Source organism: Lineus longissimus, chromosome 1, assembly GCF_910592395.1.
Source record: "Lineus longissimus chromosome 1, tnLinLong1.2, whole genome shotgun sequence".
NCBI lineage: Eukaryota > Metazoa > Nemertea > Pilidiophora > Heteronemertea > Lineidae > Lineus > Lineus longissimus.
Window position 1 is genome coordinate 4,366,925 of NC_088308.1, and position 121,896 is coordinate 4,488,820.

The 121,896-nt window shown below is 42.3% G+C and overlaps 9 protein-coding genes and 1 long non-coding RNA gene across 11 annotated transcripts; 5 read left to right on the forward strand and 5 right to left on the reverse strand.

The window, feature by feature from the left end:
- The first annotated feature begins 4,745 nt into the window (after positions 1–4,745).
- LOC135498074 (cytochrome c oxidase subunit 6B1-like) lies at positions 4,746–6,703 on the forward strand. The gene is made up of 4 exons (XM_064788234.1): positions 4,746–4,797; positions 5,437–5,542; positions 5,827–5,941; positions 6,261–6,703. The coding sequence occupies exons 2-4, from the start codon at positions 5,448–5,450 to the stop codon at positions 6,312–6,314; spliced, it is 264 nt and encodes an 87-aa protein (XP_064644304.1). The 5' UTR covers positions 4,746–4,797; positions 5,437–5,447; the 3' UTR covers positions 6,315–6,703.
- A 972-nt stretch (positions 6,704–7,675) lies between these two features.
- On the reverse strand, positions 7,676–27,161 carry LOC135485910 (katanin-interacting protein-like). Of its 2 annotated transcripts, none has more exons than XM_064768300.1 (35): positions 27,062–27,161; positions 26,484–26,545; positions 26,226–26,290; positions 25,780–25,922; positions 25,269–25,451; positions 24,749–24,846; positions 24,353–24,481; positions 24,158–24,232; positions 23,798–23,954; positions 23,419–23,547; positions 22,864–23,069; positions 22,534–22,706; positions 22,024–22,141; positions 21,579–21,800; positions 21,297–21,443; positions 20,493–21,057; positions 20,107–20,302; positions 16,936–17,085; positions 16,676–16,782; positions 16,134–16,349; positions 15,658–15,751; positions 15,343–15,484; positions 14,798–14,995; positions 14,505–14,642; positions 14,043–14,180; positions 13,447–13,630; positions 13,027–13,204; positions 12,601–12,766; positions 11,954–12,185; positions 11,708–11,818; positions 11,219–11,358; positions 11,022–11,123; positions 10,611–10,771; positions 9,214–9,314; positions 7,676–8,954 (listed from the first exon to the last, which is right to left on the reverse strand). In XM_064768300.1, exons 1-35 carry the CDS (start codon positions 27,066–27,068, stop codon positions 8,914–8,916), a joined length of 5,274 nt encoding a protein of 1,757 aa, XP_064624370.1. In that variant the 5' UTR covers positions 27,069–27,161; the 3' UTR covers positions 7,676–8,913. The 2 variants fall into 2 exon arrangements, with proteins under 2 accessions (XP_064624370.1, XP_064624361.1); XM_064768291.1 differs by having other exon boundaries at positions 24,749–24,858.
- LOC135485920 (uncharacterized) lies at positions 17,880–19,568 on the reverse strand. Its single transcript, XR_010446657.1, has 3 exons — positions 19,511–19,568; positions 18,628–18,693; positions 17,880–18,207 (listed from the first exon to the last, which is right to left on the reverse strand). It is a non-coding gene; the product is annotated as an uncharacterized LOC135485920 (long non-coding RNA).
- Positions 27,162–27,377: 216 nt separating the features above from the next.
- Positions 27,378–31,981, forward strand: LOC135498082 (tRNA-splicing endonuclease subunit Sen54-like). Its single transcript, XM_064788248.1, has 10 exons — positions 27,378–27,490; positions 27,889–27,954; positions 28,132–28,293; positions 28,494–28,557; positions 28,810–28,893; positions 29,312–29,457; positions 29,800–30,827; positions 30,938–30,995; positions 31,302–31,424; positions 31,560–31,981. Exons 2-10 carry the CDS (start codon positions 27,929–27,931, stop codon positions 31,714–31,716), a joined length of 1,848 nt encoding a protein of 615 aa, XP_064644318.1. The 5' UTR covers positions 27,378–27,490; positions 27,889–27,928; the 3' UTR covers positions 31,717–31,981.
- An 875-nt stretch (positions 31,982–32,856) lies between these two features.
- Positions 32,857–40,159, reverse strand: LOC135485925 (dynein intermediate chain 3, ciliary-like). Its single transcript, XM_064768322.1, has 13 exons — positions 40,069–40,159; positions 39,099–39,311; positions 38,764–38,925; positions 38,322–38,440; positions 38,017–38,159; positions 37,649–37,762; positions 37,162–37,424; positions 36,589–36,812; positions 36,322–36,457; positions 35,791–35,937; positions 35,584–35,676; positions 34,468–34,632; positions 32,857–34,184 (listed from the first exon to the last, which is right to left on the reverse strand). Exons 2-13 carry the CDS (start codon positions 39,279–39,281, stop codon positions 34,041–34,043), a joined length of 1,893 nt encoding a protein of 630 aa, XP_064624392.1. The 5' UTR covers positions 39,282–39,311; positions 40,069–40,159; the 3' UTR covers positions 32,857–34,040.
- A 366-nt stretch (positions 40,160–40,525) lies between these two features.
- Positions 40,526–49,519, forward strand: LOC135498086 (centrosomal protein of 95 kDa-like). The gene is made up of 19 exons (XM_064788262.1): positions 40,526–40,599; positions 40,980–41,062; positions 41,449–41,577; positions 41,803–42,030; positions 42,159–42,389; positions 42,493–42,552; positions 42,707–43,018; positions 43,325–43,550; positions 43,968–44,126; positions 44,412–44,588; positions 44,849–45,046; positions 45,377–45,554; positions 45,802–45,894; positions 46,156–46,321; positions 46,556–46,800; positions 46,920–47,072; positions 47,328–47,461; positions 47,685–47,769; positions 47,948–49,519. The coding sequence occupies exons 2-19, from the start codon at positions 41,050–41,052 to the stop codon at positions 48,110–48,112; spliced, it is 2,952 nt and encodes a 983-aa protein (XP_064644332.1). The 5' UTR covers positions 40,526–40,599; positions 40,980–41,049; the 3' UTR covers positions 48,113–49,519.
- A 1,487-nt stretch (positions 49,520–51,006) lies between these two features.
- On the reverse strand, positions 51,007–62,336 carry LOC135485934 (F-box and WD repeat domain containing protein 10B-like). Its single transcript, XM_064768332.1, has 9 exons — positions 61,030–62,336; positions 57,592–58,058; positions 56,070–56,305; positions 55,597–55,800; positions 55,233–55,354; positions 54,880–55,028; positions 54,019–54,161; positions 53,697–53,855; positions 51,007–53,455 (listed from the first exon to the last, which is right to left on the reverse strand). The coding sequence occupies exons 1-9, from the start codon at positions 61,598–61,600 to the stop codon at positions 51,868–51,870; spliced, it is 3,639 nt and encodes a 1,212-aa protein (XP_064624402.1). The 5' UTR covers positions 61,601–62,336; the 3' UTR covers positions 51,007–51,867.
- A 338-nt stretch (positions 62,337–62,674) lies between these two features.
- LOC135485939 (dynein axonemal heavy chain 3-like) lies at positions 62,675–92,257 on the forward strand. Its single transcript, XM_064768347.1, has 52 exons — positions 62,675–62,989; positions 63,351–63,633; positions 63,977–64,022; positions 64,320–64,461; positions 64,621–64,810; positions 65,049–65,244; positions 65,456–65,581; positions 65,882–66,077; positions 66,305–66,621; positions 67,103–67,208; positions 69,784–70,056; positions 70,233–70,323; positions 70,704–70,894; positions 71,266–71,497; positions 71,676–71,887; positions 72,048–72,254; positions 72,588–72,758; positions 73,028–73,290; positions 73,495–74,015; positions 74,319–74,517; positions 74,710–75,109; positions 75,336–75,629; positions 75,815–75,967; positions 76,183–76,536; positions 76,774–77,328; positions 77,459–77,742; positions 77,968–78,232; positions 78,477–78,662; positions 78,919–79,145; positions 79,355–79,564; positions 80,642–80,894; positions 81,128–81,481; positions 81,686–81,819; positions 82,099–82,384; positions 82,668–82,835; positions 83,170–83,387; positions 83,603–83,810; positions 84,018–84,278; positions 84,605–84,806; positions 85,134–85,441; positions 85,753–85,938; positions 86,059–86,301; positions 86,476–86,636; positions 86,890–87,047; positions 87,294–87,655; positions 87,938–88,252; positions 88,403–88,546; positions 88,709–89,155; positions 89,382–89,647; positions 89,918–90,128; positions 90,362–90,451; positions 90,841–92,257. Exons 1-52 carry the CDS (start codon positions 62,969–62,971, stop codon positions 91,045–91,047), a joined length of 12,093 nt encoding a protein of 4,030 aa, XP_064624417.1. The 5' UTR covers positions 62,675–62,968; the 3' UTR covers positions 91,048–92,257.
- Positions 92,258–92,537: 280 nt separating this feature from the next.
- Positions 92,538–97,760, forward strand: LOC135485943 (lysosomal acid lipase/cholesteryl ester hydrolase-like). The gene is made up of 8 exons (XM_064768359.1): positions 92,538–93,281; positions 93,378–93,489; positions 93,948–94,149; positions 94,443–94,686; positions 95,012–95,167; positions 95,854–95,925; positions 96,229–96,297; positions 96,682–97,760. The coding sequence occupies exons 1-8, from the start codon at positions 92,946–92,948 to the stop codon at positions 96,958–96,960; spliced, it is 1,470 nt and encodes a 489-aa protein (XP_064624429.1). The 5' UTR covers positions 92,538–92,945; the 3' UTR covers positions 96,961–97,760.
- Positions 97,761–102,112: 4,352 nt separating this feature from the next.
- On the reverse strand, positions 102,113–104,158 carry LOC135485947 (histone H2A.V). The gene is made up of 5 exons (XM_064768374.1): positions 104,102–104,158; positions 103,877–103,954; positions 103,642–103,755; positions 102,774–102,903; positions 102,113–102,362 (listed from the first exon to the last, which is right to left on the reverse strand). Exons 1-5 carry the CDS (start codon positions 104,102–104,104, stop codon positions 102,301–102,303), a joined length of 387 nt encoding a protein of 128 aa, XP_064624444.1. The 5' UTR covers positions 104,105–104,158; the 3' UTR covers positions 102,113–102,300.
- Positions 104,159–121,896: the final 17,738 nt, after the last annotated feature.

Consider the following 121,896-nt stretch of genomic DNA (forward strand, 5'->3'; position numbering starts at 1 on the left):
GATCACGATTCAATGATATCTTGCTAATGACTAATTCTTGATGTTGTTGGTGTTGATGCGGTCTCTTTATCTCCAGGCAGCATACCCAAATTCATTAGCTCTCTTCTCAAGGGAGTCTTTGGAGATGGTCGAATTTACATAGTCTCACCTACCTGTGCGAGTGGAGAAGGGATGTTAAAATTACCTTACCTTAAAATAATGTTTCCTCCAACAATGTGTATCCTAGAATGCATTGTCCAAATCCTTCTGTGGTAGTCGATCCTCAATGCTGTCCGAGATTGTGGCTCCAACCTGAATCCATCTCCTCCATCATTTACTGTCTATGTTGTTGTCTAGTCCAAACTGGAATTTGATTTAAAGAAGTTAATATTTTGCAGAAATCAACAAGTCTACCACAATTGCTCTGTACGCCTAATCTCCAGTCTTGGGACGAATTTGGACTTCTACTTGGTATCTTCCTATTGGCTATCTTTGCAGATTTGAATTACATGTATATTTACACTCAAATTATGTCTTGGCATAATGTTGAGGACTGGTCCTTTTGATTTATCAACAAAATATCTTGTAACTGAATGTCATAATATCAGTTGGCAGCAAAATTTCTAAGAGTAGCAAATAGAGAAATCAGTACATTCATACACCACTCACTTCTGCCCAACTGTCGATCACATGCTAAGACCCCCATGATGTCAAGGATCGGAACAATAGGGATATTATCACATGTTGAAAGCCATTTCTGCACTCCAGGCATGCCCTTATATGACATACGCATGTCAATCAAGTAATGAACTGTGAATCTACAAGCCAATGAAAATGAGGCAATATGAAAAAGGATGCCACACCTCTATAATCCGGAGATGGATTACCAATACCCTTCAAAGGGAGGCTGCCATGGGTAAGTTGACAATTTACGTGCATATTCTCCAGTCCAAATGAAAAGCGATTCTAGACACAGCTCTCTGGTTGTTGATTTACTTTAGTATCCACTTAGTCGATTATCTGATGACGTTTATTACAATCCTCCAGCAAAGCTTTTGGATTTTTTTCACTCCGAGGATACAGGTTCATTGGGGGAGGGGGATGGGGGGGGACCTTACCTTACCTTGCATTTCCATTAAGACAGAGTTTGACATTCTCAGCATTCCGTTCCACACAAATGACACTTGATTTGTCTCCAACATGTGTTCACAGTCCAGGCGTTGATGTCCCTCTGTGTCATCCATCTCCTTTGCTCTGGGATGGTCGTCACGGCATCAGTTCTGTCACCATCGGTCATCGTCATCTCCATCCTGGCTCTCATCTCTACACATGTCAAACAGTTGACTGAAAAAAAGATGTAAGAATTGAAACATTTTGATATTAAAGCCTCAAAAGAAGACAATCTTCGAAGATATGCTTTTACACCAAGACATCAGTCCGTCACAACAGAGTGATCATCTTCACAGAATGCTGAAATTCTAGTTGCCGAGCTGCTTAATCATCAAGTTATAAACTGGCATTCTTCTGACATTCCTTTTCCCAAGATTCTTGACTCCTAAGTTTTCTTCTTTCACAGGTCTTCAAATAATTTCTTCTGGCAATGCAATGACTGAATGACAGTTTTGCTGAAAGATTGAAAGTCATTTGAGTCTATATATTTGACCAAGATCATGAGAAATGCCATTCATAAGATTTCATTACGGATACGTATACGTATACGTAGAAGATCTAAACGGCACTACTTTTATTTCATGCCCTCATTAATTATTCAAGGCGGGCACGGATGGTCCCCAAATTTGAAATTTGCATTCACGTGATTTGTGCATGCCGACGCCATGATGATGGTGGCTGCAGCAAAAAGCGAAATTTTATATTCGATCGACCCGAGATCAGTCAAGAGTTATTTTCTCACGTTCGTCAACATGTTCAATAGGCTAAAAAATAAAGCCCTAACAAACCAGAGCTTTCCATTTACGCACAACTTACAAGAAAGCGCTATCATATTCAGCGACGGAATGAAACAATGTATTTCGCTATGATGTCAGACGCAAAAACCGAAGCAGGATGATTTTAGCTCTTTGACCCAGTGAAATCCACTCAATTTTAGATATTTTAGTCCCAACTAATTTCGGGAATTCCAAAAGATGATTTGAAACGTGAAAAATGATTAAATGTCAACAAAATTAGACAATTTGAGAAAATAAAGTTGAGAACTCACCGACATGCGTCCGAACGAAGGGCGCGTCCATGAAATAATGCGTGGTCAAAATATCAAACCGAGGCAGATCGGCTGGCCCTTCCCAATTCGTCCAATCACGTTGAAGCTGAAGCTGGGCCAGGCGCCAGACTTTTTGACAACCTCGTTATGATCTTTGCTATATCTCCCTCGCGCACAAAATCCGTACGTGAGTTCGACACATGGCAAGACATGCCGAGGTTTATCGGCGGGAAACGGCAGGAAGCAGGAAGAGACACACCCCATATTGACCCTCAATGTACTCGGCTTAGTACAGACAACGCGGAGGTTACAAGTCGTGGGGCGAACAGTGACAACAAGCCTGTCGGCGACACTACAGGGCGTCCGTTAAAAAACAAAACCCACCGAAACAGCCCAATTTCTCCAAAAGTATAAATTATGCAGAAAAAGTGGTAGGCATTCCAGGAAGTAGGAGCTATGAGTCTTTATCTGGTACCTTCATTGAATGCCTACTTTCACGGATGGCTGAGTACCACTGACTTCAAAACCATAGGCAGAATTTAGAAATATCCAAATCAGTGATGGAATGAGATATAGGCCTATATACAGTCCTTGGTTGGCACATCCTGACACCATTTGTTTTCTACTCCGCCTCTCCATTCGATATTTCAATATTTTGTACACGACAAAGGAGTAAAAAAAGCCCGATCTCAGGTTCGGAGACATTCTCAGGACCAAATTTCAAGATTGCGACCGTTCATGTATGTCTAACATGTGCGACAATGATAGGTTGTGCCCGCGGGGGGGGGGTCACTCCCCGTGACATCCTTGTACCAAAAAAGCGTGATAGGGATGTTTTTTTCGGGGGACAGAACGTGACTCGCGTGTGGCGAATAGACCCCCTTATCTCGCTCAAACCCAAGCAATGAGCCCCAGGGAATACCGCAAATGCAACACGCCAAACGCGGCTAAGGCCTTCAAGTAGCAGACACGTGCCCGCACCACGCTCTAGGCTCCTCTCGTCTCATCACACCAAGCGATAGAGGCACTTTCCCATCAATGTTTCGAGCATCAAACTATTTCAATGAAATCGGGAAATGAAAGCGCGTGGCGCGAAGAACCGTTAATTAAGTTTCTCTCATCAGATATCATATCCCAACTCCCCAACGTACATCAGGTGTATTTGAGGCCCATTCGCTTTGGGGAATTATCCTCTACCGAGCAGCTTGACCTTTCATCCCTTCTGGGGTTCAGTTACTACATGCCTATGGTTCAGTTTCATAATTATATACCATAAAACTATGATATGCAGCCACTATGCAAGGTATGCATGTCTCATGTTGATTATACAACACAAGAAAATATATTTCTCAGTAGAGATTAGCTAAATAACCCCATGAGGAATGATTTAATTCCAATTATCAAAATATCCGCGCCACCTGGGGTGCGCACTTGGAACTGAAGTATCCCTGATATAGTCTTTCTGGCTGTCCTGGCTGCTCCACCGTGTTGACAACATGATGCGAGTGATGAGACAGTCACAGCCAGGCCAAATCAGTCTTGGCTGCTCTGCCAAGTTGTCAACATGGTGAGAGAGATGAGGCAGTCTCAGCCAAGCCGAATGAGTCCTGGCTGCTCCACCGTGTTGACAATATTATGGTGAGAGAGATGAGACGGTCACAGCCAATTCAAATCAGTCTTTGCTGCTCCGCCGTGTTGGCAACATGATGAGAGAGATGAGACAGTCACAGCCAGGCCACATCAGTCTTGGCTGCTCTGTCAAGTTGTCAACATGGTGAGAGAGATGAGACAGTCACAGCCAAGCTGAATCTGTCCTGGCTGCTCCACCGTGTTGACAGCACGATGAGAGAGATGGGACGGTCACAGCCAGGCCTTTTGGATGGTTTATCACCTGTATGAATCCAAGTTCACATGAGTGTTCTTTAAATGGTTTATCACTGACCCTATCATCGACGCTAAAAATTATTTCGACAAGTTTACTTGCCAACGTTTTCAACGTTGATGGGGGTCCCAAGTTAGACCAGAAGAACCCATCATCGATGTGATTATGTGTGTTTTGGTAAAATAAGGTGTTGTTTTTTTTGTTTTACCCTGAGCTTAACCTTCAACAAGTCCACTAGTTTTAATTTGTACTTGATGTTTAAAAAAGCCTCATTATGTCATTACTCTATGATGATAATACTTTGTGGTTTTGCTAGTAAATAAAAGTTTCATTTTCAGTATTGTCCGCAGAATATGAGCGTTTTTGTCTTTGTTTCCGTTTGTTTGCCATGGTTGTGCCTATGTCCTGATCTGGTGTACGTGAACATAGCCTTCAGTAATCCCGCAAAGGCACTCGACTTGGGCCTCTCTCCTTCCTATTGACCTGGTCACATAAAATGTTTAGTATATTTCAAAATGCAGTGAATATTATTGTACGAGTGGATTTTATCTATAGATTTAAACAAATATTGATTCATCCCCAACAAAAAGTCACAGGGAGCGAAATGACTTCGACTTGGAGCGAAACGACTGGGGCGAAAAGTCAGGGAGCGAAACCGCCGAATATCCCAACCATGTAGCAAATCGTGGGTAAAGGTCACGGCAAGTTCGAAGTTTTGGTGAGAAAGTTGATATTTTATGCTCTGTAATTCCAAATTATTGTTCGCTGTTTATTTATACGTCGTTCTATGTCTTCTTTGAATGCTTGTTTTGAATTATCGGTATGAATAGATGAGGAAGGATATCCCAAAGGGCTAAATTCACTTGAGACCAAAATCATGAAAATTACGGAAGAAATGCAGGCACGCAATGCATTATAATGCACCATGTACACAGATGACACACACTATGACACAGTAAACCCTGTTGCCTGCCTTGGCCCTCGGAACAGTGCAGCCAGACTCAACCGTGATTGATCATGTCCACCACGGCACAAGACAGGAGATCATAGGCCCTACCACTACCAGTGGCAGTGCATAAGTTTGCCATCATAGAATTGGACCTTTTCGACAAAGTCAAATCACTTGAGGGAAAGTCTGACAAACCTTGCCCAGGGCCCAAAAACAAAATCAAAACTAAACTAATTTGTACACATGACACGCTCATAGCCACAGTCTCAGCAAGACCACAAGGTCAGCTCATGCGTGCGATCCAGACCAAAGCAAAGGCCTGCTACGGGATCTTTGAGGATGTGGTGTACTGTTATGATGTCCCTCACCATTCTTGCATTGGGAACTAAATCTACATGTTGTTTTCAGAACGAAGTGTCATGTCTGCTGTCACAATGGCCGAGGGCGAGGAAACTAAATATGAATTGAAGACCGCACCATTTGATGCTCGATTCCCAAATCAGAATCAGACCAGGTATGTTAGTGCCTTCCCACTGGCACTGAATGACCAGTGTCCTTGAATGATGCTTTTTGGGTCAAGGTGTCTATCGTTCCAAGTATCTTGCTTCTAGTGAAGTAACACATTTCCTGTACCATATTCTTAAGTTGAATGATGAAGCTGAAATGTACATGTGTAGTGGGTGACTACAGTGACTAGTGGGTAATGATTTTAATGTTTCAGAAAATGACTGTAAATTATTTGGTGTACCATCAAAATATGTTTGCCTTGTTTATACATTCAGAGACTTTTTTCTTCAGGAATTGCTGGCAAAATTATGTCGACTTCCACAGATGTCAGAAGATCAAGGGGACAGACTACGAACCATGTGATTACTTCAAGAGAATTTATAGGTCTATCTGCCCCAAAGCCTGGGTAAGGTCTAGTCATCAAATAGATTCCTTGAAAATTATGCTGGAGATAATTTTCTAATTTCTGAGTCATTGCTTGCACAAGACAAATCACAGCCGGATACAACATTGTTTCTGTGCGGACAAATGTTTGTTTGGTCATTTCAACCGAACGAGGTGCTTGACTGATGACAGCATATATTCAAATATAGCATCTTAGGGCTTACTATTAGTTTGTTCTGGTCTAGAAACTCCTCTAGATTGCGGGGTAGCTTGGGGCATAATAAAATTTGACACCCAAGAAACTATCCATCATCAACTAGTGCCTCTTTTTTTTCTTTCAGCACGAGAATTGGGATGACCAAATGGAAAATGGAAAATTTCCGGGCAAAATATAAAGAAGGATTATCATAGGAAATTGTTTTTATTTATCAAGTTCTAATTCATTCAACATTTGTTGGGAACTTTTGGAATAACATGTATTGTAATGTAGATTGTGTGTGTGTTTGCAGGATTCACAATAAGATAAACATCAGGACATTTTGAAAACTCCTAGGATTATCATTAGAATGACATTGTCATGGATGTATCACTATTCAAGGACTGGGGGTTGTCATATTGTGGGCTAAAAGAGGCAATAATGATAAATGTCAAAATATCAAGAAGATAATCGCAAGATTTGATGTTCATCATATTTTGGTCATAACCACCAAGAAAGTTTTTGCCAGAAAGATGTACATAATGGCATTATTCCCCATTTCAGATTGAATAAAATTGTTGAAATGTATCCCATTCTTTGTGTCTAGTTATTGTACATTGATAACTTGGTCAACCAAGTCAGTTCTCCATTCTGCAAAATGCATGGGTGATGGCCTTTGGCCTGGAAATGAAGAGTACAGAAGTCAATACCTCTTCAGAAACTTCATTCTTACTGTCTTGGGACATACACAGTACTAGAGTGCATGTATCGCCACCTTTCTTTGGGATTACCCAATACACTGTGGCAGCATCCATTTGATGGTCAAGTTTTTCTCTTGGATTGGTTGTGATTCTGTCAAACTACCGGGTAGGAAGGGGGTCTGGCTGGGTTCCTTGGATTATCCCCTCCAACAAAAAACTGTGTTGGGATTGTTTGTTCCCACTGAATTCTTCTCCAAGGTTCTGATCATGTCGGGTCACTCCAGGTGCTTCCTACAGACAATAAATGTAATCAAAGGTTTGTCCAGGAAATCGATGATACTGTTTTGGAAACAACCCACAAGGTCGAAGGAAGTGCAGCTGATCAGGTGAGCTAGCTGCATCTACTGCAGTATCAGTCTCATTTATGACGATGCTGAATCCGTAGACTAATACAAAGTTGGCCACACGTTTCAAACTGCTTACAGAATGTAGAGTGATGAGCATTGCATTTTTACTGCAATGCGATACGGAAAAATTCATATGAAGACGATTTTGTCTGGTGATGTTGCCCTCTTGTTCAATTATAACTGTACACTTGGTACAAACTGCCTTCCAGCCAGTTGCCAAGCAATTAGGGAGGAATTTGGAAGTAAAGTCTCATGTGGCACTGGTGTTGCAGGGGACACTAGTTCAAAGGAAGTTCTTTATATCAACAAGTGTGTCACTGGAAAGCGGTGGACATACAGTCATGTTGGTAAAAGACGAATCCTACAATAGCAGATTGGCACTCCTCATCTTCATCAAAATAGAATCAACCAAAAGATGCATTTGTTTGAATCAATTTTTAATAACACATTTATTCAATTTAACAAATACATCGGTCTTTTCTTGAAAACACATACAGCCTAATGAACACCCAGTTTTGGTACCAAACACGATGGTATAGGTCCATGCTTCGGCAAAGCATCATTAAATACCAGTATCTCTGATCTTCTGCTGACAGTTAGGCCCATATGATAACAAAGATCATTATATTTTACACATTGCGCAATCATGATGTATGTATGGAGACATAAATTTAAACAAGATAAGTAAGCAGTCCAGGCACTGTATTCTAATTTCCAACGACTAACTTCCCTGGCCTTTCGTTTCATTTTGATTAACCCTGACAGCGCTTTATCAATCTCCACACCATGGTGGCTTTTTGCTAATGCCACACTCATCTTATCTCTGTACAAACCCACTAGGCAAGACATAATTGAGCATTGATGCGTATCTAAAGTGTACGTTTAGACTAAGACATACATGTATAGAGAGGACAACTTCAAAAGATTTTTCGCATCTACATGTATTCCAGATTTAGAAACCAGAAGATACAGATTCTTCTAATGAGCGATATCATACAAGAATATCTCCTGTAGTTTGAGTCATGTGAAGTACATCTTACAATTATAGTGATACAATACACTTGAAATGAAAAATCAAATATCCTAGTCACAGAAATAGTAATTTTGAGACACTCATTCACATTAATGAATAAGTACACCCGATATAAAACGTACTTTATACAAACGTGGACGGAAATTAGGAAAAATACTACCATCTTTGCATACATGTATTCTGTTTGCAATAGATTTAAGCAGCCAAAATTCGGAGGGCGGAACGGTATCGGTGATATATCAGATTGTGCTTGATAAATTTTGACTTCAAAGTGCTGTGCTAATACTCAGCAAAAGACCCATCAGATGATAAAGCATGCTATGGGACACATTACAGAAAGGCACCTATACAATGGAACGACACACCTTGGTACCGAATATGGACAGTTATCTACAACATGACTGAGGACGCCCAGCACAGATTATGGACAGTCACTTAAACCATAAGTGAGGACATCCTGCAAAAATATTGACAGTTATCGACGCCATGATCGAAGTCATCCCCGCACTGAGTCAGGAGAGTAATCAACATCATGCACAGGTTATGGATAATCATCTGCATCATGGGACAGGACGTATTGGCAAAGTATAAAGACATGATTATCACAGTGGTTTTAATCTCTTGCAGTTGAAACCAGCAGACAGTAAAGAAGACTTATCATCTTTTTTTGGCCGGGACGCTCGTTTTTGGACGGAGGGCTGAAAAAGAGACAGATCGTTTATACATGTACGTAGTCATCTAAATTCTAGTGTGCAACAAGATGAATCAGTTGTATGTACATTTTGTAATGAACAGATCTAGACAGAGTGAACTCTTCTGTTGGCAGGACACCCTCTGAGGATGAGTACACTAAAATTAAGCTAAAACTGGCCAAAGTACAAAATCTAGAAAAATAAAAATTCAAGCAAATCAAGCAGTTTCAAACTTAGACACATCACTTTGTTTGGCTAGACCTACCTTGATCAACGTTTTTCTTCGTTTGGCTCTTTGGATTTGAGTAATGTGTCATGACAGTCTTATCATTGGTTAGCTGGACATCTTGATCAACTGGACGGTTACTGAAATCATAACAAGAGGAACAGGTGAGAAATAATGTTACTTTGGGGGAAAGAGGTCATTTTTATTCTTGAACTATTATACACTCCCTGGGCTGATTTTAATTGATGCATGGTTTGGTAGACGTAATGGAACATTTAGAACCTAATGGGTCAAGATATGTCAGGGAGAAGTTTGATTTCCTCGCAACAATCATCGCTTCCTTCCACTCATTGGTGTTGATGGGATTTTTCCCCGAGAATTTCCCGGTCGGTCGTAGCAGATTTTGAAAGACTACATGTAAGAAAGAAGCCATACAAGGTGTTAAGGGCAAAGAAAGAAGACCACATGAATACTAAGATATCAGTCAGTGTACCACTCTAAGGTAGTATGGTAAGCAACAAGCAACAGAAGTTAAGTACGCATCAGAAAAGGTATAGAACTGTAGAATCTCAAGTATCAGGAGTTTGAAAAAGGTTTTAATACAATGAGGAACAACTGACAAATTTATCACCAATAATGTATATACGTAACATTATACTTGTTATCACTGTTGTTTTAGCTAAGAGGCTGAGAGATTCTACTTCAGGAGACCTTGAAATAATTTGAGACAGAATAATTTTAGCACAAGAAAGTGTAATTATTTGTTATTCGGAGTACATTCTTGAAATAACCTTACAAAGGCCAGAACTCGTCCTCAACTTCAGGAGAATCAGTTCTGAAAGTGGGAATCAATAAAAATACCATGCCAGTGTGGATAAAGATTTCATAGATGTGCACAAGATAAAAATAAGGCAAAAAGTCCTTTAAAATATGTGCGAGTATCAAAATGTACCTGTCAGTTGGCAGTGCAATAGCCCCGGAGCTACAAATGACATATAAACACATGAAAATGCACCAAAGGTGAACATGTAAAGGCCGGTGAAAAAAGTATACATGTACACATACACTACAAATATTTCCGGTGAAGTTGGATTTGACTTGTACATGTAACCTTGCAATAAGTTGGTAACGGAAACAACGATTGGTTGATCAACAACTATCCCGATTTGCACAACAGATTTTAAAACAATTTGGCTACACTATATGAAGACCCGTTTAACACCTAATCCATCAAACAAAACCTGGGTTACTTAACAGGAAATAACCAACTGTTGACTGATGTCACATGAAAACGTCACATCAATGATGAGTTACTGTTGTCAGCGATATATGTTGAGAACTGTGGCGAGTATTGAGTTGTCAGAAGTGGATCATATGACCTTCATTTCTAACCAAATCTAATGTGTTCAATACAGATAATACTTTATAAACTTTACCTGATTATTGTGTGTCTCTCCTTCTGTAGTATGGCTTTATCATTTGTGAAGACAATCGTGTGATATGGCTGGGGTGCATTGATGGTTGGCAGGATACCTCTGGCTACTGGCTGAACTGGATCTAAGGTGCCATTGTAGACCAGCAGGTCGTCAACATACAGCTGTGAATGAAATAGATGTGAAAGTTGTTGGTGATGGTGGGAGCAGATATGTTCTGTCTTTTGTCCCCAACTGATTGTTGCTTCATCCTCATCTGTTGTTTGGGGTAACTTGCATGCACAGTTTGCTGGCTTGATCAAATTTGACAGGGCTTCTGCCTAGTGCACCGTGAGCTACTGCACATCCATATATGCAAGACATCCAGGCGATAATCTTGGTGGGAGGGATCTTAGTGACAATCCTGATACTCACCCCAAAATCCTTGACACCTCTGCTGGCTGTCTTACTGTAATTCCATAACTTGATCATTGATATTGTCATCGGCTGGTCAAATATAACATACACTCGATTCATCTGAAAAACAATAGTCAGAAGTCAGTTAGAATGTAAATAAGGAACCTGCTATAAATTGTATTGATAAAGTATAGTTTTATATGAGAATAACTTACAATACTTGGCAGTACTGGTGCTAACCACATGTGGGTACCATCTGGGGTGTCATTAAAGCCATCGATGAGCTTATCCGGGGTCCGGATATCATTAGTAATGCCATCTAAAACATTCACACTGTCTGGGTAGGCTGATATGTCTGAAATCAAGAGAAAACACCAGGTTAAACTGGGCTGAAGGAGATTTAATCAAGTTTCATTATTTTAGTACAAAAAGTCTGAAATTTGATAAGTTTCCTCATTGCACAACAGGATTATGGACGAATTTACATATCAAACTTGTGAACCAAATTGGTATTGTAGTTAATGCAAAGTACAGGTGGAGTAAGACGGGAAGAATGTGGATTACCCACATATGCCTCACTCCTCGGATAAAGGACCGACAAACAAGTCTGGTTTTCCTGCACAGTTGAGGTCGCATCACAACCAGATTGATGCGTCACTAAGTGGAATGTGCAATTATTTGCTTGAAGTGTTTACTATACTTACGGTTTTCTGTAAGCTCTATTTTGTTTCCTTGCCCATCAAAGAACTCCACACCATTTAGGCCAACATAGTATGGATCGCCATGCGTTGACACCAGGTGGAACTGGTAGATAACTGGTCAAATGTTAAGGAAATCGCCACATTTAACCCTTAGTCTTTACATAAACAAGTACAGCCCCCTCCCCTGATTCTTCAGACTAGCACTTCCCTCCCAAACTAAAGTTCCAATGATACTTCAGAAAAGGATACATCCACATGGCATTTGTACAGATTCGTAGTCCTGACTCGCAAGCTCCAATGCAACGTTCTTTCCGCTTACAGTCGGCTGGATTTGGTAAGGCACATTCTGTGTCTGAGTTTGTGGGGAAAAGCTGATCTCTTGGGCGAAGTCAAAGTAACAGTTGCCTGGACCCTTCCGGATTAGGTATCCGTCTGCTGGGGAGAGGAGCTTGCCATCCAATGTCACATGGACAACCTTGGCCTGAAATCAACAGAATTGAAATACTAATCATCTTGTAAATGCAATAGTCTGAGTAGTAGGGATAGGTTGAGTTCTGAAACAACATCAGACAAGAGAAGGCCATTTTTATCCCTAGTCCACCCTTTGTAGTGATACAACGGAGACCTTCTTTGGAATTCACAGACGTTTAAGGAGTGCAAAAATAAAGTGAATGGGCAGACTGCTTTGATCAACGTGAAATACACTAATTCGCAACACAGAATCTATCAACATGTTCACAGTTCACGGTCTATATCAGACTCAAGAATTTACTTCATTGAACTCAAATGGTGATGACCCTACTTTTCCTTGACTCCTTAGTTTTTTAGAAACGTCACTTTCATCCGCTCCATTCTAGGATTGAATGAGTCAAATGGTTTTTCCCAATGTTACTTACTCCTCTGTAAGTGTCCTCTGGACTCTTGTTATAATTCCACAATCGCAATCCGGTCATCTCAACTGATTGTCTAAACGTAATCGTCAGAGTGTGATCCTCCCCTTCCGTAAAAGGCACCAACCACATATGCTCATCAGACAATGTTACATTCACACCATCGATTACCCTGAAATGATATTTAACAGTTGTATAAATATGTCCATACCTTTCTATGACGGAAAACCTTGGAATTGAGAAATGGGAAACACTCATGAGACATTTCATGCAATTGAAGTTTCTCAAACAGAACCATAAACGGGCCAAGTGACTTCAACTTTGGCCAATGCAGCTATTCAAAAGAAGCTATTCAGAACTGCCTGGATCAAACCAATAGATAAATCTACCAGTTTAGACACAGTCAGCAATTAAAACAGTTATATGTCTTACTTATCCAGTGTTCTATCGTCTCTGTCATAACCGGGCAGAACACTCAAATCTCTCGGGTCGGCTTCAATCATTTTCATATCTAGTGGGAGAGCTTCCCCGTCTCGGCCGACAACTTCTAAACCAGTCAGGCCAAGGTAGTGAATGTCTCCCCATGTGGCAGTGAAATTAAGCTGAACATCTGAAATACCATGGAAAGACATTACAATCTAAGTTGCCCAAGTCGTCATGTTCCTCACGAAAAAGTTTAGCTTATAGACATCTGATTCGGACACTTCTGCCTTTTGATTTCAAAGAGCTCATTTCTGATGCTAAAGGTCTACAGCGATGCTGAATAATGTTAGCACTACCCTCCTTTCAAACTATTTAGACAGACCTACCAACAAATACATAACACATTATAATTCTATATTGGGTACTCACATTGCCCCTCGTAAACCAGTGCATCTCCTTCTTGCGATACATGTTGTGCTGTCTGAACCAACTGCTCTCGTCTTGGCGAGGCCATAGGCGGTTCAACATCAGGTATATCAGTGAATTCCCCAACCTCGGGCTTAAACGGTTCCTGGTTTTTAACTTTTCGAACAGCTGAGGTGAATGGCCGGACCTAAAACAATGGAAAAGTTTGAGGTTAGATTGCTTGCCCTGAGTGAGGCATCAGGTATCATGTTTCATTCAAAGGACGATGTGGCAATTGAAGTAAGGTAACTTCAAGTAACTCTCACTCAGGTGAAAAAATAAGCACTAATAGAATACTTTCAAATGGCGGACTCTATAATGATCTATGCAAATCAGGCAATTTGTAAACCAGACCATTTTTTGGAAAGTATCAAATTACAGTATTGTCATTCACAGAAAGAAAACGACCCCACTGTGACATCGGTTCAAGTCATGTATTTTCACATAAGCCATTCAAATCTAGTGGTGGATGAGGCTTAATTCAAAGCAAAGCTCTGGTTGATGAAAAGCCTGGGATGTGCCAGAGATTGGGAATCAGTTACCAATTCATGTGAACCTACCCCCTCTCCGTCGTCAGCAGTCGTTGGCCGTTCCTCCTCTTCTTCTTCACTCGAGTCGCTGAATTCATCTCCCTCAAACTGCTCATCATATTGTGATACAGCATCGAGGATCTCTTCATCGGTTGAGAACAATATCGTCTGCAATATTAACATGACTGTCAACAAGGACACGAATACAACAAATCAAACAAAGCCCCGAGAGGAAACCTATAATGTCACAGACATCTCATTTCCGATGACATGAACACCACATTTGGCCATGTTCAACCTCCTGAGGAAGGCTTTACATCTAAAAGTTAGGTATGTTTATTATTGTGTCACCCCTTTGTACCCTATTTTCAACTTGCAGGTGAGACCAACAGATCTCAGACCTTTCATCTTCGATTCACGAGGCAGATAACTGGAAAACTTGACCATTGAGATCAATAGTGGTCTGTTGACATATCTCAAGTTTTGACTTACATCCCCAAATGCCTCTGTTCCACCAATGACTCCGCCACATGCACGAGTAATCTCTCCTTTGAAGATGAACTTTCCATCCAGTGAGATATAGACATCCTTCACACCTCTGTATGAATGGATTCTGGATTTGTTGTAATTCTGAAACAGGAGAATGTCGTCAGTAGCTTTTCCAGAGAAGCTTAATCATGCAATTGGGGAAAAGAACATTTGCAAAACATCTGTTATCAACATTTTCCCTATTGGTGACTATTGCACTATTTACTGAATATCATAAAAGTAGGATGAAGTCTTACCCATATTCTCATCATCGCCACTCGGCAAGGTTTTTCAAACGTGATGAACACAGAATGTTTCTTTCCTTTGTTGTACGGTGCTAGCCACATGTGCGTGTCATCTCTCGTGCGGTTGATGCCATCGATCAGATTAGTCACAACTCGAGGATCTTTGTCATATTCTGGCAGTACATTGATATCTTCAGGGTCAGCAGAGATCTACAACAGGTCAAGGATTAAGAGTCAATGATCTGTCAAGAAAGCTGTATTGGTTCCGATTGATGTTCTAAATTAATGTCAACCTCTGTACCCTCTCTGGCTGTTGGTTTGACTCCCAGTCCAACCACTTCCTCATGTCTCCCTGACAGTGTAGGGTACTCTGGTGTTCTCGGATAAATAGTTTTATGCAATTGATATTACATTCGTCACTGTTGTCAGTTTCTCACGTGAATCCTCCTGTAAGACATATTTATGTCCTGTGAACACCACTAGCACTATTTCTTTCTATAAATCTCAATTCAGGAGATTCACAATTTTTTTCTTCAAAGCTGATCAATACTGCTTACCTTAGCCACTGTTGCAGGCTCTCCATCCTTGGTGAACACCTCAATGCCCGTCAGGCCCACGTAATGATTGTCTCCCCAAGTGGACCTGATGTCTATCACTAGTTCTTTACCATAAGGAAGCTCTGGGATGATGAACTCGTCACTGAAGCAGAAGATTTGAATAGTGAATAGATTGTGATTATCTTGTCTTGAGCATTAACTACAAAGAGTATATGCAATCATGTCTGAAGTGTTTGGATACAGGACACTTCATTCTCTGAGAAATCCAATGAATCTTTTTGATTACCCAAGTAGCTCGAGAAGTATTGCACTTACTCTTCAGATGAGCTGTTCTCCAGGTCCTCCACAATGGGCAACTCCTTGCGCTCCTTCTTGACATCTGCTGGCAGGTAACTATCCAAGGCATCTCCTATAAAGCCAAGTTATCTATGATAACGATTTTTTGCTCACAGTCACCCCTTAGGCAACAGCTGGACAGATATGGCTAATGAGTCCGTCTCTACTCCTAAACCCATATCTCTAATGCCAGATTACTGGCAAAAAAGGCAGTATGTACGATCTAACAAACTGGGTAACTGGGAACTAATCAACTTCATAACACAGGAATTTGCAACTTAAGGAACTTGAACCATCGACCTATCTGCCACAAGGTGGATGCCTCAACCACAAGGTCACTTCAAGTACAAACTATGAACAAATAACAAATCAGTTCTTTTTAGAGAACTCAAGTAGAAGATTATAACTGCAGGTCACAGCAATCGAAATGCTCGTTTGTGCACTGCTTGATGTACCTTGCATATCAATTGAGATTCTTCCCCTCTGGTTCTTATCAAAGAGATTCAATGACGTCCACGATTCTTCCAGACTCAAACTGTGCTGTTTCCTCCACTTCTGCCTAGCTGTTTCAATCCTCGTCATGGGGCTATCACACCGGCTGGTGTCCGCTTCAAGCTGTGCACGATGTTCTTGGAAAAATTTCTGCTCCTCTGAGTCGTCTGCTACAAGATCTGAATTAACAGAAACCAGCTCAAAACACGTGCATCAATCTGATTAAGGGGACAATGACTATATTGAATTCCAGCAAGGTGCTCATGGATTTTCTTCCACTTCATCTGCATTCACATAAGTTACGTGCCACCATGTTTGGGCCCCAACTGGAGATTTCGGTCTCGTGGTTTCATATTCGGGCAGTGATGAGAAGAACATTAGGTACAAGCTTCTCTCATATTTTCACTTGGATGGGAGCTTTTGCTTGGCCTGACATAGGCACCAGGGAATCTCTGTTTTACGTCCCATTCAAAGGGCTCAAAAGTAAACTGTTTCAACTACTTACCTGGTGTTTTCACAGTCCTGGCACTTGATCTGCGCCCTGTGGTAGGAGTCCGACTTTGGGGTAGGTCTTGTTTCGAGTCATCAAGAACAGTGGGTAGCTCTGGAAGACTGAAAGCAACATTCGATTTATTAAGAGATGTAAATATCAACAATAACACTTTCAGACCTGATGACAAGTTCCTTCTCTGAGCTCTCAAGTGCCAGGAGGGAGACAAAGCCAACCCACCTGAGGTTACTCTGGGGCTTACACACATCGCTTACCCTCGATTAGGCCAGTGTCCCATCTCCAAGAGAGTTTCATTCTTCCCCGAGTCTGGACGTGGAAAAGGTTCCTCTTCTTCTTTCTGAAGCCATCTTGGGGTCTCAGATTTTGGACGACTTTTGGCTCGACTATTTGATCTGCTCGGCTCACTGAAATTCACCACAAGACCAAATACAATCATACAACAACATTGGTTTCCGGATTATGTGACTTTTATCCCCGGCATCTCCAACAAATAGAAATGTTCAAAAAAATTGTCTGAAGTTCTTTTGCCAAGCAAGAACTGCTGGCAGCGATGGCAACTAAATTTCTTATAAGGTGATATTACAAAACTTATTTCTATATAAATCCAGAAGTATTAGGGTAGCAGGAAGGGTTGGGCGTTTGTGGTTTCTGAGTCTGAGGGGGTTGGTGTCTGTTGACTGTGCTTTAAGAGAGACTAGGCATGGCGCCAGTCTCTCTTAAAGCACAGTCAACAGGCATTTGGTCTCAGTATTTGGGTTTGATTGCCATGACTGTACCCCTGTAAAAGTCAGAGGAGGAGAAGTTTGGAATGATGAAAGCATTGAAGAAGAAGAAATGTTATTATATATTGAGGAAAGCAAAATTTATTATGAGACTAGAAGGCAGTGTCCTGACTTGATTATTTTGAAAATGGCAGTCTGAACACATTAAAAGGTGGAACATGGCATTTTATCGACTTTGAAGTGTTCCGCAGTTAAAGGGAGACTATAGGCAGCAGCTAGGTAGGCAAGATAAAGTCATACAAATTTGCCAATAGGGGTCTGTCATATCTCTAGGCATGGCGCCAGTCTCTCTTAAAGCACAGTCAACAGGCATTTGGTCTTAGTATTTGGGTACAGAATCAAGGCAGAATCAAGGCAGCTCAGAGAGCAATGATTGAACGATGATGTGGACAAGTCCAAGGATACTGCATCAGTCACGAGCAACTTCTCATCAGAAAGCGTCACCACCAGCATATTCAATGTTCAGTTCCAACCTGTACCAGTCCAATGCACGCCTGTCATGGTCAGCAGTGGTCAGCTTAGCGCGATATGGAACATTCTTCCGAAACTCAAGCGAGGGAAGTCTGCTCATTAGCCTATCTCGCGCACTGCTCCTTCTTGTCAAACATCGTAGTGAAATCGTGGTACAGTGGGGCGTCCTCGAGGATTGCAGCTGGTCGGACAGACGTGAGGTGGAATGTGGGCGGCTGCACTTCTTCGTTGATGTGCGATGGCAGATAGCACAGTTGTTGCATTGCATGACAGCTGAAAGTGAATGTGATATCATAGAACTGAGGCGTTTGCAATGAGACTATAGGTGAAGTAGAAGCAAGGAGTGAAATGGGCCATCTTCCAGTGACTAATATACAGAGTAAGGGCACTGGGTGTTGTTAGATTCAGCATTGAATGTATTCCTCGTACAAGCGTGAATAGTGTGGACATACAGTGAGAGGTGAGAGACCCCTATTGACTACTTCTTGTAACTTTATCTTGGATATTATATTAAATAAATTAAAATTAGTATTGAACTTCTAGCCATGGATTATGAAGAAATTGAAGTTGTAGGCGTGGAATATGAAAAATTATTCAACGTTGAAAGACATTATTCCATGAGGCTTTGCCGTGATCGCAAAGGACGCGACGCGATTGGTTCACATGCTAATGAGGTATGATAATGATAATTACCTCTATAATGCTACTTGGATAGCGACTGTGTCGTTGATTGCAACAGTGGTCTATGTCAATGTGTGCCTGTAATGTCAATGAAGTATGATGAGGTGATGACGATAGTGCAATTGACTAGGTGGCGCATTTTAGAATCAGCAGTGAGCACTGTGTGTAACATGGTGGAGGCAGCGGAGATAATAACTGTGTCGAAAGTATTGTTATAGGGCCTTCCCTAGGCCCATGGGGTTAAATTTACAATCCACGATTGAAAAGACGTAGTTTGATCGCATTCAACTATAAATCCATTGAACAGTTGTGTTCCTTGGCTTTAGTCAACCGATGACCTTTTGTTGGGCCATGATCGGGGATTGTAAACTGTAAATGTATTATGGACTGGGAGACGGGGGAAACACAAGTGAAATAGACCAAAACAAGTGATTTTGGGGCTTTGGTTTAGACGCATGCCCCACATGCGCCATGCGGGATTATGCGGGATTATACGGTTCATGTGAACTTGTTGACATCTACATGATCTAGTGCCGTTATTGGTCATGGTACATGGTAGGCCTAATCATCATGGCAATATGTTTCAGGAAAAGCTCGGAGTAAAATGAACTGCCGATGAATAATGATGTTGTTCATGTTTACCATGTTTACTATACATAGCCATAGGGTATGCACTGGCCAGTGCACTTTCTGCACGTCGTCATGGTCATGTACGTGATACCTTGCATATTTTGTTTTTTGAATGCGCATGCTTTTTGGGCAAAATCACTTGTACCAACACTAATGAATAATGTCTTCTTATTCCTATGACTCCATACACAGTGAGGGCATTGTCCCATTCTCATCAAATGGTAACTTATTGTACCGTATTAGGGTGGAAGTTGGGGATACCTACCGCTGCACGCCTGTCATAATCAGCAGTGATGAGCTTAGCGCGATATGGAACATTCTTCAGAAACTCAAGCGAGGGAAGTCTGCTCATTAGCATATCTCGCGCACTGCTCCTTATTGTCAAACATCGTAGTGAAATCGTAATGGAAAACGTCTGGCTTTGCGCCAGACGTTGAGACTAATAAGTGAAGAACTAGTAGGTAAAGAACTTCTACTTGCGCGAGACTGCTCTGATAAAATTATCATTGCAGAGACTACGGTGACGTACACATATATTTTTTACAATCAAAAATGCCCTCAAAAGACGACATGGAATGATTATTTTATTGATATTTCCTACTATATACCTTCCAATTATCACTTTATACAAATAGATCGGCGTTAGGTCGCATGCTTTTCTTTCCTGGTGACACTATAAAGCAAAATAGTTGCAACCCCGTAAATGCGCTATAAGTCCAATAATAAGTGACGGTGACCCGTTATAAATGTTTCGCCAGCTTCGCTTTTTTGCCGCTACGCGGCGCGTTGGGCCCTTGCGTCAAGCAATAAATATACAGGACTTGAAAACGGTCAGATCACTAGGATGACTCTTCAACTTACTTCACTTGCTTTAACTGTTGCAATAACGACACATCATCCATACTCGCTGCAACCGTTGGGACAATCTTCTCTTGGGACATTCTGGGGGATTTTAGGTCTTGGACTGTATTGGCTTTATCTGGTTCCATTGCTCCAAAGTTAGCGGCCATTCGACTGGATTTACCGGGGGTCCCAGCCCGTTTCCCTTCACCTGTAACTAGAAGATTATAAAAATCTGGTGAAAAAAGATAATTCCGCAAGCTGTATTGATGTACACTGCACTGTCAAGCAATTCCAGGCAACATACTTTAAGTACCGGTACAAATAAAGGAAAACTCCAATGTGTTCAAGTCTGTCCATGATATCCCGATGAAACAAAATAAACAACCAATGGGAATCCTGCCTACCTCTAGCCTTGATCTCCTCTGATTCTCCATCAGGTGAGGTCGCAATGACTGGTCTCTGGATACCTGGGTCAGGACTACGGTCAATGCACCTCGTGGTACTCCTTGTGTGTTTATCTTTACTGTCGTCTGCACTTTTCCTTGGGGATTTCAGACGTTCATGAGATATCCTCGGAGAAAGTGCATTCGACTTTTCAGCAGATCTTCTGATGTTCTCGCTTTTTCGAGGCGGACTAGACCGACGCAATTTCTCATTGGTACTTTTCCTTGGGTGTTCTGGACTCGTACGAGGTGATTTCTGCATAAATTTTGGGTTAAAGCTCCCAGGGATATAAGAGGTAGGAGTCCCAGTAGGACTGCGGGTGATTGTCTTTGGTGATGGAGTTCGCCTGGCATCAGGGGAGGGGTTTGATCGTGGGGTTGAGTCGCCCTGGGCGTCCACGTTATGAATGACCACAGACTTGTTATAATCAAAAACTTGATTCCCACAGCCCTTGTCTATTTCACCCTGGTACACCAGTTCACCTCCGATGAAGATCCTCACATCTTTCATTCCAATGCCCAAATCCTGAAAATAGAAACGTTCACAACATCGATTTGTGAGATCACTTTAAATATGGCGGACATTCCATGGACAGAGAGAAATTTAAACAAGTAGATCAGCCTGTTTATATCCAGTTGATTTCAGCTTGGTCCAGGTATCCCAATGTTTGGGTGTCCCCCCTCCCCCTCATATCTGGTTCCTCCAAGCATAGCGGGTTGGCAGTTTTAAGTCATTTGTTGCTAAATTCTATCACTAAGACTTACATTTAAACTTTTGTTATAATTCCATATTTTGATTTTTGATATTCCAAATGCCTGTGTTGCTGTAGATGGTCTGTGGAGGACGAAGGAAAGCTCTACTGCTTTGTCACCTCCTTGGGAGCAAGACCACATATTACGCTCTTTGGTTGTCTGAAAAATCATTGGAGAAGATCTGTGAAAATTCAGGTTTGAAAAGTGCTGCTGGGCCTTGTGAGCACATAAGACCCTTCAAATCTATAAATAAGCAGAAACTAACTCAAAATATTATTCAAAAGTCACACTCGCCTTGAATTTTCCATTCAGTACGTTAGCAATGATTCCCTTGACATCGTCAGCGCCATAGATGTTGACATCATTTGGGTCGACCTCCAGGCGTTTGTTCTCCATGTCAAAGAACTGGATCTCTGTCAAGCCGACTCTGCTTGGGTGACCCCAGTTTGATACGACTTCCATATGAACTTCGATCATCTCTACGTCATCAGACTGAGACTGTTTCATGGCTTTAATCTGAGGAGAATCAATGGGAAAGAGAAAGTGATTTTGCATGGTGCAACCCTCTACTGTGCCAGGCAGCAATTTCAATAACCCGAGGGACTACCCTTTTTTTAAACATCAAAAGTGGTACTAGCATGATCCTGCTGATCCAATTAGACGTAATTATTCAGAAATCATCTCTATTCAGGACAGTCGGTCCCGTGTCTATTACAAAGATTCTCCACTGTGTACTTACGTCTGGCCGAGTCGGGAGACCATGGACAGCCCTCATTGGACCTTTTTCAACACTCTTCAGGGAGATATTGGAGGCGGCTTCAATCTTTGAAAGGACACGCAATAACTTCTTTTGTTGTCTGAAAAAATGTTTCGTTTCATCAGAAAGTCTTTCCACCCCAACAGGAATTTGACTACTTCTCTTCTGTTATTGCAGTTGTTGTGCTCAGTCAATCCACACTGATAGTATTCCGTAGCTCACTTATGAAATTCCAACATCATGGCCCAAGAAGTAGTCCACTACTCTTAGAGCAGACTGATCACGGTTACCTAGAGGTTAAGGCACTTACCTCATGGAAAAGGCTGAGGATTCAAGACCCGTTGGTAGCTAAATCTTATGCGGTAGGTTGATCAGTCGCCTGCTAAATAAATTATGGCACAAACTGCCTTCTTGAGGTCATTATAGCACTTTCGTTATAGGCGACACGATTATCAGCTTTATAGCATCTTAACATTTCTTTTGAATACTTACTTCGAATCCATTTCTAACACCCTATCCAAGACTGTGGCAAGATTATTTTCCGTGAGTACTGTATCAGAAGAACCAGTTCCAATGCCGGCAGAGAAACTCTTGCTGTGTGGCTCGGGTATCACAGACGTTGATGACGGCGGGCGATCACAGGAGGAACGGAGGGGAGTCAGAACCTGCAACAAAAATTTGATCTAGTTCAGTATTTGCAATCAAGACAACTTTACTCCTAGCAAGGAGTCAAGAGCGTCAGCAAATATTCCACACAGAAGGCACACAAGCATGCTTGAGCAAGGCTATATGATAAACTGGCTGTTCAAATCAAGGACTCACCCTTGGACTGTTCGGTTTCCCGTGTGAACTCTTCTGTTTCGGCCTCGGCTCTTTCTTCTCCGCAAGTTTTTCCTTTTCAATTTTCTCATTTTCAGCCCTCATCGCAGCGAGGACACCACTAACATCAGCTGTACTGTCCATGGTCATATCCTTGGTAGACTTTCGATTGGCTGACAATGGACGACTTGATTTCTTATTAGAAGGTTCTAAAGTGACAAAGGCTACGAGTTCAGTAAAAAGGATTAACACCGTGCTGAAGCAACCACTACTCACATCAGCGCATAAAGAATGTAATGCGTATATGTACTCTCATACAAAGTTTCGTATTGGCAAACCAACAAAAACCGGTACAATTTTTCCAGGATTTAACATAAATGAGGGTGGGCCGGTCTGGACTGTCCCTCCTTAACCTGCAGGGCTGCCAACATGGAAATAAAACCCACAGGCTTCTCCAACTGACAGTTGACACAATGTTTACCAATTGACATCTTACTGTCTGATTAAAATTTCACTTGCATAAGAGGGTACAAGTTATATCAAACCAAGGGAACTTACCAGCTTGCAGAATGATGTCTTTAGACTTGGTGGGATTTGCAGTTGATGGGTACTTCTGTTGGTTCCCCCGTAATGGTTCATAGACTTCACTGTTAGACTTACGGGCTACAGACAGATTTTTGCCAACATCTGTGGGGAAAAAATCAATCAAATCAGTAACATTACAATGGTAAAAGAATGGTAATTTGAATGAGACATGAATGTTTTGCTACACAATTTGAGTGAGATGTAAAGTCTAGATTCATTGTTTATCGACACACCTGGTGCCTGTTCTGGGCAAGCAAAACCCCCAATCCAAAGTGGGAAACTTGAGCAGCTTGTGGAGCTATCTAGGAATTTCGAAATGATCCTCTGGCCATAACATGGCCTCTCAACTTACTCTTAGGTTTTGGGGCAAACTCCAACACAATCATATCTCCAGGCTTCCAAGCTCCGTGTTTGTTGCCTTTCATTTCAATATCTAACGACTCTTGGATTTCTTCCTCAATATCGTCTTCATCTTCTTCAGGGATCGGGCTGGCTGCATCACTATCACTCTGCAACACAAGACATTTATAAGGTCAAATGATAAACACTGGAGAGTAAGCAACAGTGCCTAAATACTCCAAAATCCCCCCCCCCCTTCATATTGGACAGTGAGTAAATTTCATACAAGCTCCACGCTATTTGTTTGTTTCAAGCAAAATGTTCTCACTAAAAAGTTCTTGGTGTGACTAATGTTAGCCCAGAATTTACTTACTGATTCACCTCCTTCTACTTCTTCAGCTATGCTCTGTTGAATACTGGCATTCATTACTAAACTTCTACGGAGTTTCTGTAACAAGAAAACACACGGGAATATAAAAACAATGTAGATATGCAATCATGTTGTCACTTTCATCAATTTTCTACCATGGCTAAAGCAAGGCAGCAGAGTTTACAAAACTACACTTACCTTCACATCATCGAGACTTAGCATCAGCTGATCACTCCTGGTGCTGCCTCGGACATGCCGAGACGCATCCACCTCCAGACTGTCCACTGATAGATCTCCTTCAAGGACTCGTGTCATCTTCCTGTAAACCTGCAAGCATGAAAAATAAGCCTGAATCAGAGGGGTTTGACTTTTGACATACTTCATATTTCGTTTTACACTACAACTTTTATTGGTCTTCTGCCTAGTTTACATTTTTGCTCATAACTCTACAAATATAAGTCAGATCGACTCGAAATCAAAAGCGCCCATTGTGCGCTATTTGTTGCATGCCGCTATGGTTGGGTGCAAATTGATTTTATCAGTCAAGAGATGAAATTTTGTTGACCAGTCAGTCAAAAGACAAATGAGGCTTACCTGTGCCCTTTCCTCGTCGCTATCCTCCTCCTCAGAATCCGACCCATCGTCCTGGTAACTTTCACTCACGTAAGGTTCAAAGTCCTCACTGTAATTTCCTGTAAGTATTTCTGGCATGAACGAACAAAGAAAATAGGTTCTAAGTGCAGTGCAATGGTTAGTGCAAATAGACAAACACATCAAATTGATAATCAATGGAAAACTGATAGGTTTTGGAGGTGAATTTTGAAGGTAGGATTGCTTATGATAGTATATTTGTCCAAGTTCAGAAACATCCTTAATAGAAATACATGTACATGTGTTAGCTCAATATATCCCGGATGTACAATGATAAGTATCATCTTATCTTAACTCTATAACTTCACATCACTCAGACAATCAAATCGGTCCCTTTCTATGGCCTGGTACAATGGAAAATGAAGTGTTTTTCTTCTTCTTCCTCCTCAGTGTGAGCACCTTTTGCAAGTCACGAAGCACCGATTTGGGCAACTGGTCTGGAGGTTATGATGAAGTCTGTTACCTGGTGCCTTTATCTTGACCCTGTTACCATCGTTTGTCTTCACTTGCACCGACGACGCCAACCAGTTCTTTCTCTGGGTTTTCACAGGAGCCGTCTTCGATCTTGTCTTCTCATAATGTTCCTGCTGAGCTTTGATCAAATCTCGGTGGGTGATGGCGCCCTTCTTCATCGTCTTGGGACCATCTTAAATCACAATTTTAGATTATTAACTCACAAAGAACATACATGTAACATCTTACTCTCTGCTCTGCAGGTGGCAAGAGCTGACCAGGTGAACCAAAAACCCAAATGAAAATGAAAGGACAGCATGCGGTAGTCTAAAATATTGCATTGTCAAATGGTGGGGGAAGGACTACAGTAGTTTAATGTATCCAATATTTTCTCTTTTTCATGTTTTGAAGTTTTTGTTGTGCTTTGGCTCCTTTGTAAGTATCAGTATGGCTGATTCTCACCTTCTCAGTTATGAATGTGAATTCCAACCCACTAACTCAGAATAAATTGCTTGACTTACTAGCAGACGGCTTACATGTAGCCTTCCTTGCCATTAACACATCTGACTCAGTGTTTGCTCCATTCACATAAAGAGAGAAACCTTGCTCTTTTCTTTCTATCTCCATCTGCCTGGGATCCTTCTTCTTAAGTCGCTTCATTAACCTGGAAAAACAGCAGACGAGGGATGTAAACCCATAGAGAGGAGTGCCAATGAAACATGTACAGTTTTGAAGAAGAACAATGTAAATCAATGAGCTGAAGGCAACTTTCTCATGGAATTGGAATTCTTGATTTGGAACTTTAAAGGCCAAGACTTAAGAACTTCCTTTCAAATCACATGTTTAGAGATTCTCATCTACCATGTTTCTTCAAAGTTTATTTTCACACCACTGCAGCAAGAAATTCAAGCCAGAGATAGATGAGATTCGAGAAATTTGATGTAAATTAAAAGGGGGCCTTACTAACCTGTTGCGTTCTTGAAGCAGAATCAGATACTCATCATGCTTTTCTGTCACCTCTTCTTTAGGCCTCTGAATGAAAAGAGAAAGCCACATATAAACTTAAGAAGCCATTTTGTCCCAAAAATTCTGCTTCTGTAGGTTCATTCCGATTAGAGTTATTTTCACAATAACTAATATTGAATAGGCCTAATCCAAAGTGGACAAACTCTAACTCAAATCAAGAAGAATGTACACAACATCTGTGAACCTTCTGAATTCTTACCTCCTCACCAGCGGCAGGTACATTCAGTGCTGGGGAACCCTTACCCCACTGTTTTCTGTTTCCTAAGAAAATGAGAAAGATTATTACTTTGAGTTGTCATTGATCAATGTCAAGTGACAGCTGTCATGAGAATATAGCCAATGGCAATGCAATCGCCAGCTACCTTTGTCTGATAGTGATACAATCTTGAGTTCAAACCCCATTTATTGAGGCAAGCAGGTGCCCCCCCCCCCCCCCCCCCAATAAGGGCCAACGCGCCATATGCCCATAAACTATGTCTATACCTATACCATCTCTATCTTCAGTTCTTCTATTACACACGACAATATGCTATCATTTAAGCTGACAAGCTGTCCTTTCATGGTTGCAGTACAATGTAACATGCATTGCAGCACGCAGTGCCAGTGCAGGCTTGACTGACTGTCAGACATGTCAGAGTGACTCAGACTCAGAGATTCAGAGTGGGAGTAGGACTGGGACTGGGTGGCAATCTTTCTTAGTAAAAGTAGAATTAGGGGTTATTTAGGATAATTGAGGGATCTGAATGTAGCTTTGATAATATATCTATGCACACATACTATCCATTTTGAAAATTACACCAGCTTTAGTGCATTTTGATGACCTATTCGATTGGTTTCCAATGTAAACTATGAATAATTTCTTGGACAAAAATTTGGCGATTGCAGCGCCACCAAAAAGTGAGAAAATATACGGACGATCTCAATTTCAATAACTAATTGCAAAGAAACCTGTACATTAGAAATAAAATCCTTTTAAAATTTCAATATTAAATAATTTATCATTATAATGATGGGCTTTAAAAGGAAGAAAGAGAAGAAATCTAAAATATAAATGTCATGGTCGAACCAAATGTTCATAAGATTTTCTCTGGAAAATAAAACAAAAATAAAGATGATGGAAAATGCACCACTTCAATGCCCAATTTACCGTTTTAATTGTTGATGAAGTGAAATAAAACGATCGTAGATTAATCATCTTTGAACTTTGTAAGTTATTTTGCAGAGATCTGGGGTTGTCATTACTTTCTTTTCTGAATATCCACATCTGTTTACTGGTCATAATCTGAAATCAGTGCTACATACAGGGTGTCCCAAAAAAGTAGGTTAATAAAAGAATCTTTTGTCAAAAATCCCCTGATGTTTTTAAGGGAAAATGAAACTTCAAGATAAACATCAGTGGATCCTCTCTTCAGCGATACTCACCATGCTAACGTCAGAAGATATGATAGCCATGTCTTGCTTATCCGGGATCGCCATGCATTTCCCACATCGGGGACATCCCCATGGATGGTTATTCTTATGTAATTCCATTTTGTTGTATGTCGTTGTGTCATTCACTCATTGATTGTCCCATTAAATAAACCTTTATTTTAAACAACTTGCAGACCTACTAGTCCCAGATAGGGATCCCAAAAGTGATCATCCATGGCGTTCCCTATCAATGCACTGAGGTGAGTACTGCTTTGCAAGGGGAGCATTTGACAGTAATTGGCTTCAATTTTTTAATGGCATTTTGTTCGAGTCGAGTTCGAGTTGGAAAGCCCTGCTGGCTGTCAAAGTAACTGAAAACGGATTTTGTTTAAATTGAGGAATGGCATGCAAGTGTAACCTCAAAGGTTATTTTTCAGTTCAGGAGAAATATCTGTGTACAGGAAGCCTAAGAACAAAGAACTACCATCGCGAGGGTTTAAAGAATATGCTCCTGATGGCTCGTGGGTTCAGGAAAAGAGGTTGGAGAAGGCCTTGGCTAACACTAGGGAGGTCCTGTCAGAAGCCAAAGTCAATTTGTGGTAAGAGTAACCATGTATAATTCTTGGTTGAACAGGGCAGTTCTTGGTGGATTCTTTTGAAGTCATGATGTTTCGTCCATAGCTGTGCATGGCTTTCCAAGATTCTTCTTCTACCAGGTAGTTTTTCATCAAAATTTTTAATTTGCAATAACATTGACTTACATGAACTTGTCTCCTTGATGTGAATCTGTTTTTTTCAGTGGTTCCCTTGTGACTGGATTATGGCTTCCTGATCAATCTCTTGTTGAAGTTGTGAAGGGGAAGGTATGTATTACCTTTTTCCGCATTTGATTTTACAAAATTCTACAACAGAAACATCAGTAACATATTGTTGTTAACTGCAATTGCTTCGCTAAAATGAGCTAAAATAAGCAATAGTTGAATCAGGTATCTGGAATTTTCTATTACAGGAAACTCACAACAATTTCAATCGTCTCACTGGCTATGCCAAACAAAGTAACCTGCCCATGCTAGTTTTTTACTTTCTGATTTCTATCCGGTTGCGTTTTTTTTCAGGGTCTCTTCTGGCAATACATGGGTCATTCCGAGATGAAGAAGGATTATCTGTTCCCTGAGGAGGCCTTGTTCCTGTTGGACTCGGTGAGTTTAGCTTGTCAAGGGTTGATAACTGTGATGGCCCAAGCTAACTCCATGCTAGGCTGAGCCCAGGGAGGTAGTAGACCTTCAGTGCAGATATGTCTTTGTCTTATAGCATTGAACGATGGCATCAGATCCTTACTTCCTCAGGTGTTGAGTATTGGGCTGAAGGAATCAGGTAAAGCCTCTGTTCCCCACAGTTTTGTCTGGTTGTCTAAATCTGGTAAATTTTGTGCTTGGCATTGTTCAAAGTACAGACGTGCTGGATGAGAAAGAATCTTCCTGGCTCATTATGCCTTGGGCAAGAAGACTGGTGAACATTTTGCAGTGTGTTAGTCTGGAGGTCAGATTTATGTGTCTGTTACAATTACCAGAGCTTTTTCTTTTAGGTGTTTGTTTTGATATGTCCATTCTTTTTCAGGGGACAATGGAGGTGCTTTATGGTGGGATGCCCCTGAGTATTCAGCAGGCCTATGCAAGACTCCTTTGTGATCTGACCATTGCAGAGTATCAAGTCTATGCTCACCTGATGAGGCAGGGTTATATTGTCAGCAGATATAGACCAGGGTAGGTGAAGTGCCCTTTTAGCTCAAGAATGGAATTACATGAGGTGGGGAACTGCATAGTCATGTCCATTTTGATAGGGTTGGCATGGCCACCAGGTATGAGGGACCTCAGTTTTTACATTCCAATCGAAGAAGAAGCAAGTAGGGTAAGGTGCCTTGCTCGAGGACACTGAGACTGGAAAGTGGTGATCCTTTTACAGGTTGAACACACAGCCGCCTAATGATGAGCTAATATCTCCCCATTGTTATACTGAACTTATGCGATAGGCAGTCAAAGGATTATCCTTCAAAGAAAGGCACTGATGCATTTGTTAATATCAATGCATTCTCAATAACTTTCCAGATCTGATATCAAAATAACCAAGTATGAGAAGAAGATAGGACTTGACCATCATATCAGTAAGAAACTCAGAAAACAACAAAGAAACGAAACCATCGGCAAGATTATTACAGAAGACGGGACGTGCAGGAAAAGAACTTCAGCTGCTGCAGGTAGTGAGGAGTGTGTGGGGGCAAGGAAACGTCCAAGAGATGGTGACGGTTTGAAATTTAGTTCTCGGTGTGTGGAAGGAGGAATGGCTAAATCTGATTCACTGGTTGTGGAGGGTGTTCAATTGCTTAGTGGGACTTCATGTTCCATGGAGGGTGGTCAAGGGCGAAGTGATACTTCATGTCCAATGGAGGTTGGACAAAAGATAAGTGAAACGTCATGTCCCATTGATGATAGAGTGACAGGCCATGTTGCAATTTGGACCAGTTCAGAAGTTTCAGAAATAGGGGCTGATTTATCTTCCTCTGAAAAAAACAATCTGTCGCAAGATCCTGCTCGAAAAGGGTCAAGTGACTTGATCAAAAACGTCTGTGATGATAGTGATATCACTAACGTTTGTGAGTCCAGAGACACTTCAGCAATTGATGTGCCAGACTTTGAAGACCCAGCATTGCTGGTAAACGACTCAAGGAATTCAAAAGAATGGAGTGAAAAGTTGCCATACACCAATTGGAATTTTGCAGACTTTGCGTTTCTTAGCATCAGTGAGAGAGATTCTGAGTTCGATAAACCAGACCCTTCACTTTTACCACGAAATGTTGATCTCAAGAACAGCTCCTTTCATAGTCAGCGGTTTTCGTTACCGGCTCAAAGGTTTAACAATCCTTCTTGCGATACAGACACTGAACTTGAGTTTTCCTGTGGTGATATTTGGAATCGGTCGAAACCTAAGACATCGTCTGCAAGGAATTGGTGTGAATATAAACAAGAACTTTTAAAAGTCACTGAAGAAGAGGATGACTTGCAGAAAACTCCCATCAGCCATTTATGGGAAGGCGATGTCACACCACTGCTCCAACCTCATGGTGCCAAATCTACAGGTAGTGTAAATGTAAATTCTGGTTCCTGAAATAATATTGTTCCCGTTTTATCTCTCATTAGGATAATGGTTAAAGAAATCTTGATCTGAATTTCATTCTTTGTATTTCAGCACTCACATTAGAAAAACTTCAGGTGGTTCAATCAAGATCATGGGATTCTAATGAAAAGTAAGTCTTCTTCATTGCGCTTCAAAACTGGAAAGTACATCAATCAATACCCCAGATTTCCTATCATCAGCCTGTGATTATAAATGTAAGCGCTGCTACATGTATGTGGACAAAATGATCTCTCATCTGCGTTTAAACCAGTAGTTGCTTGGTTTCAATATTGATTGCGGGTAGCTGCGATCAAAAAATTTTTGTCGCGAGCACCTGCAATGACCATCGCATGTGAGTTGCATGCAATCATGATTGCAGTGATTTAAATGACTCGTTTACTGGTCACTTTTGTTTTGCTAATCTTTGTCTTTGCAGGCTTTCATCTGACATTCCAGCAGAAGAATTACGAGTGACCTTCAACCTGTACTCCCCAGACATAAAGACAAGCTACAGAAAATCCACTCCTCCGCTTCCAAATTACAGAGTTTGTGTTCTCAGGTGAGTGGCGAACGCTTTGAACATAAATAAGTTGCTACCTCTGCAAGGCATTTTATGTGATTCGTTTGGGGAAATTTAGACTTTGTCGAATAAAAGGTACAAAAATAACAGAACTCTTTCCTGTTTCACTTTCAGGCAAAGTGCGTCTCCCCCGGACTTGGCCATGATCACCCATGTTGTGAAGCAGACGAGAGATGATGTGCCAATACTATGGGCAGTATCGGACTACGGTGACATTCAGTTCTTCACTTTCTCTCCTGTGGAAATGCCGGTGGATGTGAACATTGGATAATATGTATCATGTCAGATGTTACAGTCCCAGTCACAATTAACATACCTTCTGCTTTGCATAAGCTGTTCACAGGTTGTTGTAGGTTGCGGTACATGTACATTTTATTATGCAAATTAGATGATGTCATTTGTGGTTGGAAGTGTACTTTTGAATGTTCAGTTTATGGAAAGAAGTGCTAGTTTTCTAAGAATCTGAGCTCACAAAATCATGACGAGTATTAAAAGTCATAGCTGTTTTATTCATGAATAATGACTAATGTTCTAAATTTCGTGTTGACTTTGTTTAATTGCCAATGCACAATGGCTGACTGACTGCCAGTTGAGTGAGAGAGTAGCCAAGGGAAGCTGTGCAGTGTCAGCAGGCGTCTTTGAGGCAGTGATGCTTGATAGACCACTGAGGACAGTTGGTCACCAATGCAACACTGATAGACTGACTGCGAGTTGATTCAGAGTGGCGGAGGAGTCTTTACCGCGTTCACTGGCGTTATTGATGCAGTAGAGGCTCTGATATGCTTGTGATACACTACTGAAGACCGATGTTCACCAATGTGGCCCTGAAAGTGTGACTGCCAGTTGATTCAGAGTGGCAAGGGGAAGCTATACAGCTCACAGACATCAGTGATGCAGTGGAGGTTGTGATGCATGAGATAGACTACTGAAGACATATGGTCACTGATGTGGCCCCGATAGACTGTCGACTGTCAGGTGAGTCAGTAAGGGAAAGGGAAGTGATGCAGTGTTAATAGGCATCACTAATCCTTTCAGTATACACTACTGTAGATCCATCACTGCCAATGCGACACTAATATCCAACACCAATAAACAACCCACTGATCTCACCTAGGAGGAAAAGTTGTCATCAGACTCAGATTGTGACGAGGACATCAACTTGTCCCAATCACTTCTTGTGATGAGGCTTGGTTAGGGTCACATTCATAGATGGTGATTGAGACAACTGCGCGTCGCAATCAAAATTGTAATCAGTACATGTGCTTGTTAATTTCACAGACAGTGAAGGACAAAAGTGTTTGTCACTAGGCATGAAGATGGATCATTCAGGTCATGGCCTCCCATTGAGGAAGTCACCTGTTTGCACATGGGTATTGTCCCGCATCAATTCAAATAAATCAAGTCATTTTTTCGCAAATTTGTTTTATTTTTATTCCACATTAATTATGGTAAATATTACAAAAGAATTAAACTTTAAATAAAGGAATATATTTAATGAAAGGTAGATGTTTGCACCAACAAGTGAATAAACTAGAAACTGAATCAAAATCGTTAATATTTTCAATACATCACAACAGAAATAGGAATAGTTCAATGACATCAATCTTGTTTTGTACACATCGACTTCAATGTTGGCCCTATGTCTTGGCCCTAAGTTTATTCAGCAACAATCTTTATACAGTAACGCAAAAAAATGGATGGTGATATTACCTTAACATTATGTATAAACATTCAAGTGCAAAATTGTCCCAATCTACCAAGAAAAACAACTATGGCTGCAGGCCGAAGTATATGAAATGGACGGAAATAAATGTTCTGATCACTGTCATGCCTGTAGAACTTGACGGAAATCATGATGAAGCTGAAACAAAGTGCTTCATCACAGATTTTTCTGGCATCGTTACCTCTCTGGCAAACTAGCAAGTTTCACAGAGCACATTTTAATGTGTGTTAACACAACCAATCGTCCTGTCACTTTGGGATGCGTACATCATGACCAATGTCGCCTCATATCAGCGCCTCATTTCTAATGGAAATAAAGTGGTGACGTTATTGGCAATAACCTCAATGCTGAGGCCGAATTACGAGTCCCAAATGATATCTCTACCCTGCCACACACAATTTCTTGGTCTTGCCAATGTAGAAACCTCGTAAGAAACTACCAAAATATTGCTCAGTGAAACTTGCCTTCAAAATGGAAACTTCTTGCTTAAAGATAATCTGCAAGAGTTGCTGCACATGGAAATTGGAAGTAAAATCTCTTCCAAGACAGTTAAAACTTGAAAGAAATGTGCAGCAACTGAGGTTGATTGGCCCTGGCTTCTATCAAAAGGACTTTCCTGGTTATTGGCAGAGCAGATGAAATACCCTCTTGTCCTGCTATCATGCAGTCACACAACGGTGCATATTACACTTGGGTTCAGTGTCACATAGTGCCTGTCCTGTAGTGTATTGGTAAATGTTATTAACTGTACAATGCACTCACATACTGCACAAACAACAGGTTTGTCTTAGTTGCTGTGCAGCCCGTTAGAAAGTCCCTCAAGAGAAGAATGGGCCTATGATGGAAATGGCGTCCGTGGCAAGATGTGATATTTATTCCTGCTTCTGCTCTGCTTCTGGTTCTGCTTCTGGTACCACCTCTGGTTCTGGTGCTTGCTCCTCTTGTTTCTCGGGTTTTTCGTCTTCTGCTTTCTCTTGTCCTCCTTCATCTTCATCCTCTTCTTCAATGGGTGTGGTCTGGAAAGGAGAGTTGCACAATGACAAATCTGCTGTAAATCTGCAGCGATTACATACAACTCTGCTGCAATCTGAAAAATTTGGTGACAAAGTGGTGGCACTATCGGCCCTGCAACCCAAAAGACATCATGAACCATCGTTTTATTTGATTAACGACAATCAAACAGAGTTGACCAGTATCAATAGGGACAATGGCATCAAGGATGATAAATATTCATTTTTTGTCTCTGTTGGTAGTTTCATTGACAAGAGTGCACAGAGTTGGCTTTGTGTTATCAATTACCTTTCTCTCATCCACCTTTTCTTTATCTGTTTCGGCCGTCTGTCGTTTGGCCTCCCTCTTTTCCCTCTCCTTCTTCTCCTGTTCGATGATATGGAAGAAGTCGAGTTCGGCCTTCTCAACAAGATTCTCCTCCCCTTCGGGGGCATCCTCCTCGGGTGCCTCATCCTAAATGAGAAGGTCATGTGATGTTATATCATGCAATGACTGCTATATTCTGACAAAATGGAATACTGGAGAAGCTGCAATCTAAACTTCCTACATGCATTCGCATTTTTCACAGTGTTGAAGATGACACCACATGATGGCTTGATGTTGTGCTTAGATCCAACAATAACTGGGGCGAGATGTCAATGATGATATTCATGCTTGGTTTCACATTTATTTGTGATAATCGCTTATTCAAATCTTGGGTACAAATTGGCAGTTGAAGTTCGGTACTGAAAACTTAAATGGCAAAGTGAAAATCAATTCAAATTGCCGTGCAGAAGAAATACTTTTTAAGATTGTGACTGGATATGAACAATGATTGTGGGACTTTTAAAAATGACTTGGGTGTCGGGTAAATTATAAGGGGTTTCAAGTAATCTAACTTTGCTAACCCAATAAAAAGTGGTCTACTTTATTCCAGGCAAAGTTTATCAAAACAACTGTACATAAGATTAAGATTTTCAAAGTAAATGCACTGGTGATTGGTAAACCAATGTGGAATGGACTTGGGTGTGAGTGATTTGTAATTCTGGTAAGGCATGCACTGGCTCACCTCTGCCTCGTCTGTATTGTAAATATCAGACGAAGACGCTTGCGCAATCCGCCACTTCACAGACTACATGAAGTGGATTTTTTAAATCATTAGGAGCGATAGAAAAAGAAAAAGTATGTTTCATGATGAAAGATTGCGGTATAGTATTAAAGAAACACAGAATGTGATGTTAAGTGCTGCATGGTTAAGAGCACAGGGTCGCCCCAATGGCCGCATGGCAACGGGACATGATGATGATGATGTTGGAACTTAGATTGAGCATACTTGGCACAAGTACTTTTTGTATTCTTTCAGTTTCTTTTAAAGTTATCACAGCCACCACCTCCATTCTGAGTGGATGTCAACAAAATTCTCACCTTTTCTTGTGAACTCTTTGTCCTTTCTTTCAGTTTCATTTCTCTGTGTCGGGACTCCAAGATCTTTTCTCTCCTAGTTTCTCGCTCAAACATCTACAAGATAAAAATAAAGATAGTTTGCTGCATGACTGTGTGAATGAAATCATAAATGTTTTCTCAAGTGAAATTCGCAATGTGTTGTGCAAGGAATGGACATAGAATACTTACAGCAGTTACTAAAGTTTTCTCATTCCTTTGTAATGTGCAGAGACCGTCAGATAGTTCTAGGAGAGTAGTAGTACCACTGTAAGAACCAGTGGCAAGGAGACGGCCGTGTTCCTGGACTCGTAAGCAGTGCAGAGACTCATCACAGACCTGCAAAATGATATTGGTATTATGGTAAGTTGTTGCTAAATTCTGAGGAAAAAAGTGGTGGCATGGTCTAATGTCGAGCTAGAAAAGCTCTTGCACTCGTAATCTAAATGTTGTGGATTTGATACTGGCACATTTTTTGCAATCTTGGGTAAGTTATTTTACTTCAATTGTCACATCCTTTGAACGAGATGCAAAACCAAGATTCTTTGTATCTAGTGCTTATTACCAGGCCAAGCAAACGACCACATCAAAGTGAGAAACATGAGAAGCTTGTGACGGACTCCTTCATCGCTAAAGGAGTCGCTCCCCAAATGATGCCCACACACTGTAGCACTCAATAGATTCTCAAAGCCCCTAGAGCAAACACATAAGAAGAATCAGTACCTGTAGACTAAGAGTTGGATCATTCTGTTTGAATATAAAGTCCCAGATATCAAGAGTACCATCCATTTTGGTTGTGTAGAAGACAGACGGTCGGACAGGTGACCAGCAACCATCTGTGAGGTAGGCCATGTGGTACCTGAAATAAGACAAATAATTAGTTATCTTTGATCCTGCCAATCCTCAAGAATAACACTGGTCTTCCCATGCCTTGCGCTCAAATGTTCAGGAGTCGTCGTGACAAATCAACTCTTGACCATGATAACTTACTTTGTCCACATGATTGAGGACTCCCGGATATCCTCAGACCAAATTCTCGCTGTCCAATCAGCCACACTGAGGAAGTTCTTCGGGAAGAATGGATTCCGTTGTAGGGCGTATACTGGACCGTGATGACCTCCCCAAACATTTACAATTTTTTCAGCTGGAGTTTTGGCTTTTCTGTTACACGACATGATCGTTCCTTGTTCAGTTCCTACCATGAATTTTGTTGGCTGAAAAATAGCAATGCTGAAATTAGGTTTCGACAAATGACCTGAACTTATGAATGTTTTGATGATAAAAGTGTTTCGTCATGTCACTCCAACACAACAGTGTCCAGTGACTTTTTGTCACTCCAGCTGTCTCACCGGTAGAGAAAGGATGCATTTCTGAGCAAGGCTGCGGCTGAATTGCAAAGTCCAGAATCATTTTTTCACAAGCTAGTGAGTACACACTTATGAAGATGAAACATCCACAGTGAAGGAATGAGCCACAATAGAGCCATTGGATCAGGACAGCCAATAACTGTCTTCCGAGGGTAACTCACATTTGGTGCAAATATTTTCTGTAGGGAATACTTACAATTGTTGGTTCATATTCTAAGCACATTGCGCCCTGTGCTTTCGTTAAGTCTTGCTTCTTTGTCGGATCAAGGTAAAGTTTTTCTGTCGGTTCTCCAAGTTTTCGTGTATCCCACCACAACACCTGACCATCTGTCGATGCTGAGAAACATTCTGTGCCAGTCTTTGATGATAACCAAATTGTTTTGTAGGCAGGGTCCCTGTGGCTGTGTTCTATTGGTGTCATGTCTACTGGCTGCGACCCTTTCCTAGTGTCCCAGTATGCTGAAGAAAACAAGATAAAACTGATGACTGGACAGCTTGCTGTACATAAAGGTTTTATACCACCTCATACTTTCACCAGCAAGAACTTCTAAGAAGTTTAAGTCTTGGGGACAAACTGAGATTGCTGTGCCACCTTGAAACGAATTTCAATCCAATTAAGTGTCAACTTACAGCAATTAACCCCACCAGCATCATATTTTTGGAATAACTTTTTACTGACTTACCTATTTGACCGTTGTAACAACCTCCAAGCAGCACGTGGGAATCTTTAGGATTGTACTCGAGGCAGACGAGTGGTGACACAGGTTTCAGAGTCATTTCAGGCTTATTAGGGTTTTCTGAAATGAAGAGGAAATTGCAATTATCAATCAAGTGATTCCTTTTCAAATAGAATCTCAGTCAGATTTTTCTCGAATAGATGGTAATAAAGTGAGCCTCCACCTTGCATTTTTTCAATATTTGCAACCAAATGACATTAGACACACAACTGACTCTCAGTTTATTCAAGTAAAAATTTGAAACAGTCATGACAGTGAGAACACCTTTTATCATTCTAACTTCTCAAACTTCACCAATCTATATCTGTTCTTACCAACATCCCAAATGTATGAATCCATGCTGGTCTCTGATGCACTTCCTTGGAATTCTAAGTTACAATAAGCGACAGCAATTTTCCTTGGACCATCTGGGAACCAGGAAATGTGAGTGGCTGTTCGTTTGATTTCATTTGGATCTCTGAAAATTGGAAACAATCGAATATTGCACCCAAAACTAGACGTACAACATGAAGAAATACGAATTCTATTCGAAATTTGTACCATCAAAGGGAATTTTCTTAAATTTCTGTATAATTTGCAAAGCAGAGAACATTCCATCAAGTCCTTTATCTTTGCCTACCTGAAAACATTTATAGTCTTTGCGGATGGCGGTTCATCTGTCATGTCCATTTCTTGATCATCAAAGTATTCTTCATAGATGTCGATGGAGTTGTTCTGCTTGATGCAGTGTTCCATTACCTGCAGGGATACATACAAGTGACGGATTAGTTTTAAGCTGATTGTGACAAAAGTATTCACAGAATAAACACTTGACTTAAACACATTGAACACCTGACGGGATAGGCTGTCAAGTATAGTAAATTTTACAATTAGACCTTTTATTTGCAGATACAAATGTGAGCGTAATGTAGGCCTACCCATGGGGTGCAGTTTGATGAATGATTATGACATGTATGAATATGATACTCACACTGCAATGTTACATGCAAAATTGTATCTGAAACTATCCTACAGCATAAATGTACATTTGTGAATGAGTACCTAAGAAAATTGAAACTTACACTGCACAGCTGTTGTATGGTGTTGATATAAACCTCATCTTTCTCAACCTTTTTCCTATACCTAATGACTTGCTCAACTTCTTGCGGATTGATATCCTTTGGCCAGCCTCCCTCTGTGTGGTTGATGCCTCTGCTGTCCGTCTCAAATCTTTCCGTGTTGACCTGGAGTTGGCATAACATTTATAAAGGATTCATGGGTGGGGGTAGCTTAAGAATTTGATTTTAAATAAATAATCATGAAGTCAAAACACTGCCAGAGTCATCAGATCATTCATCTGTTTCTTCAAAATTTAATGGAATTATGACCAGTTCTAAAATGATATTCTCAGTCTTACCTCATGCTCTGACATTTCCTGAACACATTGTATGCCAATGTCAACTGGATTTCTCTCAATGAAGTCCTCAGTGAGGGATGTATCTGGCAGGATGTCGACATGGAGTTCAGCCGGTCGGTCAGAGAAATTACACTGCCGTCCAAACTCACTCCGCTTCTTGGTATAAACATACACAATCTCCATGATGGACCTTTGTTTTCAGCACAAAAAGCCCTGGAATAAGTTGGAAAAAAAGAATAGATAAAATATGTACGAATTGATAACATTATAACAATCATTCATCAATTTGTTTGTTTTCAAATATGTTGTGACAATACTGACATGGTTCACATGAATGACTTGTTTTGCCTATGGGGTCAGTCTTTATGTTTCTGACACTCGTGACAGACATCACGTCACTCAGTTGTGATGTCGAAGGTTACCTAGTAAGGTCTTACAATTATCTTACAGTAATCCTTTTTGATAGATCATGGAATGATGGGGTTGGACACTAATATGCTTGCAGTTCACTGATGTACATGCATTGCTCCTCTCAGCCTCAGGGGCAGATCCAGGAGTATAAGAAAGGGGGTGGAGCCGGAGGCGCACTTGCTGCTGCTGACTATTGTCTGACTCTGAGTGTCTCAGTCAGTGTCTGTCAATGAAGCCAGTTCAGGTGATCAGTTCACGAAATTATTCACTGGTGGGCAGACTGGTCTGCTAAATGCACAGCATAGTTTGCACAGTTTGCTGATGAGACAGTGACAGTTCAACAATACTTGTGTCAGTTGTGAGTGTGTGTGTGTGTGTGTGTGTACACTGTTTACACAACAACAAGTCTGACTGAGTCTGACTCCAAGGAAGACAGCAACAAAAAGTTAAAACACAGTTCTAAATTCATGCAAGTTCAAAACATGGCCAAACAGTGTAGTCTTAATGCTTCTGCTTTTATCAACAATGCACTAACAACAAGTTTATCTGAAATCCTCACCAGAATGTGGAGAAATTTATTGAAATCACGGCAACAAATCGACCCAACTCTTCCAACACAAAAACAAATTCAGCATGCATGCATGCAGTGCATAGTTAGTTGTCATAGGCGACGAGACGCATGAGTAAACGAAGTTGGCCGAACAAAATTCGGCAATCTTCGGAAGGTATCCGGTCGTTTCGCACCCTAAACTTTTCGCCCCCAGTCGTTTCATTCCAAATCGAAGTCTTTCCGCACTCACAACTTCGAATCGATTCTTGAAGAGATAACAGTATTCTTCGATTAGGCTGGACTTGTAATTTCCCAGGACACTTTCTCAATCCCCAACAAAATGTCCCAGGGAGCGAAACAACAGGGGGCGAATTTCGCAATTCCTCAAATAAGACATCGACTTTGATTGGTTTAATTTCACAAATCCCTCCAATCAACTGTCTGTTAACAAAACGCACAAGGCAGGGCTGAAGCGGCCATTTACGAAAAATATTTTATCAACAAGTTTGTTTTTCATGGTTTTCAGGCTGTGTGCTCACGGTTAGATTCTCAATTTGTTTATGAATTTGCTATATATATTCTCTTTATTCAAACCTATACCGTTTGCTTTCCCGGCTTAGCCCGTGAAATGTACCAGGCCGTATGATAAAATGTCCCAAATAAAAATGCATGCTGCTGGGCCTACTCAACTCATCTCAGTCAATCATTGAACGGCGGAGTCAATCATTGGCGTTGGGTCACAATGGCTGTAGTCAGTGTAAGGTTAGGCCTAGAGAGTTGTCAAAAGTCAGCCAGCGCGGGCAGCGGTCTGCGACTGACGGCTTGACTTCAGGATCCATGCAGGACGACCATGACATGTTATGTTTGACAACAAAGTTCGTGATAACCCTACTATAAATTATGATATACTACTGTTCCAGCTGATGATCCCCTATCTAATTAGTTTTTGCATCTTGAAGTAAGGCCACATCGTGTGCAGGAAGAAGAAGAATGGCAAGTGACAGTAAGTACCGCCTTAACCATGACTTGACTTCAGACAATCCCGTAAGCTACTGTGACCCTTTGTTTTATGTGAAACACATGACTGTCCAAACTCTTTCAAGATTGTCTATTTGATTTTGAAATTTAGCATCATTCATGGACGTTAGTGTAAAATAATCAGACCCCCCCCCCCTTTATAAAGTCTGAAAGACTGGATAGTTTGGTATCAATTATCTGTCCAATTTGTCAACATTTTCTGCAGAACAACTTTATTCATTTCCTGGCATGTACTAATTTAAACAATTACTTGGTGCCGTATCCTGATAACCTGCTGTCTATTCTATGTTGACAACGTCGTTCATGTATGTATTGTAAATCTTGTTCGTCATGTCACTGTTCTGTTTTCAGTTTATGTTGACATGGTCAATGACATGTTAAGTCAGCTTCATGTCAACAGACATCTGAAGAGCTTCAGGGAGATTAATAGTGCAGTTCTTGTCATCTTGTATGAAGGACTCTGTGGAGAGGATCTGCCTGGTAAGTCAGCCCACATGCAAGCGGTGTATGAACATGTCAATACTGAGTAGTACTAAGTTGAAGTTGTGTTTAATGTGTATTTCTGCTGTCTGCAATCACCAAATAGCTGATCTGTAATGTTGTCTTTAAAAAACTTTTATGAAACTTTGAGATTTAAAATTGTTTGTTGTTGTCAGATTTCTTTCTTGTATTTGATTTGTAACTTACTGTGCCTCCTGTTTTCAGATATTATCAGGAAGCCAAAATCAAAAGAAGATCAGATCCACAACTGCCAGTCTGTTATCAATGCTCTCTCCCTGGATGTGCTGCACACCTCCTTGTCTCACATCAGTGGTGAGGAAGTTGCTAACGGTGACAGGATGGCCATCGCAAGCCTCCTTGAGATATTTACAAGTCTCATGGAGTACATATTGAACCGGATAGAAAGTGATGTTTCAGATACCGATAGTGAAGGTGAGCATGATTTGTTGAGGCGGAGAGTCTTGTCTTTTAGTGTCTGACATTTTTTTTAATCAAGAGACCGGGCTGCCACTCCAATTCGGTTCTTCGAAGAAAGAAAGATTTCATTTTTTATTTCGTAGGTGGCGAACAAGGTGAAGAAGAGAACTACGATCCTGATCGAGTGACGCCAGAAGTTATCGATGACATCTTGTCAAGAGAACTTGGGAAAGGTTACACAGATGTCACTCAGGAGCCAGCAGCAGCATCTAGGCCTCTTAACCCCCCTGCGATTACTATTGAACAGTTGAATAGCCCCCCTGTCCGAGGTCCCAAGAGGAGTGTTGATGCAGTGAGGAGGTTGGCTGGAGAAGGTAGGTTCCTCGAAAATCATTGTTTTTCATGTAGTCACTTCTGTTGTTCTCTTCATGGATGAAATTTCGATAAATAAATATGCTATAATGTATGTTATTTCAGGTGGATCTGATTCATCAGAGCCAAGCGAGCCACAGAAGAATTACAGAGATTACTACTTGGGTAAGTGGAGGCCTGAGGTTTGCCCTGTTTCTTCTGCAGCTTGGATGTGATATTCTGTTCTAATCATAATTAACCTTTCCAAACTAACTTTTGTTTTGCTTGGTTTTGTAATATCTTCTGGTGAACATCATCATTTAAAAAAAATGTGTTTCAGATGGGACAGGCGATTCTACAGCTGAGCTAATCAGGGAGAGTGAGGAGATTGAGAAGAAACTTAAAGAACAAGAGGAGGCCCTGAAAGCTGCCCAAGCCATCCGAGATGCAAGAGACTCCAGAGATGATCTCGATCTCACCTCATCTGTCTCCCTGCCTGGGAATATCACCCCAGACAAGAGCGATCACAAGTTTCTAGATGTTGGCGTGCGTCCTCGTGCCCTAGATACCCAGAGTGTGTCTGATGGCAGCCAGGATGGCAAACCTCCTCAGCAGACGTTTACACATCATTTGTATCATCATTTTGATTCAGGTAAATGATGGGAAAATCATTACTTTTCATCTACAGACAGGCTTCATCACTGCATGTATGGTTATGGTAACCCTATGGTCGAGTAAAAGAGAAGAACCGTTTTCCCCCCTCCATCGCAATGGCTTCGTCTAGTTTGTAAATGTTGTTGTATTGTAATTCAATTTAAAAATGTCCTGTCCTGACCTATTGTCATGAATATCGTCTCAGCTGTGGTGGCCAGTTTTAGCACGTAATGCCAAGTCCCTGATCATCTTCCTTTGGTGATGTATTGTACCTGTATCATTAACAAAGTTCTATTTTGTTCAGGTGCCCATCCAAAACAATATTCTTCATCACTTCCCTATCCATCAACATCTGCGGACGATAACCTCAAAAACCGGTACAAGTCCGGACCTGCATTTTCTCGAGACCTGCAATATGATGGTCTTTCGCGAAGTATTGATCTTCCAACGTCGTCATCGGCTGCTGTTGGAAGAGCAGTTGATCGTCCTCGAAGTGTTCCTCTTGACAGTAAGGTGCGCCCTTCAACTAGGTGCGTACACAAAATGTTGGATTGCATACATGTAGTCCTAAATGTAGAGGTTTTCCTGCCAAGTAGTGGATGACCAATGCGTCTCTCCCACAGTCCAAGTTTTATATTTCTTGTTCATATTTTTGTAGGATATAATCTTCAAAATATCTTCAAGTTCTGTGGTAGTGGTGGTATTGACATGGAAATGACAAAAGTAGGGAAATATCAAGTTGCAGCTCTGATCTTTGTATCAGGTGAAAATGATACTGTTTGTGGTCAAAACTGATAGGTGCAGTGGTTCACAGATTACTTATTTAAAAGTAATACCTCAGGTTGAAATTCATGATTCACAAATTTACATGTAAATTGCAACAAAAACCTTGAGTTTCAATTTCCCTGTGTCTGATGTGTTGATGGATCGATCTGATACTGTTTCAGTCGAGAAGGATCCAGGAGTGTCTCACCCAGTAAGACACGTTCGTATGAAAGTTTGATGTCTCTGACGCAGGAGACTGCTGCCATGTCGCGCCATGCCATTGAGGAAAGCCCAGTCAGACAGAGAGAGGATCGTGAAGCTGTCTTATCAGCTGCTATCAAGTGAGTCACTATGCTCTGTCTGAGATGAGACTTCCAGTTCACCAAGCTTGCCTTTCCACGATGTGGTGCAGGGGGGTTGAAAGTCATCGTAGCAGCAATGGAAAGACATTATGCAAAGTTCGCTCACAAACAATATTGCACACTGAAGGCTATGGTTCAAAACATGAATTATCTTACTTAGTCATGCATTGAAATGTTCACTCTTTCAGTCAATATACCAATTCCAAAGCAGTTTTTGAGTTGATGCTAGAACGTGTCGCAATCAAACTGATTCTTATTTTTTAGGTCAACCCTGAAAAAGATACAAAATGAGGCCAATGAAATGGATACATTAGCGAAGACTCTCCCAGTGTCGACACGGAGGAAAGAGGCTGGGGAGAAGTTGAGTAAGAGCTTGGGGATTGACCGGCAGAAGAGGGAGAGCCCCACCAAGTGCAGGGAAACAAAGGGCAAGGCTAGAGAGTAAGTTGATCTAGAGAGGCCAAGATTACTTGGAAAGCATCGGACAAAGCATGCGTTGGTGAGGGCTTGAGGGATCTCCCTGTGTTGGTGAGGTCTTGGATTTGAGATCTTATATCAGAGTTTGATACTTGAAACGGACAGTTTTCCTAAGACCTCATGGCAATGCTTTCCCAGAATATTTATCCCAGTTTCCAGTGCTCCATTAAGCTTTGATTCCTGTGTGCATTGCATGACTAAAGCATTTATCTGTTCCATTACAGCTATCCAAAATCCACAGCATTTGTTTCATCTCGTACCAAGAGGCAGCAGACGAATGACAAGGAGTTATTGAGGGATGTTGAAAATTACCCAGCGTATAGAAAATACTTGCAGGAGTATAAGGATAGTCGGGGGGAACTAAGTGATGATGAACTCTCACAGCACAGTGACACGGCAGTTGATTATGATAGACACGTCAGGTTGGTGGGGCTTCTATCCAATATTTCTACCACCTCATTATGCCCTTCCTTGAGGACTGTTCACCAATCACATCTTCTCTATTTCCTCTTAGGTATATTCCCACACATTTACTTCGGTCAGGGATCATTGCTGAATGTTCTTTCGATGCCCCTACTCTGTCTTTTCTTGTGGTCTCTTCAGGTACTCTCAATTCAAATTTGTGCTGTGGTAGGGTTCTACAGTGTATGACAAGCACAAGATCACATTCTAAAAAACAGGGAATGTCACTATCATTTCACTGAATCAGGTCTGTGAAAACAGCTGTAGAAGACATATCCAATCTTTTTTAGATCCAAAGAGAATGGGAATCCCTGGGAATATGACTTGAACAGAGATTTAGCCAAGTCTTATGCACATTCAAGAAAGGTGCATTTTGGAGACTGGATGAATACGACTGGGCCTGAAAGTCTTGCTGCTGTCAGAAAGAAGATCGAGAGAGAGAACAGAAAGCAGGAGTCCAGAACAGATGTAAGGATACCTTCATAGTTGAATGATATATGTCACCAATTTTTCATGGATTTTGTCGGGATTTTTCATTGACCTGGGCTTGTGTTAAAATGTGATGTACAACTTCCATTTCTACAGTCTTCAGAGGAAGCATATTCATGGTAGCGCCATCTTGAGCAGGTATTAGAAATTTAACCAAATAATCAGTCAACTTTCAGAATATATGTAGTTTGTGACCTTCTGATAATATATTTAGTTTCCATTTCAGCTTTTGAATAGAATGTTTGAACGTGAATATGTGGATATTGAGGATGAAGAGAAATCAAGATTGGCAAAACCAAAGAAAAAAGCTGCAGAAACAGTAAGTCATTGTATTTGTTTGATTTGCTGCCATGGCTTTCTTAAATGGCGCCTAAACACAGAAGTCGAATTTGTGGCCTCAGGTGAAGTAATATGCAGTTGGGAACTCGGTGGATTTGATGTAGTGGCAAAAATATTTCTCGTACAAGCATGAATAGTGCCCACCTAATGGAGGAAGGAGAGACACCTATTGACCACTCTGTGCGGCTAAATCTGGCCCACCTTGCACCAGCCTATAGTCTCCCTTTTACTTTCTTTTCAGGAAGCTAAGTTCAAGAAAGCAGTGTCCAAGCCTAAAGTAGGCAAGCCAAAGAAGAGGTCCGCACCCCTGAGTCCGTCTGCTCGTGCCCGAGGAGCACGAGGTTTCATTAGGGACAGAAAGCGTAGCACTTCAGCTAGTCCACCGAGGATGAAGAGAAGAACGCAATGTGAGTAAATTGTTGCAATTGTGTGGTGGAGACCCAGTCGTTATCTGCTTGTACACATCCCAGTCTTATATTCTGTTTGGAGATGGTGAGTGGTTCAAGTGCTGGGCCACCGACCGAGAAGTTGTTGGTTCAGATCACTTTTTGACCACTCTCCTTTATAGAGTAAGAGAGTTAGTTGTGCCCCCAGACATGGTCTGAGCTCAAGCTTAACAAACTGTTTACCCTTTCTTCTAGTATGTATAAAAGACAACGACATCCTGCCGATGTTGCTGGAGGAGTTCCCCTACCTGTACCTGTCATCTGAGACACTCCATGATCTGTGGAGGAAGAGCTTCCATCAGATCGAGCAGCTGTCCAAGGTCGAGCAGGAGACGAAGAGCAGGAAGGGACGCGCGCAGACGCAGCTCGAGGAGGCCGAGAAACGACAAGATATACTCACCGAGATCATGAGGAAAGAACTCGCTCACAATCAGAGACTGGTGAGTATCATCAGTTTTCGTTTTCTGTATACTGCTGAAATGCCTGTCCAACCCCCACCCAGTTGAAGTTCTACAATCTTCCTTAGTACAAATTATTTTATTGTTCTCTTTTTTTCCAGCGGGATCAACGTGATCGAGACACCCAGCAGCGTTCAATCAAGAATAAGTTACAAGAGAAACGTCTGCAGTCGACAAGGATCAGAAAGTATTATGAAGAGTATCAGCTGAGAATGCGGGCGAAGATGTTGAAAAAGAGGACTCGGGAAGAATTGGTGAGTACGGTAATTCCTCCAGCAGTATCACTTGGAGTCTTGGGCAGCATTGACTGCTGGACCTGACACACATTTGGGGACAAATTCCATTAGAAGCATTGTTCTTGCCATTAATAAAATCAATTTTTCTTCAAAACTTTCCCAAATACAACCTCACATTAGTTTTTGAGAAAATATCAGTGTGAATGTCGGTTGAATGAGTTGACAGTCATATATTGTGAGCTTAATCCTTCACTTTCCTTCGTCGCCATTCAGGTTTTCAAACGATTGTTCAAGGAAGGCTTAGACATTCAACGTGAACGCATCCGAGAGTTGCGCAAGTACGCCAAGGATCAGAAAGCCAAACGAGCCGAGGTGCAACAAAATGAGATTGAGTCACTGGAGAACTTGTATCCTTTACAACTTGCTGTTGACCTGATTAGAAAGTTATTGTTGAAGGTTTAACTACATTGGACCATTTGGTGCCCTTAGTACACATGTAGGTCTGAAACCAGTGCGTGGAACTTCTCATAAAGATCCTTTTCCATGGCTTGCTTCCAGGTTTTATGTATGACATGTAGATCTTTTAATCATTTTCGGGCCACTGTAAACTTCCTTAATGTATCTGCTCAGCTATCGAGACCAGTTTTCCCTACTTGCCGACTCGATGAGCAAAGAAAGAGATGATTTGAAAGTCAAGGAGAATGCTCAGGCAAAGGTGAGAACTTCTCTATCTTGATAACATCGGTAAACCATCTTTGATACATCCGTCTTTTTTTGGTCCATTTGCCGTAGATTCTCAATGATGCCATACTGGATGTAGACTCAATATCCATCCAATTCCTCTTCTTATTGTTCATTACTTCATGTGTATTCATCATTGTGTTTTTCTGCAGGTTCTTGAACAAATGAAGAAAGAACTTCGCAAGAAGATGGAACGTGAAATAGGAGATTTACAACAGCAGCTGCAGCGAGACGAGGATGATGTATACTGGCGCCATCTCGACGCTGAACGACTCAAACATGAACTCTTTATGGCTAAATACAAGACTACAATATAAACATTGCATTGCAGAGTGTGGCAAGTACATAACTTTTGTAGTTGTACACCTGAACTTGAAGGACTGATGCCGATAGTGACTTTTACTGACTTTTGCAAATAACCTCAGTGTGTGAAACAATTTTTCACTTAAAAAGCTGAAATAGATTTCAATTTCTCTGATGTTGTGTCTTCATCCTACTGACACACACGCCGTATCATGCATTCACTGATTCTCGGATGAAACGGCTCGAATTTCTAAAAGTTTGTTTTTTATCGAAAGTCATCAGTCCTTGATGTTTCACTGCATGCTGCACAGAAATGTTTGTAAACTGCATTATCCTGTTGCGGCTATACAAACCGCACATGTTCTACAACCGATCCTAGTTGCATGGAGTTTTCAACTGCACGTCAAACATGCTCCTGACCATTTCGGCCCATTTCACTTTATACACGATGCATACTTGCTCCCTTTGCGTAAGGATGGCATTGCATTGGAGGCCCTGTTTGAAAGAGGATGGTCAAAGATGGTGCTTAACTTGATGTGGAGAGCGAAAAGAATATTTGCATGTTTTTGGAAGATTTAATTTTTTCCAGCAACATTGATGATATTGTCTTTAATTGTTCACTATTGTACAAACTAATGGCAGTGCTGATGATTTGTCGAATATGGGTAGTCCCTATAACAAATTGTAGTCTTCTATTTAGTTTGGGAAAAGCACCTGGTGCGGTAATATACCCCGATGTAGCTCAGTTTACAGCCTTTTGAAAAGAAGGAAGTTGTCTGTAAAGAGTAAGAAATACAATTCTTTATTCCTTGCAGGATCTTGGAAATATAATCTTGTGATCTTGACATTAAACTTAATCGGAGAATTGTCCATGTATGCTTGGCATTATATGAAATTTGTACTGCTTGACTACGCTAGACATAAATTATTTTTTGTTTGCCTTTTAGTTCAGAATAGCATTTCATTCATTTTGTTGTGTTCTCTTTGCGCTAGTTGCTGCAAGCAGATTAGTCTCAGTCAATGAATGCTTAGTGAGTTTATGTAATCTGTGTTGAGGAATCGCCCGGAGCTGGATTAAGGCAGGCGAAAAGTGGCTGTCAATTTGGACAGAGCTTTGTGAATTTGTCCTTTCCACTACCATACCAGTACTTTTGTTTAATCTAGATAGATTTAGCTTCCAAGTAACTTTATTTCACAAATTGCAGTTTGTTCTTTCTTGAATTTGGTCAGGTGTGAGAGCTTCTGGCATTTAAACCAAGATGTTCAAGATTTATTCCTTTTATAAGTTGTGCGGACGATGCATTTGTAAATTTATCGTGCCGTTGATATTGAGCTGGCTCAATGAATGCACTTTATGTACATGTTATAGATGGCACTATATTGTATAGGTGAGAGTTTATAGCAGCTTTTCACAAGTTTATCATGTGAAAGAAGAAAATAAAAGTTAATTTGTATATGTCTTTTTCTTATCCAACCCTTTGTGCTTGCCATTTCCTTAGTGTCATGAGAAAGTCTGCGTGATACGGTGATGTCTCAAATGAAGTCATTGCTGTGTATCTGTGAAAGACAGCATATCAACCTAGTTGTGACTGTCTCTGTCTCATTGAGTTCATAGCATTATTTGAAGGATGAACCATACCATAGTCTGTGTCTTCCCAGACTGTTTCAAACCTGTCGGGCCGGCATGATTGAAACAATGTCACTGATCCGACATTGCTTTGGATCTGATAAGGATCGCTCGAGGTCAATCATGTGATGCCATTTGCAAAGAACATTTACTTGCATAATATTGCATATATTTGCTTCTTTATGCTGTTATATACTAAGAATATCAGCTGCCAGTTGTGACGAGAGAATTCAGAAGAATTTGCTACAGAGGCTGCACCTTGGTCTCAAAAAGACCTTGTAAATGTACGGCATGGTTGTGACCAGTTCGGATTAAGTCTGTGCAAAGGCTTCATCCACATCAAACTCAGGTCAAGGCGGTAGCAAACTTGCCATTTGGGCTACAGGTCCATTTCCCCATCAACCAATTCTTATGCTAAGACAGTACTACTGTATACACCTGCAAGTTGTCCTCCAATTCTAGCCACAATCTAAAAGTTTTTAAGGCTGGCTCCAAAAGCTAGCCGATTGGGCAGCATATTGCGTCCAGGCTCCAGCTGGCTGCCACATTGCATCACCAAAGAGATTTGGCCTGGTTTGCTGACAATACATTGACAAGGGTTTTCCCATCCGACGTCATGGAATTAGCCCCTCCACCTAAGGCCAACATCTTCGTGACTTGACGTCTCTCCCAAGGTATTCCGCAATTTCGTCCCCTCAGTATATCATTGTTGGTGATTGCTCTTCAAAAAACAGGAAACACAAAATAAACATTGTTCTAATAATCTCTAGATTATTTTATTGCTTATGTAATCTGCATCTGATTGACTTTACAAAAATATAACATCATAAGGATTATGGTAACCATAGCATGCACAAATAAACCTGTTAGAAAATAACTGATGTACATAAAAAACCATAAAAATCTTATTATGTATTGTCAATTCTCCCTTGCAAGGAGGTCTGTGGACGGATTTGCAGCAAGTAAATAAGACGAATGAAAAAAAGGTAAATGGCATAAAGGTCATAGCAAACCATAAGTGAGTTGTGTCGCTTTCTGCAAACTGTGAAATGCATAACCCATAAGCACATGTCCAATCATGACAACTCAACAGCTTTAACCTAAAACAGATGAGACTGAATTTACAAATGAAAAGTACTTTGACGAGAAGTGTGTGGAGCTACAAGTTTTGAAGTGTCACTGGAAAGAGCACTACTGACATAACTAAATCTAGGTCCTTACCCCCTCAATTTTGAACCCCCCCCCCCTCACATTCATGCAAGTCCCCCTTAGATATGTACTACTGGTAAATAACTAACCCTAGCCCTCACCAATCAAGTGTATTAATCAGCACGCCATTAAAACATGTTTCATGACACATAATCTATGATTCAGCACTCATGATTGTTTCAGACTTTACCCACCCCACAACTACCCCAGTAACTTCAAACATTCAAAAACTATCACAGCAGTTTAGAGTATCACAGATTTGCAAGCAAAACAAATAGGCCTGCATGACATTCTCAAAAATAAAGAAAAAGCTGTAAACTCCCTTATATTTGCAGCCCTGGCCTAGTGAAGGCTTCTTAGATTTGACATGTTACAAACTGTAATGCCTGCAAAAAATGGATTTTCCAAAGAGAAAACTACATGTACTAGGTTGATAATTTTCACTAAGTTATTAGCTTTTGGCTCAAGCGAAAAAGGAGTTTACAGTGTATCTTTTGGAAACCATTCACTACACCGTGCAAACTAGCTGGTGGTACAACAATGAAATTTTACCATGCAAATGAGCTTTCGTAAGGCACATCCATGAAATTGCTCTGTGGTAGCACATCAAATTGAAGTTTGGCATTGTCTTGTTCTTCTCAACAGTGTCCATTAATAAACCTCATCACCGGAATGCAACTGTCTCTAATTCTAACAAACGTGCACTCATCGATGACATCAGATTCATCATCCTACTTCCGCCTTGCATTGAAATGCATTGCAAATATTTACAAGTTAACACAAGCCCAACACAATTCATGATATGTCAGGAATACATCCATAACGCTCTATGCCCTGAAACTGCAATTGAAGCTTTGATTGATTCAATCAAGCACTGTTGCCATTTGATAAGCATTTGAGGAGTTTCATCGAAAAACATCATTACTTCTCTCTTCACTTCACACTTAACACAGGTTTACGTCCTTTAGCCTTCTTTAACCAATTCTTCCTCTTCAGCTTTTCTTCATTTACCTCCCTCTCCAGGTGTTGCTTAGCATAAAGATCTTGAATACTCGCCAAGTACTCTTTCTCTTGGTTGAATGTCCGCAGTTTGAACTCGGCATGGGTTCGCATTGGATCATTACAAGCACTGGTTTTGCCCAAGGCCGGTTCACTCCTTGATCGATTTACGAGTTGAATTTTTGTTTTTGCTCGGGCCCTTATCTTCTCCATCATATCTGGTGGGTACATCAACATTGGGACAAAGCTGAGTTCTGTTGCAGTGGTTTGATTGCCGTGATAATCCTTTCTTCTCATCACTGGGGCACTTGCACTACTCTGCTCCGTACAGGAGCTAACTGCCCGGACTCCTCGATGCGGCAACACAGCCGTATGGGGACGAGGTTTGCGATCAATATTCCCATCCACATCTCTCGTTCTGGTACACACGCTAGCAGTATGGGGGCGTACAATCCGACCTTTTGGTATACTTGATTTGACAGTCCTTGGGTGTACGCTTTTATACCCCGAGACAGGCGATACGGATGAAACCATGAATCCAGTGGTATAATTTTCAACCACAGGTACCCTGGGTGCCTTTGGTAAGCCAGGAGGGCCGCGAGATCTAAAACTACTTGACTTTGACGCTATAGTCGTAGCATTATCTGACATAATACCACTCTCAGATTTCAGATCATCCAGATTCATCTCCTCAACAGGAATTTTTACCCTCGGGTCAAATTTTGGCGGAGATGAATTTGGACGATTTCTGTTTGTCCCATGGATCTCCTCACGAATATTGATAGTTGTGTTAACATTGGTAGCATTTGGTTTCAAAGTGTTCTGTATAGCATTGACTGCTAAGTAAATAAAGTCGGGTGGAACAGCAGTGTCCCTCTGTCGAATCTGAGATCGGAGAACCGCCTTGGTCTCCGATAGAGACAGTGCTTTGGATTTCGGCACTAGGGGTTCTTCAAAAGCCCAGGAGATTCTTCGTTTCATGTCAGGAAAGGGGGTAGCGGCACTTGAGTCATCCCCGAAGAGTGTTGGAGCCTGTGAGATGGACACATGAGTCTTTGCTGTCGGTGGCTTAGAACTGCGGTGAGATCTGGTGGGTTTGGTGGGTGCTTTTGAACCAACTGCAGACAGTGCTTTCTCTTCATCACCTTTCTGTGTCTGAGCAGTCTCTGGCCTCATTCTCTCTGGTGCTGTACCTGCTCTGCTCTGGATCATTCGAGCCGCTTCCAGATTTTGGGACCTCAGACTTTTTGCACTGTGAGGCATCTGATTGGATCGATGTGGCAATGGTGAGCCTGGTGGTGGATCATCTTCACGATCGTGGCGCACGATCTTGGTATTCGTTGCTCCTGCCTTCTTCATCCTCTGGGCTCTGATGTAGGGGTACGGCTGCTTTCGAACAGGAGCATCTGAGTAAGATCCATAATGTACCAATGGAGGCATCTTGTCACTCTCTAACGTGTAGTCCAACTCGACCTCTTCAAAGTTCAGCACAAGGAGATTGACCTGAGTATTCACGGTGATCCTGAAAAATATTTGAATAACTAAACATATTTCTACAAATTTGTCTACAATATACCAAGTATCCCAAAAATTACTTGAATGAGTGGTTTTGAATATACTTTAACAAGGTCGGTTGTGGGCGTAGCTTGTCCTCAGATGGGTTGCAAATACCAACTTGGTCATTCTGGTTTTAAAGACCAATGAAAACTCTTGACTCTCAGTTATCAATGTGCTACTTTTCTCATCGTCACTGCCTCGCCTACCTGTTCTCAATCGCCGTGAGTGACCACACGGGATCACTGCGACTGTTCCCTCTCATGATGCGACAACACTGCCCGTTGATGATGTTCCATATCCGGATCCTGCCGTCTGCTGAACCGGTGATCACACGCAGGTGCATGAACTCGAGGCATAGCACTTCCCTGAAGACGGAGGGAAGAACATAAGATAAACATCCTAAATATTTATAAATAAGCATCACAACAAGGAAACAAAATTTGTTGTCAATCTGAGAATGTGACAATGAAAGAAAATTGACCTGCATAAAGTCTCAATTGAAGATATCATGCATGTTCTTGTACTCACTTTTGATGTCTGAGGGCAGTGAGGCATCGATTGTGATTCCCTTTAGCACTCCAGATCAGTGCATAGCCATCTTTAGAGCCAGTTACGATGTGCCACCTATCAAACTTAACAGCCGTCACTTGACCATTGTGGCCTCCCAACACCTGAAAGTATGATTTTGATTGACGGTGAAGTTATGAACCATGAATAGTGAACAGTTTCAATAAGAATCGAATGCAGAGGAACTGAAGTGTGAGGGACTCTATACATAGTGTAACTTCTACCAAAACCTGGGAATCGTTGCAAATAGATCAATTTTACAGCAAAGTGTGTTTCAGTGCTTGGACCTGCAGACTTGAATACTCTGTCTCATTTGCTCTGCTGATCAATCAATAGGCAATAATCAAGCATAATTTGTCACCAAATATTCAATATTCCAAGCACGGAACCACTCAGATTGGTTATCGATTGTCAAGTAATATTTTCTGTTCATGCTTTTACATACTTCCCGCATTTCCTATTCTGATTTAGATGTGAATGGGTTTTCTATTCAGACGGTTGGGAAGGGAATGCAAGTTCATCAGTTTGTAACATTGGCAGGAGGTTACGACCGATCGAAGGCAATACTTCTTTGATCATGTGTGACAGACAAGAAAACTGTGAGAAACAGTCTATGATCGATGAACTAGTGACTATCGTGGGAATATAGCAGTCTAAACAAGTATGGTCATTAAAGAGTGGTCGTCTGTTCCTTAGAACTTGACGATGACAGTTTCAAGCTTTGAAAATTTGGCCCTAATGGAATTCGCTATTAATTTTTGATAATATGAATGGCATGAAATTCACTGCACATTTATTGTATGGAGAAATCTAGCCACCTACCTTGATTAGTTGTCCATTCTTCATGTCCCACACCTTGACTTTGCCATCATCAGAGCCTGAGACACAGATCTCTGCTCCCAGGGCCACAGCAGTCACTGGATGCCTGTGCTTGAATGTTCGGATGCATTTACCAGTCTTTAGGTCCCAAACTAAAAGAAAACAGGCAGTAATGTGATCTGAACATCAAGAAATGTGCAGAATCCATTAACGGTCTTAATAACTTTTTGAATAACATTTAACTTGCAATTACCAGCATGAAACTGGCCATTCTTTTCAAGGGCAAAAGCAGAAAGGGATCCCACTTCAGGCCGATGATTGCATTTGAAACCCTTGTTTAAGTTTCTGTAGCTTACCTTTACAATTATTGTCCTTTGCTCCTGAAACTACGAGATCCTTGTACAATGACAGACACTGGACAGTACCCTGGTGACCACGAAATATCTTCAAGCACTTTCCAGTCTTTATATCCCAGCACCTGTGAGAAGAAAGTTAAAACAAATCCAGTGAAGGTCAACCATTTAAAAAGTAACACCTCGGAACTACAAAAGAAGGCATGAAATGTGACAAAAGTACGTATGGCCTTCTTGGGTAACCCTTCTGTTATCATTGCCTCAAACTCCCTTAGATCCACCCACAGCAAAAAAAGCGTTCTTGGCGCTATGACCTCCGTTCAAGATGACTGCTGCACCGAGGTAAAGATGATGACACCTGGCTTACCTTATACTGGTATCATAACCTCCACTTAGCACAAAGCCTCTCCTCTCGCTCAGATGGACTGCCTTTACTGAGCCTGCATGTCCCGTGATGGTTGGACCAACCTGTTTGCCAGTGTCAGCATCAAGGAGGTGTACCTTCCGGCCAGCGGAACCTGTGGCTATCAGCTGACCACCATCAGTGTGCATAACTCGATGGGCATCTTCTCTGTAAGAGAAGCCGACCAATTTAGTGACACATATTTTGAAAACCACTCCCTCTCTTAGTCTTAGCTTTACCTCCAGCCTGCACAACTTCTTATGGCTTAGACCTTTTCAGAGTAAGGGTCTGTTGGGATTAACTCTGTTCCTTTCAGAAACAGTTATGAATTCAAGCACCAAGCACCTTCAAAGAAATAGCTGCATGTAAAAATCATCTACCCAGGTTTAAAAATGAAAGTTATACTTTGATAATTTGGAGATTTAAGTTTAACTCACTCATTTAAAACGACCATGACGTTATAAGCGCCACAGTACACATTTCTTTCCTCCATGATGACCTTCTTAGTAGAAACGCCGCTGTACGCTGTCTCAAATGACACCTCACTCTTAAATGTCGTGTCGATGACTGCATCATCGGTGTGGATCACATCGTAAGACCCGATATGGACATTCGGCACGAGCACATCGATGTCTTTGGCAAAGTTTGGATTGGCCGATTGAGCAGCAGCACCCTATGTGGAGAAAAGCAATAATATGTTATTATCAGTTGTGACTCACTTTGATGGCAACTTACATACATCAAAACAGTCTTGAAAGAAGCTCACCTTTGAAGTAGGGGTGACAATTCCAATTTTTTGAAAGTTTTCTGCATCAGGATAACAGATTTTGAGATCATGCCTGAATATGAAGACATTCTGTGACAAACACATGGACTTTTGTGGTGAGAGCACAGGTCACCATCTTTGACAGATGACCAACTTGACATTTCATATTGAACATGTGCATAAATCACACACTTAAATAAACCGATGAGATATTCAAAGGCAAATTCACAAGCAGTGAGAGAGCTCAAAGGGTGAATTCGGGAGATATGTTCAAATATGTGAAAATATCATGCATATTTTTTTGAAAAAACTTGAAAATTTCAGCAAGAAAGGTGAAAAATGCAAGACAGAAGATATAAAACTGGGCATACATGTATGTGCTTGATATAAAATACATGAATGAATGTGAAAGCAAAAAGATGTAAATTGTACAGAATGTTCCTCACCCATTGCATCTGTAATCATGGCAAATGAAAAAAGTTATCAATTATCATCATTGTCAAACTTGAGGAGCAACATCCATCCTCCAACTATTATAGATTGTTACTAACTCAATTCTCATCAAAATGATATTCGACCACCTTCTAGCAGTACACTAGGATTTTTAGTTTTTCACAAACCACTTCAGGCAACCCTGGTAGAGCCGAAAACTTCATAATCATATACGATTTCCAGGTATAATCTTTGGTGTCAGACCCTGTCTGTGTGGACACTTGGATCGGAATTTAGATTGTCCATGTAAAATCTGGTATGAAAATCTCCAGCAAAGACATTGAAGTAAATGTCTTTAGCAAATATTTTTTGACATAATCCGCCAATTAGTGTCTGTGTACCATGTCCCCAAGACAATTAAGTACCTCCGCGTGGCCTTAATCTTCTTATTCAATTTGGCAGTCTGAAAGCTCACTATGATAAGCTTATACGTCTGCTTTTGTCACATTCACAATTTCCACAGATGAGTAAAAAATATGAGGATTAAAAAGCTGGAGAAAATAGTTTTGATCTAATCCTCAAATGCTGTTCAATGACAATATTACTGACATGCTTTTATTGATTAGTGGACAGACCTTCGTCTCTAGCGTCATACATTCACTACAGAGTTGAGACTGCACGGTGGTTGAAAGACCAAAACACTGAAGAGGACTTTTCATATCTTTGGAAAGATGAAGGAGCTTTAGCAGTGTCTCACTCACCTGCATGATCATTACATCCTCCCAGAGTTGCTGGTTGACGTAGTACTCTTTCGTTACCTCCTCCGCCAACACACGCCAATACTTAGAGACACACAGACAGTTCGTTAGCGATACTTGATCAAGATAACTCAAGACGTACTTTGAGATATGAACTGGTAAGGCACGGATGATATCCTTGCGTTTCGTGACACCGACAAATGCTTTCGCAGACGTCGGCACAACCATACAAGCAGGGTCAATTGAGCTAACATTTGAGAGGCCATCGTCAATGTCTTCTCCAAAAGATTCCGACCCACTGTCATCGTTGATGATTTCGTCCTCCACATCCTGGTAGTTGTCTGAGAACGGGTCGGTCTTGATTGTCGAGTACCCGACGCTGGCACTGCGTAACATGTCATGTTCTGGATGGTCCTCAGTGTCGTAGGAGTAATGTGTGGTGTCAATACTCCCCGCTTCTGTATAGTTGGCTGAAAGAGAGATATATTACATTTTGACAGGACTGTTAGCAGAAATATGTAAGGAAGGATATATTCACATTTACACGATTTTTCATTATTTGATAAGTGGTTTGGTTGTTTTCTTGCTGTCTTGTGCTTTTTTGGCCTATCAGCCCAATTTGAGGTCGCATGGGCTACCAAATTGGCACAGGGCTTAATTTTGAACCTGCATAAATGATAGTTCTTACTCTGAGCATGTATGAATTGAATTATTCATGTTGACTGTGTTGATACTGGCACAGTATATGGCTACAAAATCAAAAAACTTTTACACTTGTTTTTGTTATAGATCCCATTTTGATGAGTTTCTTTTCAACATCGCAATAGTTTAGGAATGAGCTGACTCTGACCGACGAACTTAAGACCAGGACTTAAAATTATTTTGCTAGACTATGCCCTGTGCTTAGGTCATAACACCATAACAATTTCAGGGCCTTTAATATCTTAATCCCTGACTGAAAGACCTGGATTAGGGATCTAAGTTCTGATATGGGCCATTCTTAACACAAAAAACATTCACTTGGGGTGGAAAAACAAAATACGACATCATTAAGCGCACTATGGGGTCAGTGTTTATTCGAGAGTCGAGCATTTATAGATTATGCTAAGAGTATGTTAGCACAATATCTTGACATCATAGCTGGGGAAATGACTCGGTGAATTTTCTGCGAACCAACAAATGAACTGCCGCAGCTGTGCAGGAGGACGATTCTACTTAAATCTCTGCCCAGTCAAACCCTTCTAAAGATATGTTGGAAGGCATTGTATTGTATTCTGTGACAATTTAGTGACAGATCTTGATTGTCTTGAGCCTTGAATCAATCTCCCTCACAGCGGTCATTTTGTCCAACTTACGAATATCATTATCTGAAGGATTTCCATTTGATTATGATAGAATAACAGCTCTGTACCATAGCAACACAATCAAAACATGCCGAGTTTTGTCTGCAGGGGTCTGATTTGAGTTGATTTTCTTGGTTCATGATCTCATAGTCACACAAGAGAGAGTCTACAATTATCTTTAACAGTGATTGTTCTGAATTAAAGAGATAGTGATCCATCCTCTGTTGTTATTTTTCAAATCTATTTCGCCCAGATCAAATGCCTTTGACCACGGCTACACCTTATGTCTGGTGGACAGCAAATCCTCCAACAAACGAATACATTTACAACCAGGATATCATGCATGAAGGTTCCACATGAGATGCCTTTTTCAGACGTGCCAGAAACTACCATCAATTAATAGACCAACACTCCACACATTAAGTGGTTGTCCTCAAATTATTGATGTTCAAAAGCCTGCAGAAAAGGATGTTCTGAAAGGCACAGCCAGCAGTTTTTGAATGTTTCTCGAATAATGCAGGTCATTTATTACCGAGTCAAATAAAAACTGAAACATGAAAACATGGATGGGTTTTCTTGTAGTCTTTCAATATCTGACCCTAATCTACTCCAAAGGTTAGCAATTAGCCATTGATGGGAAGTGTTCCCTAAAGGGATGTCATAAAAGATTGGCTTCTGATATTCAGGTCAAGTTTCTGAAAGAAAGATGACTGCAGGGGTTATAGTCAGTGTGTCTATAGGATAGGATTAGGAACATTTAGTTACAAAAATTCAGCATAAGAAGTAAGAGTAAGACTTTCCCTTGAATCGAAGCAAAAGATACCAGGGAGAGATAACACTGGGTTTAAAAATCCGACTAGAGAGAAATGCCGTGACCAAAGTTTGTTCCTCAATATAGTCAATAGGAAAGATGCCTGCTATTAAGTGGGTACCACTGTATTTTTCTTTGCCTGGCCTGATTGCACAGTGCGATTCTATTCAATGAGAAAGTATGGATCGCAAGTGAATAAATCATTTACCGTGATTGATCCTGTTTGAAGTTTGGGTATCAGACCATAATGGTGAAATCATTATCGGGTTTGAGTTCACATATCAGTCATGAATAATTCAAACACTTATAATGTCATGCATAGCTATACAATACAATATGACTTGATTATTCTGCATACGATCATAAGGTACTCCCCAAGACAGGAGTAATTTGTCGGCAGGAGTTAAAACCACAGAAATAACAGGACTACATCTTTGGAGAGCAAGCGTAAAAGACAATGAGAGCAGTTTTATGAGAGACTTTGCTGTAATCCATGGGTATGATGAGACCATGCAACTTTGCATGTCACAAAGAATTAGTCGAACAAAGAGGAAAACGATTTGAGGTAATGAGAGAGTCTGTTTGAGGCCACAAAAACCACAATGCATGTAGCAATGTCTACTATGAAATTTTTAAGGATTATTTTGCACCTCTACCAAACACCTCTCCACTTGGTCTAAATTTGTGAATTTAAAAACTTTATCTAAACAATTCTGCCTACATGTATGATTAGTAAAATAAATAAGTATAATAGACCTCTTGAAGACCCATAAGTTATATTTCATTTGTCTTTGTCATACAAACCTAGTCTGCTTGTCTCGTGAATGCCTCTTGAAGGCAGTCAAAAATGCTGACTATTTCAACATTGAAATACCAGAGAATCTATCTCAGATAGTGTAAAACAAGGTCTGTCAATGTTGTAAATAGGGAATTGCCCAGGAACAGCATGATTAGCACAAAGTTTTTGTTTCATTTTTGGAATGAAAAAGAAAAAAATGATTAAGATTGCTATTTGACATGAAAGTGAAAGGGAACTTCCATTCTATCATTCCATGATCTTTAACTTAAGGGACACAGGGCCATTCTCTCCTCTGAGGTTCTGGACAAATGAAATAGATTAGTCCCATTCTTTTTTCTCAAGGCTATAGGAGGTAATGCCTTGGGGTTACCCTATTTTTGTAAGATTCATTTTTTGCTCTATTCTAGACAAAAGTCTAGATAATAGTGAAGTGTTATCAATAAATCTTCAAACTGAAAAGTCATCACACTCAAGAGTAAAATACCTACCAAAAGAAATGCTAGCCTTCTTCTCAGATATGAGAAGAGTCTTTGCTTGCTGGGCAATACTGTAGAGAAGATGTTGATCGCAGTCCTGCATAATTCCCATCATGAAATTACACTTGGTCCAATAGTTAGCTTGTCTGAACCAGTCAAACATTTGAGACAGCTCATTTTCTAACTCTGCAAGATTTAGCGCTCTGTCTCCGCTGACCGTTGGTTGATCACCGTCAACAGAGGGTTGCGTTCTTGAGCGTGAATATGTGAAATCTTTGTTAGTCAATGGCCGCAGAATACTCCAGATATATTCCAAGAGATCCACACTATGAAATCGACGGACAAGTCCCAAAGTGAATCTCCTCTGTGATTGCGTCCCCAATCGAGGGAACCACTGTTTTGCTTGGTTAAGTTTTTTTACCAATCGACATGACTCGCAATCTCCACAAGTCAATGCTTTGTCACTTTCAACACAGCGAAGTTCAAATGCCTTTCCAATATTGAACTCGAAAGGTTCACAGTTTCTACTTGGATGTTTCATTTCAGCAGTCTGAGCCTGGTTGATTTGACAAACTTCAATCATGATGGCTGATGAAGTAAAATAGCTTACACTTTTAGGAATGAGAGAGTGATAAGTGATATGATAGAAATGTGTTCAAAATCATTTCATCACAATACATACGAATTTCTTGAGGTAAGTGCCTGCAACTTGTGCATCATAATTTGAAGGAGTTGGAAAGACACTCAGTTTAAAAACACCCAAAAAAAGAGTATCCTATAACGATGCTGCACTAATGTTTTGATATAATTCATCGTGAGAATGTTATCCTCCTCTTCATGAATTGATAATAACTATGACACCATCCACGTTATCTTGCGGTCGGCCCTTGATCCTTGCTCGACATTGTCAACTCAACAAATCAACAAGGGTCCTGTTGTCCTCCTCCCATCAGAATCCCCACAAACGGTACACAGCACAAACCGTGGTCACATAGCCTACAGTAAACCCTTATCACAACTTAGCAATCGTTCCTAACCAATGCCAATGACCGTCTAGATCAATGTGGCACCGATTACTATTCAAAATGGCAGGCTATTGAAATCTCTGGTCCCCAAGGTGACGTTTGTTTACACACATTGTGTTTGCACAATTATCTAAATTGCTGATCAAATAACTCTCACTAAGGCCTCGTTTGGCAATCTATACTCTTATTGCATGCTCAGATATCAACTACCAGTGGTAGTTGTAGAGATTCGACGAATAAAACGGGGCAAAAAGTCATTCTAAATGAATGAAATCGTGTCAAAAATCGAGTGACAAATCACCCTCTACAGGGTGTTTCAGCACAACTTGGGAGAAGCAGTCATTCACTTCCGGGTTTTCATTGCTTCTCGGACTGCAACAAAAACGTCTTATTCGACCCAACGACGGCACTCATATATCAAATCAACGTATTTATAAGATAGTAAAATGTATTCACTAATTATAATCATGCAAAATTAGTCTTCTTTGTCATTATTCATGGAATAAACAGTGATTTGGTGAAGAGTTCATCAAAAGCTGTCTGCTATCGCCGACGACGCTTTTTGAAAGCGAGGCTGACTTCTCTTGGCAACTGAAATGCCCGGATGTTGCTTGGAAAATGGAGGACGGGATATGTCCTGGGGATTTATTTTGATTCAGTGACAAACTTACCCCCCAAAACATGAATATACCGTGTGATATCCATTTTCTTTAGTTCACCGCAAAGATCAGAATACAGGAAATCATTGTACCTCCATAAAAGTAACTTTCACCCCTGCTGTCGGGTGCAAAACAACTTTGACAACTGTCAACAAAAGTGACATTTGCCTGGGCCTGGCAACACTAACAGAACAGTGCATCACCCCCCCCCCCCCCCCGTGCATTGATTGAGTGTGTCTTCATTGTCACTAAGTCACCAGCTTCAAAATGGCATTACAGAGGGCTAAGGTTGGTATTTACTACTTGCTTTATAAGTTCAGCTTCTTCTTCATGCCCATTCAAAAATTCTAAGACGTACTCGCTACTGAGTGCTGTGTACTGTAGACAGTTCCATCCAGTTGACAGTTGACTGCAGTGACTGTGACTGAGTCCCTAAGACTCAGTGTAGTTATTGGGGGAAGGGAGTGCTCCTTTCCCAGAGAGAGAATAAAGAGTAAACAGGAAACAGTAAACCAGGAAGATGAACAATAATTCTTCACTGTTACTAAGTCACTAAACTGTCTAAGTAAAGGACTAGCAATGCAGTATGCTGTCTCCTTCGGTCACAAAAACGAATACCACATGTACAACAAATGTTTTCACTTTTCAGATGACTGAGGCTCAAGTCTTTAGCTGTAGTAAGACAAGGGGGCTGCCAGGTCTTCCCCCACTCCCTACAATAGAGAGCAAGGATCCCTCAGACTTATATCAGATCGTCCTCCGACACAGTGAACATCCACCTATCATGAAGGGAACATCATGGACCCAAGCATCACCTTTCAAGGAGGAGCGATTCCACAGATCACCAAGTGAATCAATTGCCAACAACTACACCCCAACAGCTAGTGACCTGAAGATAAGAGAATTGCCAAAAATTATGAAAAGGCCTGCTGGTGAGTGCCTCCAGTCTTTTGAATACATTTATCATCTCCTTTTTCCCATCATTAAAAATCAATATGTCGTACTTCAATAAAAGGTGTGTTGATTCATGCCACATCACCTTTCAATACCCTCATTATCTCTTATGACAGCCTAATTGAGTTCAATCAAATGGTACTGATAACTAATTACATGTAATTCACTCAATTATCATGGCATGGTTGATGCAGAATAATCAATAACCTAATGCTTTTATAATGTGAACAGTGAATGATAATAACAGCAATTAAATAAATTCATTATGGTTTTCTTTGGCTTTCAATTTGTAGTTTCAGTTGTTTTATGTCTTTCTTTCAGCTTCTCCCAGAACACCAAGAGGAAACAACCGACCGTCGCATAATGGGTGAGTTATATTTTTGGCAACTTATTTGAAATATACAATACCATTTTATTCACCATATCGACGGGAAGTAGCTTGACCTGAAACTAAAAACATTCTTTGCGTGAGTTGAAAGTGGAATAACATTGTATAAAAAGAAGAGAACTTGAAATTTGCACATACCAGTAAGCTGGCTTATAGTTTTTAAAATGTTGCAAAGAATTTGAGCATCTGACGTCAAAAAGCCTTAGGTGGCTTTCCGATTCTGATAATATCCAGTTCAGCTGTAGGGATCTTTTATTCTGTTTGATTATTTTTCAGAGCTGAGCAAAACCAGCTTGTCGTTGTGGAGGATTTACCCGAGAGTCGCCCTCTTACACCGACAGAACAGAGCGATATCATGATGGACATTGAAGTAGAGCGGGAAAAACTTGTTGGTGAACCAAGTGAACGAGACTTAGAGGTAGATATAATCATTTTTCTTATGAAAGGGTCTTGTGTATTCCTACTGTCTGCAGATATCCAACTGGCAGCCTTTGGACTGTAACTCAGTTTTAGATAGTGACAAGAATACAGTGTTACTGTTAGCGGCATGAAAACTCACGTTCCCTCTTTATTTCAGCGCTATTATTACTACATCGAGCACGGAGTACGTTCAGACATGATTGCCCCACAGCATGTTGATGTTATGAACAAAATCAAGAGTCTTATACCCACTCCTCTACTGAAGAGTCTAGAACTGAAGGATATGCAGCAACAGCTGCACACAGAAGTCATCAGTGACTATGAGCTCAGTCTCAGAAAAGGCATCGGTAGGTTGAATATAAATTTCCCTCATACCTTCAGTTTATACTTTCATTTAAAATCCGGGCTATATTTTTCAACTTATTCACACTTAAGAGATTCCGTTTGGAAAGAATTGCAACCGGATAGGTGTTACAATTTTCAATCTGATATAATAGCAGTGTCTGATGACTTCAAGTCTTGGTAACACTTGTGATCTTACTGTGCATTCCCAGTATGCTCAACAACACTGTTTCCTCTCCTCAGTTGACTACGTGCTTATGGACCCTGATGAAAAAGGCAGACTGCACATTGAGTGGACACCAAGACCTTTCCCCCAGAGGATCATTCGGGCTCCTGTACCATGGCATCATCCCTACAGAGTGGCCAAAGAACAGAACGAGATGGGTCTTTTCATAACTAACCCCATCATGCTGGACCTGCAAAACATTTGGTTTGATCAGTAAGTTGTCCTTTGTCTTCTGAAGTGTCTTGAGAAAATTTTCCCGATACTATGGTTGTTTCAATTGGCATACAATCAGAAACTCCTCTCGTGTCTCAATTTGCTGAGGAACTATCTTTATCATCGAAATACACTTGCGCAACCTCTTCTACCTAACTAAGGGTAACTATCAGCATGCCTGGATTTGAAGTAATCACTTTTCTGTCTACAGGTTTGCAAATTTGAGATTCGTCAACCTGAATGATCTTCTTGCTGCTGATCTGCCATTGTTGCCAACCGAGTTTGAATCTTTGGTCAAGAAGCAATGCTGGGACGCTCATGAAATTCTGAGGAAAAAGTAAGTTCGGCCAACTGTTCAAAAAGTACTGTTTTTGTTGTACGGTAGTGTCTTCTTTGTTTTCTCTTTTAAGTGTTTGTTTTGCCACAACAGTTGGATGCAAATTTGGATTTCTACAGCCAGGAAAGAGGAGCCCATCAGAAATGTTTTTTCATCCAGAAGGGCCTTTTGGTGTCCAAACACTCCTCTGATAATTTTGCTACACTGTGAAAAATCAAAGTCATCATCATTCACTGACATCATTATGTTCCTTTGTTCGTTTATGACCTTTCATGAAAATTTGAAATATTCCAATTCCAGTTGGATCCCCACTTGTGCCAAAGCTTTCGTAGAGAACAAAGATTACTGGCAGTACCTTGTGCCAGAGGAGGATGGTGACTCAACAGCACTGATTCAGCAGTTCTTCTCCTGCGTGGCTGCAGTCATGTCCACACAACTCCGCGGGATGGTCATCAACTCCCTAGACGACTTCTTGAAGTTCTTCAAGATACACATGGTAAGACTTTTAAGTCTTACTTAAAAGTGGAAAGATTATTAAATCTGGAATAGTTTGTCTCTGGGTGTCCTCTAGAGTGGCTTTCTTGAAGACAAATACTGTGAAAGTGAAGAACTATTTGTACTCTGAAGAAGAAGTTGAGATTATACAAGCTTCATGTTTGGCTGACAACCAGATTTTGCTTTATTCTACTGCATTGTAATTTGATGTCCGACTTCTCTATATAGAATGGCAATGACTTTGGTGAAGACTTCAATGAGCTCCAATATGTGATGGCCCAAGTCATGATCATCAAACTCCGGGTGGAAGAGCCAAAGATATTATTTGACCCTCCATTCAGGGAGGTAAAAGACATCATCCTAAGGTGCTTCCAGGAAATCATCGCCAGTGCGGAGGGCCTTCCCAGGGTGGAGTGTGACCTCTTCCCTGATATGAGGGGCCAGAGACTTCTCTTGAGATCGGTGAAGGTGGAGGAGGCACTGGTTGCAGACTTTACCGACAAGGCTATGTCCATCTTCAAAGACAATACTGTCGGACCACAGAAGTAAGTATTGCTTACCTCTTTTATAATAGGCACTGTCTTTGCAGTATTTAAGATTGCATGGTCTTTGTTAAGTTTAGTTGTCACGTTAACTTAGAAAATCTTAGACTTCTTGGGTAGCCTCTGTTGTGTAAGCTAAGAGAGTTAGTGATAGTTCTGTTACTTAGTACACTATACAGTTTCATCCATGAGTGAGTGAGTCAATGAGTCACATCAGTTTGACATTCTCACATTTGTTATATCAGTTATTCAGCTGTTTAAAGTGGTAACACTTTCTATCTAAGATTATCTCTTCCAAAGAAATACGATTGTCTCAAATGACATGAACACATGTGTCTTAGATGGTTTGGACTCCTCTCAGTGTCTATGCTTACGTAGCTCATCTCTTAAAGAAAATTTTGTAATATCACGTGTTGCCGGCCACTCTCGGCTATTTAGTTTGCATGTTCACTGTGTCACTGAGATTGCATGGCTTTATTTCTAGGTACTTGAATACATACAAAAAGTATGCTGATCTCCTGAACAATAAGGCAGAGCAGGAGGTGTCTGCCTTCCTCAAGGAGAGGCACTCTCTCCAGGCATTCCAAGCCGTAAGTAGTGTCAGCTCAAAGGAATTGTGAGGCTGCTGTGATTGTGGCAGTGTTCTCAAAGCTTTCATTCATTGTACTTGTGATCAGTCAAATGAGGACAATATGCCAATCAGTACAGTGCATTGAAGCTAATAAGGTGAGACACAATGACAGGGAGCCTGTGTTCCTTTGAAATCACATGTGTGGAGTCTGGTGCTTTGTGCAATGTGTCGGTAGAATCCTGATAATCATTTCATCATGTTAATGTTAACAGACTGAGGAGGGGAAGGGGGAATTGGAAGGTGAATACATTTGGCTTTGAGACATCCTATATGATGTTGCTGCACCTTGGTTAAATCAGCTAAATTGGCCTGATTTCTCACTCTTAACTACATTTCCCTCTCTCAGTCTGTTACATCATAGAAATTCCTCCATACTACCATAGTCTTTCTTGTTTAACTTCTTTACTAATCCAATTATTTGTTCATTTTTATTTCTGTATTTCTATTTAATAAACTTCCTACTAACACAATCCTAACCCATGCCTTGAGTTAAATTCATGTGTTGTCTTTCACTATTCATTGTTCAGTTGTTCTTAACCCAGTGTTCTTGGTTACAACAAGTTTTCATTTTCAAACATATCTGTTGGAAAATGGGCTGCATGATTCACAGATTGAAATTTAAAAGATTGCTTTCTTTTGGATAGCTAGTACCCACTCTTGCTGCAGGAAACCTGGTTCAAAGAACACACTTAACATTTGGGCTCGTGTGTTTGTTCTCACCCCACCCTTTCTACTTCTCTCGTGATGGAGTAAGGGAACCATTTTGTTACAATGACTGCAGTCTCTGAATCCATCCAAAACTCTCCCTTCTTTCTGGACCAACGATATCCAAAATGATTGCTTAGTCTTAGTCTGGCAGTCACAATGTTGAAAAGTCTACTTGATACCCGTATGTAACATTAGGAGACTACTTTCAGTGTAGCACAATAGAGATCCTTCATCTATCTGTTTATGGTCTGGTGCATACAAAACTACCACCAGTATGACCCCTCCCTAACCACCTAAGAGTCAACACCCTATTCCCTCTAGGGCCGGGGCCCTGTACAACAACAACCATGACGAACTTGACCCAGGGCTGAGATTTCACAAGTTTCCTTGCTCTTTTATTCACAAAGCTGTGAAAGATGATAATATTTCGCAGTACTTGACATGCAAGGCAAATTTCAGATCATCAGCAGTAGCAGAATTTATTGTTTAACTCTAGTGAAATTTCAGGCCTGGGTACCGACAGTTCTAGTCTGCTAACCAATCCTCTGTCCCATCGTCGAAGGTGATCTTCTAATTTTACGTTTGGAATTTTGTGAGCATCGAGAGTGATAAACCTGCATGTTCCAATTCTTGTCTGGGCATTTCAGCCAGAAGTTGAGGAGGGTCAGGAAGAGGAAAACAAAAAGAAAAAGACTGACAAGGATATCGAGGAGGAAGCGAAAAAGGCTAGGGCCAAAGTAAGACCTTGCCAGTTCAGGAGATGGGCTAATCCTTGGCCCTGCCTTGTTGTTCTGCTAAGTTACTTTCCGTTGGCTGTGGACCGCCTGACTGTCACAAGGATTTCTGCCTGTTCTTGTTACTGTTTCCATTGGCTTGTTTGAAAGGAAATTGCTCCGCGTTGATTCTGCTGTTGGTTTGTTGTTGACTGCTTTCGCAATCAGTTACCATTCTGTTACGATTTGCAGAGTCAAGTTGTGCTCTACCATGTTTCTGCTGTTGCGGAGAAGTTCTAGCTTGACATTGTATTCTCGGTTTCTTGGGAATACATTTCAACTTAAAATAAAGTTTTGGTGCATTGACGAAGGTGATGATAATCATCCATCTGTGAAATGCACAGTTCCCACAATATCGGCTCAAGACAACTTTAATTCCGTGTTGTTATGATGATAAACAGGTGGACACTATAAGCCTGAATCTATCAACTGAGGCAATAGGGCTATCTGAAAGGCCTTGGCAATTTGACAGCCAGTTTTAGATTGACTTCTCATCATGAATATAAATTTTCAGAGGAAAGAAGAAATGGCACTAATGTTAGAGGAATTTTTCGTGGTAAGATTATCAGTTGGAAGGCATGTGTGGTGGTTTTCCACCCTTTGTTGCAAGTTGGAATTTTTTTTCGAATTTCAGAGGTTAGCAATAGTTGTTGGAAGGGATATCTGAGAGTTAATCTTGGGTAGATCAGTGATGCTTAGAAAAAGGTGGAAATGCCTCCTGGATTTGTCAGCTCCATCCCCTGGATCAATGGCTGAGTGATGAATGGTTTGAGTAGAATATCCTCATGCTTTTCCAGAAAGATGCATTATTGCTTGGTTGTTTCTTCTCTCATTTCATTGTAATACTAACCATTCAAACCTATAACCATCCTCTTCATGTGTGAATCCCTACTCATTCCACCCTGCTAACTTTCAACCATTCAGATCAATAAACCAAAATTTTCTCAAACCATTTCATCAAATTATCACCTGCATCATCAATCGCATCCTAAGCAGAATCATGATATTGATGCGGTGATCAAATCTCTGGATAGATTTGTTTCTCTTCTGCAGAAAATCAACAGTTACCAAGACCTGAAGGATGAGATAGCCCTCTTGAGGATCACTGTCCCTCTGAGTATGTTCTGCCTGGACTGCGTCAACTTGAATGCTGATCTCTGCGCCAGGGCCCAGAAACTCAAGGAAAGGCTCATCACGTTCGAGGTCGATGAAAATCGCGATCTTAACCGAGGAATCTGCCGGAAATTTGATGAGATGTCGGACAGAGTTAGTGAGATGCCTGATACAACTGAGGGGTTGGTCGGACTGCAGGAATACCTCCGAAATGTAAGTCACCTTAATGATCTGTGAAAATCTTGTGAATCTTATGATCTGTGAAAATATTTTGCACTCAGGTTGAGTGCAACGGGGCATCAAAGACCTGAAATTCAAATTCACATCACAAAATGAATCATTGTGTAAGTTTTTTTTACAAAATTCATTCACATTTTCTTTTTTTTCAGTCAATGGATGTGACTGTGTATAAACTGAAGGATGAAATCGACGAGGCAGCAAACAGACTTCAGTTTCTTTTGGACTATGCAATCTTCCCATGTGAGTTTAATTTGGCGAATTTATCAGCATTTTATTTGCAAAAATCTTACTTATCTCTGTCATCACCTAATCTCCATGTACTGTGCAGAGGAGTTGATAAGGTGAAATTTCATTTTTGGAGGCAGATCATCAACTAGTTGGGACTGTCTAGAGTATGAGACTCACAATATAAAACATGTGAGCTCTTACGACTCTCTGGTCCATGCTTTATTTCTCCCCAGGTTTGTCCCCCATTTTGACCCCTTTTTACTAATTGGCCAAAATTGCAGTCCCCTCGCCAGAGTTAACTTTCTAGGCCTGCTCTTCCCACAGATGATTTGCTTGTATAAGGAAGTGATAGAGTTCATCATTCCAAGTTGTCTTGTTTCTTTCCCAAACAGATGAAGACATCAAATTGAACAGTCTGGTGTTCCACTGGCCCGAGCACATCAAGACTGTGTTTGAGTTGGCTCAGAACAGAATCATGAACAGACGAGAGCACGCTGAGGACGAAGTCAGGAAGAAAGTCTCAAACTTTGAGGAGAAACTCAACGAGTTCCAGAAAGAGGTCGACTCGTTCAGAAAGAAGGAGGTATGACAATGAATTCCCAAGATTTTGAATTAAAGATGACTCTGACTCTATTTCTCAGCTTATCATCGAGCATTTGTATTACCAATGGGTGTAACTGGAATAATTGGCCTAATATCTCAGTCTTCTGCCAGGGACTAGTAGTAAAAGAAAAGCTGCTCATGTTTCTCACCTAGAAATAGAAGGGACTTTTGTGTGCTTGGTATAATATATCTTTTTTTTGGTCACATGTAAAGGATGTGGAAATCGCAATAAAAACACTTGATAAAGTTACCAGTGCTGATAATGTTGGCATCATTTGTTGCACCATTGATGAGCAGATTATGAGTCAGACCTTGATCATCCCACCTGTATATCAATGTTATCATCTTCAGATAATGAGTGGAGATGAGATGAAGATCAATGTGGAACAGCTGACCAAATTGCACCAGAATCTTGAAGATGCTCGCGAAGAACTTGAGGGCCTGAATAAAGAGGAGGAACTCCTTGAATGGGAAGTCAGCACTTTCCCACAACTGCAACTCATGTTCCAGCAGAAGGACCCGTACGACAAGTTGTGGAACACCGCTCTCTCATTCCACACAAAGCATGAGCAATGGCTCAATGGTGAGTGGAAATACGCAAGTTTTATGTCGGTGAAAACAGACTGCTTCTGCCGTCCATTGCATCAGGACTTGTAGTGCATCTCTTTTTATTAGACCACAAATGTGGTGAGAGCGAAATGTATGGAATAATTGATGAATAGGCTGTAGCAAAAGTAACACAAGTTTTACTATCCTTGCAGGACCATTCACTGATCTGAATGCTGAAGATATTGACACTGAGATTGGTGATATGTGGAGGACAATGTACAAGTTAACCAAGTCATTCAGTGACCAGGCTGGCCCGAGACGTATTGCCGACAGTGTCAAAGGCAAGATAGACAAGTTCAAACAACACATGCCTGTCTTGAACTGTATCTGTAATCCAGGTATCAGGGATAGACATTGGGACAGGGTAAGTGAAAAAAATGGTGACTTTTTACCTTTATTGTCAACTTGTTGTATTACTACTAGGCAGATGTCATTAGACAAAGTTTACTTCCTGATTGGAGCACTCGCTTACCAGTAAAATATCCTGATATAGAAATAAGACATTTTTTTTCTTCTTGTTTTAGATGAGCGATGCAGTTGGCTTTGATATCCGACCCACTGAGGATACTTCCCTGTTCACGATGCTGGAGTACGGCCTACACAAACACCTGGAGAGCCTGGAGGAGATCGGTGTGGCCGCCAGCAAGGAATACTCCCTTGAGAAGGGCTTGGAGAAGATGAAAATTGAATGGAAGGATATGGAGTTTGAGTTCATCCCGTACAGGGACACGGTGAGTGCTGCAGCAGTACTAACAATTTGGGTTGCCGTGTGGTGCAGACCTCAATATCAGTCTCTATGGAGGTTTTTGGTTCAAATTCCAGTAAGCTTGACAGCTCCCACATGTACAAGAGAGGTCGATTCTCTCGGAGAGAGTATTAAGTTTCCCCTGCAATCCAGTACAAATCTCAACTATCTGAAGTATCCAGATTTTTACTTCATAGATATGGATAGGCATCTCAACATTATATCAAATTGGTAAAGGTCTAAGTCTAGGCCATGAGGTGGAATAAGATGATGAAGAAACATGGTTGAAAAGTACAATTTTTTATTTCGTTGTTTTCAGGGTGTGTCCATTTTGTCATCCATTGATGACATCCAAGTGTTATTAGATGACCACATTGTCAAAGCGCAGACAATGCGAGGCTCACCGTTCATCAAACCATTTGAAACAGAGATGAGAGAGTGGGAGGAGAAGCTGGTGACGATGCAGGACATCATGGACGAGTGGCTCAAGGTATGGGAATTATTTGGTTGTTCTTGATGAGGGAAGTTTAGGGGCTTCTCAAGGGTAATCCATCCTTAATAATGGCATTTTAGTCATGGTTGTCATGAAGCCAACTTGACCTGGCCTTCCTTGGCCCTTATCGCGTGTGGTTTTGGCCTTCTCAGGGTTTGGGTTAAAGGTTAGTATAATCATTTCTCGAGGTTTCCTTGTAACAAAGACGAATTGAGGATGATCACTTTCATCTGGCACTGGTTTTAAATCTTTATCTTTTATTTCAGTGCCAAGCAACCTGGCTCTACCTGGAACCCATCTTCAGTTCAGAAGACATCATGGCCCAGATGCCCGAAGAAGGTCGCAAGTTTGGCATAGTCGATAGCTATTGGAAGGACATCATGACAGAGGCAGTGAAGGATAACCATTGTCTGACTGCTACTGCCCAGCCCAACATGCTGGCGAAATTCAGGGAGGCCAACGTCCTACTGGAGGAGATTCAGAAGGGATTGAATGCTTACTTGGAGAAGAAGAGGCTCTACTTCCCAAGGTAGGAAAAGGTCCTGAAAACAGCCAACATGCTTTTTGCTAACCGACCGGCTGGATTGAGTCATCTACCAACAGGAATTCAACCCTTTGTCTCTCAAGTCACTAGGCACGTGTCTACTGTGAATCGGCTATAGACATAACTTGTACCAATCTTGCACTTATTCTTGAAGGTTTTCTGAAATACATTTCTGTCCTTAACTTTCAGGTTCTTCTTCTTGTCCAATGATGAGTTGCTTGAGATTCTCTCAGAGACAAAAGATCCGCTCCGTGTCCAGCCTCATTTGAAGAAATGCTTTGAAGCCATTGCCAAACTCGAGTTCACAGAACAGCAAGAAATCGTTGGGATGGTCTCCGCTGAAAATGAAACTGTTCCATTCAATCAGAAAATCTACCCTGCCAAAGCCAAGGGAATGGTTGAAAAATGGTTGCTTCAGGTTGAAGATGTCATGATCAACAGTCTTCGCAAGGTTGTAGGGGACTCTGTCACAGCATATACGAACACACAGAGAGAACGCTGGGTCGTCGAGTGGGCTGGTCAAGTCATTCTTGCCGTCAGTAACATATTCTGGACGACGGAGGTCCAAAATGCTATGACGACGAACACCATGAGAGACTACTTGGAGAAGAGTAATAAACAGATAGAGCAGATTGTCGCTCTTGTCCGTGGTAAACTTGAGACCAATACTCGCATAACACTTGGAGCTCTCATCGTAATTGATGTCCACGGTAAGTTTGGTGCAATAAGATTGGTTTTTTTTAGTCCTTTTTACTGACTTTGAAAGAGTTTGCCCAAAGCAGGTCTGCAGGTATAGGCAGGTGAAATTTGCCTCTGACATACTGCTGATCTCATTCAAAGGACAAGATATGGTGCCCAGGGTCACAAGTGAGGTCAGTGTCAGGTTTCACAGACACCTCAACCACATTTGCCACAACACTTCCGTGTGCAATTCTGTTGATTGATGTTTTATGGTTCTGTTTGAGAAATAGCAACTCGTAATAATTCATATTACTATTCTTTATTTATCACAGCTCGAGATGTGGTGGCCCAGTTGTGTGAAGACAACATCCTATCACCTCAAGAGTTTGATTGGTTGGCCCAGCTGCGATACTACTGGGAAGGTGGTGACGTGTTAGTGCGCATGATAACAACAGAGATCAAATATGGTTACGAGTACCTGGGGAACTCGGCTCGTCTTGTCATAACACCACTGACAGACAGGTGTTACAGGTGAGAACTCCTCTTCTAGCGCTGCAGTTGAGCCTGACCTGCAAAGGCAACCGGATTAGGGTCCGAACCCTCGATCCATGAATTTTGAACCCTGAACCTTATCGAGTCGCAACTGTACTCCACAATGTTGATATGAAGTACAATTCTTAACCATCTCCGTGAAACCCACTTACTTTGATGTATCTCTTGCAGAACACTTATGGGTGCTTTGAAGCTGAATCTTGGTGGTGCCCCAGAAGGCCCGGCAGGAACAGGCAAGACTGAAACCTGCAAGGATTTGGCCAAGGCTGTAGCCAAGCAGTGTGTCGTATTCAACTGCTCTGATGGCCTCGACTACAAGGCCATGGGGAAGTTCTTCAAGGGTCTCGCACAAGCTGGTGCCTGGGCATGCTTTGACGAGTTCAACCGTATCGAGTTGGAGGTGCTCTCTGTGGTTGCCCAACAGATCCAGAGCATCCAGATTGCCATAGCTCGCGGCCTGAAGCGATTTTTGTTTGAGGGAACGGAGCTGTCACTGAATCCTACTTGTACCATGTTCATTACGATGAACCCTGGTTATGCTGGTCGCCAGGAGCTGCCTGATAATCTGAAGGTGAGGAGCACTCTTTGGATTTTGGTAGAAATCACTAGACGACTCCAAAAGTGGGAAATTTGGCTGAAAATATGCTAAAATCCAGTTGAAATACTACATGAAAATTTTGGGGTTGGCAGGTCTTCATCTGCAAGTTATTTCAGGCAGTTTTGTAATTCAGTTTGTCTGATCTCCTTTGACAGATTTCAGTACATAGCTTGGTGTCTAAAATTTTGTGTATTTCCAGGTGCTGTTCAGAACTGTCGCTATGATGGTGCCAGACTATGCCCTGATCGGTGAAATCTCTCTCTACTCCATGGGATTCATCGACGCCAAAAGCTTGGCCGGCAAGATTGTTGCCACGTATCGATTGTGCTCAGAGCAGCTGTCGTCTCAGCACCATTATGATTACGGTATGAGGGCGGTGAAGTCTGTGCTGACAGCTGCGGGGAATCTCCGTCTGAAGTACCTCGAGGAAGAAGAAGCTGTGCTGCTATTGAAGGCCATTAATGATGTCAACCTGCCAAAGTTTTTATCTCAGGTAAGGGAGGAAGTCCTATTCTAGCTTTTACTAGATGTAAGTGGTGGTCTTGTGGCCTTAATATGAGTCTGTATCAGTCAAACGATGAGAACATCCATGTTTTGGAGTTGGACTTTTCTCTCTTTCCCCAGACCTTCCTCATGTTCTTTACACAGTTCTTACTTATCTCACTTGCATCTTTCCAGGACGTGCCCCTGTTTGGTGGTATCATCTCTGATCTGTTCCCTGGTGTGAAGCTCCCCGTCCCTGACTACGGCGTCTTCATGGAAGCCCTCAAGGATAACATCAACAAGAGACAACTCCAAGCTGTACCTTGGTTCACAGACAAAATTATTCAGGTCGGTATGATTCGTAGACTGTGGCAAATCTAGACTAGCTGAGAATCAAGGTGGATGGTGATCTTGAGTAGATGCCTGTGCACTTTTCGGCATTGAAGAGGCAAGGTACTTTTAAGTTTTGTGGTAAATTGCTCTTTTTGTATAGTGCTCTTGAGTAAATGAATGTAAGTTGCACATTTCCAGATATTCACTTACTAACTGTTGTTTCCTTCTAGGTCTATGAGATGATCTTGGTGCGACACGGCCTCATGATAGTAGGTGAACCCCTCGGAGGGAAGACCTGTGCCTGGCAAGTCCTAGCAGACGCCTTGGGCGATCTCCACATGGCAGGCCTAATGGGAGAATTCAGGGTCCAGCATCGTATCATCAACCCAAAGTCTATCACCATGGGACAACTGTACGGTTGTTTTGACCCTGTCTCCCATGAATGGACGGATGGCGTTCTGGCGAATACTTTCCGAGAATACGCCAGCAACCCCAATGACGATAGGAAGTGGATTCTCTTTGACGGCCCGGTCGATGCAGTTTGGATTGAGAACATGAATACTGTGCTTGATGACAACAAAAAGGTAACAAATTTTTCCAATTGCCACAAAATTTTGTCATCATTCAGTCGGCAAAGGTATCCGACCTCAGACCTTTAGAACTCAGATTTAAAAAATTTGGTAAAAATATTGTGAATATTGAGTGAAAACTTAGTAATGAATGCAGGTTGCATTTCAAAAACGACCTGTCTATAGATTAGTTCTAAATAAACTGAACATTGTACCAATGGAGTATGATCACAACCACTGACCTCTTTTCAGCTTTGCCTAATGAGCGGTGAGATTATCCAGATGAGCAACAAGATGAATCTGATCTTCGAGCCCGCCGATTTGGAACAAGCATCACCTGCTACTGTCAGCCGCTGCGGTATGATCTACTTGGAGCCACATCAGCTCGGCTGGAGACCGTTCAAGGAATCGTACGTCCAAAACAAACTCCCGAAGAATCTCGACAGCGAGCAATTACAGCTTGTCAACGACTTGTATGATTGGCTGATTGATCCGATGTTGGACTTCATCCGCCATGATTGTAAGATGATCGTCAATACGTCGGGTATTCACCTCGTTCACATGATGCAGCGACTGTACTCCTGTTTGCTCGACGAGATTGAGAATACTGGGAAGGAAGGGCACGAGGTGTTGTCGAACCAGCAGATCACGTTATGGCTACAGGGTCTCTTCCTTTTCTCCATCGTCTGGTCCCTCGGTGCTGTGTTAATTGGTGACAGTAGGAAGAAGTTTGATCATCACTTCCGGTATATTCTCTCTGGTACCGATCCTGACCACCCAAAGCCAAAGAGCATCAAAATTACTAAGGTAAGGGTTTTTTTGTTGGAGACGAAATTCCAAAATCCTCCTATCTGCTCTGCTCTCTTCTGCATTGCTCTTAGATAGTACTAGTTATGCATATAATTGCAGTCTGACATTTCCGTGTTTCTATTTACAGAGCAACTCCTTCCCAGAGAGAGGTACCGTCTTTGATTTCTGCTTTGAGAAGAAGGCGAGCGGCTCCTGGGCTGATTGGATGGACACCTTGGATAAATCATTACTGGGAATCCCAGCCGGTGCTAAGGTCAACTCAGTCATCATTCAGACTGCAGATACAGCCAGGCAGATCTTCTTCTTGAAGACGTTCCTAGCACACGAGACTCCGGCACTTTTTGTTGGTCCGACTGGAACTGGCAAATCGGCCATCACTAACAACTACTTGGTCACACTACCTAAAGAACAGTAAGTTGCTTCTCTATTTGTTGTTGTATTAAACTATCAATTACAAATAACTGTTCAGTGGCTTGTGTCCATTTCTCAACCAGGACATATTTGTTTAGAAATATGCATGGTGGCAACATAGCATGTTGTAGAAAAAAATTTGAAATCTGTCTCTTGGTTGAACAATATTGTCTAGGTTTTCCTTCTTTTTTTGTGTTTCAAAACATGTCTCCTTTTGAACTTCAGATTCATTGCCAACAGTGTGAACTTCTCAGCTCGTACATCAGCCAACCAGACACAGGACATTATCATGTCCAAGCTTGACAGGAGACGCAAGGGTGTGTTCGGCCCTCCGATGGGGAAGAAGTGCATTGTCTTTGTGGACGACTTGAACATGCCCAGTAAAGAGGTGTACGGTGCTCAGCCTCCCATTGAGTTGCTGAGGCAGTGGGCTGATCATCATCACTGGTATGACAAGAAGGACACCACCAAGATCTTCCTGACTGATGTGGTGAGTTTCCCTTATGATTCATGCTTGCCATCATAGTGAATGCCGGCTTGAAAGTTCTTTTCTAACCCCCAAAGACCACCCTGGCATTTGGGCCTCAATCTGACTGGATTTGCTTATCAGAATGTGGTGATATATAGTTGTATCATGTTGGAGGACAACTCCCTGTGTAAAATCTCTGTTTTGCGTAAGTTGTGCCAACTGATCTCCACACATATATACTTACCCGGTCCTTTTTGTCTTCCAGTTATTCCTCGCTGCCATGGGCCCTCCCGGTGGTGGTAGAAATGACATATCGAGCCGTTTCACCCGTCACATGAATGTCATCTCCATTGACGAGTTCGATGACACCACCCTGTCTAGGATCTTCACATCAATTGTTGACTGGCATTTTGCCAAAGGATATGATGCTGTATTCTCACGCCTTGGCAAGGTATGTTCTGACATAATCCAAGCACTGGGTTAGTTCTAATAGTTCTCATCTGAGAAATGTTGTTTGGGTAGAAGCATCGGGAAATGATGCATCTCCTGGTATGCTCTGACGTCAGTATCATCACGAAAGAAGCATTTACACCCTTTGTTGATGTCAAAAGGTTACCAAAAGTCTTATACTTATGCAGCCTTCCAGGAAGTAAAGGATCTGGTTCAAACCTCCTTGTTCTTGATTTTGAAATCTTCTTCACTTACAGATGATGATCCAAGCCACAATGAGTGTATACAAGGACGCCATAACAAACTTCCTTCCAACCCCATCCAAGAGTCACTACGTCTTCAACTTGCGTGATTTCTCGCGTGTTATCCAAGGTGTGCTTTTGGCGCCCGCCACCCACCTGACTGAGGGCGACAAATTGATCCGACTTTGGGTGCATGAAGTTTACCGAGTCTTCTACGACAGGTTGATTGATGATGCTGACAGGTTTGTAATGATTTATGATCAGTTTATTACATGATTGATTGATTTGTTGATTTGAGTTGATTGTCGGGTAAGTAGTACCCTATTACTTTGTCTTGCAAACAAATAAAATCCAGTTAGTAGTGCAGATTGAAAGCAAAAAGATTCTTCATAATGCTGATAATGCTGATAATGCTGATTATGCTGATAATGCTGATTATTTTTCATTCCAGACATATGTTTTTCAATATTGTCAAAGAGACCTGTCTGAATGCCTTCAAAGTCAACATTGACAAGGTCCTTGGTCATCTGACGATGTCTGGCAACGTGAAGGATGATAATGTGAGAAGCTTGATGTTTGGTGACTACATGGTGACAGAGTCGGAAGCTAAAGCCTATGACGAAGTGCGTGATTTGAAGGAACTCACAAAAGTTATGGAACAGTAAGTGAAGTTATCGATAAGCTAGAGTTTCCTGACTTCTCTATCTGAAGTATAAATATTTGAACTGGTGATGTCCTGCATCGGTTAGAAAGCAGCCCCAGGGGTCTGTGATGGCCAGCGTCAAGACTAAAGATAAGCCTTCATTGAGTCTTGCCGATGTGGGTCGTTTTGATGCCTTGTTCAGTTGTCTTCTGCCTTAAAAGTCTACTCTGCCTGGAGATTGAATCTTGTGAAACTCCAGTCCTTGATAACATCTGTTGAGAGAAACATTTTCTCTGCCTCTGCCTCTGATTCATTCATGTGAAACTCCTTGATCACATCTGTTGAGAGAAACATTGAAAGACCCCAATTTCATAAATCATCTTTCGATTGAATAACCTCATCATTTCTCCCTGTCAAGTTTCCCTTTAAGTGGTAAGTAAGTGCATGCCCTTGTCGACACCTTGTTATTGTTGTTATTATACAGCAAGGAGACACTGTCAAAGTTGCATGACTATTTTATTTGTATGATGGTAATCTTTGAATTATTATCTTTGAAGTACAGGTTTTGCATGTTAATTGGTAGTTTTTTGGAAGTTAAGTCCACGTCTGCTTAAATATTGCACTTTATTGGATTAAGGAGTTGTCGCATGATATGTCTCACCAGATAGAGAATCATACAGTGTGAAGACTGTGTTGTCATGTTGTCATGTAAAGTCACTTCCTGAGTCAATTGCATGTTATTTTGGTCATGTTAGTCCGGGGACGGAGTCTGTGTTTTGACCTGCTGTCATCAATGACTTTGGGGTGGTTAGAATAACTGTTCTAATTCCTAATTCACTCTGGGGAGGAAATGATAATGAAACAAACTTCTGAGGCTTTTATCATATTCTAGTCTTCTAAGAAAATCATCCAATGAATACATGCCTTTCATCGGGGAAAAAAAGTAATTTATAGGGTGTGAGGTGAATTTTTCCACCATACATGTATGAGAATAATGTTTTCCAATGAATATATGCCTTTCATCGGGGAAAAAAGTAATTTATAGGGTGTGAGGTGAATTTTTCCACCATATGAGAATAATGTTTGTCATTTCAGTTACCTTGATGAATACAATCAGATGAGCAAGGCCCCAATGTCCCTTGTCATGTTCAAGTTCGCCATTGAACACATCTCTCGTGTGAGCCGTGTCCTCCAGCAGGATAATGGTCATTGCTTATTGGTCGGTATCGGAGGCAGCGGTCGTCAGAGTGCAGCCAAGTTGGCCACTTTCATGGCAGATTTCGACATCTTCCAGATTGAAATCACCAGGAATTATACCGTGAATGAATGGAGAGAGGATCTGAAAAAGGTAAAGAGGCTTTGTTTTGGTCACTTGCTTGACCCCTATACTATTCAAATCAAATCAATCAAATCAAATATGACATTTCTAAAGCGCCCAAATTTGGTGAAAAATTTCACCAACTCTCAGGCGCCTTTGAAATACACTCGAAAAAGGTGTGCTTTTAAAGGTTTTTAGCAGTTCTTATGATCACTGTGCTCCACAATTGAGTTTAACATTTAGTGTCTTTGTTTCCATTCCAGTTGCTAATCAAGGCCGGTGCAGAAGGAAAAAACATTGTCTTCCTTTTCTCGGACAATCAGATCAAGGATGAGTCATTCATGGAAGACATCAGCATGATCCTGAACACTGGCGACGTGCCAAACTTATACCCAGCAGACGAGAAGGCCGAAATCATTGAGAAGATGCAGACGGTAGCTAGGAACGAGGGCAAGAAAATCGATTCGACTCCTCTGGCGATGTATAACTACTTCATCGAGAGAGTACGAGAGAACCTCCATATCATTCTGGCTATGAGTCCTATTGGAGATGCTTTCAGGAATCGGTTGCGAATGTTCCCATCTCTCATCAACTGTTGTACCATTGATTGGTTCCAGGTAAGGGAAACTATGCATTCATTCACACATTTGCTGTATGTCTGCCCATCGGGACATTTCAACAACTGCTCACAGAAATTTTGGTCCCAGGCTGTTCATTGGAAACAAAATTGTATTCTTATTTCTTCAAAGCACTAAATGATGGTATCTCTAAAATATCTTTAGAGAAATCTTTACCATTTCCAATTCTTTTTTGATTTTCAGAATTGGCCTGAAGATGCCCTGGAAATGGTGGCTAACAAGTTCTTGGAGGAGCTTGACATTGAGGACGATGTCCGCAGAGAAACTGTGGTGTTGTGTAAACACTTCCATGAAAGTGTTCGATTGACCTCTGTTAGGTAAGTCAAATAGTTTTGTCAATAACTTGTGTCTGATAACGACCTCTAAATAATGGTGGATTATGAAAATGAAGGCTGGCACACAATGGCGAGCTTGAATGATATCCCAGCTGGTCTAAATTCCAGTTTGAAGAATGAATGTTTCCCTTGTCAGTAAAGCATGCTGTAATTGACACAATCAAGTTGACCTTCCCTTAGTACACTCTTTGGAAGAGAGGAGGCCCTTTTACCCTCTGTACCCCTTGGATACAATGCTTAACTCCATGTATTATCTTCCAGGTATTATGACATTTTGAGAAGACACAATTACGTGACCCCCACATCATACTTAGAACTTATCCTGACGTTCAAGAAAATGTTGGGTGTCAAACAGGAGGAGATAATGACCTTGAAGAACAGGTACCTGACCGGTTTGGAGAAATTGGACTTTGCTGCGTCGCAGGTGTCCATCATGCAGGCTGAGCTGAAGGCGCTGCAGCCGGAGTTGATACAGACGTCTGCTGAGACTGAGAAGCTCATGGTGAAGATTGAACAGGATACAGTGGAAGTGGAGGCAAAGAAGGAGGTACAATAAGATACGATTATTACTTATCCTTTTCAAATTTGAGTCAGGAAGTCGTTGAAGAAACTTTCAGAAGTTTTGCTACATGTCTACATCCCATGCCAAATTGCTTCAGGATGGACTGTGTGTCCCACAGTATAAAGAGTGAGGCACAAGCATTGGGAATTTGGAATAAGTAACGAAACAAAACAGAAGTGGACATCAAGAGACTTCTCAGCACACCATAGTTGCCCTCTTTTGAACCATTCCTTTGGCAACGTAGTCATTTTGTTACTTTCATCCTTAGGTTGTCGGTGCTGATGAGGCTGTAGCAAATGAGGCTGCTGCAGCTGCCCAGGCCATCAAGGATGAGTGTGAGGCTGACTTGGCCGAGGCCATCCCGGCTTTGGAAGCTGCCATCTCGGCCCTCAATACCCTTAAGCCAAGCGATATCACTCTGGTCAAGTCAATGAAAGTAAGTCGGTGTCAGCTCAAGTATAAGGCAGATATTTAGGTTGTGCCTGTTCCACTGCCTTCCTTTATCCAATGAGCCAAGGACGACCAGGCCTAACTCTGATGACCTGAACAAACGGCCTGAAAGTGACTCTAACCATTACACAATAGATCTGAACATAGTGTTTGGGCCAATACTTACCAAATTTTAGCTTGCCTAAGTTTTTTTTCAAATAGCTTGAAACTAACTGTAATTTGCACAATGGTACCAAATTCTTGGCAGATTTTTCACAAATTCCATGATTGCAGAGTTGCATGGTGTATTTTAACTCTGATCTTAATAATCTGTGTTTCAGAATCCACCAGCTCTTGTGAAACTCGTCATGGAGTCTGTGTGCATCATGTTGAGTATCAAGGCGGAGCGTAAGCCTGACCCAGGCGGCTCTGGCAAGATGATAGAGGACTACTGGGGCTCGTCTCAAAAACTTCTTGGCGACCTTAAGTTTCTGGATCGGTTGAAAGGATACGATAAAGACAATATCCCGCCAGCCATTATGAAGAAGATCAGACAAACGTAAGTTAAAGTGATTTTTAGCCCACTGCTAAGTTAAAGTGATCTTAGTCCCCTGCTCAGCCTTCTGTTTGTAACCTGTCCTCATAAGACCAATTTGGGATGAATGCCTAGCTGGACGTCACTTTATTGGTCTGACATGATTTTACTAACTATTGGTACATGTGTTGGTAGAAAGTCTGCCTCAAAATCTTAAATATCTTGTATGCTGTTTCCAGATATATTCCAAATGCCGATTTCAATCCGAATATCATCAAGAATGCTTCGACTGCTTGTGAGGGTCTGTGCAAGTGGGTGTGTGCCTTGGACGTCTACGACCGAGTTGCCAAAGTTGTGGCACCCAAGAAACAGAAGTTGGGTGAAGCCGAGGCTGACCTGGCCATTCAGATGAAGAAACTGAATGCCAAGAGAGCACAGCTCCAAGAGGTACGAAGTTACATGAAATGTTAGAAAGTTAGACTCAATTCATTGGCTTCAAAAACATGACATCCCAGAACTAGCAGCCCGCAGCCCTGAGGGAGGAGTTCTGGCCATCTAGAACCTGTTTCAAGGACCAACTTTTGATGACCTGTCTGAATTAGGACAGATAACAGGAACCACCATACCAACGGAGTTTGTTTATTCTTTCTCTAGGTTGTTGACAAATTGCAAGCGTTGAATGACCAGTTTGAGGCCATGACACAGAAGAAGAAAGATCTTGAAGACAACATTGAACTTTGCTCCAAGAAGTTAGTTCGCGCCGAAAAACTGATTGGCGGGCTTGGTGGTGAAAAAGACAGATGGACCGATATGGCGAAAATGTTAGGAGAACGTTTTATCAACATCACGGGAGATGTCTTGCTTAGTTCTGGTGTTGTGGCCTACTTGGGTGCATTTACTGTCGATTTCAGAAATGTGAGTACTGTATTAAAGGTTTTGATACAGAATGGAGCTGGTTTGAGAATCGTTATTGCATGGAGTCATGTTTCCAGATTCTTATGCCTGTAGGCTGCTGACAGTATTTCATTGTACATTTACCGTAAAAACTGTAACCTTAAAATCCTTTGTGCTGTCATTTTAATTAGAAAGAGTCTAGGGTTTACCACTAGGTGTATCCACCAAATCATCATCTCACACGAAACAAAAAACCATTACAAATATGAATCACAACTTGGGGCTACCGTCATTAATATGCTATGCTTGATCGATTCTCATTGCCTACTCATATTACATTCATACAGGAAGTTGTAGCTGAATGGCATAAGCTGTGCCAGTCCAAGTCAATCCCCTGCTCCGAGCAGTTCTCACTGGCAAACACCTTGGGTGAGCCGGTCAAGATCCGTGCGTGGAACATCGCTGGTTTGCCAGTTGATGGCTTCAGTGTAGAGAATGGTATCGTTGTCTACAACTCCAGGCGTTGGCCGCTTATGATTGATCCTCAAGGTATGGTATTATAGTGTCTTCAGAAAAATTTTGATGATAATAAATGACAACATTTAAATGACTCGATCTGAATGCTAAAGAAGAAGACGACGACGAAATATATCCAAATCATGATATTTTGAATAGCTAAGCAGTGAAGTCTGCAGCTCATTTGTTCTTCTAGTTTCAACTGACTGGTAGCCCTCTTGTCCGTCACTGATTCATCTATGAAGCCCATCAGCCCTGACGTCACTTCAAGTCCTAACTCCTCTAGTTTGTTCTAATTCTTCATCTGGCCATTTTAAGGAGCTACGTGTACAATGGCAAATACTTTGTCTTTTATTTCAGGTCAGGCCAACAAATGGATCAAGACTCTGGAAAAGGCCAATCAGCTGACAGTAATCAAACTTTCTGATCCAAACTACGTACGATCTCTTGAGAATTCTATCCAGTTCGGCTACCCGATCCTTCTGGAGAATGTTGGAGAGGAACTCGATCCACTGCTTGAACCAGTCCTGCAGAAGCAGACGTTCAAGTCACAGGGAGTTGAGTACATCAGGCTTGGTGACAATGTCATTGAATACTCCCAGGACTTCAAGCTGTACATCACGACAAGGTTGAGGAATCCTCATTACCTGCCTGAAATTGCAGTCAAGGTGTGTATCGTCACAGTCTTATTTATCAGCAGCACTTATTGGTCCATATGGATGTACGGTTTTGGCCAGTTTCTAAAGAAAAGCATCCAACTTGTTTACGAAATGTCGTTGATTTGAAGCTCAGCCAGTGTGGCTTGGTACATGTACTTTCAACTGGCCTGAAATGGCCAAGTGTAGTGCATTGTGTGCTTGGTTACTACAGAAAGGTTCCTGGATTCTGCTGGGAAACGACTGTAAAGTGTTTTGAAACAGTAGAGTGTGAAGTGCTATATAAGAATGTCCACTTCATTTTCATTTTTCTCCACCTTTAGGTTTGTCTGCTGAATTTCATGATCACGCCCCAGGGTCTGGAGGACCAGTTGCTGGGTATCGTGGCTGCCAAAGAGAAACCTGAACTCGAGGAGAAGAAGAATGAGTTGATTGTGGAGAGTGCCCACAACAAGAAACAACTGAAGGAGATTGAGGATAAAATCTTGGAGGTCCTCTCATCCTCTCAGGTAAATTTTGTTAATTCTGATCAAGCAGACGTGATGTTGTTCACTTGCTAGTTGGGAAGCTGTAAATGCTTCCTCTTCTCCTCAATTCCTTGAACTAAATGTAGTAACTATCTTTTTCAGGGCAACATCCTTGAAGATGAAACTGCAATCAAAGTTCTCTCCAACTCCAAGACACTATCAGAGGATATCTCAGCCAAGCAGGAGATTGCGGCCCAGACAGAGTTGGAGATTGATGAAACACGTATCGGCTATCTCCCAGTTGCCAAACACTCCTCCATCCTCTTCTTCTGTATATCTGAACTTGCTAACATTGAGCCCATGTACCAGTACTCCCTGAATTGGTTCATCAATCTTTATGTTCAGGTGAGTTTGAATGGCCCTTCTTCCTCCTCATGTGCTTTGCATCGTTTGAATCAGTTCAGCTGGTCTTGCAGGCGCATGCCCTGAGGCCGAGTCCTTATGTTATTCACATGGCAACTGTTTAGTGCCCCAGAACCCTTTTGAGCTTTCCATCACAGTTAACCCTTCTTCTTTCAGTCCATCATCAATAGTCCGCAGTCCAGTGAACTCGAGGAGCGTATCCAGAACCTGAATGATCACTTCACCAACAGCATCTATCGTAACGTCTGCCGATCACTGTTTGAGAAGGACAAGCTTCTGTTCTCTTCTATACTGTGTGTGGGCATTTTGAAAGGAGAGTAAGTAGACATAGCATCGGTTTGATTCTGTCAAGTTTCAAGTTTGCAGTCTGTAGTCTGTGTTTCTGAAGTGTTAGTGAGCAGTCCAGTTTCTAATGTACATTGTAGAAAAATAGTTTCTAGGAATATATTTAGCACGGTATGATTCCCACAACAAGTGCTGAAAGCTGAAAAAGTTTTATCAAGATGTTATCAAGAGGCCATAAGACATGAACCATTTACACAAAAATTTGATGACTTGTTTGTTTAATAGGGGCAAGATCGATGATGAAATGTGGCGATTCTTGCTGACCGGTGGTGTAGCATTGGACAACCCTCATCCTAACCCAGCACCAGAATGGCTGCAGGAGAAATCCTGGTCAGAGATAGTCAGGGCGTCCAGCCTGAACAACCTCAGAGGACTGAAAGAACGTAAGTGATTACACAGAATGTACATGGAAGAGAAATGTCTCCTGCAAACTAGTGATGTTCTCAATTTCATGACAAATGGAGCACTTTTACCTTTGTGGGCCAAAGATGTGTTGCTCTGAGTTCGTTCGTCACTTTGTGTTGCCTTGGTTTAGGTTGTGTTACATTTTTAATTCTGTTCATATGCTCAGAGGGCTGCCTGGGGGAATTGTTAAGAATGCACGTCCTTAACTCCTTTCATATTTTCAGATGTCCAAGAAAATCCACAGAAGTGGAAGGAAATGTACGACTCTGCCACACCACATGAATTCACCTATCCGAATCCCTTTGATGCAGTCAGTGGATTGGACCGCTTGGTTGTCCTGAGGTGTCTTCGCCCTGACAAGGTTGTCCCGGCGATGGCAGATTTCATCGTGGACAATTTAGGCCAACAGTTCATTGAACCACCGACGTTTGACCTCGCTGGTTCGTTTGCCGATTCCAACTGCTGTGCACCACTTATCTTTGTGTTGTCCCCTGGTGCTGATCCAATGGCTGCACTGATGAAGTTCGGGGAGGACATGGGCTACTCTGGGGATAGGATTCAGACAATATCTCTTGGCCAGGGACAGGTCAGTCAACCCTAAAATATTTGCTGTTTTTGACTTGACAGGTAACCTATGTGAACTAGAAAAACCTGTTTGTGCACTTGGGTAGATTAGCTGATACCTGTCTCATATCTGCTAGAGTGTTTCAATTATCAGATCACCTTAAATCTCTAGGGCTACCAATGCTTTGAGCCTAAGCCCTGGTACTGAAAACTATTAACCGATGTACATTATATTTGAGAACTGTTCTTGATTTTCTCAATTAGTTTCAAATTAGCTCATTGGCTTGTTTCGTTCTAATTTCAGGGTCCGATTGCTGCTAAGATGATCGATAATGCCATCAAGAATGGAACGTGGGTCGTACTCCAGAATTGTCATCTTGCTACCAGCTGGATGCCTAAGCTTGAGAAGATCTGTGAGGAAGTCATCATCCCAGACGACACGAATCCTAATTTCCGGCTCTGGCTAACCAGTTATCCGTCTGACGAATTCCCTGTTTCAATTCTACAAAATGGAGTCAAAATGACCAATGAGCCACCGAAAGGTCTGCGGTCGAATCTTCTGCGATCATACCTCAATGATCCTATCTCTGATCCGACATTCTTTAATGGTTGTAAAACGGTAAGTATCAGTTTATTGTAGTAACCAACAGCAGTGTTGGAAAAGTTAAATTCTCTATTTGATGATATCCAAAGTTTTCCGACGGTTGGTAAAATTTGAAACTGGGGAGCAGAATTAAAGTATTTTCATCATATATTGATCCTTTTCCAGAACAAACGATGGCAGAAGCTGTTATTTGCCCTGTGCTTCTTCCATGCCATTGTACAAGAGAGGAGAAAGTTTGGGCCCCTCGGCTGGAATATCCCGTATGAGTTCAACGAATCTGATCTCAGAATCAGCATGAGGCAAATGCAGGTTTGTAAACATATCAGTATGAACTCTGCTATTTCTTCATTTGCATTTATCTTATTTGGTAATGTGTGCCACTACAAATCGCAGCTGTACTTTCAGGCTTTTCGGTCCACTGCCAAAATGTTTCTGGTTTGCATGACTGACACTTTAAATGAAATATTTCAGATGTTCTTGAACGACTATGAAGCACTTCCTCTTGAGGCTCTGACGTATCTGACCGGCCAGTGTAACTACGGAGGCAGAGTAACAGACGATAAGGATCGCCGTCTGCTCGTCTCGATTCTCTCCATCTTCTATAAAGAAAACGTCATCACCCAAGAAGGCTATTCATTCTCCAATAGTGGTCTGTACACAGTACCCCCGGAAGGAACATACCAGAGTTTTGTGGATTTCATCCGTGCTCTTCCACATGTCCCGAACCCCGAGGTATACGGTCTTCACGAGAACGCCGACATAACCAAGGACAACCAAGAAACCCAGACGTTGTTTGAGGGTATTTTGTTAACGTTGCCAAGGCAGACCAGTGGAGGCGGAAAGTCATCTGGCGATGTCATCCAGGACTTGGCAGAAGATATCCTCAACAAACTTCCCCAGAATTACAATATGGAAGCTGTAAGTTTTATATGATTGTCACCTTTTACAATTCTTAACATGCGAATGCTGATGATATCTGAGACTTATATACATCTACTGTGTTCATCAAGAATCTTAACTAAAGTCGGACTTCCCAGATACACCAATATCACACTGTTTTTAAGGGTGTATGCACCATTTCTGGAGGTTAAAATCTGACATGGAAAATCAAGTCACAATTCCTTACCTTATCATTTGCTTTCAGGTCATAGCCAAGTATCCCGTCGTCTACAATGAATCAATGAACACAGTATTACGTCAGGAACTGATTCGCTACAACCGGCTGATCTCAGTTGTGCGCGCCAGTTTACAAAATCTCAAGAAGGCCATCATAGGTCTCGTTGTCATGTCCTCAGAACTTGAGGAGGTGTTTGGCAGCATGTTGGTCGGGAAGGTTCCCAGCGTGTGGGCGTCCAAGTCATACCCATCCCTGAAACCCTTGGGTAGTTATGTGAATGATTTACTTGTGAGGTAAGTGAACCTGCTATGAATCTGTCACCTGGTCTCATGCAAAGGACTCCCCAGAATTGAACCCGGGCCCTATTGGGTTGTAGCTAGCAATGTTAACCACTGCGCTATGAGGCTCCCCTCATCATCTAGGCTTAGCATGATCTCTTGATCTCAGCATCATTAGGAGCTTATCCTGGTTAAAAGGACTCCATCTCCCCCTTTCTCATCACATCATCACAAATATTTTCTATATGTGACTATAATTCTGGGAGTTTATTCTTTATCTTTTAGATTGAAGTTCTTCCAAGATTGGATCGAAAATGGTGCGCCGCCAACATTCTGGCTCTCTGGTTTCTACTTCACCCAGTCGTTCTTGACGGGCGTTTCCCAGAACTACGCTAGGAAGTACACGATCCCGATTGACAAACTTGGCTTCCAGTTTGACATGATGTCAGAGGAGAGACACATACCTACAAAGCCTGATGATGGTGCTTACGTATACGTAAGTATTAGTTAAACCTTTCATGAACTTCCAAACCTTGACTCAGTAAGGTAGAGTGGTACAATTATAGGCCCCCAGAAAAAAAGCTGGCAGTACACATTTAGTTTCATTAAAATATTGAATGGATTGCTGATGGTCAAGAAATAAGTATTTTCTTTTTTTTCCTCACGATTACTTACTTTCAAATTGCATTCTTTGTTTGTGTTGTAACGCGCTACTTTTTCTTCTTACAGGGTTTGTTCCTTGAAGGTGCCAGATGGGATCGGGAAAGATACGCCATCAACGAATCTCTGCCGAAGATTCTGTTTGATACATTGCCTGTCGTATCCTTTTAAACATCAATTGCAGTTGCTATTACAACCGGTTGACTTGTGTTGCAAAATTCTAGATCATTACGTTAATGTCAAGTTTGTTCATATCAAAGATGGTGCATTTCAGTGGTATCACATGTCAACCTTGTACGGATGCTGATGGATGACACGTCAGTGTTTGTGGCCCCGTCGTCATTCAGACTTGTCAGTTAATCAATTACATCGCGGTACACATGACATGTAGTGACGCTTGAAAGATTGACATGTGGCCATGGACAGCAGAATGATGATGGTACGTCATGATATCATGAATAGTATTCAAAGAGATTTCAAATCTTCCAAGATTTGTAAACTCTTGTGTCCACTGCCAGTACGTGTTTTCCTTAACTAACGATTTACAGATTTGGCTAAAACCTGGAATCATTGAAGAATTCGAAATCAAACCAACCTACAGCAGTCCAGTGTACAAAACTACAGCCCGAAGAGGAACATTATCGACAACAGGTCATTCAACAAACTTCGTACTTATGATCGAAATTCCGTCCGACAAACCGCAGAGTCATTGGGTGAATCGAGGAGTGGCGTGTATTTGTCAACTTGATGACTAAGTAACTGTGGATATGGGAGACATTTTGAACACTTTGTGCCAAAATGTGATTAGAATCACAGTGTGCTCTCTCTTCCAGCTAAAGTTTTGACCATGGATTAATAGCAATGTTCTCCAACTGGGCCTGGTTTAAATTTCTGTGTTAAAGGCTAAGTTCGTTAACATTGTGCTGTTTTCTGAGTACCAAACAATAATGATATAACATAAAAAATGAATAAAAATTTATTACTAAATCGACTAAAACAGCAAAATAACACAGAAATATAAGCCTTGCATGAACTAAGTGACCTATCCGTCGAGGTGAATTTCATAAGATTTAGTTAGTCTATCAACAGCTTTGGGTTCATTAATTGATTCTCAGGCAACCTGTATTTTGAGTCATTTTTTTCAGACTGTGATATTTCCAATGCCAAATCTCAGACAACTTCAGGAAAGAATTTGATATCTTCTGATAAGCATATCCTAAAATCTGTGTGTGTAAATAGGTCCTGCAACTTGTACATGAATATGGCTTATCACCTGGATTTCAGATCTGCTTAATTCTGTCGGAATTTTCTGCTTGGGATTTTCTATGGTTAGTATTTGTTGTTAATGGTTCTATGACCATAATATAGAAACGTGATAGCCATGCAGTGAACCTCAGTTCGTTTTCTTTTCTTTACGATCTTGCCATGTATATTGTCGCTTTTTTCTTAGTCTTTCATGAGTAATTAGTTGCCCGCATTTCTTTTTTGAAAACTGCAGATTCCTTTCAGTGAAATTGGTCCAGTTATGCTGATTCTTAATTTCGATTTTATAGAAGTTTCATTGTAACTCTCTCGGTGTTTGGTAAGATTGATATACATGTTGATTTGTGTGGATGTGGTATAATAGAAAGATGCCGATGGCTCACATAACTGAGCAGACACAGTAATTGTGATTTTCATGAATCAAAAAAGGAAGAATGCAGTGATTGAATTCCGTCCAGGTTACTTAGCATATCTGTCTTTAACTCCAATGAGCTGGTTTTTTCTCCGCCAAAAAAGATTGACATTTTCCGTCCAGCCAAATTAATCATTAATATATCAATTAGTATTCCAATATTTTGTATATAAACATGTATCAGATGTGATATTTTGTATAGAAATGTTTCTCGATAGACCTGTACCTATAATAGTATTTTTGCTATTTTGTGTAAATATGTGTTAATGACATGATTTCTGATTATTAAATGAGTGTTACAAATACATAAGATCTTTATTTTTTTAATTACAAATAGTTTTTCTTCTTTGTTATTAAAAAAACCCAGCTGTTATTCCTCTGAGAAATTGTAAATACTCACTTTGCAAACTAAACTGTAAAACATGAAATTTTTTCATCTGAATTAGACCTGTGTAGAGTTGAGTCATTGAGTTCAAAACTAGAGAGGGGTCTACTGTAGCTTGATAAAGATATGGTAATATTGAATTAACCTGTATTTGAGCCAGATGATTATGACTCTCAGTATATGATGGCTCTCGTGTCTCGCGAGATCTTTTGGTAGCTCCTCCAAGCTGCTCTTCAACACTGTTAAGTTGGCATGACTCAACTGTTTGCAAACCCATTTTTGAGGCACAATTGTAAAGATAAGGCACTTCATGGGGCTTGTCTGATATAGACCAGGCTATTGTATATCATAATATATTATCTAGCCTTCCTATGCCAATACGCAACCTGATCCTTGGTTTTAATCTATTGACCTGGTGACCCGTTTTGTTCGATATTGTGAACTTATTCTCCAACCTTTGCATGGGGCTGACGGTTGTAAAATAAGGTGATTTCCTGTTGTCACATGGACAAGAATTAATCAGGGAAAATAGGACAGAGGAAGTGATAAAACCACAACTCCAGTGTTTTTGATTCAGTTCAGGAGACGGTACAATGGCTGTCCTGAGGTTTCTCTCCATGTGCCTCTGTGTTCTTGTCGTCGTACCCTTCCCAAGCTCAACCCAGCCAATCAACTTTGTACTACCAAAACTATCTGATCTACCGTCACCTGGGGACCTCTTCAACAAATTCCAGACAGATATGGAACAGATTAAAAATGACTTCAGTGCGATGAAAGCTGAGATGGATGAGTTGGAAATGCCTCCGATCGACTGGGATGCTATGGCAGAAGTGAGAGAGGCGGTGCTGGAATACATAAACGACCCCAAGGGAAACTGTGATAAGATACCACATGGAAAATCGGAGGACCCGGAGGTCCATATGACTCCTGTAAGTGGAAGATGATTACATTATTCTCATTGGATTAATAAATAAATCGCTTGTTTCAGAACTCATTAATGAAATGTCGTCTTTCATCTCTTTTAGTGTGAGTTGGTTAAACATCTTGGCTATCCATGCGAGGACTATGAAGTCGTCACAGAGGATGGTTACATTCTTGGCATTCAGAGAATTCCTTATGGCAAAGGACAGAAGCCAGGTGAGACTGACATTTGGCTTTGAACTGTCAAAGGGGTGTCACAAGGACCCAAAAGGTGCACAACCATAGTGTCATGCAACAACTCTTGTCTCGTCTTAGAGGAGGAATATTCCCTGGTGAATAACACCTCCAAGCAAAAGCTGAAGAAGAACTGTCAAAAATACAACTTAATGATAACAGTGCCTTTTATAGTGTTTCATACTAAACTCTGCCTGTCTGAAGGTGGTTTGCTCCTAGGCCTACAATATCAACTTCACCTGTCACTTTTATGAGATCTCGACTCCATTGAGGCACTTCAAGGTATCGAGTGGTATTTGTAATGCTCAATTGCATTCAATCTGGAATGCGCAAACTTTGATTTTACAGGTTTCAAACCTCCTCTGTCTGTTAATTGACTCCCTTTCAAGCTTAGTCAATAATAACTTAAGGTTATAATTTGTCCCACTTTGGTATTCCAGGCCCTCGACCAGTTGCGTTCTTGCAGCATGGTCTGCTGGACAGCGCGGCTACCTGGGTGGCCAATCTTGCCAACGAGAGCCTTGGTACTGTGCTGGCTGATGCTGGGTATGATGTGTGGATGGGCAACGTGAGAGGGAACACTTACTCGAAGGGACACACAAAGTTGGATCCATTGAAAGACAAAGCTTACTGGGAATTCAGGTAAGGTGAAGAAATGCTATTGTGACGTCTCTGCAAGGATTTGTGTCAATCTGTTTCAAAAATAGAGATGGCTGCTTTACAGGCCTGACAGGGGAGATTTTTTCGCCTTAATGTGAGGGATGTCCCTTGTTACTAATTCATTTAGAGAAGTCGATATACGACGTACCTCAGAATCGAACTTCGACCCAGAAGTGTACTAGTGGTCAAGTTGTGAACCAAATGGCTGCGCTATGTAGCTGGTCAGAGATGTACTGGTAGGCTATCTTTATAGATGTTCAATCTTGTTGTTCCAGTTGGGATGAAATGGCTTGTTTCGATCTCCCAGCAATGATCAATTACGCGTTACTCATCTCTGGACAACCTAAACTCTATTACATCGGCCACTCCCAGGGTACTATGATTGGCTTTGCCCGCTTCAGTGAAGACCAGGAACTAGCTCAGAAAGTGGAATACTTCTTTGCTCTTGGACCAGTTACTACAGTTGGTGCAATCAAGAGCCCAATGCGTCTGCTGGCACCGTTTTCAAAAAATATCAAGGTACACTGCATATGATTGTATGTTTTTGCTTTTCCTTGAATATAGTAAGCGTCATTTGTGATTTGTGGCATCTCGCCAATGCTTGGAACTGTCCTCTGAGATGGTGTGACTTGCCCACTGGAATCTCCTTTAGGATTGCGATGGTCCCCAAACCACACAAATCTCCCACAGCGAACTGACCAACGGATGAGACAGCCAGGGGAGGGGCTTGTTGCCAAGACATGTCAAATCGACACAATTTCTTTTTAGTGGTATCCCATGTTTCAAGCTTTCATTATATAAATTTCTTTCACACTGGCTTTCAACTCTGATAATCTATTTTCAGTTCTTGTACTACGCCTTAGGAGGGAATGGGGAATTCTTATCAAGTTCCCCTCTGATTCGGTGGCTGGGGAGGACCGTGTGCCGGGAGCCAGTTGGTGTCATCTGTGAGAACATCCTGTTTTTGGTGGCAGGATTTGATTGTACCGATCTTAATGTGGTAAGTTAGTCTTCTTCTTGTTTAGCGTTCTGTCTGCACCTGGAGAGGTGATATTCTCCAGGGAGTATTCCTCCTCCAAGGCGGTACTGAAAGGTTTATTAGGAGTGGTCCTTCTGAGATTGTTATGTACTGTCTTTGTGTGTGACCCTGGCACTTTACCATTTCCCAGTATATTATAATAGATAAATATATATATTTGCCACTGATCTCTAAGCTTCTTATAATTTCCACTTGCCTGTTCAAGTATACAGTGCCAAAGAGCTTATTGTACTAATGGATGCTCACAATGCCAGGGGAAAATACATTATTTCCACTTGACAATGCATCTGTGACATTGTCTGCATGACTCATCATTAGACCTGCTGCAGATACCTGCAGCCTCCATGCAGACAAATGTGTGTCAAGCTAGCATGTGTTATTCTAATTGTATTGCACGTATTGCAATATTGGCTTTCTATGGTTTAGATTATCAGGTTACTTGGACATTATGTTGAGTGTGAATGGGTACCTCCTACATGTACATGCAAGGACAAGCAGGATTATTCTTCATTATTAGCATTGTGTCATATTGCAGATAAGAACGAATAGAAAATGATGAGGCATTCCAAACAGGGATTTGCAGACAATTTAATGGTCTTCCAAAGCATTTTGATTCAAAAATGTTAAATAGTATAATCTTTTTCCAGACAAGAATCCCAGTCTATGTATCTCATACACCTGCAGGGACCTCTGTACAAAATGTGGTCCATTTTGCTCAGGTTAGTATCAGCAACACTACGTATTAGTTCTAATCATCAGGGAACAGCCTTCCATCTTTTTCCTTTGTATGATTTAGTCACATTTACCCAATAAAATATATTGTCTCCAACAATTACAAGCATGGGTGTTCCAGTGATGTGCTTCTGATAGGACAAACTTGAGATATTTTACCCAAAATGTCTCGTCCAACTGGATTGAACCTCGCAGGTATAGAAAATTCGTTGGTCCTTTTCAAACAGCGCAAAGTATTTTGCAATTTGCTTTGTATTTTCTGTTCACTTGTTTGTAATTTACACTTTCAGCAAGTTCAGACCAAGAAATTTCAAGCATATGACTACGGAAGAACAGGAAATCTTAAACATTACAACCAGGTGAGTTAATGTCAAAGAATGCAGGCCTCTCCTATTTCCTGCCAAGAGCAAAAAGTTCGGTTTGAAATAAGGTGCCCAGCAAGGCAATGTAGTATGGTGAAAAAGTCTAATCCCGACACTTTGAAGACATCTATTGTCTCCATGACTAGTGACTCCATGTTTGGTGACTGTGGTTGACATAAGCTTTAGACTGTTAAACAATGACAACCGATTAGTAATATCAAATAAATGGGAGTCTGTGTTCTTCCTTTTCTTCTCCTGCTACATTCTCAATTAGATATGCACAAAGAGCAAAAGACAATGTCACAACCAAGTTCTAAAGGACATGTTGTTGAATTCCAGTTATGAATAATAATTAGACCAAAACATTTTCTTATCTTTCAGACAACACCTCACGAATACCACCCAGAAAATCTTAAAATCCCTGTGGCACTCTATTGGGGTGGAAAAGACTGGCTGGCAGATCCAAAAGATGTCGAACTGCTCATCCAAAAGTTGGTCCACATTGACCACAACCAATACATTCCCTCATTTGACCATTTGGACTTTGTGTGGGGTTTGGGAGGAGATAAACTTGTCTACCAAGATGTTATAACTGTGATGAAGAAGCATCCCATTCAGGTGATCGGTCAAAGTCATGATGCACTGCATGAGGGGTTATGACTGAGTCTGATGTGGCATTTGAAAAAGTTGCTTAGTTTTACTACGAGTGTCCTGAGTGTTGCATGTCTTCGAGGAGGACAGTCTCTAGATAATGCTGGGCCAGCATAGTTTTCTGATCTCCTGTGTACGGTGGACACTGCAAAGGTGGTGTCTGCAAACAGTTGGTAGAAAGTTTTTGTACATTTTCTGATCCATCCAAGAACTGCTATCTGTACAAGAACTCTGAAAACTTCCATTAGTGCCAGCCCGGCATTATCTGGAGACACTCCAGCATCCTCTCACCCTTAAAACTGCGATTATCTTGAGGAAATCATCAATGGTGTGATTTTCAAGCGATTTGTAATACATGTGTAACCATTCATATGTATTTTCAATCGCCACAATGTTTTTATCGGATGTTTAAATTCAATGTCTGTCTGGTGTCATGGTGGCCCCTGATTACCAATAACTCAATGTCCAAAGACTTCTGTGATATGAAACAATAGATTGGCTAGTTGCATTTATTTAATTTGTCTTTCGAAATAGATTTAGTGCCCACAAAAATTACAGAATATAAATGGACAGGTGTCCTAGGTTACCCAGATTTCTTCTCTTAGGGGCATTCTGACCAGGGACTTTCTGGTTGTGGTGTATGATTGGAGTTCATGCTTGATGATGAAATTCTGTTTTTAATTTTGAACGAGTGTCCAGTAATTTAGGAATCTCATTCTGAAAATAACTCTCATGTTTTCTGCAGATCAATTTGACTTAAAAGGGTCTTCTGTCTAGATTTGTTAAATGATGTCCTCATTAAAAAATCTGAATTTATCATTTTGAAATGACTTGTTGAGTTTTATTTCTATCTTCTCGTTCATCATTTTCCACAACTTGCCACACTAAATGGTGTCCTAGGACTGTACACCCAGCAGTTCTCCCCCTTAGAGAGTAAAATTTCCATGGCTTGACAGCCAACAGTGTGAATGATTGAGAACGAATTGTCCTCTCATCTCAGTGGTATCACCAAACTGTGAGCCCCCTTGAGAATAAAGTGTCCTCGGATCTCAGTGTATCTCAAGATTGTACAACCAACAGTGAGCCCCCAGTGTCCTCGTAGGATGCTTGGTATCACAGATGGACACCCAACAGTACCTTTCCTTTTCGAAATGTCTCCGGGACACAGGGCCTGCTTATACATCTAACAGCACGTTTTGAGGTTGTTATCATTCATTCATGTAGAACAGAACTTCAGGTCAGATGGTCTTTTTCACATGCTTAACAATGGTAACTGTCAGGTTGAATCCAGAGACAGTCACAAGCTAAGACAAGACATCACGAAAGGCGTGTCTCAAAGAACCTGACCAGATAACCAGCTGGGGGAGGATAGTTGTTCAATCGCCTGGTGATTACATATTACTCGAGAACATTGGCATTTTGAGTTTGTGTGCCTCCAACAACAAGATGATCAAATAACCAGCTGGCAGAGGTTGGTTGTTCTGTCATCTCTCCTGCAGTCTCCAGTGCCTACTGACTTCTCATTAGAGGATAATGTTATTTTTGGTTGTGCTTTCGACAACTAAAAAAGATTAGATAACCAGCTGGGAGAGGTTGGTTGTTCCGTCATCTGTTCTGTATTCATTGGCACTGTAGATTGGTGTATTGATGGACATGGAGAAGCATGTCTTCATCAGAACAGAAGGGAGACATCATGGAGAAACGTGTCTTCAATCCAAGATGACAAAGACCATGGAGAAACCTGTCTCTCTCAGATTGAAGGGAAACAGTAAGGAGAAACCTGTCTTCATTACAAGAGGACGAAGACAATATGGATAAACCCGTCTTAGTGAGATGATGGTGGAGACAATATGAAGAAGCCTGTCTTTCCGAGATGATGGTGAAGACAATCTTGTGAAACCAGTCTTTGTGAGATGATGGTGGAGACAATATAGAGTTACCAGTCTTTATTTGCCGAGGGAGGCAACAATCTATACGGAGACCAGTCTTTTTTACAACTGTCTCCATTAGAAGGAAGGGAAACATAAACAAGAAACTTGTCTTCATTAGTAGGCCTAGAGGATGAAGACAATATGCAGAAACCCGTCTTTGGGACGATGATGGAGACAATAAATTATGATGAAAGCAGTCTTTATCAGATAAGTGTGCAGACAATCTGGAGAGGCCTGTCTCTGTGTCTTTCCCTCATTAAAGTGCCCTGGCCGTCTGTGGCATGTCTCATCCAATACCTGAATGGGACATAAAACAAAAGGGTTGAATGCTGCCCGTCTTCAAGAGCAAAGTGAGATAGAAGCTCTACCAGAGACAGAGGGTCTCGACGTTATTTGAAGTAGCCTAACGTCGTTCAGTCAAACATGTGACACAGTCAAGACACTCTTGACATTGGTCCATGGCTGTGTCGTGTGACTATATTTGTGTCTCCAATGAGACATGCTGATGAGTTCCCCAGGAAACTCTGGACAGTCATGTAAAATGTGTTTGTGTCTTTCTCTCAAGAACATGCCCCTGGCCGTCTATGGTATATCTCTGTCCATGCTAAAGGGACATGGTTGTACCACATCCACAGGGATGGGTTACAACACTGAAGTTCGAATGCCATGGGATTACTTCGATGTCTTTCTCTCTGGAACATGTACATGCCCTGGCCGTCTATGGCATATCTCTGTCCATGCTAAAAGGACATGGATGTACCACATCCACAGGGATGGGGTACAACACTGAAGTTCGAATGCCATGGGAATATTTCGCTGTCTTTCTCTCTGGATCACATGTGCACGCCCTGGCCGTCTATGGCATGTCTCTGTCCATAAGAGACATGGTTCTACCACATCCACAGGGACGGGGTACAACACAGAAGTTTCGAATGCACTGGAAATACCTTTGTGTCTTGCTCTCAAGGATGTACCCCTGAGCATGTCTCTGTCCATGCTAAAGGGACATGTCTGTACCCCATAACTACTCTTTCTTGGGAAGGGATGGGGCTACAACATAAAATTTTGAATGCCATATGGAATTATTCCTGTGACAACTTGTCTTCAAGAGCACGAGATAAAGAAGCTCTACCAGAGACAGAGGCTCTTGATGTGGTCTGAAGTTGTCTGTCGTATTTGTTCAGTTAAACGTGATAGAGTCAACACACTCTCACATTGGTGCGTGGTTGTGAGTAGATTTTTCTCTCCAATATGGATGCGGTGAGACATGATTAGGAGGTCTCCTGGACAGCCTTCGATGCTGTGGGGATATTTTCGTGTCTTTCCCTCAAAACCCGCCAAAGCAGACTGTCTGGAAACTGCCCTAGCTAGTCTTCGAAGAGAACTTGAGTTCATCCTTGCCTGAACATACACGAGTTCTCTCAATCAGTAGGGTCGCGATGTTGTCACAGGTACATGAGCTACTCCAAGTAGGCTGCATGAGTTGCTAAGTTGGTCTATCACTGGGTATACCTTCTCGAGGACAGAGAGATGGAGTCGCCACCACCTGAGGCAGAAGAGCCCCGATATTGCATTGGGTTGTTTGAATCGGTTCCAACCCAGAGGCACACGTATAGGGTGCTGTTGCTGTTCTAGAATCATGTTTACCTCAGGTCCATGAGGCACCTCGGGCTCATGAACTACTCAAAGGAGTCTACTCGAGTTGCCAAGTTGGGTACTATGGTACTTGGGCCTGTCTTCAAGAGAACACCAAGATGGAGTGACCAGCAGGGTCCTGATGGTTCCCCCCAAGTCCATGAGGTATCTCATGTACATGAGCTACTCCAGATAGGCTGCTTGAGTTGCCAAGGAGGGTATTGGGGCTCCTAAAGAGCAAAGTGAGGTGGAACCTCTGCTCTCACTCCTCTCTTTTGCAAGAGTGGCCCACTGATGCTTGCTGTCTTGGTGAAGTATTGGGATTGGTTGTGACTTTGTCTCCGGTCATTATATGTGACCCACTACGACAAAATGAGTTGCATGTCGCGCAGAAGATGAGCCTAAAGTGACACCAGGACATAATAGAAGAAATTGATGTACTCAAGATGTCACAAAAGGCAGACAACACTGAAATGAACAACTAGTCCGTCTCATCTTGTCAAGCTCGGAGCGACTTATTTCATCATGGCAGGTCACACAATGGAACAAACGAAAAACATTCAATCAATGAGTTTATTCACAAGTTTTTACTTACATTTTAATCACAAAAATATAAATGCCGACATTCTGGTCATTAAATGAATTTTGGTCAACATTTGCCCAGTACAGTAAGTCACAAGCTGAGGATCTATTGAGATAGTGACAGTCAGGATAAATGTGTATGGGAGTGATGTGATAGCAATTCAAGTTCAAGGCAGGATGACTGCAAAAAAATTTGCAAGGGCGATCATGGCCATCTGGTCTGCCTCTGTTGAAATGACCCTTGACCACGCCAGAATGTCACTCAAGTCAACCAGGTGATCAGAGGAGCAGTTGGATGTACTATTGTCTCAACAAATTTTCCACTCTTGGCTGCGACTGCTGAAACGGCCACAAAATGTCACCCACCGTGGTGCTTCAGTCTACCAAGTGATCAGATATTACGCAGCTGCTTGTTCTCTTGTCTCAAAAGTTGTTCCACTCTTTGACTGCATCTGTTGAAATGTCCACAACAAAATGTCACAGTTGTCCTCAGTCAACCAAGTAATAAGCTGAACAGCAGGTTCTTCTATTGTCTCAAAAGCATGAACAGACTAGTCTCATCCAAAAGCAAAGTAGGTAAACATGTTACCAAAAACAGACAACTCAAATAAACTGTATAAAACTTTATTCGATTATAATTATTATGGTGATAAATGAATCTAATGACTCTATGTCAAATCTAAAATGGTCTAAGATTAAGAATGTTCTCAACATATACAAAGGGACAAGACTACACATCCATTGCACGGCCAAAGGTTAAAAACTCGACAGACGAAAACAACATGACCATTCAATCCTGATGGGAGATGTAGTATCTTGCAAAGATGATAAGTTGAATGATTGGTTTAAAAGTTCGACCAGATGATCGCAACATGAAAGGATGCAGGTGGGCATATATTACATGATGTTTATATACAAACAATAGTACACATTGTGATTAAAATGCATCATGGTCATCATAGCTCAGTCTAGTGTCTGGCTTTCCATTTTTTCGATTCCAAAGGTTACTGGACCGATTCCAAAGGTTACTGGACCGAGTTCACGGTTAACACTAACAGTCCTATATTCACCAGCTTTGCAAAATCCTTCCTCGGCTCTTGTGGCGACGAAATGGCAGAGATGCAAAACACGAGATAAGCTGTACATTGATTGGACAGGAATCGTTCTCCATTTGAGTAAGGCAAGCGTTCGTCCTGGATGTTTATGTGGCCTTCTGTGATCCCTTCTTTCCAATGAGAGACTTGTGAATATGTGGAATAACACCTAAAAGTGAAGACGGATATGGTTAGTGACGTCACATATTGCAATATACCCCCAATGGCATAAGCAGCTCTAGTAACACAATGACAATTCTGCCATCTTCACCATCAGGACAGACAATAGATGGCAGTAGGGTAGAGGTCTTTGTTATGTTCAAAGCATTAATCATCAGAGTATTGATTTATCATCCTGTCAAGGATAGAAGCTATGTTGGAGGTTACCATGGAAACAGTAACTGGGGTAAGCCATGGTTCTGGTGCAGACAACCATGGTTTTCACAGAGGGTTCAAGTAGCTCCTTTGGCTTTGACAAGCTCCACACCAGACTTAAAATGCAACCTGAGGCCACAAAAAGCTGATCTTTTAAAAGCTCATGCTCAGATCTATCTTCAGATGAAAATAACTGCACACTTACCACCACCAGCAATGGTTGCTTTGATCAAGGAGTCCAACTCTTCGTCTCCTCGGATGGCCAGCTGCAAGTGACGAGGTGTGATACGCTTTACTTTCAGATCCTTACTGGCGTTACCTGCCAACTCTAACACCTGAAATGGGACAAATAACATTAATACACATTTTTAAATTACAACAAACAATGATAGTGTGGTAAGACATATTCCATATTATCGCCACGTTCTGCACAATAGTCTAGATAGGCTATGGCCAATTGTAACAATTACCGGTAACTCTTATTTTTTGTCACATTTGTTTTGTTGATCACCAACTTAGGCTACATCGATCAATAATTATGACCAGACGAGACCTGTCATCATCAAACATGTTGCCATGGTACCTGAAGCACACGTCACTTGCCGTTACAACTATATAGATCACCATTCAAGGCCAATACAATGGCAAGTGGCCGCAGGCTTTATGAAAAGTGATAGACCCAAGGCATTCCATTGTTTTGGGGAAACCCAGCAGCCGCCATCTTGACCTCCATCCAAAACAACAATGGCGGCTTTCCCGCCAGATTTCGAACCAAAGCAAAACAGTCCAAAAGCAAACGCGTTTTACTCCAAGATGATAAATTGACACGAGAAAAATGAAATGTCACTTAGAAAGAGGAGATTACTTCTGATCTTTTCACGGATGAATGAGCATTTTCTGGTGAACAGAAAGGAAAGTATTCAACTTTGAAAATAGAGAAAATTCTCAAAACGAGTGACCGAGATTTGCAATGTTTTGAATTAGCATTCATTGTTAGCGCTCGAAATCTGGAGTTATTTTTAACCGATAAATAATTTGAATACTGCACTATGATAATTATGAAATATACTCACTTCTGCAGTTAGGTACTCAAGAATAGCAGCGCTGTATACGGCGGCAGTGGCACCAACTCGCCCATGGCTTGTCGTTCGGTTTTTCAAATGTCTGTGGATTCGACCAACGGGGAACTGGAGACAAAAAAGACGAGTTTTTTTAATCAGGGGTCGAATAAAACAATGATCATAACGGAATTCAACAGATACAAATATGGGAAAACTCAAAATCTATGAGTAAATAAAATCAACCAACCTGAAGTCCAGCTCTGGCGGATCTTGACACTGCTTTGGCTTTCGCCTTTCCTGAATCTTTACCGGCTTTACCTCCTGCCTGTAAACAAAGCATCAAACGCTTGAATTAGACATTCATCGGTCAAAAGACTACTGCATAAATGAAGATTGTACATCAAATAACCCAAAAATATGCACTTAAAAATCGGATGACCAATTTTAACGGAGATTTAGACGGATTTTTTACCATTTCGAACGCTCTGTTATTCCTTTGCTTTCAACTGACGCTAGTGACCTCCCGCCAATGCAATACTGTACTATAAATAGACTGTGTACCACGTGACCTCAATCATCCAATTAAAAATTCTGTTCAGGTTCTCTATTTATATACGAGATGGCGACACTCCTCACTGTGCCTAAAAAGCGCGGCAAACCTGAAAAGCCCGCCAAACAAAACAAAAGGTCGGCAATACTACTGCATATATGGAGCCAATTTAGCGCCATTCGGTGTCAGATCATGATAAGTCTGATTAGGTCAAGTGACAGCTCGCCTTGGTAACATCACAACATGATAGCCTGCTGTGAGTTTTGCTAAGCGCAACAACTCCAAACTGTTTTGTGAAAGGTCAACGTTGTGTATTAACTTACCATGTATGTATATAAATAAAAATATGCCCTTTAGCCATTGTATGGAAATTTTTTTAATGATAATCTCTTATCTTATCTTATATGTCTATCTTATCTAAAACTCTGTCACAAGTCCCCAACTTTCTGGGCCTTCGGCCTTACCCCTGATTACCCGGAACTAACCTCTACTCAAACCTCTATCACAAACCAGGGGCCTGGGACCAGCATCCTGAACTGCACAATCAGAGGCGCTCCGTCCGTAACCCCTCCCCCCCCGGCAACACTATAGTCCTACCTTAGTTTAAATTCGGCTCAGCTGTCCCGACTGCCGCGTCCGTTGCATGGTCATTGTCAGTATATCGTTGGGGAAGACATAGACATCCAGGTGTTCACCTATTGTCAGGTCCCACCTCGCATCCTCAAATAAACCCATGTTGCCAAGTAGGCTATATGTCCGATTTATCCGTCTGCGCACAACCAAGTGGTCCAAATATACCAACTCGGGATACCAACGCAATGTGTTCCAGCACCTTCAAGTTGGAATCGGTTTGAAGTGGAGTCTTTCATTTATGCTAATGGGCCACGTTGAGAGCCATGGTTGTGTCCCTGAAATGGTCGGTTTGACGGTATGTAGAGCCGTGGTTGTGTCTCTGAGTTGACGGGTTGACGGTATACAGCCGTGGTTGCGTCTCTGAGTTGATCCGGTTGATGGTATAGAGCCGTGGTTGTGTCTCTGAGTTGGCCAGGTTGACAGTATGAGTCGTGGTTTTGTCTCCCCTCCGAGTTGGTCTGAGTCGAGTTGACGGTGATAGAGCCCTGGTTGTGCCTCAGACTTGATCCGGTTGACGTAGAGCTGTGGTTGTGTCTCTGAGTCGGTCGGGTTGACGGTATAGAGCTGCCTAGTGGTTGTGTCTCAGAGTTGGTCAGGCCGTTGACCGTTAAGCTGAATTCTTCACGGTAGTCATTAACATATAACCGTGGTTGAAATTCACACAGTTCTGATATTGATGGGTCAAGCTGATGGTTCCAAGATGGCCTTCACCCAGTGCCTTAAGAGTAACTCCTGACTTCTTGAGGACGCCGAGCCGATTGAATTTTGTCTCGAGAGAAAAACGACCATCTGAAAGGAAATCTGGTAGTCAGGTTATCAAATTATTTTAAACGGACAAACTGTGCCCTGGATTGTCCCCGATACTAGAACGCGTTGTTTTATTAGAACCAATGAGGCCAATTTTATAACACCGTTCTTTTGATGTTGTTTGAAAAGCTTTTTCAACTTTGTAGTTGATTGGTTAAGGCCCGATTAGTGCTGCATCTTTACGCAGCCATAACAGGGTTGGCTCTGGGGATTGGTTTTCCTTGCATTGGCTGTTCGATGCATTTGGGATGGATTTTCTGTGAACTTGTTTAAACATTCCGATTACTAATTGCTCGTAAGCTTATATTCAAAACCTATTGATTCAGGCCTTGAAGGCACTCGTCCTAAAAGTAAAAAAAGACAGGTGAGCGGACCGAATGAAGAGTTACGTAAATTGGACATAAGATGACCCGAGTGACCATTCCCACATATGAACATTTCCTATAGGCCTATATAGAACCACTGTAATTCATATTCATAATCACTAAACACAGGACCTACGGGCCTAAATACCAGATTTGCCTTCCTACAGGGTATAAAAGTGGAATAGGGATTGATTATTCAGTAGCTGGTTGGATTGAAAACAAAGGAATTATAATTAAACAGCCTACTTATTAGGATAATTATTCATTCGACAGGTTTGTCCTTATATGCCTGACAAGGCCTGTGGAGTGCGACAAGCTGCGAAAGCGCTGCTCGATCCAATCAAGTCATATCCTTTATCCATCCATTTGTGGAGTGAGGTGGTGTGGTGATTCCTGGATAACGCTGTTAATGACCAACAACAGACTGGCGGACACATAGGGCCTAAAGCAAACTGCAGTAGCACAACACTATTGGAAGACAACATTGGACCGCAAAGGTAAGCCTATCTTTATTTTTCTGTGTTCTTTTATGAAAGAAGGAGTGAAAAAAGGTTGGAGAAGAACTAGAGAGGTCCAGACAGAACGGTATCACTGACAACGAAAAGTGTTGTTCCAGAACGTCTATCAAACCCCTCGCCCCCCCCCCCCCCCCCCCAAAAAAAACACACACACACGCCTTCGACCCATCAGGGAGTTGTAAGAGACCCGCGGCAGTTGAAGACGCTCAGACTTGAATCCCTGGGGCTATATGTTAGAATTGTTAGATCTTGTTAGTAATGGTTTGGACTTCTGTCACGATCTTCAACTTGAATACATAGCCATTGACATGTTGACTTGGTGAACAAAAAAAGCTCAATGTCTGTCCCAATCTAACCTCCGCGTCCACAGGAAACGAATAATCTTGCATCGGGGTGCGATTCTAAAAAAGTATTTCAAGGATTGATCATAGGCATCACCTGGGGCTAGAACTTGAAACCCTGCAGCAATTAGAACTCGGAGTCTCATAACTCATAACTCTTTTCTCTTCAGGATCAGACCGAAAGTCAAAGTCGTCTCCAACAATCGACTCGAACGCAAGGCAAGACCAGTCACCTCAGGAAAAGATATATCATAAAGGTACAGGGATACTTTTAATGACTTGTCCATTGCCGGCTTCAACCAAAACTGTATTGAGTGATACATTGTAGTAAAAAACAACGTTTCAGAAATGGAAAATAGTCACGAACAACCAAAAATATTAGATTTCACGCCAGTACTTCAGGTCGCTCCTAAACCTCCAGCTTCACCAATTGAGCAAGAGGTGCTAGGCTACGCTCCCAAATTTTCAGCTGCGTCATTTGAGCCAGAGGCGCTAGGCTGTGCTTCTAAACTTCCCACCCTGTCAGTTGAGCAAGAGGTCTTTACAAAACTTCAGGTTGACGGCCCGGTATTAGAACAATCTCCAGATGCAGTCACAATGTCTGGAAATTTCGAATTTACGCTTACCGGTCTCGAAAAACTAACCATTGAACAGGGTCAGCGAATAGTTATCAAAGGAAAAATACAAAACTACCAGCTAATTGATGACGATGGAAATAGAATATCCAACGAGGCAGAAAGAGGGGAGGATCTTCAGGTCATGAGTCCAAGGGTAACTTACCAAGTGGCTTTCGGCCCACAGACTCCAGCGAGTTCACCGGTGGACGACCAGACCGTGGATGGCAAGGGCCCTGAGACCGCTGAGAGAATCTGCCAAGTTTCACAAATCATTCGGCAATTTTCACTTTCTAACCTGCCCCGAGAGAGTGACCTGCGCGACCAGACGATTCGTCAAGGTCAAAGGGTGATTTTTGTACGTACTTGCTTAGATGCTGATGCTGGGAATTCAAATGAGATGCAAGTACGATTCCTGGAGACGGAAAGAGATGAGCATTTCATGTCATTTCAACCGCGTCCCACCATCTCTGTTCATTCGGTAGTAGGGACAACTAAGGAGAATACTTCTGAGGGTTCTGAAATCAGCAGAGGCTTTTCGTTAACCGATCTGGCCCGAGCTCGTGACCTTGAATTAATCATCTGTCAAGGTCAAAAGGTCATTTGGGATCAAGGTCGAATCGATGCTGAAAAGGAGGATAGAACGGGTGAAGGACCTCTGGAGACTGAGAGGGACGAATACTACCTAGCATTTAGACCACGGCGAAGGGTGAAGATACATCAAACTGTCCTGACAGAAGACATCAGTACTATTGACGTTCAGCAACACCATTGTGGAGAAGGAACAACTGGGGCCAATGTCGTAGAAGAGACAATGATCGAGGAAACCACCACCTCCGACAGCTTTTCGAAATTAATTGACCTTGGAATTTTAGGGTCATCCAAGGAAGCAATCAGAAAGTTTATTGAGACCGAGCGAGAAGAAAGAAACCTCGTCCAGGGTAGGAGACCATTGCTAGAATCCCAAGGTGCGATAGATGAGTCTGATGAACTCGATGTCTCTGAGGAGGAACTGACCGAAACTGTACACGATCGTGACGAGCACAAACCTGTTCATCCCCTTATGGACACGCCAATCGGCAAATCAGAAGATGAAAAACTCTATGGAAAAAATGAAATTGGAGAAATCATAATTGAGGTTCCGTATGCTGAAGACTTTCATTCTGAAGCGAAATTTGAAGTTGGCCCTCGAGGTATTGAAACTGAGCAGCAGGTGGAAATTGAAAGGAGTGAGAACGATATACACGTAGTTCAAGGAGAGAGACCTCTCCTTGGCCAGGGAGAGGAACCAAGTCAGAAGTCTCCTGATGGTGCTCAGACGTATAATTCGGAGAAAGGGGGCGATTCTGAAGAGCACATTGATCAGGTTAACGTGTGTGAAGAAGAATGCGCCCCTGAGAGTGATTTCGAAGCAGCACTGAGTGAAACACGAACTAAGGAGATATCTGACACGAGTTCAGGGGACTTCTTCAACCGACTGTCTTATCTGATTGAAAATGAGAAGTCAAAATGGATGTCGATGGAAAGAGGAGACACAGAAACCGCCAGATCTGAAACGTCTCTGGCCGATTCCTTCCTAGATGTGATCAGTCAGGCTATACCCGAAATGGGTGTCAGAATAAAAAGAAGTGGAACTGTGATATCTTACAAAGAAGTCAAAAGATGCCAGTTATGTAGGGAATTGACCTCACCCGATTTGAGCGAAAAGGACGATGGAGAAACAAGATTAACTGATGACTCACAAGATCAGAAGTTTGTAAATACTTTAAGGTTTGATTTGGGAACAGGAAAGAATGCAAAAGTATATAGTACAAGTGACACTTCTTCACACGACATTGAGGAAATCGGAGCTCTTATTGAATCAAACAATAAAAATGATACAGCAATAGAAGCAGGTCATGATTCTGAACAAGGGACGACTTATAAAGAGATCATACATAAAGATATTTATCTTTTACCACATCATAGCAACTGCAGCGATTTGAACTTGCCCACAACCGAAATACTTCCAGGTTGCCAACCAACTGTAAGTGCATTTATTCACTACGAGAACATGCATGCAGAACTTCCACGCGGTACCAAACACCCGGGTGTCGGACATTCAGATGCAACCACAGATGTTGAGAATGACAATCTGACATCGGAAGAGTCTGTGACTGAAAATAGAGCTAGTCGAACAGTCACGAGTCAGATGACCGAAACGAATACAGAATCTACTGGGGGAGATTCAAAGATGGGACAAAACAATAGCGAAGACGTTTGCCTGAATTTTCAAAGTGGGGTAGTGAGCCCCATTAAGGCATTTTCAATACATTTGGCAGAAAAGGGCAAGGGTGATGGCCGGCTAGGAGACAACAGTCGAGAGCAAGATGATTTCATTGGAACTGTCACAGCGAGGACAAATGAAACAGAAACGGTGTGGACTTCGAATCTTCTTCAAACTGCCTTGTCGGGCGAGATTGTCAACTTCCAGCACAAACTTTCATCAGAGAACACATCACATAGAGAAGACCCGACTGCACAAACAAATACTGGAAGTGAAACTGGCCTGGACGTGATAGATACTAGAGTCGGCAAGACCAGACTTTCAATCCATATAGCAGGTGTAACAGAAACCATATCCACAACAGACAACCAGACAAAGACCAAGGATGATATTGAAACAACTGTAGAAGTAGATGTCCCTGTGTCGGACCTCGAACTCACTCCATCTGAAGTGCTGACAATCAGAACTCAAACCGCCACCAACAATGATATCGAAACAACTGCAGGAGAAGATGTCCCAGCGTTAGACCTCGAACTCACTCCATCGGAGGGGCTGACAATTAGTAACACATCAGTAGAAATCTCTGTTGAGGAGATAATACCTAGACCAGTTGATGAAATACAACCAACAACGGATGATGGAAGGGACACTCGCCTGACTTTCATTAGCGGTATTGTTGATAAGGTCAGTTCTTTTGGTATTCAACTGACAGGTGATGGCAGAAATGTTCAAGTTACAAGGACCAAACGCAGCCAAGATGATATTGGAGGTTCTGCTACTGAAGACCGTACGCACTCACATGGTACATCCATTAGTTCAACAACAGCACCGAATGTCGATGCAACACTAACCATGTCTACAAGAGAGGGGCTGACAATCACCACTCCAACTGTGGGGAAGGATGATAACCAAACACCTGAAGAAGAATATGTCCTTGTGCCCGACCTCAAACTCACTCCACCTGAGGGGCTCACAATCGCCACTCCAACTGTGGCCGAGGATGATATTGAGGCATCTGTAGAAGGAGATGTCCCTGTGCCCGACCTTGAACTCGCTCCACGTGAGGGGCTGACAATTAGTACCCCATCAGTGACGACCTCTGTCGAGGAGTCCATATCAAAACCAGATGATGTGATACAACCAACAACTGATGATGGAAAGGATACTGACCTGAATTTCATTAGCGGTGTTGTTGATCCGGTCAGTTCCTTTGGTATTCACCTGACAGATGATGACAAGAATGTTGAAGTCAAAAGAACCGAACCAAGCCAAAATGATAATTTAGGTTCTACTACTGAAGATCGAACCCACCCTCAGAAAACACCCATCAGTACCATGACAATACTGAATGCCGATGCAACACTAGCCATATCTACAAGAGAGGGTCTGACAATCACCACTCACACCGTGACCAAGGATGATATCGAAACAGCTGTAAAAGAAGATGCTCCTGTGCCCGACCTTGAACTCGCTCCATCTGAGGGGCTGACAATCATTACCCCATCAGTGACGACCTCTGTCAAGGAGACCATATCAAGACCAGATGATGCGATACAACCAACAACTGAGGATGGAAAGGATACTGGCCTGAGTTTCATTAGCGGTAATGTTGATACGGTCAGTTCTTTTGACATTCACCTGACAGACGATGACAAAAATGTTGAAGTCACAAGAACCAAACCAAGCCAAGATGATATTAGAGGTTCTGCTACTGAAGATCGTACGCACTCAGAGAAAACATCCATCAGTACTATGACAGTACCGAATGCCGATGCAACACTAGCCATATCTACAAGAGAGGATAAGACACTACCAGGATCTGAAAAAGGTGGAATTATTGGCCCAAATGAACCGAATGCCGATGCAACCATATCTACAGGGGAGGGACTGACAATCACCACTTCAACCAGGGGCACCAATGATATCGAAACACCTCTAGAAGGAGATATCCCAGCCCCCGACCTGGAGATCCCTCCACCTGAGGGGCTCACAATCACCACTCCAACCGTGGCCACGGATGATATCGAAACATCTACGGAAGAAGATGTCCCTGAGCCCGACCTTGAACTCACGCTATCTGAGGGGCTGACAATCACCATTCCAGCCATTGGGAAGGATGATAACCAAACCGCTGTAGAAGAAGATGTCCCTGTGCTTGACCTTGAACTCATTCCATCTGAGGGGTTCACAATCACCACCACATCAGTGGCAAAGGATAACGAAACACCTGAAGAAGATGAAGATGTAATACGGAATAACGATGCAACACTAACCATATCTGCAAGAGAGGAGCTGACAATAACCACTCCAACCGTGACCATATATGATATCGAAAAAGCTGTAGAAGAAGATACCCCTGTGCCCCACCTCGAACTCACTCCATCTGAGGGGCTGGCAATCACCACTCCAACCGTGACCAAGGATGAATTCGGAATAGCTATAGAAGGAGATGTCCATGTGCCCGACCATGAACTCACTCCATCAGAGGGGCTGACAATCACCACTCCAACCGTGACCAAGGATGATATCGAAACAGCTGTAGGAGAACATGTCCCTGTACCCGACCATGAACTCACTCCATCTGAGGGGCTGACAATCACCACTCCAACCGTGACCAAGGATGATATCGAAACAGCTGTAGGAGAACATGTCCCTGTACCCGACCATGAACTCACTCCATCTGAGGGGCTGACAATCACAACTCCAACCGTGGCCAAGGATGAATTCGGAACAGCTATAGAAGGAGATGTCCCTGTGCCCGACCATGAACTCACTCCATCAGAGGGGCTGACAATCACCACTCCAACCGTGACCAAGGATGATATCGAAACAGGTGTAGGAGAACATGTCCCTGTACCCGACCTAGAACTCACTCCATCTGAGGGGCTGACAATCACCACTCCAACCGTGACCAAGGATGATATCGAAACAGCTGTAGGAGAACATGTCCCTGTACCCGACCATGAACTCACTCCATCAGAGGGGCTGACAATCACCACTCCAACCGTGACCAAGGATGATATCGAAACAGCTGTAGGAGAACATGTCCCTGTACCCGACCATGAACTCACTCCATCTGAGGGGCTGACAATCACCACTCCAACCGTGACCAAGGATGATATCGAAACAGCTGTAGGAGAACATGTCCCTGTACCCGACCATGAACTCACTCCATCTGAGGGGCTGACAATCACCACTCCAACCGTGACCAAGGATGATATCGAAACAGGTGTAGGAGAACATGTCCCTGTACCCGACCTAGAACTCACTCCATCTGAGGGGCTGACAATCACCACTCCAACCGTGACCAAGGATGATATCGAAACAGCTGTAGGAGAACATGGCCCTGTAACCGACCATGAACTCACTCCATTTGAGGGGCTGACAATCACCACTCCGACCGTGGCCAAGTATGATATCGAAGCAGCTGTAGAAGAAGATGTACCTGTGCCCGACCTCGAACTCATTCCATCTGAGGGGCTGACAATCACCACTCCAACCGTGACCAAGGATGATATGGAATCAGGTGTAGACGAAGATGTCCCTGTGCCCGACCTCGAACTCATTCCATCTGAGGGGCTCACAATCACCACTCCAACCGCAACCAAGAATGATATCGGAATAGCTGTAGAAGAAGATGTCCCTGTGCCCGAGCTTGATCTCACTCAATCTGAGGGGCTAACAATCACCAATCCTATCGTGACCAAGGATGATATTGAAGCAGCTGTAGAAGAAGATGTCCCTGTGCCCGACCTAGAACTCACTCCATCTGAGGGGCTGGCAATCACCACTCCAACCGTGACCAAGGATGAATTCGGAATAGCTATAGAAGGAGATGTCCCTGTGCCCGACCATGAACCCACTCAATCTGAGGGGCTGACAATCACAACCCCAACCGTGGCCAAGGATGAATTCGGAACAGCTATAGAAGGAGATGTCCCTGTGCCCGACCATGAACTCACTCCATCAGAGGGGCTGACAATCACCACTCCAACCGTGACCAAGGATGATATCGAAACAGCTGTAGAAGAACATGTCCCTGTACCCGACCATGAAATCACTCCATCAGACGGGCTGACAATCACCACTCCAACCGTGACCAAGGATGATATCGAAACAGCTGTAGGAGAACATGTCCCTGTACCCGACCATGAACTCACTCCATCTGAGGGGCTGACAATCACAACTCCAACCGTGGCCAAGGATGAATTCGGAACAGCTATAGAAGGAGATGTCCCTGTGCCCGACCATGAACTCACTCCATCAGAGGGGCTGACAATCACCACTCCGACCGTGGCCAAGTATGATATCGAAGCAGCTGTAGAAGAAGATGTACCTGTGCCCGACCTCGAACTCATTCCATCTGAGGGGCTGACAATCACCACTCCAACCGTGACCAAGGATGATATGGAATCAGGTGTAGACGAAGATGTCCCTGTGCCCGACCTCGAACTCATTCCATCTGAGGGGCTCACAATCACCACTCCAACCGCAACCAAGAATGATATCGGAATAGCTGTAGAAGAAGATGTCCCTGTGCCCGAGCTTGATCTCACTCAATCTGAGGGGCTAACAATCACCAATCCTATCGTGACCAAGGATGATATTGAAGCAGCTGTAGAAGAAGATGTCCCTGTGCCCGACCTAGAACTCACTCCATCTGAGGGGCTGGCAATCACCACTCCAACCGTGACCAAGGATGAATTCGGAATAGCTATAGAAGGAGATGTCCCTGTGCCCGACCATGAACCCACTCAATCTGAGGGGCTGACAATCACAACTCCAACCGTGGCCAAGGATGAATTCGGAACAGCTATAGAAGGAGATGTCCCTGTGCCCGACCATGAACTCACTCCATCAGAGGGGCTGACAATCACCACTCCAACCGTGACCAAGGATGATATCGAAACAGCTGTAGAAGAACATGTCCCTGTACCCGACCATGAAATCACTCCATCAGACGGGCTGACAATCACCACTCCAACCGTGACCAAGGATGATATCGAAACAGCTGTAGGAGAACATGTCCCTGTACCCGACCATGAACTCACTCCATCTGAGGGGCTGACAATCACAACTCCAACCGTGGCCAAGGATGAATTCGGAACAGCTATAGAAGGAGATGTCCCTGTGCCCGACCATGAACTCACTCCATCAGAGGGGCTGACAATCACCACTCCAACCGTGACCAAGGATGATATCGAAACAGCTGTAGGAGAACATGTCCCTGTACCCGACCATGAACTCACTCTATCAGAGGGGCTGACAATCACCACTCCAACCGTGACCAAGGATGATATCGAAGCAGCTGTAGAAGAAGATGTACCTGTGCCCGACCTCGAACTCATTCCATCAGAGGGGCTGACAATCACCACTCCAACCGTGACCAAGGATGATATGGAATCAGGTGTAGACGAAGATGTCCCTGTGCCCGACCTCGAACTCATTCCATCTGAGGGGCTCATAATCACCACTCCAACCGCAACCAAGAATGATATCGGAATAGCTGTAGAAGAAGATGTCCCTGTGCCCGAGCTTGAACTCACTCCATCTGAGGGGCTGGCAATCACCCCTCCAACCGTGACCAAGGATGAATTCGGAATAGCTATAGAAGGAGATGTCCCTGTGCCCGACCATGAACTCACTCCATCAGAGGGGCTGACAATCACCACTCCAACCGTGACCAAGGATGATATCGAAACAGCTGTAGGAGAACATGTCCCTGTACCCGACCATGAACTCACTCCATCAGAGGGGCTGACAATCACCACACCAACCGTGACCAAGGATGATATCGAAACAGCTGTAGAAGAACATGTCCCTCTACCCGACCATAAACTCACTCCATCAGAGGGGCTGACAATCACCACTCCAACCGTGACCAAGGATGATATCGAAACAGCTGTAGGAGAACATGTCCCTGTAACCGACCATGAACTCACTCCATCTGAGGGGCTGACAATCACCACTCCAACCGTGGCCAAGTATAATATCGAAGCAGCTGTAGAAGAAGATGTACCTGTGCCCAACCTCGAACTCATTCCATCAGAGGGGCTGGCAATCACCACTCCAACCGTGACCAAGGATGATGTGGAATCAGGTGTAGACGAAGATGTCCCTGTGCCCGACCTCGAACTCATTCCATCTGAGGGGCTCACAATCACCACTCCAACCGCAACCAAGAATGATATCGGAATAGCTGTAGAAGAAAATGGCCCTGTGCCCGAGCTTGAACTCACTCAATCTGAAGGGCTAACAATCACCAATCCTATCGTGACCAAGGATGATATCGAAGCAACTGTAGAAGAAGATGTCCCTGTGCCCGACCTAGAACTCACTCCATCAGAGGGGCTGACAATCACCACTCCAACCGTGACCAAGGATGATATCAAAACAGCTGTGAAAGAAGATGTCCCTGTGCCCGACCTCGAACTCACTCCATCTGAGGGGCTCACAATCACCACTCCAACCGTGACCAAGGATGATGTCGAAACAGCTGTAGAAGAAGATGTCCCTGTGCCCGACCTCGAACTCACTCCATCTGAGGGGCTGACAATCACCACTCCAACCGTGACCAAGGATGATATCGAAACAGCTCTAAAAGAAGATGTCCCTGCGCCCGACCTCGAACTCACTCCATCTGAGAGGTTGACAATCACCACTCCAACCGTGACCAAGGATGATATCAAAACAGCTGTGAAAGAAGATGTCCCTGTGCCCGACCTCGAACTCACTCCATCTGAGGGGCTCACAATCACCACTCCAACCGTGACCAAGGATGATATCGAAACAGCTGTAGAAGAAGATGTCCCTGTGCCCGACCTCAAACTCACTCTATCTGAGAGGTTGACAGTCACCACTCCAACCGTGACCAAGGATGATATCAAAACAGCTGTGAAAGAAGATGTCCCTGTGCCCGACCTCGAACTCACTCCATCTGCGGAGCTGAAAATCGCCACTCCAACCGTGACCAAGGATGATATCGAAAGAGCTGTTAAAGAAGATGTCGCTGTGCCCGACCATGAACTCACTCCATCTGAGGGGCTGACAATCACCACTCCAACCGTGACCAAGGATGATATCGAAACAGTTGTAGCAGAAGATGTCACTGTCGCCGTCAATCAACTCACTCCATCTGAGGGGCTGGCAATCACCACTCCAACCGTGACCAAGGATGATATCGAAACAGCTCTAGAAGAAGATGTCCCTCTAGCCTTCAATCAACTCACTCCATCTGAGGGGCTGGCAACCACCACTCCAACCGTGATCAAGGATGATATCGAAACAGCTGTAGAAGAAGATGTCCCTGTGCCCGACCTCGAACTCATTCCATCTGCGGGGTTGACAATCACCAATCCTATCGTGACCAAGGATGATATCGAAATAGCTATAGAAAAAGATGTCCCTGAGCCCGACCTTGAACTCATTCCATCAGAGGGGCTGACAATCACCACTCCAACAGTGACCAAGGATGATATCGAAAGAGCTGTTAAAGAAGATGTCGCTGTACCCGAGCTTGAACTCACTCCATCTGAGGGGCTGACAATAACCACTACAACCGTGACCAAGTATGATATCGAAGGAGCTGTAGAAGAAGATGTCCCTGTGCCCGAGCTTCAACTCATTCCATCTGAGGAGCTTACAATCACCGATCCTATCGTGACCAAGGATGATATCCAAGCAACTATAGAAGAAGATGTCAATGTGCCCGGGCTTGAACTTACTCCATCTGAGGGGCTGACAATCACTACTCCAACCGTGACCAAGTATGATATCGAAGCCTTTGTAGAAAATGATGTGCCTGAGCCCGACCTTGAACTCACTCCATCTGATCCTAGCCAGGATGATATTGGAGGGTCAGCGCATGTAGATCCTATTCCCACTAAGGACATGTCGTTCAGTACAACTTCAGTACCAATATCCGATGTAGCGTACACCATATCAACAAGAGAGGAGCAGACACGACAAGAAACTGATGATGACAGAGTTAATGGCCTGAACGTGACTGTGCCGACGGTACATTTCCCTGATACCAACAAGGATGATATTGAAACCCCTGTTGAAATAGAAGTTGCTGGGTCCGACCTTCAAACGACTCCATCTGAGGGAATGACAATCGGCACTCCATCTGATACGGACACCGTACCAAGGACACCTGACGAAGCAGCTGTAGAAGAAGATGTCCCTGTGCCCGACCTAGAACTCACTCCATCTGAGGGGCTGGCAATCACCCCTCCAACCGTGACCAAGGATGAATTCGGAATAGCTATAGAAGGAGATGTCCCTGTGCCCGACCATGAACTCACTCCATCAGAGGGGCTGACAATCACCACTCCAACCGTGACCAAGGATGATATCGAAACAGCTGTAGAAGCACATGTCCCTCTACCCGACCATGAACTCACTCCATCTGAGGGGCTGACAATCACCACTCCAACCGTGACCAAGGATGATATCGAAACAGCTGTAGGAGAACATGTCCCTGTAACCGACCATGAACTCACTCCATCTGAGGGGCTGACAATCACCACTCCAACCGTGGCCAAGTATGATATCGAAGCAGCTGTAGAAGAAGATGTACCTGTGCCCAACCTCGAACTCATTCCATCAGAGGGGCTGACAATCACCACTCCAACCGTGACCAAGGATGATGTGGAATCAGGTGTAGACGAAGATGTCCCTGTGCCCGACCTCGAACTCATTCCATCTGAGGGGCTCACAATCACCACTCCAACCGCAACCAAGAATGATATCGGAATAGCTGTAGAAGAAAATGTCCCTGTGCCCGAGCTTGAACTCACTCAATCTGAGGGGCTAACAATCACCAATCCTATCGTGACCAAGGATGATATCGAAAGAGCTGTTAAAGAAGATGTCGCTGTGCCCGACCATGAACTCACTCCATCTGAGGGGCTGACAATCACCACTCCAACCGTGACCAAGGATGATATCGAAACAGTTGTAGCAGAGGATGTCACTGTCGCCGTCAATCAACTCACTCCATCTGAGGGGCTGGCAATCACCACTCCAACCGTGACCAAGGATGATATCGAAACAGCTCTAGAAGAAGATGTCCCTCTAGCCTTCAATCAACTCACTCCATCTGAGGGGCTGGCAACCACCACTCCAACCGTGATCAAGGATGATATCGAAACAGCTGTAGAAGAAGATGTCCCTGTGCCCGACCTCGAACTCATTCCATCTGCGGGGTTGACAATCACCAATCCTATCGTGACCAAGGATGATATCGAAATAGCTATAGAAAAAGATGTCCCTGAGCCCGACCTTGAACTCATTCCATCAGAGGGGCTGACAATCACCACTCCAACCGTGACCAAGTATGATATCGAAGGAGCTGTGGAAGAAGATGTCCCTGTGCCCGAGCTTGAACTCACTCCATCTGAGGAGCTTACAATCACCAATCCTATCGTGACCAAGGGTGATATCCAAGCAACTATAGAAGAAGATGTCCCTGTGCCCGGGCTTGAACTTACTCCATCTGAGGGGCTGACAATCACTACTCCAACCGTGACCAAGTATGATATCGAAGCCTTTGTAGAAAATGATGTGCCTGAGCCCGACCTTGAACTCACTCCATCTGATCCTAGCCAGGATGATATTGGAGGGTCAGCGCATGTAGATCCTATTCCCACTAAGGACATGTCGTTCAGTACAACTTCAGTACCAATATCCGATGTAGCGTACACCATATCAACAAGAGAGGAGCAGACACGACAAGAAACTGATGATGACAGAGTTATTGGCCTGAACGTGACTGTGCCGACGGTACATTTCCCTGATACCAACCAGGATGATATTGAAACCCCTGTTGAAATAGAAGTTGCTGGGTCCGACCTTCAAACGACTCCATCTGAGGGAATGACAATCGGCACTCCATCTGATACGGACACCGTACCAAGGACACCTGACGGAAATGGTATCGGCCTGACCTTTGTTGGTGGTATTGTCGATAGGGTCAGTTCCTTTGGTATCCGTCTGAAAGATGAAGACAAGAATGTTGAAGTGACAAAGATGGATACTAGCCAGGATGATATTGGAGGGTCAGCGCAAAGAGATCATATTCCCACTGAGGACACGTCCTTCAGTACAACTTCAGTACCAAGATCTGATGTAACGTACACCATATCAACAAGAGAGGAGCAGACACGACAAGAACATGATGATGGCAAAGTTATTGGCCTAACCGTTAATGTACCGACGGTGCATCTCCCTGATACCAACCATGATGATATTGAAACTCCTGTTGAAGAAGAAGTTGCTGGGTCCGACCTTGAAACGACTCCATATGCGGGAATAACAATCGGCACATCATCTGTTACGGACACTCTACCAAGAAAAGATGATGGAAGGGATATTGGCCTGGCCTTTGTTGGTGGTATTGTCGATAACATCAGTTCCTTTGGTGTCCATCTGAAAGATGATGACAAGAATGTTGAAGTGACAAAGACAGATCCCAGCCAATATGGTATTGGAGAGTCAGCGCACGTAGATCCTATTCCAACTCAGGACATGTCGTTCAGTACAACTACTGTATCAAATACTGACGTAACGTACACCATATCATCAACAGAGAAGCATACACGACAAGAAACTGATGATGGCAGACTTATTGGCCAGAACGTGACTGTTCCAACATTGCATTCCCCTGATACCAACCGGGATGACATTAGAGGGTCTTCCCAAGTAGACCCTATTTCGACAGAAGACACGTCCTTCAGTACAACTTCAGTACAAAATGTTGACGTTACGTACGCACTATCGTCAAACGAGGAACAGAAACGACCAGAAACTGATGATGGCAGAGTTATTGGCCTGAACGTGACTGTGCCGACCGTACATTTCCCTGATACCAACCAGGATGATATTGAAACTTCTGTTGAAGAAGAAGTTCCTGGGTCCGACCTTCAAACGACTCCATCTGCGAGAATGACAATCGGCACTCCAACTGTTACGGACACCGTACCAAGGACACCTGACGGAAATGGTATTGGCCTGACCTTTGTTGGTGGTATTGTCGATAGGGTCAGTACCTTTGGTATCCATGCAAAAGATGATGACAAGAATGTTGAAGTAACAAAGACATATCCTAGCCAGGATGATACTGGAGGGTCAGCGCAAGTGGATCCTATTCCCACTCAAGACACGTCCTCCTGTGCAACTTCCGTGCCAAATGCTGATGCAACGTACACTATATCAACAAGAGAGGAGCAGACGCGACAAGAAACTGATGATGGCAGAGTTATTGGCATCAACGCGAGTGTTCCAACATTGCATTTCCCTGACACCAACCAAGATGATATTGGTGGGTCTGCTCAAGTAGATCCTGTTCCCACTCAGGACACGTCCTTCAGTACAACTACAGTACCAAATGCTGACGTTAGGTACACCACATCAGGAAGAGAAGTGCAAACACGACAAGAAACTGATGATGGCAGAGTTATTGGCCTGAACGTGACTGTGCCGACGGTACATTTCCCTGATACCAACAACGATGATATTGAAACCCCTGTTGAAGAAGAAGTTGCTGGGTCCGACCTTCAAACGACTCCATCTGCGGGAATGACAATCGGCACTCCATCTGTTACGGACACCATATCATCAAAAGAGAAGCATACACGACAAGAAACTGATGATGGCAGACTTATAGGCCTGAACGTGACTGTTCCAACATTGCATTCCCCTGATACCAACCGGGATGACGTTAGAGGGTCTTCCCAAGTAAACCCTATTCCGACAGAAGACACGTCCTTCAGTACAACTTCGGTGCCAAATGTTGACGTTACACACGCAATATCGTCAAGCGAGGAACAGAAACGACCAGAAACTTATGATGGCAGAGTTATTGGCCTGAACGTGACTGTGCCGACGGTACATTTCCCTGATACCAACCAGGATGATATTGAAACCGATGTTGAAGAAGAAGTTGCTGGGTCCGACCTTCAAACGACTCCATCTGCGGGAATGACAATCGGCACTCCATCTGTTACGGACACATTACCAAGGACACCTGACGGAAATGGTATCGGCCTGACCTTTGTTGGTGGTATTGCCGATAGGGTCAGTTCCTTTGGTATCCATCCAAAAGATGATGACAAGAATGTTGAAGTAACAAAGACATATCCTAGCCAGGATGATATTGGAGGGTCAGCGCA

What these genes read in the sequence shown, in the direction of transcription:
- LOC135498074 (XM_064788234.1), top strand. Translation starts at nt 5,448, where the DNA reads ATGTCTGCTGTCACAATGGCCGAGGGCGAGGAAACTAAATATGAATTG. An exon ending in CCAAATCAGAATCAGACCAG is followed by an intron (nt 5,543 to 5,826) that starts GTATGTTAGTGC and finishes TTTTTTCTTCAG; the next exon opens with GAATTGCTGGCAAAATTATG. An exon ending in CTATCTGCCCCAAAGCCTGG is followed by an intron (nt 5,942 to 6,260) that starts GTAAGGTCTAGT and finishes TTTTTCTTTCAG; the next exon opens with CACGAGAATTGGGATGACCA.
- LOC135485910 (XM_064768291.1), bottom strand. An exon ending in TACTGAATGGAAAATTCAAG is followed by an intron (nt 21,444 to 21,578) that starts GCGAGTGTGACT and finishes ATGATTTTTCAG; the next exon opens with ACAACCAAAGAGCGTAATAT. An exon ending in ATTATAACAAAAGTTTAAAT is followed by an intron (nt 21,058 to 21,296) that starts GTAAGTCTTAGT and finishes TTCTATTTTCAG; the next exon opens with GATTTGGGCATTGGAATGAA.
- LOC135498082 (XM_064788248.1), top strand. Translation starts at nt 27,929, where the DNA reads ATGGCGTTCCCTATCAATGCACTGAG. An exon ending in TTCCCTATCAATGCACTGAG is followed by an intron (nt 27,955 to 28,131) that starts GTGAGTACTGCT and finishes GTTATTTTTCAG; the next exon opens with TTCAGGAGAAATATCTGTGT. An exon ending in TCATGGGATTCTAATGAAAA is followed by an intron (nt 30,996 to 31,301) that starts GTAAGTCTTCTT and finishes TTGTCTTTGCAG; the next exon opens with GCTTTCATCTGACATTCCAG.
- LOC135485925 (XM_064768322.1), bottom strand. Translation starts at nt 39,281, where the DNA reads ATGGAGATTGTGTATGTTTATACCAAGAAGCGGAGTGAGTTTGGACGG. An exon ending in AGGAAATGTCAGAGCATGAG is followed by an intron (nt 38,926 to 39,098) that starts GTAAGACTGAGA and finishes TGCCAACTCCAG; the next exon opens with GTCAACACGGAAAGATTTGA. An exon ending in AAAAGGTGGATGAGAGAAAG is followed by an intron (nt 34,185 to 34,467) that starts GTAATTGATAAC and finishes TCTCCTTTCCAG; the next exon opens with ACCACACCCATTGAAGAAGA.
- LOC135498086 (XM_064788262.1), top strand. An exon ending in ACAAAGGGCAAGGCTAGAGA is followed by an intron (nt 44,589 to 44,848) that starts GTAAGTTGATCT and finishes GTTCCATTACAG; the next exon opens with CTATCCAAAATCCACAGCAT. An exon ending in AGAGGACTCGGGAAGAATTG is followed by an intron (nt 47,073 to 47,327) that starts GTGAGTACGGTA and finishes GTCGCCATTCAG; the next exon opens with GTTTTCAAACGATTGTTCAA.
- LOC135485934 (XM_064768332.1), bottom strand. Translation starts at nt 61,600, where the DNA reads ATGATTGAAGTTTGTCAAATCAACCAGGCTCAGACTGCTGAAATGAAA. An exon ending in AGAATGGACAACTAATCAAG is followed by an intron (nt 54,162 to 54,879) that starts GTAGGTGGCTAG and finishes TCATACTTTCAG; the next exon opens with GTGTTGGGAGGCCACAATGG. An exon ending in ACTGCCCTCAGACATCAAAA is followed by an intron (nt 53,856 to 54,018) that starts GTGAGTACAAGA and finishes CTCCGTCTTCAG; the next exon opens with GGAAGTGCTATGCCTCGAGT.
- LOC135485939 (XM_064768347.1), top strand. Translation starts at nt 62,969, where the DNA reads ATGGCATTACAGAGGGCTAAG. An exon ending in AGAGAGCACAGCTCCAAGAG is followed by an intron (nt 83,811 to 84,017) that starts GTACGAAGTTAC and finishes TTCTTTCTCTAG; the next exon opens with GTTGTTGACAAATTGCAAGC. An exon ending in ATGATGGTGCTTACGTATAC is followed by an intron (nt 90,129 to 90,361) that starts GTAAGTATTAGT and finishes TTCTTCTTACAG; the next exon opens with GGTTTGTTCCTTGAAGGTGC.
- LOC135485943 (XM_064768359.1), top strand. Translation starts at nt 92,946, where the DNA reads ATGGCTGTCCTGAGGTTTCTCTCCATGTGCCTCTGTGTTCTTGTCGTC. An exon ending in ATGTGGTCCATTTTGCTCAG is followed by an intron (nt 95,926 to 96,228) that starts GTTAGTATCAGC and finishes TTACACTTTCAG; the next exon opens with CAAGTTCAGACCAAGAAATT. An exon ending in ATCTTAAACATTACAACCAG is followed by an intron (nt 96,298 to 96,681) that starts GTGAGTTAATGT and finishes CTTATCTTTCAG; the next exon opens with ACAACACCTCACGAATACCA.
- LOC135485947 (XM_064768374.1), bottom strand. An exon ending in CCGCCAGAGCTGGACTTCAG is followed by an intron (nt 103,756 to 103,876) that starts GTTGGTTGATTT and finishes TTTTGTCTCCAG; the next exon opens with TTCCCCGTTGGTCGAATCCA. An exon ending in AGCAACCATTGCTGGTGGTG is followed by an intron (nt 102,363 to 102,773) that starts GTAAGTGTGCAG and finishes CTTCACTTTTAG; the next exon opens with GTGTTATTCCACATATTCAC.